Source organism: Anolis sagrei, chromosome 2 (assembly GCF_037176765.1).
Source record: "Anolis sagrei isolate rAnoSag1 chromosome 2, rAnoSag1.mat, whole genome shotgun sequence".
Taxonomy (NCBI): domain Eukaryota; kingdom Metazoa; phylum Chordata; class Lepidosauria; order Squamata; family Dactyloidae; genus Anolis; species Anolis sagrei.
Window position 1 is genome coordinate 40,286,174 of NC_090022.1, and position 144,179 is coordinate 40,430,352.

The 144,179-nt window shown below is 40.7% G+C and overlaps 1 protein-coding gene across 2 annotated transcripts; it reads right to left on the reverse strand.

The window, feature by feature from the left end:
• Positions 1-38,369: 38,369 nt before the first annotated feature.
• On the reverse strand, positions 38,370-103,934 carry RYBP (RING1 and YY1 binding protein). 2 transcript variants are annotated; one of them, XM_060766348.2, is made up of 5 exons: positions 103,726-103,934; positions 102,021-102,146; positions 50,654-50,830; positions 49,989-50,087; positions 38,370-42,543 (listed from the first exon to the last, which is right to left on the reverse strand). In XM_060766348.2, exons 1-5 carry the CDS (start codon positions 103,755-103,757, stop codon positions 42,291-42,293), a joined length of 687 nt encoding a protein of 228 aa, XP_060622331.2. In that variant the 5' UTR covers positions 103,758-103,934; the 3' UTR covers positions 38,370-42,290. The 2 variants fall into 2 exon arrangements, with proteins under 2 accessions (XP_060622331.2, XP_067319571.1); XM_067463470.1 differs by lacking the exon at positions 103,726-103,934 and adding an exon at positions 103,364-103,515.
• Positions 103,935-144,179: the final 40,245 nt, after the last annotated feature.

The following is a 144,179-nucleotide window of genomic DNA, read 5'->3' on the forward strand; positions in this document are numbered from 1 at the left end:
TGCAGCTCATATGCTTATCATTGAGATTCTGTTCCTGCAGTCTGGGCAGATTTTTGGAAGCTAGAGATGAAGCCCATTAGCCATTTCCCCATTTGGCTGGTTTAGATTCTCTTTCTAGATCATGTGTGTGTGTGTGTATGTGTGTGTGTGCGCGCGCGCATGTATGTTCCGTGCATGTATATGTGCCTTTAAGTCATCTATCTATAGCAACCCCATTAATTTCATACGGTTTTCTTTGAGAAGTAATACCCAGAGGTGATTTTCTCTGAAATACAGCCTCACAGCATCTGACATTTGTTGATTAGCACTGAATGCCCTTACAGCTTCAAAGCCTGGTTGCTTCCTGCCTGGGGGAATCCTTTTTTGGGATGTGTTAGCTGTCCCCGATTGTTTCCTGTCTGGAATGTCCCTGATTTTTGAGTGTTGCTCTTTATTTATTGTCCTAAAAAGCTATAAAATCAGGACAGTAAATAAAGAGCAACACTCAAAAACAGGGGCATTCCAGACAGGATACAATCAGGGCCAGTTAACACCTCCCAACAAGGGATTCTCCCAGGCAGAAAACTGTTATGCTTTGCAGCTGCAAGGCCATTCAATGCTAACTAAGGTGGCCAATTGCAACATTCACACTTGCCTCAAACAAACAAGAGTTCGTTCTCCCACTCTGGACATTCCACAGATATATAAACATCCCTTGTCCTAGTTTCCAACAGACCTCACAACCTCTGAGGATGCCTACCATAGATGTGGATGAAACATCAGGAGAGAATGCTTCTGGAACATGGCCATACAGCCTGGAAAACTCACACCAACCAAAAGTGTTGCAGTTTCCTTTGGAAACAAAATGTAGGTACTGTTTTAAAGTACAATCATGAACTTGTATTCCTCCCAGGAGCATGAATATTTTCTTCAAGGTCTGTATGCCTCACACTTTTGGATTGTTCAGAAGCTAGAGACAAGAGTTCATCGCTTCCATCTTCCACACCCTCGAAGGGAATTTCTGCAACAGAGGCCAGTGTAGGTGCAGAGCCCTTGGGAACACGTACCTTAAATGTGTCCATGCAAATACTCCCTGGATTTGGGGAGTTGCACTGTACTATTTCTTCCATTTCATGATCATTCTATAGCTGTCTGTAGCATTGCAAATATATGCTGCCCTTTGACAATGTTGACTAATAGTAAGGCTCTTGTAGAAATCTCTAAGGACAAAAAGCTTCTCAGATTTTTCTTTCGGCAGGCTGCTATGAATGATGTAGAAGCAAGCAGTACAAATGCTTGAAAAGAAGCATTTGCAGTGACATGTCAGAAGTCAAATCTGGTTTGACTTCTGCACATGATAAGGCGCGTACAAAATCCCCCATTCTTAGTTTGACATGGTTTGTAATTCAGTGGAGATTGCTGTGGTTCCAGAACTGTCACTGACTGAATCTATTGCATGAGGGATTCCTAAGATGGTTTATTGCCAAGTAGTCAATGGTTCTCTCGAGACATATTTCTTTGGACTCTACAGGAGAGCCTGGGAAAATTATCAGTCTTTCTGTGCCTGCCAGCTAGTTGTGTCATATTGCAAAGTTGAGTAATAGCAGTTGTTCAAGATTTGATCTGAAGTGTTTACATCTAATTTCCAGAATGTCAAAGATGTGAATTCATACAGCTTCTCCATGAATGTAAATTTCTGCCACCACAGGTGATAGGTCTAAAAGCTGTTCATATCAGCAAATCAAGCCTGAGCTCTCTCTAGATGCCAAAATGGCTAAAGTAAGGCTGTTCTCCTTTGGCCATATCATGGGGAGATATGACTCACTAAAAGACAATAATCATAAAATCCTTGAGTTCAAAGAGAGCTTGTGGGCCATCCAAGAAGCAGGAAAATCATATTCAAAGCCCCTGACAGATGGCCATCCAGTCTCTGCTTAAAAAAGAAGGCTTTGAAGACTGTTCGGAAACTCCAACTAGTCCAACGGGTGGCAGCTAGACTCCTCACTGGAGCTTCATACAGGGAGCATACCACCCCCCTGTTATGCCAGCTCCACTGGCTGCCGAACACAATTCAAAGTGCTGGTCTTGACCTCTAAAACCCTATATGGTTTTGGCCCTGTGTACCTGTCTGAATATATCTCCTTCTACATTCCACCTCAAAGTTTAAGATCTTCTGGGGAGGCCCTGCTCATGGCCCCACCTCTGTCACAAACACGCTTGGCTGGGACGAGGGACAGGTTCTTCTTAGTGGTGGCCCCCTGCCTGTGGAATTCGCTCCCTGGGGAAATTAAGTCATCTTCATTCCTCCTCTCTTTCAGAAAGAAGTTGAAAACGTGGATGTGGGACTAGGCCTTTGGGTAACTATGTTGACAAGGACAATGATGACAATTGCTATGGTAATGGACTATGGATAAGCTTGATGGAGTCTCCGATCACAGAACTCAGCTAGATAAGGCCATAAGGCTGTTATATTTAAGCATGTTTATAATTGAATTGATTTAATGTTTTTAATTGTATGCAATTATTGGTTTTATTGCGTATTTTATTATGTACACATGGAGGCATCAAATCGTGCTGGCTGGAAGCCGCTCTGAGTCCCACCCCCAGGGGTTGAGAAGGGAGGGGTACAAATATTTGAAATAAATAAGGCGCCTACACCATACTCCAAGGCAAAGAGTTCCACTGCTGAACAGCTCTCACAGTCAGGAAGTTCTTCCTAATGTTCAGATGGAATCTCCTTTCCTGTAGTTTGAAGCCATTGTGTCGCGTCCTAGTCTCCAGGGAAGCGGAAAACAAGCTTGCTCCCTCCTCCCTATGATTTTCCCTCACATATTTATACATGGCCATCATGCCTCCTTTCAGCCTTCTCTTCTGCAAATGCTTCTTTTCATGCCCAGTTCTTTAACCCGTTCCTCATAGGGCTTGTTCACCAGACCCTTGATCATTTTAGTTGCCCTCCTCTGGACACTTTTCAGCTTTCACATATATTGCTGTTGAGCCAGGCATATCCCATTTAATGACAGCAAGATAGCAAGGAAATAAGACGACCACATTCCAGATGGATAGACTCAATGATGGAAGCCATGTCTATGAGTCCTCAAGACCTAAGAAGGGATGATGAGAACTCATTCATAGGATCACCAAAAGTAAAAGTATATTCTCCATTTCTGGTTAGAGTTTAAAATGGTTACTTCTTTTACACTACAACTCCCAGACCCCACAGCCAGCATGGTCCAAGACTGTAATATTTCCAACCTTTGCTCCATAGTATGATTGTTTGATTGTTATTCAGACATCCCGTCCACCAGTCTATTTTTAAATGCTGCATGTCACCAGGAATACTCAAATTGCTTATTAACATTAAAAAGACAGAGAAGAAAGGCAGGGAAGTGCAGCAGAATGCATAATACCAGCATACTCTTCTGACAAGAGAACTATCAAGTTCAGTGAAGAGGAGCTGGTCCTAACTTTTCCAATGTTTCTATGATCTGAGTAACCATTAAACCAAAAGTTGGATCACACTGGTCTAGGTGCCAACCAGAGAAAGACAGCTGCCTCATATGGCAGATACTCCAAGGAAGTCGCATGAAGAGGCCATAATAGTGTGTATCATGAAGTCTATGCTAAGTCCTAAAACATGCTATTGACCTAATTTGTGATGGGAATTGGTTTTCCATGGTGGACTCAATAGCAATAGCTGTCACACACATTATGAACTACCTTGACAAATAGTAAAGGTAAAGGTTTTCTCCTGACACTAAATCTAGCTGTATCCGACTCTGAGGGTTGGCGCTTCTCTCCATTTCTAAGCCAAAGAGCCAGCATTGTCCATAGACAACTCCAAGGTCATGTGACCAGCATGACTGCATGGAATGCCGTTACCTTCCTGCCAGAGTGGCACCTATTTATCTACTCATATTTGCATGTTTTCGAACAGCTAAGTCAGCAGAAGCTGGGGCTGACAGCAGGAGCTCACTCCACTCCCCGGATTTGAACCACCAACCTTTCGATCAGCAAGTTTAATAACTTAGCAGTTTAACCTGCTGTGTCTCCAGGGCTCCTTGACAAATAATAATAATAATAATAATAATAATAATAATAATAATAATACACTTTATTTATATTCTCCCCTTCTCCCCTAGGGAACTTAGAGCGGATTACAGCATATCCAGTAGACAAAGGCAAATATTCAATGCCTTGATTAAAATCATATACAATGAGACACACAAACAAAGGCAAAGATTTCTCCTTTCATTTCTAGCTTCTGGAGACGGTGCTCATCTCTGGCTCTGGGGAAGGTATTTTTCTCCATTTCCAAGCCAAGGAGCCTGCATGATCACTTCCTGGTCATGTGGCCAACAAGACTACTTGGAGTGTCCTTTTGCCTTTTTCCACTGAAGCAGTACCTATTTATCTACTCACATTTGCATGTCTTCAAACTGCTGAGTGGGCAGGAGCTAGAGCTAACAGCTCACCCCATCCCACAGATTCAAACTACCAACCTTCCGGTCAGCAGTTCAGCAGCACAAGGGTTTAACTCATTGCACCACTGCTTTACTACTAGTAAGAACTGCAAATTAGCTTGGTATTGTCATGCGTACATATCTTGCCTGCCCATTGTTGAGCTGGCATTCACCCAGAACATTTGCTGGGCATCTATCTAGGATGACAGCTGTGAGACTCCTCAAGGGTGAATGCCATTATGTGGTTTTCCTTGGCAGCAGAGCAAGGTCATATGCATCCAGGTGCCTGTACTCCCATAAAGGAGGCCTCCCTTGTCCTTCTGATGGGCATACAAACCTCTGTCTCCTTCCCCCTGGAGTGAGATCCCATGGGAAACTGCTACCCAAATTGTGACAAAGTACAATACAAAACTGAACATTTTATAACTCCAACAATAGTGCAAGAAAGTGGATGGGATGGAGCTTCAAAGAAGACTGAAGCTAGAACCCTGGGAGGCTGCTTTAAATAGACGAACCTCCACCAGATGGACACACTTGGCCTTGCTTCCATTGACTGATTTTGCCCTAAAGGCCACACAAATCACATAAGTCTCTAGGGTAGACAAGTAACTGAGCCATGCAATTAAAATGGCACCCTGTTAGTATGTGCTCCACCATTGTTGAAATATGACTTAACTGCCAGTTCAATTGTCTTTTGCATGTGGAAGGTCTGAGGACACAATATTGTCCTTTGACTCAAGCAGCAAATTGACCTGGAACATTCTTAACTTGGTAACATTCTCCTCCATTCATAAACGTTAATAGGTTTTCAGTCTGGATTTAAATTCATTTCATTCATTTCCGATTTAAATTTTCCCTCTAGCTAGTATTACGGCTGAACCTGGCTTAGAAGGGCTGGAAAAGAGTTGGGTGACAAACCCTCTAAAATCTGTTTGAAAAGGAAACCCATTCCACTGCAAAACTGGTCAATTGGCACTGCAGTCGTCTTTCAGGGCATGTTTAATCATTACAGCCATTCTTTAATGTTGATTTCCTCCCACAGCACTTTGATTCTTTTGGCAACTGGGCGAAGTCTACTTTGGGCTTTTATTCAGTTCTGTATTCAATTTTCAGCCTTTGCTTTCACAGTTGTGCCAAATCCAGCTCATGCCAAATTTTGCAGGCATGCCAAATCCAGCTCGTGTCTCTAAACTCTGAAAAAAACCCCCACAATATTAATCCTTCCAAATATGGAGTACAAATCCTCCCAAATATTGAAGTACAAAAAGCAGGGCACCTGACTCTAACTGTGTGTGTGTTTGCTTTCAGGGAGAAAAGTCAGTGATTACATCTCCCAATTGTCCTTTTCAACATTTCAGTTCTTTGGTGAATTTTCATACAACCAAAGCAGTTTATTGGCTGGCTGCTGCCTTCACTGAGAAACCTCTTTATATATCATTCAGTACAGTTGACTCTTGCAGTTGAACATAATAAAAAAAAAACCCCAAGATTATGGCAACCAGATTGATTGATAATTGGCAAATAGAGGGAGAAAATGTGGAGGCAGTGACAGACTTTGTATTTCTAGGTGCAAAGATTACTGCAGAGGCAGACTGTAGCTAGGAAATCAAAAGATGTTTACTTCTTAGGAGGAGAGCAATGACCAATCTCGATAAAATAAGGAAGAGTAGAGATGTCACACTGGCAATGAAAATCTGCATATTTAAAGCAACCAGAGAAAGACAGCTGCCTCATGTGGCCAATACTCCAGGGAAAGTCCCATAGCAGTGTGTGTCATGAAGTCTATGCTAAGTCCTAGATCACGCTATTGACTTTATTTGTTATGGGAATTGCTTTTCCATGGTGGACTCAATAGCCATAGTTGCTACACATATTAATGAACACACCTTGACAAATAATAATAATAATCATCATCATCATCATAATCACAAGCTGGAAAAAGTTACAAAAATGAACACGTGAAGCTACTCTGGAACTTCTGAATTCAGACAGACAGAGTTTTGGAGCACAATACTCCTGACCTCATGATCGTGTTAAAAAATAAAGTATGGATTGTCGATGTTGCCATCCCAGGTAACAGCAGGATTGAAGAGAAACAACTGGAAAAGCTGACATGATATGAGGATTTAAAGATTGAACTGCAAAGACTCTGGCACAAACCAGTCAAGGTGCTCCCAGTGGTGATTGGCACAGTGGGTGCAGTGCCTAAAGACCGTGGCCTGCACTTAAACACAATTGGCGCTGACAAAATGACCATCTGCCAGCTGCAGAAGGCCACCTTACTGGGGTCTGCAAACATTATTTGGGAAGTGTCCGACGTGTGATCCAATACGATAGCCAGCAGAGTGTCTGCTGTGGAGCCATCTTCTTGTGTTTCAAATAATAATAATAATAATAATAATAATAATAATAATAATATTGCAGCCCAGAAGCAAGCTACAGAACAAATGCAATAGTATTCCCCATAGTAACCTATGAATGTAAGAGCTGGACCATAAAGAAGGCTGAGTGAAGGAAGATAGATGCTTTTGAACTGTGGTGTTGGAGGAAAATTCTGAGAGTGCCTTGGACTGCAAGAAGATCCAATCAGTCCATACTCCAGGAAATAATGCTCATTGGAAGGAAGGATATTAGAAGCAAAGATGAAGTATTTGGCCACATAATGAGAAGACAGGAAAGCTTGGAGAAGACAATGATGCTGGAGAAAACTGAAAGAAAAAGGAAGAGGGGCTGACCAAGGACAAGATGGATGGATGGTATTGTTGAAGTGACTGGCTTGAACTTAAAGGAGCTGGTGGTAGCCATGGCCAACAGGGAGCTCTGGCATGGGCTGGTCCATGAGGGCACGAAGAATCGGAAGTGACTGAATGAATAAACAACAAAAAACAGTTAACTCTATAACATTCGCCCACAGCTATATGCATGCGAACGTATACAAGACAATTATGTATCAAACATTTCTTTGGGAGTGGGAGTAACAGAGAGTCAGTGTGGTGCTGAGGGCAGAAGAGTTCGAATACATTCTCAGCTATGGAAACTCACTGGGTGGCCTTGGGCAAGTCATACTCCTCAAAGGAAAGCAATGGCACCCCTCTTTGAACAAATCATGATTTAAAAACATAATAGATTCATCTTAAGGTTGTTGAAAACTGGAGATGACTTGAAGGCACAACAACAATCACAGCCTACAGCAATTCTGACTTGAGCAGAGGCACGAGACTGAGAAAAGACGCCTTTAATTTTGCCTTGCACCGTGGGACTTCCTTGATCTACATCACCTCTCTCAAGAATGAAATGTAAGTGCTATTATTATGTCTGTATTCTCCTCTGTGCCTGCTCCAGTTAATGCTAATTGCAGCTTCTTGATTTTAGTTCAACAAAGTGGTGTAAAAAGAAATAATTCAAAACTCCGTGCTGGGTCTGGGGAATCTGTGGATTTCCAGATGTGGTTGATAACAGTTGCCATCAGCCTTGGGTAGCCTGGCTAATAATAGGGGATGGCCAAAGTAGTCATTGATTGAGATCTGGAGGGCTGTATGTACCCCACTTGCCCTATACTCAGCATCACAAAGTAGATGTTGTGCATGCAGAGGGAGAACATATTTCTTTAAAGGGGTCCTACAATATGCCTTGATTGCTCTCAGACGTGCAAACAAAAGGATAAGAAAGCTTCAGATCTTGGAAGCAGGGCAGATTGGAATCCAGCTCTTCTGTAGATGTCTGTGTGATTACTATTATTGAAGGTACATCCACACTGTAGGATAAATGCGGATTGACACTACTTCCAGATGTCATGGTTCAATGGTATGGACTCATGGGGTTGTAGTTTTAGAAGGTCTTTAGCTTTCTGGGTTGTTGTAGGTTTTTTCGGGCTATATGGCCATGTTCTAGAGGCATTCTCTCCTGACGTTTCGCCTGCATCTATGGCAAGCATCCTCAGAGGTAGTGAGGTCTGTTGGAACTAGGAAAATGGGTTTATATATCTGTGGAAAGACCAGGGTGGGGCAAAGAACTCTTGTCTGCTGGAGCTAGGTGTGAATGTTTTAACTGACCACCTTGATTAGCATTACCTGGAGCAATCTTTTGTTGAGAGGTGATTAGATGTCCCTGATTGTTTTCCCTCTGTTTTTTTTTTGCTGTTGTAATTTTAGAATTTTTTAATACTGGTAGCCAGATTTTGTTCATTTTCATGATTTCTTCCTTTCTGTTGAAGTTGTCCACATGCTTGTGGACAATTTCAACTTGCCAAATAGCATTGGTGCCTCACAAAAATACAAGTGCTAGGATTCCATAGCTTTGATACATGGAAGTTAAGTTGATGTCAAACTGCATGAATCTTACATGAGTTGATGTCTAATACGCTTGCTGAACCTTAACTGTCCGTCTCTGATTTCTTGTTGAAGGCTTTCATAGCCTGAATTACTGGGTTGCTGTGAGTTTTCTGGACTGTATGGCCATGTTCCAGAAGCATTCTCTCCTGACATTTCACCCACTACTATGGCAGGCATCCTCAGAGGTTGTGAGGGCAGTTGGAAACTAGGCAAGTGAGGTTTATCTATCTCTAGGATATCCAGGGTGGGAGAAAGTACTCTTGTCTGCTTGAGGCAAATGTGAACATTGCAAATGGCCACCTTGATTAGCACTTAATGGCCGTAAAGCTTCAAAGCCTGGCTGGTTGCTTCGTGGGGAAATTCTTTGTTGGGAAGTTTTAGCTGGCCCTTATTGATTTTGTCTGGAATTCCCCTGATTTTTTTGTGTTGCTCTATATTTACTGTCCTGATTTTAGAGGTTTTTTAAATACTGGTAGCCAGATTTTGTTCATTTTCATGGTTTCTTCCTTTTTGTTGAGATTGTCCCCATGGTTATGGATTTCAATGGCTTCTCTGTAGTCTGACATGGTGGTTGTTAGCATGGTCCAGCATTTCTATGTTCTCAGATAATATGCTGTGTCTAGGTTGATTCATGAGGTGCTCTGCTATGGCTGACTTCTCTGGTTGAATTAGTCTGAAGTGCCTTTCATTTTCCTTGGTTTGTGTTTGGGCACTGCATTTGGTGGTCCCTATGTAGACTTGTCCACAGCTGCATGGTAAATGGTAGACTTCTGCAGAGGTGAGAGGATCCCACTCTAACAACTACCATGTCAGACTACACAGAGAAGCCATTGAAATGCACAAGCATGCATACAATTTCAACAGAAAAGAGAAAACAATGAAAATGAACAAAATCTGACTACCAATATTTAAAAACTCTACAAGCTGGACAGTAAATAAAGAGCAACACTCAAAAAGCAGGGGAATTCCAGACAAGAATCAATCAGGGCCAGCTACCTCCCAACAAAGGTTTCCCTTAGGCAGCCAGGCTTTGAAGCTGCAGGGCCATTAAATACTAATCAATGTGGCCATTTGCAACATTCACACTTGCCTTATACAGCCAAGAGTTCTTTCTCCCACCTTGAACATCCCACAGATATATAAACCTCACTTGCCTAATTTCCAACAGAGCCCTCAACCTCTGAGGATGCCTGCCATAGATGTGGGTGAAACGTCAGGAGAGAATGCTTCTGGAACATGGCCATACAGCCAGGAAAACTCAAAGCAACCCCATCTCTGATTATTATTTTTTTACTCTCCTGATTCCCATATATTGGGACCACTTTGTTGTCTTGGTTTCATTATTGGCCTAGGACTCCGGGAGACCAGGGTTTGAATCCACACTCAGCAATCAAAACATGCTATATGACATTGAAAGGGAGACAGTGGCAAGCCTCCTTTGGGCAGATCTTGTTGAGAAGATTCTAAGACAAGTGTGGCAATATATTGGAGCTGGTGTGAAGACACATAGCAACAAAATCCCCATATAAAATAATGTAAATGTTTCTTTCTTGATTCTTATATTTTCACAGATATGTGTTAGACTGAAAACATTCCATCAGAATCTCTCAAAGAAGCTTATCTTACTACAAAGATGCAGAAGATATTGTGCAAGAAATCTACTGCAGAGGGAATAATATTAATATTGGGTAGAGCAAGCAAGCCATATCTTTTGAAACATGCTCTTTGGCTCTACCATTTCCATTATTCCATTTTGAGCCATTTACATTTTTTGTTGCTGGAATAGCAGTTCTCTTCAGATTATCCCTTCCAGCCATGTTCAATCCAGCATCGGCTTTGGGTAGACCTCAGGGAATAAAGTCAATAATATCCTGTCAAAGTAAATAACAGATTCTGTGAAAAGTTGCTCACTCTAACACCATCAGCCCCGTGTGGCCTAACAAGAAGTGTGTGAGGGGATACATACCCAAAATCACACAGGATCTGGCAGAGAAATAAAGCAGGTTTAGTACAGAGAACAAAAGATTTGAGTAAATTTTGAGGAACTGAAGCAGAGCCAGCCTGGTGAAGAGGAGAGTGGACAAGACTGCATTCTTTATATTCCTCAAGGCCTACCACAGAGGGGAAAGTGTGTGTTCATTTGCTTTTCCTCCAGGTTACAGGAGAGTAGGTTTCAATTGAACATTAGAAGGAACATTTTGGCACTAACAGTCATTTGACAATAGAACCAACTGCCCAGAAAGGTGATCAGGTCTCCTCTGGATGTCTTCCAAAAGAAGCTGGACAGCATCTGCTGCAAATGGTCTAGTTGGGTTACTTGCATTGCGGAGGGAGGAGGGGCACTCTAAAGCCCTTTGAATTCTATATTCTTTAATTATGTTTACTTACAAATTTAAGATGATAGGTTTGCCTTTTGGCTACTAATCATCAGAAAACAACAGCATGCTTTTAAACATTTATTTATTTATTTATTTATTTATTTATTTACTGCGCTTATATACCGCAATTCTCAGCCCAGGGGCGACTCATTGCAATGCATTTCATAGTTCTAATGCAAATCTTCCAACATTTTCACAGATGTGAGAGGTCAAGCTACATCAACGTGTGGTCAAAATGGTGAAAGGTATGAGTGAAAAAGAGCACTAAAGTTAGGAGTGTCTGTAGCAGTTTGCTTTTACCTGAGCCTACAGGAAAGATTGTTCCCCTTCAAAGATTTACCTCTTCCCCCTGCTAAGTTGTGTTGGGGAGTCTGAGCTGTTAGGCTAAAAAATAACCCTCGGTTGGGGTGATTCCACCATAAATATAGTTGAGTACTAGAAGTAAACTTCATAACCAGCAGAAATGTGTGTGTAGTGAGCCAGGAAAAGCTTTATTCAATAGGATGGCACAGGATTGTAGCAACAGAACTTAAGGTTCAAAAACATTTATTCAAGAAAAAGAAATACATTCTAGATCAGTGGTTCTCAACCTATGGGTCCCCTGATGTTCTGGCCTTCAACTCCCAGAAACCCTAACAGCTGGTAAACTGGCTGGGATTTCTGGGAGTTGTAGGTCAAAACACCTGGGGACCCACAGGTTAAGAACCACTGTTCTAGATACAAAAGGTCTTGCAGCTAACTAACTCACAAACTAACCGCAGCTAACTAACTCAATTCTAAGAAAGATAAAAGGATTAAAAAGTCAAAAAAATTCCATGCAACTACAATTTACCTCAAGAAAGGCAAAATGCGTCTTCACTGGAAGGAAGTAAAAGGTGGAAAAAACAATAATGGAGGCTGACCGTATGGCCAAGCTCAGGGCAATCAAAATACCATTAAAAAGGAAGTGACCTCACAGAGATTACATTGTTACATCTTCAAGGGGGAGGAAATAGTGGCTAGGAGGAAGAGTAAAAACAAAGCCCCTTCTGGGATAAGCAGGCATAGGAATGCGGAGGGATGAGTCCCTTACTCTAATCCTATCTCTAGCTACTCATTGAGAACTGGAGCCTTGATGACACAAGAGACTTGCACAGTCCAAAGATGAAACACCCAACAAGTTGTTTGACTGCAAACTACTTTTGCACTTCGAAATCAGCTTGCTGCAGCTGAAATGAGCTTGAGGACAAAGGGGGAAAGTCAGGAGAGAGAAACTGAAACTTTTAAAAGCAGGCGAGAAAGTGGGTCAACAAAGGATTAATTGGGACCATCCTTGTCAAGTAGGAGGACTGAAGTAGCAAAAATGTCATTCAGCTAACAGATCTGAAGAGATGACTCTATAGCCAGCACATCTGGTGCTATTCTCTCCAAGGGCTTTTTAAAAATGAAGTCAGACAAAGCCTTGAGTGGGGGCGCCTTGGTTTGTCTCAACCACTTCTCACTATATAAAGGGAAGCCGCAGCTCAGTAATAGATGGAATTAAGTGCCAGCAGAAGAATGCAAAGGGACCCAAGAAGCCTCTAATTAGTGACGGTGGTGGGTCGCTCTGTGTCTATCTTTTCTTAACCCTAATTATTTCTGCAATTTTCTTCAAAGGCATTCTGCAAGGCCTCAGGTGCTGCGTAATGCAGAAGGTTATTACTGCCATTACAATCTCTAGCAGAGCAGTAACTCTTTCTGTCTCTGGTGCTGTGAGTGTGTCACAATTAGCCTTAACAACTGGGAACGTGAAGGCAATCTACAGTGAAGAAATGTTGCCTTGCAAACAGCTGGACCGGGAAGCAGCCCCTTCCTTCTCTTCTTGCCTACACAAGAAGAGAGAGATTGTTTCAGGAGGCTCAGCCTCCCTTCTTCCCTGTAATTAGAGAGTCCCCCGCTGTTTGCTTCCATGCTTGTTGGCTTAAGGCAGACTATTAATGCTCCTTAATCACAGCATTATTTGTGGTGGCATTTAAAGCAAGGGCAATTGTTTAACCAAAAGAAAAAAGGCCAAAAGAATTAGGTAAACTATTCTGCACTGAATGAAGAAAGATAGGAGGTAAGAAAAAAAGGGATCAATTAATTATTTGTTGGAAATATTTATACCTCAGTGCCACATTCTGCAAAATCAACTTGATCAACATAAAAACTATGTGAAAAGAATTATTTTTCAAAGTATTTATTTGACAAGTTAAAACAAATTATTAGCATGTACAATAGTTTTACATGTTATAAAACCATGCTCATGGGCACATTTGTGTAAGACCAACTAAGCCTCTAACTAAAGTCTTTGTAGATGGCCATACTTTTCATTAGTGCTAGGAGGGCAGCAACACTGGTACCAATTGGGCCTCCAAGAGAAGAGAAGGACACTCTATAATTGGGATGCTAGAGTACAGAAGGCCTTTTCCCATATTGAAAACAGTATGTGTGAAAAGGGCATATTTCAGCAGCATATACTGGCGCCATCCTACTTCACCCACGGAGCCCACTGGCTCCCATCACATGACACGGGTGGACCTCCATGGTGATATAGGGTGGAGTCAGCACATTACGTTACTGCAGCAACATGGGAGGTATCCTGTGTTGCCATATGAATCCATGGGGGAAGGCCGCATAATCAACGTTTATGGGATGAGCTGGAACAGGAGCCAGGCAATGTGGGACATCAGGTTCCCCATGCCCCCTTGATGACGTGGGGTGATTCTGATGGCTATGTGACAAGGTCATTAGAAGTCTTTGTAGACCACAAGCCAAACATTAGTCAACAGTGTGATACAGCAGCTAAAAGAGCTAACATGATTCTAGGCTGCATCAATAGAAGTATGGTGTCAGGATTGAGGGAAGTTGTAGTCCCACACTATTCTGCTTTGGTTAGATTTCATCTGGAATACCATGTCCAATTCTGGGCACCACAATCCAAGAGAGATAGTGACAAGCTGGAGCGTGTTCAGAGAAGGGTGGCCAAAATTATTAAAGGTTTGGAAACCATGTTCTCTGAGGAATGGCTGAGGGAGCTGGATAGGTTTAGCTTAAAAAAAAAAGAAGGCTGAAAGGGAACATTATTGCTATTATTAAATATTTGAAGGGATGTCATATTGAGGAGGGAGGCAAGCTTGTTTTCTTCTGCTCTGAGACAGGGATACGGAGCAATGGATTCAAACTACAGGAAAAAGATTCCACCTAAGGCTTAGGAAGAACTTTCTGATGTTAAAAACTGTTTGACAATGAAATTTTCTGGCTTGGAGTGTGGTGGAATCTTCTTCTCTGGAGGTTTTGAAACGGATACTGGATGGCCAACTGTTGGGGGTGCTTTGATTGTTTGTTGCTGCATAGCAGGGGGTTGGACTGGTTGGTTCTCATGGTCTCTTCCGATTCTAAAATTCTGTATCCTCCCACAGTATATTGCCTGATGAATGAGATACAGAGAAAAGCCTTTCCAGCAGACCTCAAAGATTGGGGAGGTGAAATCTAAAAACAGCATTTATGAATACTTCGTATCTTTGGATCCCTTCTCTCAATTTCTTGCTTTCTCTATTTGTGTGTGTGTGTGTGTGTATAACTGACCATGTAGGTTTCCAAGTCAGTGGAGGAACTAATAATCACTGCTTAAGATCTTCAGACCAAGTGTGTTCAGAATTAGACTGTGTGTTTGAAGGTAAGTTTTGATTATTTGGACTTTAAAGGAAAGCTATGAAGAATGGGACAAGATTTTGAGGTGTAAAGTTGGGATTCTCAATTTCATCGTATTTTCAGTTTCTATATATGGTTGTAAAATGTGCCCCATTCAAGTGTTTCCTCTCTCATGCATGCAGAGCAAGACTGCATTATCAGTGCCTTTGATCGCACACAGAAGTGCTGTTGGCTCCTGACAATGTACTACCCCACTTACTGTTACAATTTTCTCCAACAGGTCCTATGACTTCTGTCATGTCATAATGCAGCTGAACTAGAGCTCTTGGCATTTTCATGAGAAGATCCAAATGCTGTTAAGTGACAGGCAGAATGCTACAGAAAAGAACACTTTGGAAAATGAATGAATAAGTGCATGAAGAATTTAAAATTGATTCCTCCATCTAAGGAATGCAACAATTTAAATATATTGCTTGTGTGGGCTGTTGGGAGGAGAGGGCAGGGAGCTCACAAACTTTTCGGGTTTTTTGGTTGCAGTTCCTAGTATTTTTTCTAAGACCACAGAAAGTGGTCTAGTGCAAGTGTCCTACTGGTCCTGCCGATGGGGACAAGAGAGAGGGCCTTCTCGGTAGTGACTCCTCGGCTCTGGAATTCCCTACCTAAAAAAATTAGACTTGCCCCCACCCTTCAAGCCTTTTTGATGAGTTTAAAAATATAGCTCTTCCGACAGGCCTTTGAGCCAGCCCAATTACCCGATTGTGCCATTCCACGCTTTATTGCTGATAGTTTGCTTATTTGCAGGTTTTTACTGCATTTTAGGAAATGTTATAGTTCTTATATTTTAATGGGATTTTATGTACATTGTTGTTTTATAGGTATGTTATATATTTTATATTTGTGTACTTTTATACAGCATATTGTGGCTCAGTTGTGTCACTGTAGTACTTCTATCAGCCGCCCCAAGTCCCCCTGGGGAGATGATGGTGGGGTATGAATAAAGATTATTAATAATAATAATAATAATAATAATAATAATAATATGAAAGTTATTTGATGGGTTAGGCCAGTGTTTCTCAACCTAGGGGTTGAGATCCCGGGGTGGGGGGGTGGGGGGGGGTTACGCGGTGGATGTCAGACAGGTTGCCAAAGAACACCAGAAAACACAGCACTTTCTGTTGCTCAAGGGGATTCTGTGTGGCAAGTTTGGCCCAATTCTATCTTTGGTGGGATTCAGAATGCTCTCTGATTGTAGGTGAACTATAAATCCCAGCAACTACAACTCACAAATGAAAAAGATCTATTTTCCCCAAACTCCACCGGTGTTCACATGTGGGTATTCTGAGTATTTGTGCCAAGTTTGGTCCAGATCTTTCATTGTCCGAGTTCACAGTGCTCTCTGGATGTAGGTGAACAACAACTCCAAAACTCAAGGTCAATGCCCATCAAACACTTCCAGTATTTTCTGTTGGTCATGGGAGTTCTGTGTGCCAAGTTTGGTTCAATTCTATCGTTGGTGGAGTTCAGAGTGCTCTTTGATTGTAGATGAACTATAAATCCCAGCAGCTACAAACCCCAAATAACAAAATCAACACCCCACTCCACCCACCCCAACACCACTAGTATTCAAATTTGGGCACATGGGGTATTTGTGCCAAATTTTGTCCAGTGAATGAAATACATCCTGCATATCAGATATTTACATTACAATTCATAGCAGTAGCAAAATTACAGTTATGAAGTAGCAACAAAAATAATTTTATGATTGGGGGTCACCACAACCTGAGGAACTGTATTAAGAGGTCACGGCATTAGGAAGGTTGAGAATCACTGAGTTAGGCAGTGCATCAAATGTTAGCACTGCCAAACCTGCAAAAAAGGAAAAAAGAACAAGAAATTCTGTGGTTTTTCTTTTTAAGAACTAAATTTTTGGATTGTGTTAGAAACTATTTGGGTAGTACTTTCAAAATCACAGTTTTTCTTCTTCTAAGTAACTGTACTTCTACTTGCGTATGAACTCTTCTCAGACAATTCTGTCAGAGTAGCAGAAGCAATGTACACTTGCCCACCTCCAGTGATGGTAAAGCAAATGCCAATAGATGTTATAGAAACTAGATGAAAGGAGCCATGATGTGGCATACTAGCCAGCTATTGTCATCTCACCCTATGCAGCCTTGCCTGCTTTTCTTTCCCTTTCTCCAAATGTCACAATTTCAGGATCATTTGATCTCATAAATGTTTCACATCAGTAATTCCCTACCCTCCTCGCTATTATACTCTGGTGTCTGCAAATTACATTATTGTCAAAGCATGTGTGTCATTCACCCATCACACTTGACACCTCTGCTACTATGAACCTCCCGCCCGTTCTTCAATTGGCAAGTGAAGCACAGCAGCTCTTTCTAAATCTCAATCTTATTTCACACAGAGAATAACCCATGCCTCCTACTGGCAAATCCATTCCAACATATGGTCTTCCCATGGACTGAATGGAAAGCCACAACAAAACACATGTTTGGTTGGCAACACAAAAGACATAAGCAAACCTGACTTTCTACAGGAAGCTCCATAAATATCAATGCTATAGAGTGCTGGGAGTAGGAATTTGGTGAGGAACCAGCACTCTTCCACAGAGAAGGCTAAAGAATAGGCCTGGGTAACAACGGAAAAATTTGTTTCTAAAATCGATTCGTTTTTTGGGGTTTTTTGCGTTTCGATATTTAAAAGAATTCCGATTTTTTTAAAAAAAAAGTTCGATATTTACGAAATTTCGTAAATGGTAAAAAAATTACAAAACAATAACGAAACAATAACGAATCGATTCGTTAATGGCAGACGCGACCGCGCAATACGCTAAAAAACCTCCAAATGGGACAGGGGGAACTTCTGAAGCTTCCCTCTCCCTCTGTTGTTGACTGTTGGTGTGATATTATAATTTTTTTCACTAATTAAACAAAAAACAACTATAAAACTTGCCCCAGACATGCGGAAATAATAACGAAACGACCTCAAACCAATAACGAAATGAATACATAACAAAATACGAAGCATTTACGAAACGAATTGAAAAATTCGTTTCGTTTTTAAGCTGCTCCAGAATGGTTCGTTATCGCTTCGTTAACAAAAAAAATAACGAATTTTTAACGAATTACGAATTAACGAAATGAAACCGCCCAGCCCTACTAAAGAATGTAAAAAATGAACACCTATGATTCTATTTTATTGAACCATGGCAGTGTAAATACACCCTAGGAATTTCTAGGTTCTCCAACCCAACATTACGGTCAACTTCCAGTCATTCTGCCTAGAGAAATTTTCACTCTAGGAATCTCTAGACCAGTGGTTCTCAACTTTCCTTGTCGGGACTCCTTAATACAATTCCTCATGGTGACCACTAACCATAACATGATTTTTATTGCTACTTCATAACTGTAATTTTGCTACTGTTATGAATCATAATGTAAATATGTGATATGAAGGAAGTATTATCATTCATTGGACCAAGTTTGGCACAAATACCCAATACGTTGTAAGCTGCCCTGAGTCCCCCCTCCCCTTGGGGGTGAGAAGGACAGGATACAAATATGCAAAATAAATAAATACACCCAAATTTGAATATTAGTGGAGTTGGGGGAAGGGTTGATTTTGTCATTTGGGAGTTGTAGTTGCAGGGATTTATAGCCTACCTATAATCAAAGAGCATTCTGAACTCCACCAGTGATGGAATTGATGCAAACTTGGCACACAGAACTCCGATGACCAACAGACAATACTGGAAGGGGTTGGTGGTCATTGACCTTGAGTTTTGGAATTGTAGTTCACCTACATCCAGATAGCACTGTGGACTCAAACAATGACGGATCTGGACCAAACTTGGCACGAATACTCAATATGCCCAATATGAACACTAGTGGAGTTTGGGGAAAATAGACCTTTTTTCATTTGGGAGTTGTAGTTGCTGGGATTTATAGTTCACCTACAATCAAAGAGCATTCTGAACTCCACCAATGATATAATTCGGCCAGACTTCCCACACAGAACTCCCATGAGCAACAGAAAATGCTGTGTTTTCAGGTGGTCTTTGGTGACCTTTCTGACACCCCCTTTTGCCCCCCCCCCAGGGGTCCGAACCCTCAGGTTAAGAAACACTGCTCTAGACCTGCTCCAATGCAATTCTAACCATATAGTTGCACTGAGTGACTTTGAGACTTCTAGAGAAAACATATTAATCAAATCCGCAAAATATCAAACCCATAAAAGTGAAATCCATAAATGCGGATGGGGGGATGGGACTGTAGTCAAAATAGAAGCAAAGCTGGGACCAACAGTGAGGAGAATTTTGGAAATAAAAGCCCATGTTAAGCCATATTTAGAAGGAGGAGATGGTTATATTGTCAATAGCCTATTTTTTTTTGTACAGTAAGCTTACAATCAACTTACTGTACAACAGAATCCTCTTAACAATCCAGGCACAGAAAGAGGGAGAAAGAACGAAACTGGTCCCAGATCCCCCCATCAATTTCATGGCTCAGTAAGCAATTGAACATGTATCTCAAAATTCCAGCCCAGCACGCTAAGCGCTGCACCATACTTGCTCAATATGAATCACAAGGAATGAGTAGCAAAGACAGGAAGAGTATAAGAATTAATTGGAACTGAAGCAGCTTTGCAGTTCTACTACAAATTAAAATCTGACCTTAAACTGAAACAAGGAAGGACACTATAGCCTCGTATCTTCAGAATTCATTACCTGGTAACAGTATGAGCTAAACTCAGTGATATGATCAGCTCTACCCCACCTTAAGTAAAATTAAGAAGCAGATCTCCAAATGAATGCATGCTTGGCCTAAATGTTGATCCCGCTTTAGAAGAGGCTGCAGATTACTGACCTTCGACTTTGTGGGTCTTGATCCTTTAGTCTTCTTCTCTTGTGCAAAACAAGAGGTATTAGATGCACAATTAAGTGCTTTATTCAGAGCCATATGTGTGATCTTTTATTCCATAATGCAGATTTAACATCCTGCAGAAAAAAAGAGAGCACCCCACCCCCACATATGTAAGGAATTGAATGTCAATTAATAGCAGAAAACCACCAGTGGTAAATAAGTACCATTGGAAATACAGGCAGTCCCAGGGTTAGGGACAAGATAGGTTCTGTAGGTTTGTTCTTAAGTTGAATTTGAATGTGAGTTGGAACAGTTACATTTATTATTTATTATTCATTATTTGTTTGTTTTTTGTTTACCTTATTTATTTTCCACCTTTCTCATCCTAGAAGGGGACTCAAGACGGCTTACATATCTCACCTGCGCAGTGCCTTAAAACATACAATGTTGTTGTTGTTCATTCGTTCAGTCGTCTCCGACTCTTCGTGACCTCATGGACCAGCCCACGCCAGAGCTCCCTGTCGGCCGTTACCACCCCCAGCTCCTTCAAGGTCAGTCCAGTCACTTCAAGGATGCCATCCATCCATCTTGCCCTTGGTCGGCCCCTCTTCCTTTTGCCTTCCACTTTCCCCAGCATAATTAAACATACAATGTTAACTTAAAATAACCAGAAAAAAGCTTAAGGTGTATGTTATAATACAAAGCCCAGAAAAATACTTTTGGACTACATACCCTTGAATTCACCAGCTAGACTGGCCATAGAACATGGTAACTTGGCTATTCCAGGATTTGCAGTCCAAGAAGCAATTTTCCCAGGGAAGTCATGCTACCCCTCTATTCTTCACTTCACTTCACTTTATTTCTTAATTAGTCGCTCTCCACCAAGGTGCTCTGAGTGACTTACAGTCTAAAATAGCATTTACACAATATAAAAACATTCAGCATTCTGCCTTGGTTAGACCACACCTGGAATATTGTGTCCAATTCTGGGCAACACAATTGAAGAGAGATATTGACAAGCTGGAATGTGTCCAGAGGAGGGAGACTAAAATGATCAAGGGTCTGGAGAACAAGCCCTATGAGGAGCGGCTTAAAGAGCTGGGCATGTTTAGCCTGAAGAAGAGAAAGCTGAGAGGAAACATGATAGCCATGTATAAATATGTGAGAGGAAGTCATAGGGAGGAGGGAGCAAGCTTGTTTTCTGCTGCCCTAAAGACTAAGACGCAGAACAATTGCTTCAGACTACAAGAAAGAAGATTCCATGTGAACATTAGGAAGAACTTCCTTACTGTGAGAGCCGTTCAGCAGTGGAACTCTCTGCCCTGGAGTGTGGTAGAGGCTCCTTCTTTGGAAGCTTTTAAACAGAGGCTGGATGGCCATCTTTTGAGGGTGTTTTGAATGTGATTTTCCTGCTTCTTGGCAGGGGGTTGGACTGGATGGCCCATGAGGTCTCTTCCAACTCTATGATTCTATGAGATAGATTGCATTTGCACTGTAGAATTAATGCAATTTGACACAATTTTAAACTGCCATAGGTCAATACTATGGAATAATGGGACATGTAGTTTTATAAGGTCTTAATCCATCTCTGCCAATGATTGGCGCATAACCAAACTACAGAATAGAATAGAATAGTTTTATTGTCATTGTACAATGTATAACAAAATTAAATACCTTCCCCAGAGCACAAAACAAAAACAACACACCCATCCCTCCACACTCCATCCACCACCACACAGCCCCCAATGCCACATCAATGTGAAACCATGGAGCTCAATACATTTACAGCTCTAGGATAAAAGCTATCTCTCAGTCTATTTGTCCTTGTCTTTGTCACCCTATACAATCTGCCAGATGGAAATAATTTTTTTTTAAAGAATATGTTGTGTGCGATGGATCCTTAAGAATGTTCTGAGCTTTCTTAAGGTTGCAGTGGTAGAAAGTCACCAGCAGTTTTTCATTCAGTCATTGGTTCCTTAGAAGTCTCAGGTACTACAATTTCTTCTGGGCTTCCATAGATTCATAGTATTGAGCCAGGGCAGTGAAAGTGGAGTCAAATTGCACTAAATTTACAATGTTGATGTACCAATAGTGACACAGAGACTGACAATTGCTATTCTATGGAGGAGTCCTTTGAAATGTATTGTGTTAGTATGTCAACATGCTTCTCGTGCTCCTCCTCCCAACAGAGATCAGGAACAAGATGTTCAGTAAACCTCCATAGGATGTGGCCTTTTAAAATTGTTGTTTCACCAGTGCTTCAGTATGGCAACACCCCATGCTGGGGCATGACTGATTCACCTGAGTTGGGTTTGATTAAATAAATATTTCAACAAGGATTTGGTATGTACACAGCTCCAGGCTTTCTTAATGCTGTGGTTATTATCTGCAGATCTACTCCCACACAGGATTGTGACATATGCAACAACTGCCAATGTTTGATTAATAGGCCGTATCACCGGCAGCCTTCACCAAACTCTTCAACAGAACAGCCAGTTTAGGTTTTTTAATATTTTTATTGAGATTAAAAGGGTCTCCAACTAGAGTGGAGCAAAGAAAATGATAAAATGCTTTACAATTAGAGAACAATTAAATGGTAGGAAAGTAGTAAAAGAAAAGAAAAGAAAAGAAAAGAAAGAAAACTCGTTGCTTAAAACTTCCAGGTTCCTCTGGGTTGTTTAACCCATTGGTTGTATAATCCTCTTGCCGTTGGAATTCATTAGTCTACTTGGGCCTTTGAGATTCTTTTAAATGTCTTGGATATAAATTTCTGTCATGTCCTTTTTTATGACTTCAATAAATTTCTCTCAGTTTGTTCTTTGCCTATGAGCGTTATTATATGTTAGCCTTTGAGTAAGTAGGTCCATATTCATTATGTCCCAGTTTTCCATTGTTGGTATTTCACTCGATTTCCATAGATATGCCTCACTGCTTTTATTAAATAGAAGAAAATCCTATTAGTATTTTTTTCTATTACAAAGTCTGTGAAAAAATACTCCGATTTGAATTTAAAACTTATCTGTAAGATTGATTCTGTCTTTTTATGAATCTGGTGCCAGAAGTGCTTAACTTTCTTACACTTCCACCACATGTGTATGAAAGTTCCCATGTTTTCCAAGGATTGTCTTCCATGTGTTTTTTGCATTTCCAATACTTGTCATTAATTCCCCCTTTGTTGATTTTTGACAACTTTTCTGGTGTTAGGTACCACCTATAAACATCTTATACCAGTTTTCTTTAAGCGTAGTTGAATATGTCTCTCTTAATTTTTTGACCAAATTTCTTCCCATTCTGACATGTTTATTGAGGGGCCTAGATCCCTGGCCCATTTTATCATAACCTCTTTTACTTGCGCTTCTTCTATCTCTCATAATTGTTGTTGTATCTTTTTTGTTAAATGAAACACCACTCTTAAACAGCACCACAAATCCATGCAAACCTGCTACATATCCTTCAGAGATCTGAATCTATAGCTCATCATTCCAGTATAGACAATACTGAACTAAATGGACCAATGGTCTGGCTGATTGGATGTAAATCATCTCCCAGTGTTCCTGGGATGATAATGATGAATAAGCAAATAAAATAAACAAATAATACCACAATTGGATGATCAGATTCAGATTTAGGGCGTGTCTGCACTATATAAATAATGAAGTTTTACAACACTTAAGTGCCAAGGCTCTAATATGGAATAATGGGAGTTGTAGTTTCAAAAGATTTTTAACCTTCTCTGCCAAAGAGTGATGGTGCCTCACCAAACTACAAATCCTCGGATGCCACAGCATTGAGCCATGGAAGTTAAAGTGGTGTAAAACTGTAGATACACCATTTATTGCACAAACCTGAATTATGAGGGGAAAAGGAACTCTGAAGTAAAAGTAAATTGATATGTCAACTGAAACTCAGGGCTCTTCCACACAGCCCTATATCCCAGAATATCAAGGCAGAAAATCCCACATTAGCTGAGTGTGGACTCAGATAACCCAGTTCAAAGCAGATATTCTGCAATATAGGACTGTGTGGAAGGGCTCTATATCCCAGGGTCTAATCCCAGGTTTTATGTATATCCCAGATTATCTGGCAGTGGGGACTCATATAATCCAGTCAACAACAGAAAACCTGGGATCAGATCCTGGGATATAGGGTCTGTAAGGACCCTTGTTTGCTCTTGAATATTTGGAAAATCATGGAGGATTTTGCATCATCATTTTGATATTGCAACCTCTTCCAACTTTTGGAAGGCTGGTGATCACTTCTTAGGTTACAAAATGTATTACAGCATATGACAGCATAGTCCCAAGGGGCTTACTTTTTTGCAAGCACCACTGAAAGAAAGATTTTGCTTGCTCTCAGTTTTCACAAACCTGCAGTTGCCTGTGCTTTTCTAGCTTCAGAACATCAGCCTCACGAAAGCAGATGTGAGGGTATAAAGCTGTTTGCTTTTGGAAGTGACGTGATGGCTGAAGGAGCACACTGCTTTGCAAGAAACAATGCCAGCTGAAAACGAAAGATGTACAGAAAGGCTGTATTGCACCATTCATCTTAAATTATTCAGTCCGCCTATAGAACCAACGAGAGGAAAATGATAAATGGAGCAGGTAAGTAGAAATGAAGTTTTAGTTTGTACTGGAGGACTTGAAAGAGCTAAACGGGAAACTAGCTTTTGGTTCAAATGGTGCAATACACACAACGGGCACACACAAATCTAACTATGTCTTGCTTTCCGTAACCTACAATCATGTTAATATCCCTTGGTTATGGAAACTCTTGATTACATAAAATGTTTTAACTCGTTAAAGTATTTTAACTCTTTATTATATGATGTTGTTAGATTGTACTATTAGCATTGAATCCTTGCTGTAAGCCGGTCTGAGTCCCTCTACAGAGGTTGTTGAAAAGATCGGGATATAAAAGTTTTAAATAAATAAATAAATTTGCTGCCTTACACCTTCCCCCTTTAGACTCCAGGCAGGGCCGGTTTTTCCATTACGCGAAGTAAGCGACCGCGGAACACTTTGTTTTTCCCAGGGGCGCTCATGCACCTCCTTAAATGCTCCTCCAATTGGGCCTCGTCCCACATGCGGTGGCGGGGACAACGGCAGGAGGAGGCAGAAAAGCTGCGCATGGAGCAAGAGGGAAGGGAAAGGCGCGCGCCTCTGCTCTTCCCCTCTCGCCCCGCATGTGCCTTTCCTGGCGGCAGAGGCAGGAAAGGCGTGCGAGGGAGAAGAGAAAGGTGCATACCTTTCCCTCCCCTCATGCCCCGTGCATCTTGTAGAGCGGCGAGAGGAGTGTGGGGCAGCAGCGAGGCTTGGCCATCTCCTTCTCCTCTGGGCGCTTCTTCCTTCTCCTCTCCGTTTAGACACCTCCAAATGGAGAGGAGGAGGAGGAAGACCCTGGAGGAGAAGGGCGGAAGACCTCGCTGCTGCTGCTGCTGCTCTGTGCCATCCTCCTCTTCTCACCTCCTTGGAGGTGAGGCATCGAAGGGGGCGAGAAGAGGGGGGTGGCACAGAGCAGCAGCAGCAGCAGCGAGGTCTTCCCCCCTTCTCCTTCTCCTCTGGGCTCTTCCTCCTCCTCCTCTCGGTTTAAGCACCTCCAAATGGAGAGGAGGAGGAAGAAAACCCTGGAGGAGAAGGGGGGAAGACCTCGATGCTGCTGCTGCTGCTCTGTGCCACTCTCTTCTCGCCCCTCTTCTCGCGAGAAGAGGAGCGTCGGGCAGCAGCAGCAGCAGCAGCGAGGCTTGGCCATCTCCTTCTCCTCTGGGCTCTTCTTCCTCCTTTCCATTTGGGGATCTCCAAACGGAGAGGAGGAAGACCCTGGAGGAGAAGAGGGGAAGACCTGCTGCTGTTGCCCCACTCCATGCTCTTCTCTCTGCCCTTTGAAGCCTCTGCTTCGCCTGGAAGGCTCAAAATGTTCCAGCAGCATTCTCTCCTGACGTTTCACCCACATCAGTGGCTAGCATCCTCAGAGATTGGGAGGTCTGTTGGAAACTGACTTGCCCCCATTTCCTTCTCAGCTTTGGAATTATTACTATTATTATTATATTTTATTATATTTATTATTCTATTTACAATTATTATTTATTATGTTATTATTTTTAACATGAATTATTTATATTTATTAGATTGTTATGTGTTATAAATGGCAGGCATCTTCAGAGGTTGGGAACTCTGTTGGAAACTAGGCAAGTGGGGTTTATATATATCCCTGTGGAATGATGTCCAGAGTGGGAAGAAGGACTCTTGCCTGCTTGAGGCTTTGTGTTTTCTATATACATTACAAATTTACCCTTGGTTTGCTTCTGATGCAGCAAATAACCTTGCAGCTTCAAAGCCTGGCTGCTTCCTGCCCGGGGGAATCCATTGTTAAGACATATTAGCTGGCCTTGATTGACTCTTGTCTGCAAGGCCATTGAATGCTAATCAAGCTGATGGGATTTGGAGTACCTTCAACTGATTCAGCTCAGATTTCCACAGACCATTAAAACTCCCATTAATGACAGATCTGAACCAAACTTGGCACACAGAACCTCCATGACCAGCAGAAAACTCTAGAGGGGTTTGGGAGAAATTCACAGTAATAGGATCCTAGTGTTGCAAGAGACCTCCAAGGGCCATCCAATCCAACCTCCTTCTGCCATAAGGGAAAAACACAATCCAAGCACTCCTAACAGATGGCCATAGAGACTCTGCTTAATAATAATACTATTATTAATAATAGTAATAGAATCATAAAGTAGGGAGACCTCCAAGGTCCATCCAATCCAACTTCCTTCAGGCATAAGCGAAAAGCACAATTGAAACACTCCTGCTAGATGGCCATTTAGACTCATAATAATAATAATAATAATAATAATAATAATAATAATAGCACCCTGTGGTAGTGTGGTGGTATGCAAAATAAAGTAATGAGAAGCAGCCAGATATTTTTTTTTGTTTGACAGACATAGATTGGATTAGTATGTGTTTTGCTGCCAAATTTGGTGCCAATTCGTCCAGCGGGTTTTGAGTTATGTTAATCCCACAAACGAAAATTATATATTTATTTATATAGATAAGGTTATTCTATCTTTAGTCGTCTCAGTGGACTTACTTGTTGTGGTCCAAAATATTTTATTTTCTTTGGAATTGCCATGCATTCTAGAAGAAGTCCTTGCAGAAAGGAAGCCGTTCGTTCCGTAAACACAGAATATTTATTTAAGTGTGTGTGTGATGGAATGCATTGCAATTTGCAATTCCAAATAAAATAATATATATGTGTGTGTGTGTGTGTGTGTGTGTGTGTGTTCATGTATGTATGTATGTGTATGTATATGTATGCATGTATTAAGGGCTGTTCTGTCTTCAATTGTCTCAGCGGAATTGTCATAATGCAAAGATCTTGTATTTTCTGTGAAACCTTTGTGTCATACTTGTAGATCAAAAATAACAACAAAAACTTAAAATTCTTGCCAAGTTTAATAAAATATTTGCATTTAAAAAACATTAATTTGTGTTAATTCTATGTAATGTAACTATATGAACATAATGTAAGTAACCTTCTGTTTTTAAGGTAACTCTTTATTCACCTCTACCTTTTATTTTTCAGTGATTGGTTTTTGTGGGGGGTTTTTTTTTTTGGGGGGGGGGGCAAAATAATGTTTGCTTACCATTGAAAATTACCTAGGGCCGGCCCTGACTCCAGGCTTCTAATATTCTCTTTCACTGCTAGTTCCTTTATCATCTTTTATAGGTCTTCGGCCCAGTCCTACCTACTCTCTCTTTTCTTCATGACTTCATAACCCTTTGTTTCTGCAGTGCCTTGTTTTGTTTTACTTAGCCAGCTTTCTTATTGTTCTTATCCCTGGGGATATTTCACTCCAGTCAACACGTGGAGATTAGACAGCAAGCACACCTTGTCTGAATCGCTGGAATATTTGGAATCACTCTTTGTTGTCACCTTAGTCAGAGGGGAACTGGTTCTACAATGTGTAATATAAGATAGATGCTCAATCCCCTCAGTATCATATAGTCACAAAATAAAAAGAAGAGAATTAGCCATATTCAGAAAATGACTCTAGCTGCACCAATCTACTGTATACGCTCATGTATTAATCTAGAACAGTGGTTCTTAACCTGTGGGTCCCTGGATGTTTTGGCCTTCAACTTCCAGAAATCCTAACCTCTGGTAAATTGTCTGGGATTTCTGGGAGTTGTAGGCCAAAACACCTGGGGACTCACAGGTTGAGAACCACTGGTCTAGAAATTTCAGTCAAAAATTGACTTTAAAAACTGAGTTGACTTATCTATGGGTCAGTGTAAATACTGTACCTTAACTCTTATTTTGAAAGGAATAGAGTGGCATAAGGCAAGGGTATAGTCTGTCCCAGGATAACCTAAAATCCCTGCTTCTTGGCAGGGGGTTGGACTGGATGGCCCGTGAGGTCTCTTCCAACTCTATGATGCTAAGCAGCAAGTCCTCTCTCAACACAGTGCTGCTTCTGGTCTTTTTGAATCCTCGTGCAGAAAAATGTTGATGGTAGCAACCAGGAAGGGCTGGCTCTTCAAAGTGGCACTGGTGCTTCCCCCTCACCTTTAACTAATCCAAAAGTCATATTAAAATTAATAATTCTTGCTCCAAAATCCTGCTCTTGACTTACTCACGAGGTTGACCTGTAACTATGCTCTCTGGAGTGGACTGTATTTGTATTCCAAACCATTTAAATGGACATTAGGTTGCCTATACCTGAAGATAGCAGTATTAACAATGGGCAAGAGCAAAACATTGTGATGGAAACAGGAATTTGGTTTCATTAAACCCACTTTTAAATAAGAATACAACCCATTACAAGTCAGAAGAATGAGCATTTCCTGGGATGTGCTATGCTGTCCCCTTTAATGCAAATATTTGCTCCCCCTCCCCAAGCTTTCTCTAGACCTGGCTCCCTCCAGGTAGCTTTCTGGCCTTTATGTTCTAACCAGCTTGGATAGCTGTGGCCAATTAATATTTCCTATGAGCTACCAACTGTGCAAGACGTTAATGTGTATTGCACAAGGAATTTCATAGTCGTTAAGTGAAATCTGTCAGCATTACATGCTTCAGACATTCCTGACTCACCTGCCTGCTGGAGGAAATGAAGGCCAACAAGCGTAGAGTATGCAGAACGAGCCAAATTTTCCATTCCATGGGCAACATTGACCCAATCATTTTGTTAAACATTTTTCTGCATCGTTTCCTGTACTCAATAGGAAGGAGAGCAACCTTCTGGCTACACTAACATCTAAGAAGTGCTCTGATTGTGCTCTGCATGGGAGGGGGATTAGACTGGATGGCCCCTGTGGTCTCTTCCAACTCTGGTTCTATGATTTTTCAAAATAAAGTACAACTGCATTTGAAATCCTTCAAAAAGATGGACAACAGCTTCAAGTGGCTGAACAGGAAATCTCACCTAATGCAGCTGGATCCATTAAATGTAGGTTCTGAAAATGTGGAAAGTGGATGTAGGCTATAGTCACAGAACTCGGTAGACCAGGAGTCCTCAAACTTTTTAAACAGAGGGCCAGGTCACAGTCCCTCAAACTGTTGGAGGGCCCGATTATAATTTGGAAAAAAATGAATGAATTCCTATGCTCACTGCACATATCTTATTTGTAGTGCAAAAAACCCCACACAATTTAAAACAATACAATAACTAAAATGAAGAACAATTGTAACAAATATGAACTTAGTATTTCAATGGAATGTGTGGGCCTGCTTTTGGCTGATGAGATAGGATTGTGGCTGTTGTGGTGTGCTTTCAAGTCATTCCAGATTTAGGTTGACCCTGAGCAAGGGCCGGGTAAATGATCTTGGAGGGCCGTAGCCGGCCTTCGGGCCTTAGTTTGAGGACCCCTGCTGTAGACCACATTCCCCTAATTTTCAAAGCTTACATATGCTTGAACCTCTTTAAATACTTACATTTTTTTGTTTTTGTTCTCCAAATGGAATTAAAATCAAGCAAAGTTAAAGTGAACAGGTGGATTAATTCCCTGTAAATGTGTTTCTTGAAATAGTCATCTATGAACTCAAACTGAGCAGCTTTTTGATGGCTCCGCTGTTCCTTCTCTTCTTTGTTCAGACACTTTTAAATTCCACATCATAAGGGAGTCCCCGGTGGCGCTGTGGGCTAAACTGCTGAGCTGCTAAACATATTGACCGAAAGGTCACAGGTTCGAATACAGGGAATGGTGTGAGCTTCCGCTGTCAGCCTCAGCTTCTGCCAACCTAGCAGTTCGAAATCATGCAAATATGAGTAGATCAATAGGTACTGCTCCGGCAGGAAGGTAACGGTGCTCCATGCAGTCATGCTGGCCACATGACCTTGGAGGTGTCTACAGACAACGTGGCTCTTCGGCTTAGAAATGGAGATGAGCACCAACCCCCAGAGTTGGACATGACTGGACATAATGTCAGGGGAAAACCTTTACCTTTACCTAAGGGATGTTGGCAAATTGTAAAGAAAGAAGGATGTGTTGTGTAAGTTCAAAGATGACTACTCAACAGAATCATAGAATCAAAGAGTTGGAAGAGACCTCATGGGCCATCCAGTCCAACCCCCTGCCAAGAAGCAGGGATTTTAGGTTATCCTGGGACAGACTATACCCTTGCCTTATGCCACTCTATTCCTTTCAAAATAAGAGTTAAGGTACAGGTTACAGGTAAGTGACATGTACTTTCTCTTCATATTCTCTGTAATTCACACTAATGGGAAATTGATGAACTCACTTACTAGATATGGGGGAAAAAACATCATTCTGGAAGAGAGAAAAAGTATTTCTCTCCTACCCATTCTATCTCTTTTGGCCATAGCGTCCATACTATAATAATTTAAAAAGATGGATAGCTGGGATCCTGTTACCATCTAGCTCACAGAGGTCAGGCAAGGACATACCACTCAAGATGAGCTAACCAAGTAACAATTGCTCTCATGGAGTGTGCCTGTAGATATCTTTGTAAAAACAGTTTTGATACTTTGTAAGTCAGAGAAATAGCTTCAACCAACTAGGGAGGCCCTTGTTTGAGCCTCCATAACGGACAAAAAGGTTTCCAAATTTTGAAAGAGAGATGTCTCCTCAACAAAGTACATTGGCATTCATATAACACCCAGCTGGTGATAAGAAGTCTTTAAAAGGAGTATGTGGAATATTTTCATATAACATGGAATCCAGTTTATTTGGAATGAAGGAGATATCCAAATCTAGCAATACCTTATATTGTAATCTACTTTGGGGCTCCACATTTGAGGTAAGATGGTCTATTAAATAATGTGTGTATGTTTTTGAGGGGAGGGGGGAACCCGACAAGTGAGGATATAGCACATAGAGCACCACTGAGAATGGCCAAGGTGGCATTAATGCAAGGGTAGGAATATATGCTCACTAGACTTTTCTCTCTCTCTCTCTCTCTCTCTCTCTCTCTCTCTCTCTCTATATATATATATATATATATATATATATAAATGCTCTGTTCTTTTTGAATGACATCATAACTCAAAATCCGCTGGACGAATTGCCACCAAATTTGGCCACAAGATACCTACTAACTCAAAGAGTGACGATCACTTTGAAAAAATTATTTTGTCATTTGAGAGTTGTAGTTGCTGGGATTTATAGTTCACCAACAATCAAAGAGCATTCTGAACTCCACCAACGATGGAATTGAACCAAACTTGGCACACAGGATTCCCATGACCAGCAGAAAATACTAGAAGGGTTTGGTGGGCATTGACCTTGAATTCTTGAGTTGTAGTTCACCTACATCCAGAGAGCACTGTGGGCTCAAACAATGGTGGATCCGGACCAAACTTGGCACGAATACTCCATATGCCCAAATATAAACACAGATTAAGTTTGATGGAAATAGACCTTTTTCTTTTGGGAGTTGTAGTTGCCAGGATTTATAGTTCACTTACAATCAAAGAGCATTCTGAACCCCACTGATGATAGAATTGGACCAAGCTTCCCACACAGAACCCCCACTGTGTTTTCTAATGGCCTTTGGCGACTCTTCTGACACCCCCTCGCAACCCCCCAGGGGTCCAGATCCAGATCCCCAGGTGGAGAAATGCTGCCAGTCCAACTCCCTTCACCAGGGCAAAAAAACAAAAAACAATCTATGTCCTCCTTAGGCCCGTCGCAAACTAGGTTTCTGCTGGAGAAAACCTTGCTAGCAAGTCCCTGACGTCATGAGCCTGCGCCTCTCTCCCCGCCCCTTTCTCCGCCCCTTTCTCTTTGCGAGCGTGGTTTTTCCTTTGCTAGGGCAGCATTGCCCGCATTTTCTCTCAGTTGAATTCAGCCAACTGAGAGAAAATGCGGGCAATGCTGCCCTAGCAAAGGAAAAACCACGCTCGCATGGAGAAAGGGGCAGAGAAAGGGGCGGGGCGAGAGGCGGAGTCTCGTGACGTCAGGGACATGCTAGCAAGGTTTTCTCTCGCAGGAACAGAGTTTGCGACGGCTCTTACAAAGAGCCATCCAGCCATAGATATAGACAGATATATATGATTCACATATACACACATATATGTATGTGGCAGATTTAGTATCATAGATTTGAAAGGGACCCCTACAGAAGGACAATTATATGTTGCATGTTCCAGAGTACGCAAACCAGACTACTTCTACATCAACACTGACAAAGAAACAACAAGAAATACTGTTTACCCACAAGCATAAAGAAATTACATATATTAGAAACCAACACTTTGTCATTACTTTATTTTCCAGATCACCAGACTGGGCCAAAGCAATGTGTGACAGGAGACATCTAGTCAAATTTATAAAGAGAATATTCTGAGTTTTCAAATTAAAACTTAATATTAGAAATAAAATTCAAAATATAAATTCCTGAGGTATACTAATCATCCAATATAATGCTGAAGTCATTGACTGTTTTGGAAAATGTAAATCTCCAGAACCTTTTGGAGATTTTATGATCTTTGGAAAGGGATGACCATGTTAGAAGTCACAACCTTTTGAAAAATTGTGCTACAGCCTCTTGGTAAAAGCATGACCTGTTAAGAGTCATAACCTTTAGAAAACTGGCATTCACCAGGATTTATATTACACACACAGTAGAGTTTCAGAAGTGTTCTTTTTGGTTACCTCAAAACATCTACTCTCCCTTAAAACCTATTTGCCTTTAAATCATGCTCTCAAGACAAAAAATAAGTAGACTTCTTTAAAAGTAATATAGTTGGTTTAATCACAAACTTCATGTATTCAGCATACAGGTACTTTACTTATCAATCCAGTTAGAGATAGGATTTGAAGTAGTTTCTTTGTGTAGATAACACAGGGCATATTTCTTAGAATCAATAGTCCATAGTTCGAAGCATCTCTCTGTTCTGAGTCCACTAGAGTCTCTGTTTAGTCTGAAAGTCCAATAGAGTCTAATGGCTTCTGTACAGCATTCTTTTTCTACGGAAGTTTCTAAAGCATACTTATCTACTGAAATCTGAACTGTTCCTCCAGTCTTTCTAAAGGTACACTAGTTCTAAAATTTGAGTCTGAGCCCCGAACAAGCCCAGACTTGATCACATGGCCTATAGCCCTCCCACAACAAAGAAGTTAAAGAAAACTGCAAACCAATACACACCTATACAATGCTGTTGTTTATTTGTTCAGTCGCTTCTGACTCTTTGTGACCAACTGGACCAGCCCACGCCAGAGCTCCTTGTCAGCCGTTGCCATTCTAGCTCCTCCAAGGTCAAGCCAGTCACTTCAAGGATAACATTCATCCATCTTGCCCTTGGTCGGCCCCTCTTTCCTTTTTCCTTCCATTTTCACCAACATCATTATCTTATATACATAACAAAAAACTAGTGGAGGCTTGAGAAGGTTGCTATTTTCAACAATTTGGACTCAAGCCGAGATAGATGCACTAAAAGGAAAAAAATCAGGAAACAACCTTACATCCTTCAAGTGATATTGATCAGAAGTATTGACCATGTAATATTGATAGTTGAGAATTATTGCAGGTGAAACAAACTGCTAAAGAGAAAATATTGAGTAAATGCATAAAAAAGAAAATAAAGAATGCCAATACATAGATGATATGTAGGTGGGTAGGTAAGTAGATAATTCATTGAGCATAACAAAACAAGAGAACACAATTTAAAGAAAATTATGAAAAATTATTTTCGAGTCAAGCCAACCACATGGTTAGTATATTAAGAACCTCCAAAGAAAATCCGAGGAGTGGAACATCTAGCAATGTTTATAGAACAGAATCCCAAAAAAACCAACCCTGAAGAACTTGTACTGTACAACAGGTGCTTCAGACAAATAACATCAAAGCAAACATCAAGGGAAATCTAAGTAAGGATATGCAATGCTGTTGAAGCAAAGAGATAAATTAAGCTATTGATCATCTGATTATCATCATGGAGCAAGACCCATGAATAAAAGAAATGGCACATTAAAGTGGCTGCAAAGGTACACTGGAATCTCTGAAAACGTTGTCCAAATTAGTGACATAAAATGACATGGGAATTTGATTCAACCTGACAAATAATTAGAACATAGTATGCCACAAACAAATGTGGCTGAGAAAAGATACTTTGGGTTATAGATGTGGCATACCCTGGGAATAGCAGATTTGGAGATAAAGATGGAATAGATTCTGAAATAATGAGACTTACAAACACATTTCACACCTCTGAGAAATTGTCTTGATAGGCACTCTTGATGTTATTCCAGACTGACAAACATCTAAATGAGAGCTTCAAATAGGAACACAATAGCATAACCTTAGAATATGCCACCTTATCTGACAGTACTGCATTTATTTTAAAATCTTTAGGAAGAATCTGAAGTATTGAAGGACCAAAATTTCAGTTTTTAATATCTGACTGCGAATTGAAGTTTGTGAAACTATGAATAACATTATTCAAGTATAAACGTTTCTTTGTGGGCAAATAATAATAATAATAATAATAATAATAATAATAATAATAATAATAATCTTTATTTATAACCCACCATTATCTCCCCGAAGGGGACTCAGGGTGGCTAACATGAGGCCAAGCCCAAAATAATACAACCTAGTAAACACACAATAACAAAATACATCATAAGAAAATATGCAATAACAAATAAATTCAACAATATAAAACAGCATAATAAAATCCGACACAGAGGGCGGGCCAAATGTATGAGGTAAAATGTTAAAAAGTTAAAACCCTGGGTGAGATAGGAATGAAAATGCATTTGTAAGAGAAGAGCCCAACAGGGAGGAGCAGTGGAATTGAGCCATTTAGGGGGGCAGGGAAGCTGCTTTATTCTGAGGGCATCTATAGGCTAAAACAACTGGATGGGTTGAGTGGTCATTCTCTGAAGGCGCATCGGAAAAGCCAGGTTTTTAGATCTTTCTTAAAAGAAGCTAGGGTGGGGTCTTGCCTGATCTCCCTAGGCAGCGAGTTCCAGAAGAAGGAGGCCACAGCAGAAAAGGCCCTCTCCCTCATGCCCATAAGACGGGTCTGTGATAGAGGAAGGGGCAAGAGAAGGGCTTCTTCAGAGGATCGAAGAGATCGTGCAGGTTTGTGGTAGGATGCACCTTGAATAGGGACTGGAAGATAAACGGCAGCCAATGGAGCTCCTTAAACAGGAAGGTTGACTGCTCTCTGTAATTCACCCCGGCGAGAAGTCTGGTTTCTGAGCATTGGATCACTTGAAGTTTCCAGGCCATCTTCAAGGGAAGCCCCACATAGAGTGCATTGCAATAGTCCAATCTAGAGGTAACTAAGGCGTGGACCACTGTGGTCAAGTCAGACTTCACGAGGTATGGTCGCAGCTGGCGCACAAGTTTTAATTGTGCAAAGGCCCTCCCGGCCATTGCCGAGACCTGCACACCAAGCGTCAACACTGAGTCCAGGAGGACCCCCAAGCTGCGGACCTGCGCCATCAGGGGAAGTGCAACCCCGTCCAGCACAGGTTACCACCCAAATATTTATTTGGGATGTATCTGTGGTTTCCACTCTGGAAATGAACACCTGCTTCCTTCTTGTTGGGATGCACATATTTTCACAAGCTTCTAGATTATATGTTAAATTCTTGTGCTGTTCTTCAAGAATTTACTTCTGTTGCATTTTTAAAGCCAGTTTGTCCATATTCCAGTTCTAGGCCCAAGCAAAATATTTATGTTTCGTGTCAGGAGTGACTTGAGAAACTGCAAGTCACTTCTGGTGTGAGAGAATTGGCTGGCTGCAAGGGTGTTGCCCAAGGACACCTGGATGTTTTACCATCCTTGTGAGAGGTCTCTCTCATGTCCCTGCATGGGAGCTGGAGCTGACAGAGGGAGATCATGTGTGTTTTCCACGGATTTGAACCTCCGACCTGTCGATCTTCAGTTCTGCTGGCACAAGGGTTTAACCCATTGTGCCACCGGGGATGTTTGTGAAAGGTATTGAACTTAAATTTATACTGTTTCCCCCTCTAAATCAGGCCTGCACTACCTGCGGCCCTCCAAGTGTTTTAAATTCAGCTCCCAGAATTCCTGGTTAGGGCTTCTGGGAGTCTGAGTCCCATACACCTGGAGGGCCACAGGTTGTGCAAGGCCTGCTCATACCAGAGTATACAGGGATGCTTTTTTTTTTCAAAGAACTAATTGCCAGCCAGGTCTGGTGGATATTTTTTAAAAAGAAAGCCTGTCCATAAAAACACCATCAACTCAGCAGTGAAATAACATTTCCATTCAAAGGCTATTTAAACAGAGTACAAGCAGTCATTCTGTGTGACCCACCGCATTAAAAAGGCAAGCTCAGGTTAGATTGACACAGCTATTTACCAAGTGGCCTGGCATTATATGACTTTCCAGAATAGTAAGATAGATAGCACTAGAAGACCCACAGTGAACTCATCACAAGAGGGACCTGGTTCTCTGAAATCACAAATAACTCCAGACCTGATGCCTCTCATAGTGGGTTCAGATCTCTTCACACTAAACTGAAATGGCTAAAGCTCAATGCCTGGAAATTGAAACATGTTAAAAAAGCCATATTGTACCCTGCCAACCTAGCAGTTCGAAAACATGCAAATGTGAGTAGATCAATAGGTACCGCTCCGGCGGGAAGGTAACGGTGCTCCATGCAGTCATGCCAGCCACATGACCTTGGAGGCGTCTACGGACAACGCTGGCTCTTCGGCTTAGAAATGGAGATGAGCACCACACCCCAGAGTCAGACATGACTGGACTTAATGTCAGGGGACTACCTTTTACCCTGACAAATATGATCCTGGCTTCCAGGTATGCCTTGAACACTAGGATCTAGGAGTATACCTTCAGTTTTTCACAGGTGTTGCAAATGTAAACATCCCCCTTCCTCAAGATCTTCCCTGCTGCCATTTCTTCGGGAAGACATTGACCAAAGTTTAGAGCCAGCATGGTTAAAGGCGAAGTGCAACTATCATTATAAGGAAGTCATCTTCACTTCGGCCAAGGGCTCCTTTGACTGGAATAGTGGGGCAGCAGACATTGGGGAGATACCAGCATCACCTGCTCTTGCCTGGGGAGCCGATATTTTCTCACTCTCTCTTTATTGCTAATTAATAACATTAATTTTTACGTGTGTTATGCTCATTTCCAGCAGCAAAGGGATGAACATCCTACTCATCTAGGAATATGCTAGTTTGGGGATACCACCTACATGTGAACAGCACTGGGGATTTAAACCCCTCTTACCTATGCTTACCAGCAATTCAAAAAAGAGGAAGAGTATTTCATCTCAGAGCATTCATTACCTTAATATTGATTGCCCTTTCTGGGGTTTACTCCCCTAGGAACACTCACAAAAGGCCTACCTTAGTCCTGCCTATCAGGGTATGTGAGAGGAGCAGCTCATCCAAAGGGTTAGTTTATTCACCGCAGGAAATATAACATGTAAGAAACAACTGTTAACATAGAAATGGCAGGACAGATTTCAGAGAACCAAAGTGGTCCTTTATCATACTGCTCCCTTAAGTTTCAAATGATCATTATTTAACTGAGCAAAGTATTTCCGATTTGGATAGTACTTCATAAATCAAAATACAAATTAGATAATGCAGACTATATGAATTTGTCCTGTCTCTCTGTGTCTTAATTCTCTTGCACTGTAAATAAAACATCAGAATTTCCTACTCCATATCCATTTTTGTTCCCATCTTTTATAGCAAAAAGTTATATACAGATTTTCAAGCAAAAATATGGTAAGTAATTTTCCCCATAGGAATATTGTAGCTCAAGACAACATTCCTAAAGTATTTATTTTGTTTTCTGCTGCTCTAGAGGATACATACAGCCAGTGGTTCAATTGATTCAAATTACAAGAAAGGAGATTCTAAGTAAATATTTAAAAGCCCTTCTGAGCACTGAAACCTGTTCAGTATTTTGGAATTGCGAGGTACTTTTTTCCTGGGAGATTTTTAAATGGAGGTTGGATGGACATCTGTCAGGAATATATTTAGCTGTAGTTTCCAGGTATGGGATTGAATTAAGCGTCTCTTGACAACCCTTAATTTTTAAAAAGAAATGTGTATATAAGTGCAAGAAATATAGCTGGCTTCCTCATCTTCCCTACCTGGGATATCTATAAGCACATATATTTTCAAGCACACAAATGCGTAAAATCAAGCATGACCTATACAAATTCTGACTTGTGCTTTCCTCAACACCAAGAAATAGAAAATCAGGTTTAATTAAATGTTACTATTTTATTTGTGAAAAAAACTACAAGCAGAATTCATAAATAGACATTTCTATTTAAAGCAGGGAAATGATAAAGTGGCTTCTAATAACAGTCGTGCACATGCCGGTAACAGGAATATATTAACATCTTTTATTTGCTAGACAAAGAGCAGTGTCCAATATAAATTTCCCGAAAACATTTAAAACCTGTGAATTTTTCTGACCAGTTCACAAAACCACCATTGACACTTTTAGCATGAAGATTAAAAACAAACCTAACAGGACTGTCAGCTCTAAAGACTTTACAGAGCAGAAAACTTCCAAAAGCGTTATACAAGCTGTCTTTCTGGGCAAATGAAAAATATAGCTCGTATAATACATTAACATAAAAATCCACAAGATAAAATTATGTCTTGACATACTTAAACAAGCATTCTCTATTTGTCTCCAAACAAACAAAGCTAAAGAAATAATGTAACCATCTTTACACAGTAAATTAAGGTTACAAGTCATACACAAGAACAGAACTGCTTGCGCATTAAAAACTGTTCAGCTCCATTGTCATATCCTAAATGTTGGCTCTCAAACCATTTTTCAGTTACATACAAGCAAAGGTTATTATAGTCAGCAAGTAATAATTTTCAATAATTTACGTTAACGGCTGTTAAAAAAAGTAGACTGAAAATGGGAATAAGGCAGATGGAAGTGTCTCTCACTGAATAAAGATACTGCCTGCTTTTAAAATAGAAAACTGACTTTTAACAAGCAAAATAATTTCAATTAAAACTGCCCATCTTAAACATATTATAACTTTTAAATTGTTCCCTTTGCATGACTCTTTCGAAATGAACAAGTCAAGAAAGCTGCTGTGTGTATGGGTGTGCACACGGATGTGTCTGTGCATGTGTGAAGTGTAAAAATTGAAACTTGCAAATGTAACACTGTGCTTTTTCCTTACCTGCTTTCTGTGCCACTGGCTACCAAGTATTTTTTGGCCCTTCCTCTACACAATTTAAAAACATGCTCTCTGACTACATTATGGCTAACTGAAATGCAGAAAAGTGAGGGGACTTCCATTAAGGGTGTTGTCTGGTCACAATGCAACAAGCTAAAAATGCGGCCCAAGAAAGTTTGAATGCTTAGCTGACAATTTCAGCCAAATGCAGTTTCATTCACTCCACTTGTGCCAAAGATAGATTTGCATACTTTATTCTTACGAGCTAATATGTCACAGAGGCACACTTTACAAAGAAAAGAAAGAAAAGGAAAAGAAAACCCAAAGAGGATTTCACTGAATTGGTAAGCCAATGAGCCGCTCATTACCGTTAAAGCTTTTATCGTCTAACCTAAGGGGCATATTTCACCAGGAACAACCCGCCAACTATCTGCCGCTGCACACCATTTGAATGGCGGCCCACAAAAAGCCATACGGAAATGCATGAAGCAGCAGTGCTTGGTGGGTAGTGATCATTATATTAAGTAATTTTCTCAACACTCACACTGCTTTTTCCCTTTACCAAGACTTTATCCTAGTAAGCCACTGAAGGAAATACACCCCTTGTATACACAGGTGCACTCCCTCGACACATGCCCAGAGCTAAGGTCTTTTACTGGGCATGGGCCAAATGGATATAGGCCTAATTCATTCTGGTTCATTCATTTTAAAAAAGGCTGTGCAAATTACACATATCTGGGATTCAAAACATCTCTTTAAAAATTATTTTTTTCCTCCAAAAATAAATTATGGCTGACCAATTTACCCTCCCTGAGATCCTTTAAAGCAACAGTAAAACTTGGAAAAGGAATGTCTTTACAATACCATACCAATGTTAAAAATGTAGATTGATGCTGACTATTAAAAACTACAGATAATGTATTTCAGAGCTTACGAGAATCATCTGGTTTTCCTTTGGTTCTTTTTTTTCTTTTTTTAATAAATACTTTAAGAATAAGATTTCAAGAAAGAATAATTAGATATAAGAACAATTTAATAAGGAGCCCACCATGTTCAGAATTGAACTGCAGCTGCAAAGGCACTGCTCTGCTACTCCACATCTTTGAGCAGAGTTGCTTTATTCAGTTAAGCATAGGTTAAATTTTAAAACTGATACGAAAGGAGCTTGTGTTGCTACTTTAAACTGATAAAATGCATCAATTTCATTGCCTCCATACAATAGAAATAATAATTTTTTCAAACAAGTAATGATTACAGTTATAATCTAGCACCAAGTTCTGGCAAGTGGCCCTCTAAGAACAAACAACCACATGGTATCCATTTTAAGATCATAAAAAAGTCACTGAAATTACAGCGAAGCACTCTGGGTCGCCTAAAAAAGCACACATATTGAGTTTAAAGGGTTGCTGCTGCTGTTGTTAAAACAATGTCCCATATCTCCATTCTAGTGTTCTAAGCAGGGTAACACACAAGTTAGGTAAAACTGTAACACAACTTAAAAGTGGGAGGGAGCTTTTCTAAAAATCAAGGATAACAATTATTGGCCCTTCATAATTGCTCCCTTGCCATTATGAAACCTCATTCACAACCTTAGCTCCCACAGAATATTATTTTCTATAGAAATGTCCCAAACTGACAATCTCGAACACATCATCATGGATGACAGGCTCATTTCAGAAAGGATCACCCTCAGGATGCACAATGAATTTAGTTAAAAAAGAAAACAAAACAGCAGTCAGTCATGGAAAATTTTGAAATGAGAACAAGCCATGAGACATCAGATCACATAGTAGCCTGATTAGAATATGGGGAGTTGGGGAGAAATCCTCGGTATTAAGGCTTTGGGCTACCTTTAATCATACAAGATGACAAACCCTTTCCCCACAGATGTTACTCCCTCCAAAACAATACAAATATGGACATTGGCTAGAATAAAAACTGTGAGATACAAGTTAGGATTTTTAATAGCAAAAACAGGAAATGTTAATGTGCAGCCATCATGTCTATGACTATTAAGAATTTTGAAACCAGTGTAACTGTTTTTTTAAAAAATTGGAACACTGCTGTTTGAAAGGGCTGGGGACTTTATTGTTTTCAGATACTCTACTGGGAATGCAAGTGACCTGGAGCACCTTTTCAATTTCAAAAAAAGAACAAAAAGTAAGAAAATAGACATCTATCTTTGTCCAGTACTCTTCAGCCAAAGCATAATAAGAAAGCAAGGTCCTGTTTTCAGTCTGAACTTCCAGGAATACTCTGTTCATCTAAGACCAGTTCCGGTTCATTTTCCAAACGGCACTCACTGTCCCAGATCTTAAAATTGTTTAGCTTCACAGTGTTTCAAGCACCAGCGTTTCCATGTATTGGTTTCAAATAACCCTATATATAATTTTATTTATATATATATATTTATATATTTATATATAATTTATATCAAAACTGATAGTACACAGTATAACTGGAAGAATAGGGAAAACTGAATTTAAAACAATATACTGGAAAAAACAAAAATGAGAGGATGAAGTTTGTGAATATAATAAATAAAAACCTATCTATAGCCCCCCCTCCCACCTGCATCATATTTCCTCACCAGAAATGAAACAAAAACTGTTTTAATGTTCATGGAAAAAAATTGTGCACAGCAGATTTATAAAAAAGTAGAGTCAGGAGCACATCCCATTATAAATGATTGTTAGGTAAAATCATATAAACAATGGAATACATAAGTGTCAAAAAGTAATAGTCAGGGTGTGAAATTCCTTGGTGGCCTGATGTCCACGGCCAGCCTGTATAGTCCTGGTGTCATTGGTTAGGGAGTCGAGGCCCAAAAAGCAGGTTGAAACACAGGAGGAGGAAGAGAAGGAGGAAGTGGCACCAGTAGCTTTCCCAGGACTTCAGCCCTCGTGGACAGCTGGAATAGTTGGATTTCATACCCTGATTTCATAAGTTTCCTATAATTCCATGTGCAATTCTCAGAAAGATTCATCGTTGACTGCAGACATGTCGCCCTTTGGCGTTGATGATCGGGATGAGCCCTTGTCTGTGCTCTCAGAACCCGAGCTGCTCTGATTCTGCTGTTCTGATCCTGCACTGGAGGTCACTGTGGATGAAGATGTAGAGGAAGAGCGAGTCTTTTCTTTAAAGTCTGTGATAATTACTGTGACATTCCCCACTGTGACTGCCAGCTGCTGGGCGGTACTTCTGTCCACATTTTTCAGTCTGGGCCTTAAAATAATAAAGAAATAATTTATGAAGAACACTGATTACATATAACAGATTAGCCTTCTATTCAGGTTCATTTTAGTCAGCTTACTTTGAAGTAGAAGGTACAAAGAGAGAAGAGGTGCCAGCCCACTAATTAATGTCTATGTATTAAACAAAATTGCACCCAACTCTCACTCCGGCAGCATTTGACCTTTTGTTCTCCTAAAATGCTTAGTCTAGAAAGGCAGCCTGCACATTCATTCCCCAGCGAGCATGTGCGGCTGGGGAATCAATTTTTGGAACTCAGGAGAGATGGGGAGTTATTCTCTATTCCACTCAGTCAGGAAAAAAAACAGTAACATGACAGAATTACACAGGTATCAAGAAAGCCTCAGGGTCCCTCCCGGAATACAAGGATTTCATGCTTGGAATTCTTTATCTTGTCAAGTGCCCCAAAGCTGTGACTTGTGCAATACAAAACCACAAGAAAGCATCTGCAAGGTGTGCTGTCTTTTAAAAAAAGAAATCTCTGTTGCTGAAAACACTACAGGCAGCAGCACAAGTCAGCATCCCCTTCCAACTGCAGGGATTTATACAGAGATGCAACCTAAACTACACATGTAGAAAATTGTTCAAACAACCTCTTCTGTGTATGGCCACTGAAGACAATCAATGAAATAAGCACCATCAGTAAACAGTTTATTTCTATGGACTCTTCAGAGAAACAGACCAATAAAGAACCACAGATTCTGCTAGTGATTTGTTCCACCTTAACACGTGAGCAATAAAGCAACTAATAAAATGCTGGGTTATGTTCACATGTGAATGCAAAACCTTCATGCAAATGCAAAGTAAAGAAATAATTTCAAGATAGGGCTGTGTGGTAACTGTTGAAAAGTGTTTAACTAGAGCACTATGGCAAATGGTGGATGCAAATCATTTTGATTTATTCACTATCTAGGAAATCCAGCCAGCTGCTTTCCATCATGCTCAAGAATTGGGCATAAAATAGAATGAATTTAACCAAATGTAAGTGGCTGCTTTTAGTAATTAAACTATTCATTCTGTGGAGAAATGTAGAAACGGTACGTCAAGATCAAACCTTATACAGCGAGTTGGTTCAAGACAAAAAGTGTTGCAGACTCTTGTCCCACTTTGGCAGTTCTGGGGCCTCCGAAACTGATTATTTTAGCTAATAATTTACTTATGTCAGTCATTTGTGGTGAAGTATGGATTATAATCCCCAATATTCCTTTAAATAGCCCAAAATTATTTAATCAATGTGGAGTCTGAAGACACCTAACTCTACTAGTGATAAGCATTTTTATTCTTCACTTCCTTCATCCCACATCAAATATTTTATTGCTATATGTATATATTATGCTTTGCTTGCAAGACGTTCAAGCTTCTCTGGCTCATTTCTGTCCTCAAAACAACACTGTGAGTGATGTTACTTACAAGATAACTCTATCACCCTGCCAGTTAAATTGTAATTTCAACCTGGGTCTTCTAAATTCTAGTCCAAACCTGTAATCATTATAGCACATTGGCTTTCTTTGTAAAAGAAGAAGTGATACAACAGAGAGGGATCAGAATAAGTGTGTGTGTGTGTGTATGTATATGTATATGTATGTGTGTGTGTGTGTATGTATATGTGTATATATATATATATATACACACACACACACACACATATATATATGAAACACATATTTCAATTTCACTCAGATCAGAATCTGGGTCAGTAAACATTTTAAGCCTAATAGAATATAGCAACATTCTAACATCAAAAAAGAATAAAAAATGATTGCAAATATAGTCAGATTGAGGGAATGCATATGTTCACCAAGGCGATCTGGGCTTCTAATGGCAAGCTAGACATTTAAGGAAAAGGCTGTTACCCTCTGGACCTATCCAAATCAATTCCCCTCACTAGATGTAAGTAGCCAAAATGGTTGAAGGAACAAGAACAGAGGTAATCACTCAAAACAAAAACATTGATAGAATTAGACAGCCAGGTTTGTTGGAACCAGTATTGCAAGCGGATTATTGTAGCACCAACAAAACTAGCCAAGAGGAAGAAGTTGGTAGTGTAAGGATTTGTAGACTGAGGCTGCATCTATATTTCCGGTACTTTAACTGCCACATCTCAATACTACAGAATCATGCAAGTTGTAGTTTGGTGAAGTATTAGTATTCCTTGGCAGAGAAGGTTAAAGATCTTGTAAAACATGGCAGTCGAAATGAAGTCCAACTGCATTAATGCCCAAGAAGAATCATATCATTGAAACCATTGCCACAAAGCTGCCCTGATTGACCACACACACTTCTCTTGAGTCATAGAAACTGAAAGAGCCCTTTGTATTCTACAAGTCACTGGGTCTATTTCTCTTCAACGTGCTGCTAAATCAGCAAAGGAGATGATACCTGGAAATATATGCATCAGTAGTTCATTTCAAATCATTATTTTGAAGGTAGAATAGTGCTTAGACAGGAGAGCTGGTCAAGGTCAAGTAGAAACCTTCCAACGGCATCAATGACAGGAGAAGTTAAGAAGTTAATGCTAATGAGAAGTTAAGAACTCTAAGTCTGAGGGAAAAATCAATTTAACAGGTCTAGAACACTGGCTAGGAGGAAAGTCAAATACCATGACAAAATGTTCAAAAGCTCATTCCGGTCCTTCTCCCTGATCCAAGAATATCAGATCTTGGGTGTATTCTACAAGACATGAATGGCATGCAATATATTAACAGCCCCATAATTGTCTTGAAAGGCATGCAATTCTAAGACAAGCTTAGCAATATGCTAAAGACAACCTCAGCAGTGTGTTACAAGTCCTCCAAGACAATTATCTCAGGTGAATTCAATGTCACAGCTGAAATCACATCCACCCAACAGAGGCAGAGTAACCTTATGGGCAATGAGAGTGAATGGTACATGAGCAAAATTCCAAATCCATTTCTCCATCCAAATTCGAGGTTCAAACACGCAAATCTTTAACTTCACTGAACATATCTCTTGGTGAAGAACAGAGAATTCTTCTGAAGCCAAAACACTCCATCCACCCTGATATCCAGCCTACAGACAGGAAATGCGTGTCCAAGATGGCACCTTGGAAAGGAGTCCTCCCAGACCCTTTAGTCAGGTGGCAGTAATATCAATAAATAAATAAAAAATCAGCACCTTCATGCATGACCAAAACCTTGTAATCATGTTTGAATTGCAGATCCCATAATCCCCCAGGCAGTTTGGCTGGAGTTCTCAATTATTTTTACTGTCTTTACTTTTTACTTTAATGCTTCCTCTAGCCAACAAAGCTTGCAGGATCCAGACTTATTGTTTGCTGTTTGACAACATCTGGATAGCAATGTGATTCCCACTCCTCTTTTACATCATTCAAAAGGATCGATCATAAAGAAATAAATTCCACATCCCAACACAAGAAAGGAAACTAAATGTGAGAAAGAATGCAGAACACAACTCCACCCTATGAAGCCAAACAAAGAACTAAAGAGCTTGTTAAATTACTCTCATTCAAAAAGATTATAAACAGAACATCCAGTCCTGTACAGCACTAAACTTTTTTCATCCTATGACTGCATAATTGTCAGAACAGTAGCTTTTCATTAAAGTCAAACCCTTACAAAAACCTATTCCCCATACAAAAACATTAAGAGAGTGAACAACTCAATTAACAAGTGAAAGAAAGCTTTGAATTGTTCAAAAAAGATTGGCTATGTACTACAATCCTCTAGAGAACATTTTGTCTGCATGTTTCATAAGGACAGCAATAGTGTTTTTATTGCATGAATGGCCTTTTCACATGTTAGCCTTTTGAAACAAGAGCTCACAAGTGCTACCAGAAAAACAAAAACAAGGAAGTTGCCATACAAACTGGTTTTATTTCCTTGGCCTTTGGCCGTGGCTGTTTTTCTCTGAGCTTTTCAATCTAAATTAAATGTAAGGAAAAATAGCTGTCATGACTTTTTCTTAAAGACAAACTGCATATTATAGTCATGAATGCATAGTGGATGTTTTCCTTGCCATGGTTATAGGATGAGGTAAAGAATAAAGAGCACTCTAGCAACATTTGCTTGTGGACTTCAAATTTGATGTACCACAGATGTATTTTGTACCCTAGTATTCAAGATCGAGCAAAGGATCGCCGCCTTGTCGTGGCACTGGAGCTTGAGCACCTCAATGATGTCATGAGCAAAAACGTGAAGGGCCACCCAAGACGGGACGGTCGTGGCAGAGAGTCAGACCAGGCGCGATCCCTGGGGAAGGCAATGGCAAACCACCCCAGTATTCTTGCTAAGAAAACTAAATGGACCAGTACAACCAGAGGTATGTCGGTATGTCATTGGAAGATGGGACTCCCAGGTCGGAAGATGGCCAAAATGCTACTGGGGAGGAGCAGAGGTAAGTTCAACTAGCCCCGGATTTGATGATGCAGCTAACTCAAAGCCGAAAGGAAGGCTAGCGGTCAATGGTGCTGGAGGTGAACGACGAATCCGATGCTCTAAAGATCAACACACCATAGGAACCTGGAAGGTAAAATCTATGAGCCAGGGCAAACTGAATGTTGTTACTGGTGAGATGTCAAGACTAACGATAGACATTCTGAGGGTCAGGGAACTGAAATGGACTGCAATGGGCCACTTCACGTCAGATGATCACCAGATCTACTACTGCGGACAAGAGGAACACCAAAGAAATGGAGTAGCCTTCATAATTAATAAGAAAGTTGCTAAAGCAGTGCTTGGATACAACCCAAAAAATGACAAAATGATCTCAATTGGAGTGCAAGGAAACCCTTTCAACATTATAGTGATCCAAATATACACCCCAAACCACAGCTACTGAAGAAGCAGAAGTAGATCAGTTCTATGAGGATCTGCAGCATCTACTGGATAATACACCAAAAAGGGACATTATTTTCATTACAGGAGACTGGAATGCCAAGGTGGGAAGTCAAATGACAACTGGGATCACAGGCAAGCATGGTCTGGGACAACAAAATGAAGTGGGACGCAGGCTGATAGAATTTTGCCAGGAAAACTCACTGTGTATAACGAACACTCTCTTCCAACAACCTAAAAGACGGCTCTATACATGGACTTCACCAGATGGTCAACACCGAAATCAGACTGACTACATCCTTTGCAGTCAAAGGTGGCAGACATCCATCCAGTCGGTGAAAACAAGACCTGGGGCTGAATGTAGTTCAGATCACAACCTTCTCACTGCTTAATTTAGAATAAAACTAAAGCGATCAGGGAAAATACACAGACCAGTTAGATATGATCTCACTAACATTCCTAGCGAATATACAGTGGAAGTGAAGAACAGATTTAAAGGACTAGATTTAGTAAATAGAGTCCTAGAAGAACTATGGACAGAAGTCTGCGATATTGTTTAGGAGGCGGCAACAAAGTACGTCCCAAAGAAAAAGAAAACCAAGAAGGCAAAATGTTTGTCTGCTGAGACACTGGAAGTAGCCCAAGAAAGGAGGAAAGCAAAAGGAAACAGTGATAGGGGGAGATATGCCCAATTAAATGCCTGAAGAGACAAGAAACTATTTTTAAACAAGCAATGCATGGAAGTGGAAGAAAACAACAGAACAGGAAGGACAAGAGACCACTTCCAGAAAATTAGAAACATTGGAGAAAATTTTCAGGCAAAAATTGGCATGATAAGAAACAAAGATGGCAGAGACCTAACAGAAGCTGAAAAGATCAAGTGAAGGTGGCGAGACTATACAGAAGATCTGTATAGGAAGGATAATAATATCGAGGATAGTTTTGACGGTGTGGTGAAGGAAGTAGAACCATACATCCTGAGATTGAATGGGCCTTAAGAAGCATTGCTAACAACAAGGCAGCAGGAGACGACGGGATCCCAGCTGAACTGTTTTCAATCTTGAAAGATGATGCTGTCAAGGCGATGCATGCCATAAACCAGCAAATATGGAAAACACAAGAATGGCCATCAGAATGGAAAAAATCAATTTATATCCCCATACCAAAAAAGGGGAATGCCAAAGACTGCTCAACTTGTATGCAGAAAACATCATGTGATGTGCGGGGCTTGACAAATGCAAGGCTGGGGTAAAAATTGCTGCAAGAAACATTATATATGCAGATGATACCACTTTAGATATGCAAATGATACCACTTCGATGGCCGAAAGCGAGGAGGAGCTGAGGTGAAAGAAGAAAGTGCAAAAGCTGGGTTGCAGGTAAACATTTAAAAAGAACACCAAGATTATGGCAACAAGAATGATTGACAAATGGAAAATAGAGGGAGAAAACGTGGAGGCAGTGACAGACTTTGAATTTCTAAGTGCAAAGATTACTGCAGACACAGACTGCCGCCAGGAAATCAAGAGATGCTTACTTCTTGGGAGGAGAGCAATGTCCAATCTCGATAAAATAGCGAAGAGTAGAGACATCACACTGGCAACGAAGATCCGCATAGTTAAAGAAATGGTATTGTCCATAGTCACCTACGAATGTGAGAGCTGGACCTTTGGGAAGGCTGAGCGAAGGAAGATAGATGCTTTTGAACTGAGGTGTAGGAGGAAAGTTCTGAGACTGACTTGGACCGCTAGAAGATCCAACCAGTCCATACTTCAGGAAATAAAGCCCCACTGCTCATTGGAGGGAAGGATAGTAGAGGCAAAGATGAAGTACTTTGGCCACATAATGAGAAGACAGGAAAGCTTGGAGAAGGCAGCGATGCTGGGGAAAATGAAAGGAAAAAGGAAGAGGGGCTGACCAAGGACAAGATGGATGGACGGTATCCTTGAAGTGACTGGATTGACCTTGAAGGAGCTGTGGGTGGTGACGGCCGACAGGGAGCTCTGGCGTGGGCTGGTCCATGAGGTCACTAAGAGTCGGAAACAACTGAACGAATGAACAACAACAATTCAAGACCAAGTACAAATATCTACTAAGAACTATCTTCTTGTTCCTACTTTTGCGAGAAGGGATGATAGCATGCAGAGCCTCATAAGGAGCCTGCTTCTTCTATGGAAGGGAAGAGGAACCTATACACTTGCCCAACAGGAATTCTGGTGCACTCAGATAACGGAGACTGAGGTGAGCAATTTTGGTGTGTACTTGGCCAATTCTCCATCCTCTTGGCTGAAAATTCATCCATTCAGTAGGAACCAGAAACACTTCCCCCAAGTTCAGGTTGTAAGGGAATGAGGTAAAAAAGGCATGTTTTTTCCCCAATAATCTTGTTTTAAATTTAAAATGCCATCTCTGAACTGCAGCACCAGCAAATACAGAAAAACTGTTAGACACAAGAGGTCGATATGTGTGTAATTGGGATAGGTATGGTTAATGTAAATAAGATACATTATATTGAGAGAAAATGTAAGCAGAATTTTATTATCAAGATTAGTATTACCCTACTTATGTTCACAATTAATAAAAATACGTTTTTTTCATAAGTTACCTTGAAGTGTGATTTGAGTCACTGGTCTTTGTTGTCGTATTCCCAGACTGTATGCTGTTTGCTTCACTTGGAGGATCTTTCACAATATCTGACTTTGGTCTGAAAGAAAGAGAGGCACAAAAAAAACTTAATGCTAAAGAGCATTTTTCCTGGAAAAATATAAATACTAAAGCACGTTACGTTAACACCCAAGAGGCTTTATTCACTTATACACACACACACACACACACAACACAACCCAACACAACACAAACACACCACAAAAGCAGCTGTCACACTCATCAATAAAATCATAAATTGGAAGAAGGAAAAATCATCCTAACAGTTATATAAAGCATAAACGTGCATCACTCCACTCCTCTCCCCACTCAGAAAGGATACAAATATAAAGTTGGGGTAGCAGAATGGAAGAAATCTTGTCATGAATTAAGAGATGGAGGTGGCACTGAGTGTGGGGAGAGAGAATGACTGAGCAATCACAGAGTTTAGGGATCACTACAAATAATGCATTGGGAAATCTTGAGATCTTCTGGGATTAACTGAAAACAAGGGAGGACAAGGTTGTACATGACTAAGGGTTACGGATACATTAGATCATTTGCATATTGATATAGAATCTAAAAGTTTGGAAATGACTGCTTTCAATGGGTGGTTCAGAAACATACTTAGTCTTCTTGGTGGTACTCTTCTTTATAACACTTTGACTAATTTCTTTTTCTTTGTCTGGTTTTTTCTCTTCCTGCTTTTCCACCTTTTCTTTCTTCTCCTTTTTAGGAGGTGGTGGGGTAGCATATTGCTGAGCAACTTGTTGTGCAACAAGCTGAGAATTTATCCTAGGTTTCCTATGAAGTGAGAAGAAATAAAAAAGGGATACTTATTGTCAGTGACTATATTCAAACAAATGGGTGGCTGGAACCAAGCATCAATAAAATAAACATTTCATCAAAAAAGGGAAAGTTTTGTCTCAACTAGCAAGTGTGTCATGTCCAAAAATTTAAAGTGGTACATTCACACAAATGTTAGCATTACACTTCAAAGCATTTGAACACCTTCAGAATATTACTTTTATATGAATTGGGGGTTCTAACCATTACTTATTTTAGAGAAGTTTCCTCTTTTCACAACTGACCTTCAAAAAAACAAAACCTTACACATTAATATATTGTGTCCATCCAAAAACAGCCTGAAAATTTTGACCTAGCACACTGTATTACCTCTTAAGAAACCTAGTGCTCGTGTTTTCTAAAAACAACTCACTCAAGTCCATCCTGATTACTGAAAGAGTGCCATTCTGAAGTCTAGATATAAAGATGAGCTATATAGGCCACTGAAAGCCAACAAATCACTCTTGTGTCTACAGTTTGAAGTGTTATGCCAACTGATTGCTTTCAGGCTATTTTTTGTATTTCATTAAATGGACAGTACTAAACTGTTAAATGCAGAAAACACAAGTTAGTAACATCTCATTCAACTGAAATTACTCAGAATAAATCCTTCTTTCTTGAATCTATACGTCTGACAATCACAACAGAGAGACTGTCAATCAGAGAAAAGCTAAAACAAATGGTACATTCACTGTGTCATCATTAGCAGTCACGTCTCTGCCAGCCTCCAACTGGCACTGTTTCTCAATACTTTCTCCTACAAGCTTCTACAATCATGACAACACATTAACACATAAACTTAAAAGGGCAACAGGGAAGCAATAAAACTGACAGGTAGTTATAATAAATTCTGAAATTAAAAGATGTATTTTACAGCTGACATTAGCCTGTCATTTGTATAGAGTAGTTTCTGTTGCTCAGGTGCTAGCAAAGTTTGTAGCCTGGAGAGCCTTTGGAAATGTCCCAAGACCTGGGGGGAGCATTTGCACTGACGATTGGGAGTTTGGTCCATGGATTCAATTTAGTCCCCCGTCCCCCCACTTAGAGGGGAGGGAATTCTATTATCACCTACAAACATCTGTAAGCAGGTGGTGGAGTGGGGATTAGGATTGTGGCAAAGAATAATGACAAAAATAAAACTGATCTAGTGAAAAGGTAAAATCCTTTTTTAAAAAAACAGAGCAAAATATGGGCCATAGTCGCCAGAAACACCTCAGCTGTACACCTGATCTAATGTATTGAATTTAATGCATATAATTGAAAAAATACATAAAAACCTCAACAAGCCCTTTTGAAAACTACTTAAGACATGAGTGTGAAGAAAACTGTTCTATTTTCTTTCAACACTAAGTCACTGGGAGAGTGAAAGGGAGCCTTGTTTTCACTTTCCACTAAAAACGTATCAGCACCTGATAATCATGAATTCATTCCAAATAAATCTTTATCTCTGTCATTATTCTTCATAATTCCTGTGAACACAGCATGTTACCTAGCACTTTCTGCACTTCCACACACTTCTGTCAAATGCAAGTCTAATGTATTTCCATCTTAGGCTGATGGCTACTAACTCCGAGAGCTAAATCTAAACATATTGCTTTGTCATAGGAATATTTTGTTGATATATAAGCTAGTTATACTAATTCAAAGAACAGCAAAGAATGCAGAAAACCCATGTTTTCTGCATTCCAAAGCAAATCCAAAGAACAACAACCTTTATAAGAGGGGATATGGCAACAGATCCAAAGAAACCGGCAGACTTTCATTGCTCTTCTGAAGATTGGGGTGATCCCTTAGGAGAAACCCTCTCTGCTCCCCGAAAATGCATTCCAATGAGAGTAAATATGCCTATTGGCTACAGAATGCTGATTGCTTAGTAGGTGGGAGAAGGGGACACAAGAATAATGAGAAATGGAATGTAGAATGGAGAAACTGGAAAAGGAAAAAAGAAGAAATGGAGAAAGAATCATCTTGTAGTCTAAATATCTGTATGTCCCAATGACAAAAGTGAGAGCTGCCCAATAGAACAATGGAGAAATGAAAACTTCTAATGTAGCTGTGCTTCCATCCACATACTTTTCCAAATTCCCAGAGAGGTAGCATGAAGGAGAACAATTCTCTTTCTACCCCAATACTTATTTACAGTGAACATTTTAAAGATAAATTATTCTCCCATATTGCAAAGAACAGTAGCAGTCATGTAAGGTAGTTCACACTACAGGTTAAGTTCTGAGTGTTTTACACAAATCCTGCAATGTTATGCAGAAGTGTTACTCTTACTCAGTCGGTCTGGAGCTGATAGATAATCCAGCAATGCTATCTATTAGGATCATTTCAGCACTGCAGACTGGGTAAGAGAGAGTGGCAAACAACAATACTGCGACGTATTTTCTTATCACAACACTATAGCAGGTTAGAAGGCTGTGCAGGAAGAGAATAGTTTATTGTAGCACTGTAAGAAACAGCATCTAGTCCACAGTTAACACGGACGTATAGGCAGGAGGTGAAAGAAAAGTTGGCCTCATTTTTTTGACACTGAAGCAAAAGTCAGCCTTCTAAGATTCAGGATAATTTCTGAGGTCAACTGAAGCTAAATCCTCATCCTCTACTAATTTAGAGGAAGACTATTGCTTCTACTGCCATTGTTCACATTCTGGATACATTGATTTTGTAGCCAAAGTAATACCACACATGCTGAAGTGAAAAGATGTAAGTAGAATTGGTAGAAAGCGAGTATTTACAGAATTACAAAATTCTTTAAGAGGGAAAAAAACTGTAAATCTACACTATAAAGTTCAAGTATAGCATGTGACCATGAGATTCAAAATAACTAAGACCCGTCGCAAACTAGGCTCCTGCGGGAGCAAACCTTGCCAGCACGTCCCTGACGTCATGAGACTCCGCCTCACACCCCGCCCTTTTCTCCGCCTCTTTCTCCGTGCCAGAGTGGTTTTTCCTTTGCTAGGGCAGCATTGCCAGCATACTCTCTCAGTTGGCAGAATTCAACTGAGAGAATACGCTGGCAATGCTGCCCTAGCAAAGAAAAACCATTCTGGCACGGAGAAAGGGGCGGGGAGAGAGGCGCAGTCTCATGACGTCAGGGACGTGCTGGCAAGGTTTGCTCCTGCAGGAGCCTAGTTTGCGGCGCCTCTAAGGATGGAGTATATAGGGTCCATGCTGCAACATTCCGCTGCAGTTAAGCCTCACTTAATCAAGATGGCATATGTATGAATAATCAAAGCTAAGAGTTGGACTTTATGCTAAGACCTATGTATTTTACCATCTACATCCTAGAGAATGACAGAACCCAGCACAATTAATAGAAGAATGCTGCCTCTGATTTTATCAGGCTTGAATACCATTAAAATTTCTATTTTATTAGCAATCTTAGTAACAATTAATAGTGTGCTGCCTTGGTTATTTGAGCACCAAGGTAGCACACTATTCCTCATCTTTACAAAATAGACTGATTAGACATTACAGCTTAATCTATTAAAATCTAGTATAGTAAATGAGACGTTTTGGATAAAAACAGCACTACCTCCTCCACACAAAACTGGCAACTTATTTTGCAGATTTTCCTACCTAATCATGTAGAGCATTGAATATTTTTAGTACTTATTCTGATTTGAGATTTCAGCATAAAATGGAGATTAAAATGGTGGGAACTAAGGAAGGCAGGCTTTAGTAACACATCTCACCTACTAACAGCTATCCAAAACATTCCCTCCCATCCACCCATTTCATGTGACCATTATTGGTTTGTTTTTTTATATTACCTACCTACACTGGAATATTTCCATGACATTTTTGAATCCCTTTATCCCTTCAGGACAACTATTGAGTCCTGGACAATCTGTCTGGCCTGCTTAGGGCTACATGATGCCTCATGACGCCTAGCACAATATGTTGGATCTTTCTTGTGGATTTAAAGACTCCCGTCAATTGAATGCTTTTGATCCTATAGGGGATTCTGATGGCGTGAAGGAACAACGTTCATAAATTTTCTTTCCTCCAGAAGATGCACATTGCTACAATAGGAAGGTACGATCCACAATGTCACCTTTAAACGCCTGCACTGAACTCTGAGCAAAAGACAACCCAAATGAAAGGTCTAAATTCCTATTTAGTATATTTCAGAATTAAAATACAACCAAAACTAATTTAAAGCATAGGATATAAAAATTTTAAATACTGAGAACAGGTACTTCCTTCAAGGACAGATATCAACTTATCTGATAAGGAAACCAGGCTACGGGGTTTTAGAAATGTGGTACTCCTAATGCTTGCCAAGCTACAGTTACTAACCAAAGTGGCCAGAGAACCTTGAAAAAAGTTACAAGGTTGCACCATCACCTGGCATATTTGCAAGTCTAACCTATAGAGTAGGCATGAGCGATTCCCCCCCCCCCCCAAAAAAGGTCCTAACTGTGTTCAAAAGTAAGGGGCGCTGGTGATTTGATTCTAAAGTCATTTCTGATTTTTTCCGGAAAAAAATTGAAACTTTCCGAAACTTCTGAATCTTCTTGTTAATGGCTTATGCATATGTGCAATAGGGGAAAACAGTACTGACACTGGGGAAACTTCTGAGGCTTTTCTCTCCCTTCGAACAGAAGGGAGGCAGTTGCCCCCCCCCCCCAAATAACTTTGGTGCCTTTCCCCTGACTTAGAGAAAGCACCTTAGGGTTGAGGTTTAGGCCAGGAGTTTTTGGAGAGAATAGATAAAAGTAACCCAAAAAAAAACTTGCACTGAAAGGCTTTCTCTCAGTTTCACACACTTTATTAATTTCTCTCCCTCCCAAACTTTTCCTTCTTTCTTCTCTCTCTCTTTCTCTTCTCTCTCCCTCCCTCCCTCTCCAAAATCTTTTCTTCCTTCTCCAAACCTCCTTTGGCTCCAATGCATTTGCCTGCCTACCCAGCAGCAGCAAAAAAGATCCCAACCACCCTCGTGCTTCCCTGGCTGGAATGAGCCTTCCAGTCATGTGCTTGGGTTTATAAGCAGCAAAGGCTGCTGGACGCTGGATAACCCCTCCCTTTTACAAAACGTAAGCCCTGATTGAATGGGAGACAAGTACTTTAGGCTGAACCCCCCCCCCCCAAAAGCAGGCTTACTGTAATCAAAAAGGTTTTCTCATACTTCTAAATCGATTTAAGAGCCACTGAAATCAATGGCCCAGGTCGCTTTGAAACTACAGGGAACTTCCAACTCGCAAGTACGCTTTGGAACTTCTGACTTTAGTTCCGACATTTGTAACTTCCAGATGAACTTGCTCGTGCCTACTATATAGAAGAGGAGACTATACAAAATACCACTTGGAAACTTCTTTGACATACAATCAGGACACTTTCTCATCCACCTCTTTGTCCATCTGATATCACTGAGTATTTAGTCTTAACAGAACACTTAAAATACAGTAAATTTTGCTGTTAACACAGAACTGAAAAAACCAAGTAGACTAAATACCCTAAAGGCATCCCATCCCATCTGATCTTGGAAGTTAAGCAGGGTTAGCCATAGTTAGCATTTGAATGGGAGATCACCAACAAATATCAGGAGCTGTAGGGTGTACCTATCTCAGTGAGGAAATGAGAAAACCCCTCTGAGTATTCTTTGATGAAATTGCTATAAATTGACAAGCAAATTGAAGGCATATGAAACAAAAAGCCATTTAAAAGAAAATGGTAAGTAAACTGAATAGCTCTGAGCATGTGTCTCTAAGGGAAGAGCACTGCACATTTTCAATAGAGCATATATGGGAAATGAATTTTAAAATGAAATGACATGGCAATAGAATTCCCCCTTCTTAGAAAGCTAAGCATAGATCTCTTAAAAGGTCTATACTTTGTCAAGTGAATAAACCAAAAGTCCTTCTAAATACAAATTTCACTCACAAATGCCAAAACTATATATCTAAAATTGCTTTGTAAATGGCTATTTTTGAAGGACAGAGAATAAAAATAATAAAATGGATGTCAATAACTTCAAACAATAGATTTTCAAAACATTTAAGCTGTATTTCCACTGCTAAGTTTTAAGCCCGAACTAGATGACTTCCCTAGGACAGTGAGAAATCATTGCTGTACTTCTTGACATCCAACACTGTAATTATTCTACAATGTAAACAATGAAAATCCCAAGCCCTCAATATATCCAATCCGTTAATTATGTACTCCTACTTATCACTGTGTTGTAACGAGTTTCCAATCAAACACTTTGCTTTCTTCAATAGTAAGTAAAGTAATATATTACAGGGTAATTGTTCATTCATTTTTCAGGGCCAAAGTATACACTGCTCAGTAATTGTTGAGATGGCATGGTTTAGTGATTTGAGCATTGGACTATGACTCTGAAGACCAGAGTTCAAATCCCTGCTCAGGAATTGAAAGTGACTATGGGCAAGTTACATATGTCTTAAGACAAAGACAAAACCACTCTGAACAAATCTTACCGAAAACTTCCATGATAGGTTTGCTTTAGTCAGAAATTACTTGAAGGCACATAACAGCAACAACAAAATGTAGTACATATCTTGATCCAATTTACTGAGAACCAAATGAGGGTAGTGAAAGAATGGGTGAATTCTCATTGCATGCTGTGGGCCAGACCCCATCCTAACCTAAGTGATATAGCAGAGAAACTTTCACTGGCATTAGACAAAACCTTCTTGGATTACTCTCTTTCACCGCACCTAACAAATTTCCTCTACTCCACAAAAAGCTGTAATAAGTTTGCTGATGTAAGCTGCCCATGTAACCAGTATAGGTTGCTTGCTGTGCGCAGAGAGAGGCTAAGATCATGTTGATGCACTATGTTGGTATACTACTTTTTGAAGGGGTGTGTAGTGACAGCAGAGCAAAAGCAGAAAAAGTCATCACTGTCAAGAAAGAAAACTGCTCTGCTAGTTTTCTAGCAGAGGAAGCCAGTTCTCCACAAAGGTCAACATTGACATGGAAATACAACACTGCCTGAGCTCTGCAAGTGCAGCATGTTTTCTGAATGAAGCAGAGAGGAGACCAAAATGCTTGTTTATAATATAGCTATTGTCCTCCCAACCCTGCTATACACCTGCGAAAAGCGGACTGTCTACAGACATCACACTCAACTCCTGGAACGATTCCATCAACATTGCCTCTGAAAAATCCTGCAAATCTCTTGGGAAGACAGGCGGACAAATGTCAGCATACTGGAAGAAGCAAAGACCACCAGCGTTAAAGCGAAGCTCCTTTGCCATCAACTCTGCTGGACCGGCCACATTGTCCGAATGCCTGATCACAGTTTCCCAAAGCAGTTACTATACTCCCAACTCAAGAATGAGAAACGTAATGTTGGTGGACAGGAAAAGAAATCTAAAGATGGGCTCAAAGCCAACCTTAAAAACTGTGGCATGGACATTGAGAAGTGGCCTTTGAACACTCTAACTGGAGGTCAGCTGTGACCAGCACTGCTGTGGAATTTGAAGAGGAACGAATGGGAGACAAAAGGGAGAAATGTGCAAAAGGAAGGCGCATAAAGTCAACCCTGACCAAGACAGCCTTCCACCTGGAAATCGATGTCTTCACTGTAGTCACCTACAGACCGGACCCACCATCAAGACACTACGCTTAGAGGACCATCATCCTCGGGCTATGAGGGATCGCTTAAATGAAAAAAATTGTGATTTACTCCTACGCCTGCCACCTATTAAGTTCTTAGCAATCTAATAGGTTCTTACCCACTGTTAAAGATCTTTGTCTGCATCACTTTTACAATTATCAAGCTGCAATACTCTGAAATTAAATAACATTTTATACTGTAGATATGAAGGTGGGTGAGAATGTGTCTAAAGCCTTAATCCAAGTGCTGCTCTGAACTAGAGCTTGCCCAATGAATTAATTAGCAAATCCTAAATCAGCACTTTTGTAAATACTATTGTTTCAATTAACCTACTTTTTATGAGACTATGGCCGCATCTACACGGACACTTTATTCCAGGGTTAATTCAGAGTGCAGAACTCCAGATCAGCCCCAACAAAGCCCATATGGTCAAAACTCAGACCACTGCAGCACTGGGAAGGAGTCTGAATCATCCAACAGTGCCAAAACTACAATGCTCTTGACAACAAGATTCAAAAATTAAGGAACTCCCCAAATATCCCACATCATAATATGCAATCAGAGAAAAGTGGCAAACAAATGGAACACTAGGTTGGAGAGACGTGAGGCTTCTGAACTGGTGGATGTGAATTTGCTCCAAGCACCATTTCCAGTTTCACATCGCATTTGTTCACCACTTATTTTGTGTATGAGATGCATGTTGCTACTAAGAGGTTGCAATGTACTTTATCTAAGTTGTTGTAAGGATCAATGTTGTTTGTGCCGTTATGCTTTGTGTAAGCCGGGGACTATGCTGCAGATGTCCTGCGAAGACACAGCCATGAGAAGAGGACAAGGTTTCCTGCTTATCTCAGCTGAGTAGTGATATCTCTCAGAAGATATTGTTTCATGTTACTTTTGTGGAAACAGTAATCCTGCTACTTTGTTTTTGTATGCTGCCAATACTACAATATTTTCTTTTCTACTTTAAGCCGAAGTCTCGTGTGTTTTTCTTTTATGAGTAATTTCATCACACACACAGTTAACTGGGCTAGAGTCAATCTGCATGCTACTCATGCTAACGCATGACAATGCAAAGCTGGAGGCTGAGGATTTGTGAAATAGTGGTAATCCAAGTACATTGCTTGATCTGAATTCATACCTCTCCAGATTATCTCTCTCCAGCCCTGCAAAAAGAATACATACTATTCTACTTGCATTACAAAAACCAAAAAATGAAAATGGGAACAGGTAATACAAACTAAGTTACTACCAGAGGCGGCTCAACCCATTAGGCAAAGTAAGCATTTGAAGTATAGTTGATTTTGCCCAGGGGCGCTCTTGAGGGAAAATAGACCTTGACATATACGAGTTGTAGTAACTGGGATGTATAGTTCACCTACAATCAAAGAGCATTCTGAACTCCACTAATGATGGAATTGAACCAAATATGGCACACAGAACTCCCACGACGAACAGAAAATATATATCAGTGATTGGTTGGGGGGAGGGGGGGGAAATACTGTTTGCTTACCGTTGAAAATTACCTAGGGCCGCCTCTGGTTATTACATTTCCTCACAAATTTCACTAGCATTAGCTATACTTATTCAGACTTGGAGTATCAGGACCATACATATCTATTGGGAGTGCTTTGACTGTGTATTTCTGTATCACAGGAGGTTGGGCTAGATGGTCTCTTTCAACCATGATTCTATATAAGTTTCTTAAGAACAGAAACTTGGTGACTCAATCCAGAACACTGAATAGCTAGTAAGGGTACAGATTCTTATTTTCATGCATGTGTTCATCCATGCCACAGTATCATTCTGTGTTACAACAAACCATTGAATCTTGTCTTTTGATATGTGTGGTACCATCCAATCTCATTAGAGCCATCTGCTCTTACAAAGGACTAGCCTTCTATGTCTGCAGCTGTACTGAGTGCATTAGTACATTGCAAGCTTAATAACCAGACAATACTGGATGTTAATGCCTCTATTCGTAAACAAACAATTGTACAATGAAGAAACACAAAACACCTTTTTATTGGCTAAATTCTGGATTATATAATATGAACTCCAAACTTCTTTCAGGTGCATCGTTATGTGTTGTAACCGTAAAAAAAAATCTGTTTATACACTGATGATCTGGCATACCTACATCAGCAAATACAAATCAGGAACCTTATGTGATCGTTTGCCCACTGCTGAAAGTAAGAAGAAATTTAAAAGGGAGGTGGAGGCAATATATTCCAATCAAAGAGCTAGGCTGAAAATGAATGGACAACTATCAAATAATATTGAGTTTCAAAATGGGACCAGACAGAGATGCCCCTTGTCACCTCTATTTATTATAGGACTAGAGATATTAAATATTAGAATAAGAGAGGAGAAGAGGAGAAGAGTATTAAAGGCTTTGAATTAAAAAGACTAACCCCTTACATAGTGTGAAAAAATAGTGATGGAAACTTATCAGGATTTAAATCAAAAAGGACAAATCTAAGATTTTAATTTTAAAAAGTAGTAGTATGAAATTGGAAGGAATTTGAGAATGTAAAGTAGTCATGAGGGTAAAATATTTATGTCTATGCTTCATGAACAAAAACAGTTTTTTTTTATTTCAGGATAATTACGAGAATGTGGTCAGAGATTAAAAAAGACGTGACTAGATGGCAAAGGTTGCCCAATAGCTTGGTGATAAAAATAATGGTACTGCCCAAAATGCTGTTCATATTCCACCCACCCACCCACACCCCCCCACAACTCTCTCTCTCTCTCTCTCTCTCTCTCTCTCTATATATATATATATATATATATAAAAGAGGCGTCATTGCTGTAAAGATGCCACACAACGAAACCAAAGAACGTTGCGTATACCACACGTTAGTTCCATGCCAACTGTTGCTATTTGTGTTTATATTTGTATTATATTGAGGTCTCGAATTGTAGCCGGTTTGTAAGCTGCCCTGAGTCACCCCTCGGGGGTTGAGAACGGCAGAATGGAAATGTTGGAAATAAATAAACCTTACCTCTGAGCAAAAAGACTTGCCCTTCCACGTATGCGGAGGGATGCGAAGAACTGAGCCTCATATTACCTTGCGGTCTAAAGTAAGTGTTTTTGCGATGTTTGCGAAACAAGAACAATGGAGGTGGATGAAGACTGAATGTGCCAAAGGTCATACAGCACAACAGTGTCATCAAGGTCTTCAAGAGGCTTGTGAGGAATCTGCATTGCATTACAAAACAGTAGCAAGGTGGGTAAAAGCCTTCAACGAAGGACGCAAAAATGTGGCAAACATACATTGGCCAGGCTGCCCTAGTGTAAGCAAAGTGGAAGTGAATGCTGTTGACGCACTCGTAGACAGTGATCGATGCCATAAGATTCATAAGCTGGCCCAAAACACAGGATTTGCACAAACAACTGTGCTCCACATTCTGAAGGAACACCTGGGTATGAGAAAAATTGCCTCACGATGGGTTCCACATCATTTGATGGAAATACAGAAATTGCTACAATACAATGCTGCTCGTACCTACTTGGAGCGCTATGAGCGTGAAGGAGAAGCTTTCTTACGCCGTAACATTATGCTGGATAAGACTTGGGCCAGATCGTACCAGCCAGTATTGAAACGCCAATCGAACAAATGGTGTCATTACGGCTCATCACAAAGATTGAAATTTTGTCAGAACCCCAGCAACGTGAAAGTTATGGTGATTCTCGTGCATGACTATGCTGGTGTCATCCTAGTGCATACCGTTCCCCCACATCAGGCCATCAATGCGCAGTATTACTACTTATTTTTGGAACACCATGTCAGACCAGCTTTGAGAAAAAAATGGCGACACTTTTTGCAGAACGCCCCTATCATTTTGCTAAGCCACATGCAGCACAAGCTGTGGCTGATTTGCTCTATCGATGGGGCTGGGAAGTGTTGTACCATCCACCATACTCCCTAGACTTAAGCCCTTGTGACTTTGACTTAATTCCTAAAATGAAGGAACCACTTCGTGTCATTCGCTTCAGAACTGTTCCAGAGATTTTTGTGGCCGTAGACTGCTCCATTCGAACTATCAATAGAACAAGTGCTACAACAGGTATCCTACGACTTCCACATCATTGGAAACAGGTTGTACACAATGCTGTTGAATATATTGAAGGATTGTAAAACTTGGTGGCATGTATCTCTTTTGTATTATATGTAAATAAATAGTTGCCACTCTTAAAGTTCTGACCCTTGTACTTATATATACATACTACATTTATAACCCATCCTTCTCACCCTGAAAGAGACTCAAGGCGGCTCACAGCAGAGGAACAATTTGATGCCTTGAATACATATAAAAATAAAAAAAAACATAAACTTTAAAATCACATAACTAAAACTTATCAATTTTAAGGAGGGAGGGAGCCGATCTAATTTCCCTGGGGAGGGTGTTTCAAAGCCGAGGTACCACCACTGAGAAGGCCCTGTCTCTCATCCCCAACAGTCATGCAAAGCGATGTTGAACACAGCGCCTCAATGGCGCCGACCTAATGGACATAGCTCCACCCTGCGAGACCTAGCAGACTGTGCAAACACTTCGGCTCCTTCCCCCTCCCTTGGTAGCCATTCTGGTGGTAAAAGTGGCCAGCAAAGGCACCTGGGGTCTGCGTGTCTCTCCATGCCCTGATGAAAAGGAGGAACTTGAGCTTGGTGTGGTGACGGCACACAGTCTGAGTATTTGGCAAGAGAGAAGCATTTAGATTAGAGGGATGTTGGAAGGGGGGGGGGGTATTAGGCATGATTCTAATGTGGCATTGAATGTAATGCGCATCCCAATTTTGACTAAGCGATTTATCCCAAAAAGGTGTGCAGAACAACCCTAAACATTCAAATCAAGGCCCACTTCCATTAAAACAAACAGAAAATCTATTGGCTTAACAGATATGGACAGCTTTTCTTAAATGTTATACTCTGTATGAAAGCATTTATTACAAGACAACTGCATAACACATAATGGGAAAATCTTCACTATCTATTTGAAACAAATAATTCTACCTTCATTATGAGATACCAATATTCTACTATTTTATGCTGGATGAACTGTGAACTGTAAATCCCATGCAGCCCATATAGTTTGTGAGGTTTTAGAACTCAGAAGACAATTTTTCACATTTTAATAATAATTGCTTCCATTATTTAACTGCTATATGTTATCAATCATTATTAATCTCAAAATATTCACTAACTATACAATCTTAAACAGCAAAAACAGGCAATATGTGGGCTATGGCATGAGGCTGTCCTCTTGAAAACATCCATCTACATGACATCCCATGGGAAGCCCTGATAAGGATGGCCCCTGGACTTGTCAAGGGTGCCCATTCTTGCGATTGACAGTCATACTTTAGCTTCTTTCAGAGCTATATTGGATGAAGGCAAAAAAAATGAACTCTTAATAGATTCCACTTCACTATTTTTCTCATTAGTCATGCAATGCGGACATTTACAAAAAAAAACCCCAAACAAACATGATTTACTAATATTAGCACATATCTGACCACAAAGTGCAATGGGTAACATCAACAATTCAGTATTGTTCCAATAGTCAGAACATTTGTGGAATATTAAATAAGCTTGTACTTTCAGATTAATAAAAAGGAAAACCTTCAGGATCCCTTCAGTTAAATGTCTACTAGCTTACAGCTTTCGACTTCCTCCTCCTGTCAATGGAAATCTGGCAAAATTACAAGTTGCAGTAAACACTAAGAATATAATTAACTTCAGGCAGGTAATTTAGAGGCCAATTAGTCATACCAGCAACTTTAAAACACTAAGGGAGAAGAACTTACAGAGTTTAAACTGTGAACAGATTTCAACACAGAATAAGTTACTCCATTGAAAACATTTCATTTTATCTAGGCTGAAGTATATGCCGAGCAATTTCTGCAGTGCCTCCTCTATCTAGAACATCAGTTGGGGGGGGGGGGGGAGAGTATTTAGTCACATACCAACTGTACAAGTTCTCCCACTTAAAAAGATGAGAGAGGCCTGTAATTGACATCATAGGTAGACCTTAACTATGAGAGACAAAATGAGAAAACCCATCCAGTTTTTTATCGAATTTATTTGCAAATTATGGTGGAAAAAAAGTTTTTGCTCACTTGCAAACAAGCAAGATTTCTGGGTCTCACAGACAGGCTCCTCTGTCCTCCACTCAATGCCTGTAGTAATGGCACCTATTTTCCCCCTCGATAGACTGTCACCTTGTCGTGATGAGGGGGCTTGCGTGTTCCAATGAAACTGCGGGCACAATGACTGGAGTTGTGCACTCCCAGGAGTGGCCGCGGGGGAGGTTCCAGACCAAGCACAGTCCGAAGACCCAAAGACCTCAATGGCGGAGCAGGCAGAGGATAACATGGTACATGTTACAATGGCTGTGAAGGGGGAAGAAGGCTGCTACAGATTGAGAAGCCACGGTCATTGTGTTAAACTACACCACCAGTGGAATCTCACTCTGTAAAGACTGTGCACTGACCTCCACACATTAAAAAAACTCACGCACAGGCGTCTTCCAAAGAAAATAAAAACACACCAACCAAAGTCCCATGGCGATCAGCAAGTGGTGACGGGGGCAGGACTGTGAAATCTGGAAGCTCCTAGTCACAGACTGGCACATGGGCGGTTGATACTGACTCATTCTACCTCAAAGTCCGAGGCAGTTGAGTAGTTCGGCAGCTGTATCCATGACTGAGCAGCCCTTTTTAGGACCCACTCTGCTCACCCCACACAGGGAAGGGGCTAGAAAAGATGCCCTAAACATAGTCTGCTTCTCTTGTCCCTGACTGGACTGCCGCAACCAGTGGGGTCACCACACTGGGGCCAAAAAAGAAAAATGAACTTTGGTACATGGAACGTACGGATACTGATAGACAACACTGACAGTGAACGCACCGAACGCAGAACTGCCATCATTGCAAGAGAGCTGGAACGCTTTAACATCGACATAGCAGCCCTTCAGGAGACCCGGAGAGAAGGAGAGGGACAGCTGAAGGAAGAAAAAGGAGGCTACACCTTTTTCTAGAAGAGACTGCCTGAAGAAGACCAAAGAATGCATGGAGTTGGCTTTGCTATCAGAAATAATCTGGTGAAACATCTGACCAAAGCACCCACTGGAATCAACGAACGACTCTCAACGCTCCGAATTGATTTTGCCAAAACCCAACAGGCAACCATCATAAGTGCCTATGCACCAACACTAGATGCTGATGAAGACATCAAGGAAAACCTTTATTGTCAGCTGGACACCGTCCTATCGGGGATACCCAAAGAAGACAAAATCATCCTCCTGGGGGACTTTAATGCAACAGTTGGGCGAGACTTCGACCTGTGGCCAGGGACCATAGGAAAAGACAGGGTTGGAAACAGCAACTCGAATGGCATCCTGCTTCTCACCAAATGTGCGGAACACAACCTTGTCATCACCAACACACTCTTCAGCCAGAAAAACAAGCTCAAGACATCATGGAAGCACCCCCGGTCAAAGCATTGGCACCTCTTAGACTACGCAATCACACATGCCAGAGACCGCCGTGACGTGCTCCTCACAAGAGCCATGACAGGTGCTGACAACTGCTGGACAGGCCACAGGCTAATTCGATCCACAATGGCTATCAAGATTGTCCCCAAGCGCAGGCTCCAAGGAAGAAAGACAAGGCGAAAAATGAACATCCAAGCCCTTCAGGAGCCCTCCAGACGAGCCCTTCTCCAAACAGCACTCAAGGACCATCTACACACAGAACACCCCGAAAATGTTGAGGAACATTGGAACAAACTGAAGACCTCCATCATCACAGCCTGCGAAGAAACTATTGGATATCAAACCAAGAAACATCAAAATTGGTTTGACGAAAATGACAACGAGGTCCAACAGCTAATTGACAAGAAAAGGAAAGCCTTCCAAGCATGGCAGAGACATCAACTGTGCTGCTAAGAAAAAGATCTATGCCAGTGCAAAAGCTGAGGTCCAAATAACGACAAGAGAACTCAAGAACAACTGGTGGACAATGAAGCCTGAAGAAATCCAACACCTGGCAGATACCCATGATGCTCAGGGATTTTTCAAAGCCACAAAGGTCATCTATGGACCAAAAAACCATGGCATACAGCCTCTACGCACATCAGATGGAACCAAACTCCTGAAGGACCAAAACTCAACTGCACTACGTTGGAAAGAACACTACCAAAGCCTCCTGAACTGCAGCTCCAATGTGGACAAAGAGGTTCTCTCACAAATCCCGCAACAACAAACCAGGGATGAGCTTGCAGCACTGCCTAGTTTGGAAGAAGCCAGTAATGCCATCAGCCAACAAAAAAATAACAAAGCCAGCGGACCTGATGGGATCCCTGCTGAAATCTTTAAAGAGGGAGGACCTGAGCTAACATAACAACTTCACCAGCTCATAGAAAAAGTGTGGGTGACTGAGAAAATCCCAGAAGATTTCAAGGATGCCACCATCATCACCCTCTTCCAAAAAAAGAGGAAAGAACACACTGCAGAAACTATCGAGGTATCTCCTTTCTAACCTCAATTGGGAAAATCCTCGCAAGAATCCTTGCAAACCGCCTTCTGCCCCTCTCAGAAGACACCCTCCCAGAATCCCAGAACGGCTACCGCCCCTCCAGAGGAACCGTAGACATGATCTTCACTGCACGACAGCTCCAAGAAAAATGCAGGGAACAAAATCAACTTCTGTACATGGCATTCATCGACCTTGCAAAGGCATTTGACACAGTGAATCGCAGCACTCTCTGGACCATCCTCCAAAAAATCGGGTACCCTAACAAATTTGTGAACCTCCTGCGGCTCCTCCACAATGATATGATGGCAACAGTCTCGGACAGCAATGGCTCCCAAAGTGACCCATTTAAGGTGGAATCAGGCGTCAAACAGGGATGTGTTATTGCCCCAACTTTATTCTCCAATTTCATTGCTATGATACTTCACCTTGTTGATAGGAAGCTTCCCCCCGGAGTGGAAATCATGTATTGGACAGATGGCATGCTGTTTAACCTCAGCGGACTGAAAGCCAAAACCAAGGTAACAACAACATCTGTTATAGAACTCCAGTATGCCGATGACAATGTCATCTGTGCGCATACAGAAGACCTACAAGCCACTCTAAACACCTTCGCAGAAGCATACAAGAAGCTCGGCCTGTCATTGAACATCGAGAAAACCAAAATGCTGTTCCAGCAGTCACCAGCCAACCCCTCTCCAATGCCAGAGATACAGCTTAATGGTGTAACATTAGAAAATGTTGACAATTTCCGCTACCTTGGCAGCCACCTCTCCACCAAAGTCAACATCGACACCGAAATACAACATCGCCAGAGCTCTGCGAGTGCAGCATTTTCCCGAATGAAGCAGAGAGTGTTTGAGGACTGGGACATCCATAGGGAGACCAAGGTGCTTGTCTATAAAGCTATTGTCCTCCCAACGCTGCTATATGCCTGTGAGACGTGGACTGTCTACAGACTCCACATGCAACTCCTGGAACGATTCTATCAGTGCTGCCTCCAGAAAATCCTGCAAATCTCTTGGGAAGACAAGTGAACAAACGTCAGCGTGCTGGAAGAAGCAAAGACCACCAGCACTGAAGCAATGGTCCTCCTCTATCAACTCCGCTGGACCGGCCACGTTGTCCAGATGCCCGACCACTGTCTCCCAAAGCAGTTGAACTCAAGAACGGAAAATGGAATGTTGGTGGACAGGAAGAGATTTAAAGATGGGTTCAAAGCCAACCTTAAAATCTCTGGCATAGACACTGAGGACTGGGAAGCCCTGGCCCTTGAGCGTTCCCAGCTGGAGGTCAGCTGTGACCAGCTGCAGAATTTGAAAAGGCACGAATGGAGGATGAAAGAGAGAAACGTGGCAAGCCAACCCCGACCGAGACCGCCTTCCACCTAGAAGCCAATGCCCTCACTGTGGGAGAAGATGCAGATCAAGAATAGGGCTCCACAACCACCTACAGATCCACAAGAATACTGATCATGGAATACTATCCTTCTTGTCCAAAGAGGGATCGCCTAAGTAAGTAAGTAAGTAAGGCACCTATTTGAACTTGTTATCAGTATAAAAGACACCTGTCCACAACCTCAAGTAGTCACACTCCAAACTCCACTATGGTGATGGCCAAAGAGCTGTGAAAAGACACCAGAAACAAAATTGTCACCCTGCACCAGACTGGGAAGACTGAATCTGCAATAGGCAAGCAGCTTGGTGTGAAGCAATCAACTGTGGGAGCATTAATTAGAAAATGGAAAAGATACAAGACCACTGATAATCTCCCTTGTTCTGGGGCTTCATGAAAGATCTCACCCCGTGGGGTCAAAATGACAAGAACAGTGAGCAAAAATCCCAGAACACCACGCGGGAACCTAGTGAATGACCTGCAGAGAGCTGGGACCAACGTAACAAAGGCTACCATCAGTAACTGGTGGCACAGTGGGTTAAACCCCCGTGCCGGCAGGACTGAAGACCGACAGGTTTTCAGTCCAGGGAGAGCATGGATGAACTCCCTCTATCAGCCCGAGCTCCTCATGCAGGGACATGAGAGAAGCCTGTACAAATAAAATGTCTGCAAACATATATGAAGGTTATAGGAGCTTGTTTTCTTCTAAATAAACTCAGAATATTTCCTTCATGAGATGACCTCTTTAAGTTCTCTGGCTTCAGACATGAGGTGGATTGTAACGTGAGAAACTGACTTTGCATTTTGAGTCTGTACATATATAATTCATTCCCCAGAAGATCTTGTGTTCATGTAGGCTTGTGTGAGACTAAACTATTTTTCTGAAGGAAGATTATACAATAAACAGTCTTCATTAAAAGTAGACCTGTGTAAAACATATTCACAATGCCTTCTACTCTTTATATTGCACTTTATCTCTGTCTTTTTCTTGCTGTGCATACTTCACTTCAATGTGAGTTTTGGGTGAGTTGCAGTGCATGGGATAAGTTTTTATACGACTTCCAATAATGCCACTGAAAAAGGGGGGAGCTTTCTGACCTTTCTCTTGTGTATGTATTCTACAAGAGAAGCACAAAGACTTCTCTCCAGAAGACACTGTTTCAATTAACAGATGCACTCATGGCGCCACTTATTACAAAAAAATTGTCTCCAACCATGGATTCTGGACAACTGAGACGATAAGGCTGCCTATATTGTGCATCACATTAGCACTCCAATATACTGTTTTTCTATAAACTTGGTTGGTGGAATGATTACCCATCACTACTCTACTGGCCTTGGACTGTGTAGCACAGGAGCAAAATACCTGCTGATAACCAATATTCAGTAAAAATCTATCTGTAGTAGAAATTCCCAATATAAAATAAAATTTTCAAAGCAATAATTCCGAAATGTTATGTGTGTGTGTGTGTGTGTACACCTTCAAGTGATCTGCTGACATGCGGTAACTGCATAGATTTCACATGGTTTTCTTAGACAAGGAATACTCAATGGTGGTTTGCGAAATCCTCTGAAATCTACAGCAAGGGTCATGTCTGAAGGACTGGCATTAATGCATATGTAATGGAATTAATGTTAATATTCGTACCCTCCACACTTCTTTCATTCATATACCACTTGTGCATCCTGCCAGCACACACACAAATGCACTCTCAGATACTCTCAAAATGCAACTCTTCTCTACCAGTTCCTAATGCCTCTACGAGCATTTACCAGCCTAACACCTCAGCTGTGGAAATTAACAAATATCTTGATGTTCACACAGCTTGCAGCACTGGCTATTTTCCTTTGGCATCGTGTATGGAAACAAATGTCTTTCATGACTGGCATCTTAGGCATCTTTTTCCTGCTACACTTAGCCATTCTGGCTTAATTCAAAGTCAGACATATTGGTGAATTTATTGTAGAGTATCCTAATAAGTCTAATTTATAATAAAGTAACATCCTAAATATTTTCCCAATGTTATAATAAGTGAAGCTACCATATATATATATATATATATATATATATATATATATATATATATATACACACACACATACATACACACACACACACACACACACACACACACACACACACATATACACACACACATGTATAAGTCAGCTTCACTTATAAATCAGTGACTGCTTTTGGGACCAAAATTATGGATTTTGACATGACTCGTCGATAAGTTGAGGGTCATTCCACATAAAGATTCTCCCAAGACTGACTAAGCTCATGCCTTATGCCACCCTATTCAGAGAAAGGGATGGTTTCTCTTTTGATAACACCTAAGTTACAATACTCACATTCATAAGTTGACCCAGTCAATGTTTGACTAAAATTTCTAGACTTATACATGAGTATATATCAGGCATAAGGAAACTTCGGCCCTTAAGGTGTTTTGGACTTCAGCTCCCAGAAACCCCAGCCAACTTACTGGCTTTTAAGAATTGTGGGAGTTGGGAGTCCAAAACACCTGGGAGGCCGAAGTTTGCCCATGCCTGGTATATATGGTATTTTGTTTTCCAATTCAAACTGTTACGAAACTTATTTGTTTAAAATAAATAGTAAAGTATTTACACAATTCTAATGCACATCCTTTTTTTGGCTAAATTGTTTAGCCAAAATTGGGGTGTGCATTATATTCAATGGCGCATTAGAATCACGCTTAAATTCCCCCCTCCTCCTCTTAGCACCAAGGTCAAGCTCCTCATAGTCAGCAGTGCTATGCAGTGCCTGAATGCTGTCGCCATCCCAGATGTGGCTTTGCCCTGCAGCTGCACAAGACCCAGTTCCTTCCACCTCCCTTTCTGGAGCCAGAGTGTATGCTCAGTCTGCTGGGTCTGGAGCAGCCTGTTGCGTGAGACTCAGAAGGCCTTGTGAGACCTAGTACACTGGCCAAGAGACGAGCCACTAGTGGTTCTCAAGCCTCCCACATGGGATTTCAACCTGGTGTTGAAAACTTGAACCGCTGAAAAGAGCTTCATTGTGATTTCTGTCCTTCATAGTGGTATTTTAGGCAGCAGTAACACTGGTTAAAAGGGCTTCTTTCCACTGCTCTTTACATTTGGTAGCAAATCCTTTTCTTTTCTTTTCTTTTTTGGTTTCAGGGTCTTGAAAATTGAGGTGCACATTAGATTCAATGGCACACTAGATTCAAGTAAAACATAAAGCTAAAGCGATTCCTAAACTGAGTTGTGGGAATGGCAGTCATTTTCCAAAGCTGTACACACACGTCCAGCCAGTTGATATAAAGAAAGTTAAAATACTTTACCTTAGGTTGCTCCTGCATGGTGGTAAGAGGAATAAAATAATCTTTAAAAGACTGAAGTGAAGCCAGACTGATTAGGAATGCGTTTCTTAAAGCAGAAGGTGGTAGTGAGGAGAAGAAGGATTGTGTGGCCTTAGTTATCCTCACTGTAAATGGGCTCGCACAGTTGAGGGTTAAGTGGTAAATGGTGTTTCCAAGTTGTCTGGCTTCTCTCCATGAATTCACAGCTGCTCAAATATAATCAGCTGCTGAAGGATTTCACATGTGTGCCACAGGTTCTGACAGCAGCTTTCTAGGCTTCTTTTATTTTGCTCCTTCAGCATTCACCAAAGGTATTACAATCCATGCAACTCTGCCCAAACAGTCACAAATAATCATTGCCAGTTCCACAACTGAGCAGTGTCTAAATACTGGTAGCAGCAGCAAAGGTGATAAGATAGTGAAGGAGAGAAAAGAGGGAAGCAGGCTCATGTCAACTGAAGCAGGACATGTGTACAGTGTGTGTGTGATTCTTTTTACCCCACACCTTGTCATCTAATACTTTTGTTTTTGGAAAATACCTACAACTTCCCTGCTTTAGGTTTCAGAGACAATATTGTGAAATGTCATTCTGATGCAAGTAAATCAACAAAATCCTACACATCCTGGTCAGAAACCATGTTTTTAAGGGCTTCACAATAATGATGGCATCTCCATCATCTATTCCAAAACAGAACAGCACAATGCATGTTGAAAGGGAACAGACTCTAGTAGATTATATGATCAACAAAATACTGAAACAATCAATCAAAAGGAAAACTGTCTCTTTTCTTTCACTATCTCTTAGTAACTAAAACTTATTAGAACTAAACATTGAAAAAGTCTGTCTAATCAGCATAATATTGCCATTTGAATATTTGACTACAACTCTGGTGAACAGGTTTCAAATCCCTGATAGGCCATGGGAACTCACTAGATGAATTTGGGCAAATCACATTCTCCCAGCCTCAGAAGGCAAAAGCAACCCTCAGAACAAATCTTGCCAAGAAAATCTGTGACAGGTTAAGATTAGGGTTGCCATAAACCAGATACAAATGATGATGACCAACAACCACCTTTTCTGAAAATGTGTTAAATAACATTTTAAAGCAAATATCATAATCTTGGTATGCTTAACTTGTAAATGTTCTTATTTTCCCAGCAATTCAGGTAATACATAGGATCAGTACTATGAATCTTAAAAATCTTAAAAATAAAAGCAAATTGTCAACAATCATACAACTAAAAATAAAGAAAATGTATAAAGGTAAACCTCAGATGTACAGTACAGCTCCCATATTTACATGATATGTTTCAAATACATACACAGTAAAAACCTGCATGTAGCATAAATGTAATATCGTAATGGAATATTGTGTTGGAAAAATGAATGCAAAACTTCCAACAGCAGGATTGTTTCTAACAGCCATTTCATAAACTGATGTACTACTTAACAAGATTTTCAAAGCAATTTACTACTATTCACATAATGCTCAGTATGTAACTTCTCAGAGGTTATTCCAATTCCCACCCATATATGGATTCTCTGTGGAGAAAGCTGAAAGTAGACTCCAGGTTCATGCTTCATGGAGAGGATAGAGAGGAGCCATTCTGTCTCTTTCCTTAGGGACCATCTCAGCCCAAAGCAATAGTAAAGAAAGGATATTAAAATGTTCACAGAGGATACAAGGCAAGATAAACTTAATAAAATCTGGAGCACTTTTTTTTTTTACTTGAGGTGACCTTTTCAAAAACATGCATGACCAGAAGACTTTTCTGACTCAAACTGAAATTTGGCAGTTTAAATCTTGCAATTGTTAAATACATTTAACACCATTTTCATTTCACTATAGTATGCAACCAGAAACTTCTCCCTTTCTCTTTCTGTCCTATAATCAGAAAGTCACTGTAGTGATTTATGCATTTGCTTATTGATGTTATTTAACAATCACTACATTTTAACTACATAAAAAGTAACTAAATCAATGGCAAGCCAATTCTAACAATAATTTGGATGCCAAAAATCAGTTGAGATGTTCTCGTTAGAATTCATAGTTCTACTGTGGAACCATGCCAATTGTAAATCATCTCAACTATTTTGGTACCATAAGTAATAGTCATTTTCCATTTAAAGTCTCTTACATCAATGCCAGTATAACCTTTCATTATCCATCCCATTTAATACCCACAATCCATCCACAGCTCAATTATCCTGCATTTCCACCAACCAAGGAATGTAACAGAGTCCAAAGTATGGATTATTCGGATATCTAGTTTTTTCCCCTCTTGTTGGCAAAAACGCTAAGCACTTGGCAGTGTTCCTAACCCACAACATGTGAGGAATTGTCAGTCTGATACAATATGTAGTCAGGAGAACAAATTGTCACTTGTGTTTTATGTGACAATTACTAGATTAAACAAAGAATGAGGCTTTTTTGGTACACTTGCAGGAGTCTGGCCTGCAGTTTTCAGTAACTGTCAGGCTGGTTTTTTTTTTGTTTTTGTTTTTGGGGTGAAAATACATTTTTGAAATTAAGTCATTTCCTAATACATCCTCTAATGGACTGAGCATTCAGGATGTTTTTAGCACTACCTTTTGAAATACTCAACCAACAATTACTCTTAGCTCATTATTCACATAGGCTATTGTAAAATAATAGATCAGATATTATCTAATAAATAAAATTTGTTCACATAGCATTTTTTTATTACGTCAATGGTTCATATTAAGCAGAGATCCAGTACACAATAATTTTCTATATTTACTGTTAGATAACTATTGATTTTTCTAAATTTGTAAAATATTTTGAAGTCTTCAATGATAATGCCTGATATCAATTCTGGAATTTTCTACAGGTAATATATATGCTAATGAACTATCTCCCATCTCGAACTATAATAATAATAATAGTAACAACAACAACAACAACAACTCAAAGCAGAGCACAGCATAGGTAAAATACATCTCAATACCAAAACATCTCATGCAAAGCATGTCAAAAAACATATTTCTATAAAATACACACACTAAAATACATGAAACAAAACCTAAAACACAATGAACAAATTATGTCCTCCTATGAGGTTGAGAGAGCGAGACTGCCCAAGGTCACTCAGTGAGCTTCCATGGCTGAACCGGGATTCAAACTCAAGAAGATTCTTCTTGAATCTTGAAGAAAATCTGCATTAAAGCAGCTGCATTCTCATGCCCTGTTTCCTGTATTGTTTACATAACTTCAGTAGTTAACTAATAAACTGCAATTTAGTGGTTATAATTTCTCACTAAAACTCTGTTTTTGGGAAAGGTTTGACATCACTAGTGTTGTTTCCGATCTTAAATAGCCATCCTAAATTACACCTCTTACACAAGTTTTACTTCCTTGTATTTTTATCAAAATGCTAATTTTCAGTCAGTTCTACCAGTAAGACCATAAGTAGAAGAGAACCACAACCACAGCCAGGCTGGGAATTAAGATGATTCAAGGAAATAACCCATTCAAACCACAGCTAAGATTCAAAGATATACAGATGGATTCAGTTTCAACACATGTATGTAAGTTCCGCTAAAATCAGGAGGACTTACATCTGAGTAATAATGCTTTATTTATATCCCTCCCTCTTTTCCCAAGGGGACTTGGGATGGCTTACAGCACAAGAAGACAATATACATATCAATTAGACTTACAATCAAAAAATTAAATCAAATAAAAAAATCAAAGACAGATCACAATGAATAAAAAAAAATACAATAAACATAATTACTTACAACTTATAGATATCAGTCATATAAATATAATACTTTAAAAAATTAAGACATATAGTGTCATTAAGAACATCACAAGTCCTACCCTTGATGGTAGAAACAATAAAACCCAATATAGAATTAGTCCTCTTAAAATCTCAATCTCTTAGTTTACATTTAGCCATTTTCAAATGCTTGTAAAACTACTAAGATTAACCAATGTTCAGGCTGAAACTGTACAGAAACCTAAAAACTATACATCAGAAGGAGTGATGTGTTTAGGACAAATGAGGCCCTGTACTAGTTAAGTTGTGAGGCCCTTTATTTGGTTCCTGAAGGATGTAAATCCAGTAGTGTGCTTTGAGGCACACATCTAGAGACTATAATTTAGTATGTGATTTATTAATGTCTCAAATTACTCCTATTTAGAATTATACCACATAAGCAAAATCCATTGTAAATTTGGAGGGGGGGGGGGAGAGAGAGCAGAAAGATGGGCCCTCCTGGACAATGGAGCCCTGTGCTTAAGCACACCTAAACACAATGATAAATCCAGCAATGATTATGATTCAGAAGTAGTTGAAGTATGCAATCAATGCAAGTGATTGAAACTTTGGTTTTTACAATTCTAATTTCTAATAGAATTGGTTTAAATAAAATTGCAAGACCACTAATTCTGACTTTTAAGAACAGTAACTTTGTTAGATGCCATGTATAAAGCCTCAGATTTTTAAAACTATTGCAAGATAGAAAAAAATAATTCCATCACATAAATTACCATCAAATTTCATTGATTAATGGGGATGTTAAAATACTGTCAAGCAAATGAAGACATTTATTGTATATAATGCTAGTTATTTCATTTTGGTCTCACTAAGCATGATGCCACTGCATCTCTGGAATATAAATTCCAGTTTCAATAATATACTCTTACAACCACAGAATCATAGAGCTTGAAGAGACCACCAGGGCCATCCAGTCCAACCACCTACCATGCACGAAAATACAATCAAAGCAGATGGCTATCTAGCCTCTGCTTAAAAGCCTTCAGAGAAGGTGACCACATCACACTCTGAGGCAGCACATTCCACTGCCAAACAGCTTTTACCATTAGGAAGTTCTTAGGTGGATTCTCTTTTCCTGCAGTTTGAATCCACTGCTTCATGTCGTAGTCTATAGAGCAGCAGAAAACAGGCTTGGCTCATCTTCAAGATGAAATTCTTTCAAATATTTAAACATGGCCAACATGTCACTTATTCTCTCCTCCAGGTTAAACCTACTCAGTACCCTAAGCCATTCCTCATAGGGCTTGGCTTCCAGACTTTTGATCACTTTGGTCGCCCTCCTCTGCACACTCTCCATCTTGGTTTAGTAATTAGTAGTAATTTGTTGTCAGTTATTTTTTTCCTTCCTCAGGCCCTTTGGCTTCACCACAAAATTTAGAGGAGGAAGTCTGTTAGAAGTGCAACAAATGCCTTTCTATATGAAAGCTGAGGTTAATATGAAATGCCTTTCCATCTCTTTTCAAACACAGGATACAGAAGAGGACTCACAAACTACTTCAAGGAGGAGCAAACAAAATTAGAATGAACTTCCACTTCACACAGAGAAATCCAGCATGACAGAAAAAAAATATCCAACTCATCAAAGCAGAAAGAGAAAGCTTCATGCTATCAAAAAGTCCATTTAAAAAATCAAACCAATTACAACAAGAGGAAATACAATTCAAATGATTTTAATACAGACAATTAAAAGAAAGATATTGAATGGATAAGATAGGCTTTGATTGGAAAAGTAACAAAATGGCCAAAGAATGCTGTTGCCTTGAACAAACTGCAAATCTAGCGTTGCACAGCATTGAGCCAGGGCAATTAAAAATTAGTTTCAGACATGAAGGAAACGAGAGGAGAGGTGGAGAAATACAGGGAGGATGAAGAAGATATTGGATACACCTCATCACACTAATATCTATCCACTTTAAATCCAGTTGCTCCCTCCTGTAGAATTTTGGGGTTTGTAGTTTAGGTAGAGGTCTGTAAACTGTTCAGCCAGAGATGTCCTGGGCCTCACTAAACTACAAACCCCAGAATTCTGCAGAAGGCAGCAACCAAATTTAAAATGGAAGAAAAAGAAAAGGGGTGGAAAGATCAATAGGAAGAAAAGGGTGTTGGACAAATATGGATAGGAAGAAAAGGGAAGAAAAGGGGAAAAGAGTTTAGATATATCAATAGGAAGAAAAGGGGGAAAGTTTTGGGGAAACTGATAGAAAGAAAAGGGGTTTCGAGAGATCAATAGGAAGAAAATGGAAAAGGGGTCTGGAGGGATATCGATAGGAAGAAAGTGAGGGTGGAGAGATACAGACACATTTTGGCTCTGTGCTAAGATTTCATGGCAGGGAGGAGGGGAGACACCCGTTTGAAACGAATGTCTGTAACTCAGGGAATGCCTGTACTTGCTGTTCTATTATTTTGTTTTAGTCTAGATAAGAAACCCTTTTTGTATTAGATGATGGAAGAAACTGAGAATATAAGATATATTTTTAAAGCCCCAACTATTCTATTCTTGAATTCCCTCCCTGTTTCTTACATTTTAACAAAAATAAATTTTAAAAAGGAAAAGAGGCTTGCTTCTGGTGATTAACAAAAATAACATTATTTTGAATATCACAGGAAGACTGCTATAGGATGCAGACTGCTGTAAGCTGTTCCTGAGAATATGCCACAATAGTGTAGCTGAGGAGTTCTGTAACAAAAAAGGATTACAAAAATGGACACTTTCAAGTAAGAACAAGCAAAGCTACATTTCAACCAATCTGACCATGGGAGAGCCCCAAAATTATAATTATAACAGCAACATAGACAAATATAAAATATCTGGTATGTTAACTCTCCGTGGTCTTTCTAAGTGCAAGCACAAGAAAAAGAGTGAGAACTAGTTATAACTTCTTGCACTCAAAATGTGAGCTAGCTATGCTATGGCTGAGGTCCTACACAATTTAGTTTTCTTTTTTGAACAAACGGGCTATCCCCAAATCCTTTGAGCACCACTCAACTAATTTCTTCTGCACTTGTCAAGTCCTATAAGGAGTTACATCTGCTGCTTATCACTGATGGGGAGAGGAAAGAGCTTTCCCCCATGGTTACACATTCAGGAGTGAATTCCCCTTCCTAGTGATAGATTACTGTCACTTCCTGTTGTCCCATTCCCATTTGTAAGTCGAATGCCTGTAACTCAGGGACTGCCTGTACACATGGTTCATGTCACTCACAGGATTATGTTCTATCAAGAATCTTTCTTAAACTACCCACAATTATCTCTTATGGCTATGTATGTATGGATTTGTTTTTTAACAGAATCATTAATTTTCGTGTTTCCATGCACAATGAATCTTGTAGCATCCTCTCTTATTACAAGCTGGCAGGCTTTCCTAACTGGAACATAGGCTTGCAGACAATGTAGTTTGAAAATGGGTGTGGGGATATAGACACTGTTATGGGGTCTGCTCCCTTTCCAATTATGTGGGGCAACTCCTCTACTATTTTGGAATGTGCAAACTACTACCTCAAGTATATGGCAGCAGATATACCTAGGGGTTCAACTGGCCATGGTATCACTCAGATACATCTGACAGAAAGTGATGAGCCTTTCCACTTAAGCACCTTTGCTTAAAGCTTTCTGTGTAGAGGATTTCCAACCCAAGCAAAGCTGTCTAATTTTACAATTTTAAAGTAAAATACTAGATTACTTGTTTATAATAAAATCTACATGACATGACACTATGGCTCAACATTTTAAAATTCAAAGACAAAAACTTTTTAAAATTAAAAAACAACTCACGCCAGCAACTAAATACATAAACTCAAAGGACAGCCATGCTCACGATTTAAGAAGGCAACATAGGCCTGATGAGGCAATAAATTCAACAACAAAACAAACAAACCAAACTACTGTTTCTTACTGTGTTAAATATTTACTGAAACTGTTGTTTTAGAAATGAAGAATACATTATGTACAATCCAGCTTGGCATAAATGTTCATGTTTTACATATTAAAATACTATTCAGAAAACAATTAAAATTAATACTTTTTAAACTTTCTGTTAAAATAAAGTTTCAAGGCCTTTAACTGCAAGGAAGATCTGAACTACTATTTTTCTTCGATTCTTGGACACACTTTTTCCTCATATAAACATCTCTAAAAAGGTAGTGTGTATATCAATTAATCAATCAATCTTTATTACAATCCAAAGACCCAATTTGCTCAGCAGGGGAAGTGCACGGCAGATTCATAAACAGGTAAGATCACTTAAAAACAGGATGAATGCAATGCTAAATGCATATGAACAAGGGTAGTAACACTGCAAAAATATACAAGGCAAGTTTCAACCTGGGTCTAATACAGGAAGTAGTCTTATCCTGGCTACCTCTAAGAGAAACTTGGCCACAGCCAAGGTCACATGGGGGAAATTGTCACCTAGTAAAAACTTGGGCTGATCTACCAGGTAAGTTGCTCAGTAGTGGGTTAATAACATGTAGCCAAACATGTCTGTAAAAACTTCAGGACAATTAAGATGTGGTACATACATTCAACATCCTGGTTATTACATGGGTAAAGTCTTGAATTGTATGAGACTCAACACACAGCACCTTGCATTGGAGAACAGGCAGTGACATTTGGCCAGAGTCAAGTTCTCAAGTGAATTTGTTTCACTAAGAGGCCCAGAATAGTGTATACTCAGGGTGCTTGGGGAACAAGAAACATATGGGAGAGAATGCAGCTCACAGAAGGCCATGTCCCACAGTCTTTGTTTCATAGAATCAGAGTTGGAAGAGACTTCATTGACCATCCAGTCCAAACCCTGCCAAGAAGCAGAAATATTGCATTTAAATCACCCCTGACAGATGGTCATCCAGCCTCTGTTTAAAAGCTTCCAAATAAGGAGCCTCTACCACACTCTGGGGCAGAGAATTCCACTGCTAAACAGCCCTCACAGTCAGGAAGTTCTTCCTAATGCCAGAAGATGAATTCCCAGGACTGGGACAAAATAGACAACCTCACTTACAGGAAAATGGAGAAAAACATGGCTGTCCACACCAACAGACAAAAACAAAAATTCCACAAACGCCAAAAGCAACAGCCGAAACCAGAACTGGATACATCACGGACCATTATCAACCTGACAGACAGACAACTCTCTGAAGACCAAGTATCCATACTAGCGAAAGGAGGAAACTTTGCTGTAACTGCCACCAGGATCCCAGTAGAAAACATCATTGCTAATGTTGAATCAGCAATTTATCGCCTCCCGAGGAAGAAGCAGAAGAAGTAAGAGCGGAAACAGCAAGGATCCTGAAAAAGGCAAAACTCCCCTCCAGTAATATTACAAGGAAGGAAAGACAAGCCATCAGAGACCTCAATTCAGATCCTGATATCCTCATTATGCCAGCAGACAAGAGGAATGCCACAGTAATCATGCATACAGAACAATACAAGGAGAAGATCAGAAAACTCCTGGACCCTACTATATACAAAAAACTCAAGCAAGACCCAACTTCCAAAATAACCAGGAAAACCAACACTCTGCTTAAGAACTCCTCAATCAACTTTGACAGCTATGTAAATCGGAAGCCCTTCTACCCAGGCTTTATGGACTCCCAAAAATCCATGAGGACTCCACCCCACTCAGACCCATCGTGAGTGCCATTGGATCCCCCACATACGACCTAGCAAAATTTCTTACTGCACAGTTCCAAACCATATTGGGCTCACTACACACTACATCAAGGACTCAGCCCACTTCATAGAAAAAAATCAGCAATCTCAAGTTAAATACCAACGACAAACTGATCAGCTTCGATGTGGTATCTCTATTTACCATGGTCCCGGTAGCAGACACCATGGCACTCATCAACCAGAAGTTCCCAGAAGACATCACGGCTCTGTTTCACCATTGCCTCACCACCAGTTACTTTCAGTGGGACAATAAATTCTATGAACAGAAAGATGGAGTAGCTATGGGGAGCCCTCTCAGCCCGGTCATAGCTAACTTCTACATGGAACACTTTGAAAATCAAGCCCTGGAGACAGCAACCAAAAAGCCCACTATATGGTTCAGATATGTGGATGACACCTTCACCATTTGGAGCCATGGAGAAGAAGAACTCAACAGGTTCCTGGACCATCTTAACAGCATCCACCCAAAAATCCAATTCACAATGGAAAAGGAAAATGAAGGAAGACTGCCTTTTCTAGATGTCCTAGTTATCCGCAAACCAGATCAACAATTGGGTCACACCGTCTACAGAAAACCCCCACACACAGATAGATAACTACATAAAAACTCCAACCATCACCCAAGTCAAAAAAGTACCATTAAAGCCTTGGCAGACCATGCAAAAAGAATCTGCGAACCCCACCTCCTCCAAGATGAACTGAACCACCTCAACTGGGCTCTCCAGGCCAATGGATACTCCACCTCAGACATCAGAAGAGCTGCAAGACCAAGAACAAGCCACGAGAGTAAAGATGAAGATCCACCCAGAGGAAAAGTGTTCCTGCCACACATCAAGGGAACCACTGACCGCATAGGGAAGCTGATGAGGAAACACAACATACAAACAATCTACAAACCCACCAAGAAAATCCAACAAATGCTACGTTCAGCAAAGGACAAAAGGGATCCTCTCACCTCTGCAGGAGTCTACCGTATACCATGCAGCTGTGGACAAGTCTACATAGGGACCACCAAACGCAGCGCCCAAACACGAATCAAGGAACATGAAAGGCACTGCAGACTACTTCAACCAGAGAAGTCAGCCATAGCAGAGCACCTGATGAACCAGCCTGGACACAGCATATTATTTGAGAACACAGAAATGCTGGACCACACCAACAACCACCATGTCAGACTACACAGAGAAGCCATTGAAATCCACAAGCATGTGGACAATTTCAACAGAAAGGAAGAGACCATGAAAATGAACAAAATCTGGCTACCAGTATTTAAAAACTCTAAAATTACAACAGCAAAACAACAGAGAGGAAACAACCAGGCACATCTTAACACCTCTCAGCAAGAGATTTTCCCAGGCTCAGCCAGGCCTTCAAATGCTAATGAAGGAGATCAGTTGAAACATTCACACATAGCTCCAGCAGAGAAAAGCTCTTTGCCCCACCCCAGCCATTACACAGATATATAACCCATTGTCCTAATTCAAACAGACCTCACTACCTCTGAGGATGCTTGCCATAGATGCAGGCGAAACGTCAGGAGAAATGCCTCTAGAACATGGCTCTATAGCCCGAAAAAACCCACAAGAATCTAGTTCTTCCTAATGTTCAGGTGGAACCTCCTTTCTTGTAGTTTGAAGCCATTGTTCCGCATTCTAGTCTCCAGAGAAGCAGAAAACAAGCTTGCTCCCTCTGCCCTATGACTTCCTCTCACATACTTATACATAGCTAACATGTATCCTCTCAGCCTTTTCTTCTGAAGGCTAAACATGCCCAGCTCTTTAAGCCGCTCCTCATAGGGCTTGTTCTCCAGACCCTTGGATCATTTTAGTTGCCCTCCTCTGGACACATTCCAGCTTGTCAACACACATCCCTTCAATTGTGGTGCCCAGAATTGGACATAGCATTCCAGATGTGGTCTAACCAAGGCAGAACAGAGGAGTAGTATAACTTCCCTGGATCTAGACACTGTACTCCTATTTATGCAGGCCAAAATCCCATTGGCTTTTTTTTTTTTTTTTTTGCTGCTGCTGCAGCACCACATTGCTGGCTCATGTTTAACTTGTTGTCCATGAGGGCTCCAAGATTTTTTCACATGTACTGCTCTCGAGCCATGCGTCCCCCATTCTGTATCTTTGCATTTCATTTTTTTCTACCTAAGTGGAGCATCTTGCATTTATCACTATTGAACTTCATTTTGTTAATTTTGGCCCATCTCTCTAATCTGTTGAAATCATTTTAAATTCTGCTCCTATCTTCTGGAGTATTAACTATCCCTCCCAATTTGGTGTCGTCTGCAAACTGCATGATAATGCCTTCTAACTCTTCATCTAAGTCATTAATAAAGAGGTTGAACAGGATTGGGCCCAGGACGGAACCCTACGGCACTCCGCTCATCACTTCTTTCCAGGATGAAAAGGAAGCATTGGTGAGCACCCTCTGGGTTTGTTGACTTAACCAATTACAGATCCACCTAACCCACATTTGACTAGTTTGTTTGCCAGGTCATCGGCGACCTTGTCGAAAGCCTTACTGAAGTCCAGATACACTACATCCACGGCATGCCCCGCATCTACCCAGCTTGTAACTCTTTCGAAAAAAGAAATCAAATTAGCCTGGCATGACTTGGTTTTTGATAAATCCGTGTTGACAATTAGTGATGACTGAATTTGTTTCTAAGTGTTTATAGACTGCTTCCTTGATTATCTTTTCCAGAATCTTGCCTGGTATCGACATGAGGTAGACTGGATGGGTCGTCCTTTTTTCCCTTCTTGAAGATTGGGACCACATTTGCCCTCCTCCAATCTGCTGGGACTTCTCCCATTCCCTTTTTGTTTTTAATGTCCCTGGCAAGCCTGAGCTCATTTTGTGCTTTAGCCTTGCGAACCTTTTCCCTACAGGAGTTGGCTATTTGTTTGAATACAGGTGATTTCTCCCCTTTTCCACTTCTTCTGCATGTCTCTTTTGAGTGTTAGCACAATTAGAAGTTCTTTGGACATCCATTCTGTCTTCTTTATACTTGTCCTATTTTTTCTCTTTGTTGGCACTGTTTGCAATTGCACATTGAGTATTTCACTCTTGAAAAACTCCCATCCATCTGTAACTCCCTTGTCTTTTAGTATCTGTGTCCATGGAATGCTGCCCAGCACTGCCTTCGTTTTTCAGAAGTCAGCTCTCCTAAAGTCCAAAATACAGGTTTGACTTGTCTTAGTTTCGACCTTCCTTTGTACTTCAAACTGCAGGAGCACATGGTTACTTGCCCTTAAGGATCCGACCACTTCAACCACATCGATCCTCTTGTTGCCTCTTCTACCTTCTGGACCATGAAATGTCTGCAAGGCAAGCGAGGAATTTGCTGGACTTTGAACCCTTGGCCCAGTTTGTTTTCCAGAAATGAACTGGGCCAAGACTACTAGTTTTAATAGATTTCAGAGCCATGTCATAACCCAGATGTGATAAGAGGGATGAAGAATTGCCAGTAGAAGAGGCTTTTTAGAGTTAAGCTTGAACCAGTTGCTACCATAATCATCCAGGGCTAGATGGTGAATAAGGCCTGAGCCCAGTCTGAAAACACTGACTGTGAACCAATATTTAAGGGCCCACTACCAAGTTCTTGTTGACAGGGAGATTTCCCCAGATTCTAACAGCAAGACTGAATGGCACACATCTGGGGAAATGGAAGAGGTCCCTCAAGAACTGTGTTTGGTGCTGGTCTATCTCAGGTGTTAAGCCACCAATCCATCTGCTGGATGCATACAGCAACTGAATAGCTGTCTTGGCGTTAAGATATACCAACCTCCTTTGATAATGCTAAAATGTAAAATGGCTGATCTGCTTACTCAGGCTTTCAGAGAAATAGGATATGTAAGTGGACCAGGACAGAGTGTGGTGGAAAAGCAGCCCGCTATTGAAAGTTTCTAACCTTTTCAAAAATATGCCCATTGAGGGAACACCGGCGTGGGACAATTTTTTTCTCAAATACCATAATTTTAGACTTCCCGTGTTTGATTTTAGGTCATTTTGTGAGCAATAATTTAGGAATTTCCTTAATAGGTAATTTAGTCCTGCCCTGGAGCATGAGATGATAGCTGCATCATCAGCATAAAGCAATAAAAGAATTCTCCTTGTTGCAAACTTGGACAAATGTCCATTGAGGTCGGATAAGGTTTTTTCCAGATAACTGATTAATATGTAGGGTGCAGCCTTGTCTGACTCCTTGGGATATAGATATTTCTCCAGAAAGTTGTCCTAGATTGCCACATCTCATCTGTAGCTTACTGTCACTATACTTTAGATTTAAGTGGTGGGATATAGGCAGTCAATGATTAAAAGGTTATGAGTATCCAAACTTAAGATGAATTTCAAAGGCCAGGTGTTCACACTTGTCTAAAGTATTTACCTTGGCCATCAGTGATGTTGACACCATGACTGCAAGGCCTCTCTTAGCACACCCATGTGCGCTTACCCTGGTAGCATTTAAGGAATAGGTGACAAAATCGTTTAAAACAGCAGAAACCATTGCCCATGTTCCCTGCAGCAAGATCACATCAAAAGCAGAAATATATTTACTAAAGTAATTATCCCCACACTTATCTGCCCAACCAGCAATGTTTCAGGAGATAATCCTTAAAAGAGGATCCTCCTGGGGTCACGCACATCAATCAGAAAGGCTAATCAGGTTTAAATGATCCTCATGATCCCCCCTGATGCACATTAGTTGTCTGAAGCACAGGGTCTGGAAAGACCCCATAAGTTCCCCCCTATGGTAGCCCATGCAACACAAGAAGTATTCAGTGTTGCTGCGGCGGCAGCTTACAACACTCCCTCTTCACTTGTGCTATGGAGCCCGCTGGAAGTAGATCTATGAGGTTTGAATTTATTTATTTATTTCAAGGTTTTATATACCGACCCTCTCACCTTCAAAGAGGGATTGAATGAAAAGTAATGCCTCCACTTTCGGAACTCCTCAACAGCTGGCAGTACTGGTATGTGACAATTACTGGCTTGTTCAGTACTCTCCTCTATGGTTCCATTTTGGCAGGAAGCCTTAGCATTCAACGGTTGTATTGTTAAAGTGTGAAGTATGGAACCCTGCGTAGATGGTCAGTCAATGCGACTTAAGCAACGTGACAGCAGATGGTGTCACCCCAAAGGAGATTCATCAGAGAATGCAAGCTGTTTATGGTGATTGTGTTGATGTGAGTACTGTGTGTCGTTGGGCAAGTAAGTTTAAAGATGTTGAGGTGGGAACACCTGACTTGCGTGACAAACAAAGAGTTGGACGTCCTGTGACCACCGAGTTTTACAAGCAAAAGATTGATAGATTGATTCAGGATTATCGTTGCATCACTCAAGAGAGAAATTTCAAGCTTAATCGGCATTTCACAAGAACGTGTGGGTCACATTATTGCTTTGCTTGACTATCGGAAGACCTGTGCATGATGGATACCCAGGATACTGACGCATGAAATGAAAGCGCACAGACTTGAAATTTGCCAGGAACTCCTCTCGAGTTACAAGAATGAAGGTGACGCCTTCATTCAATTGTGACAGGAGATGAAACATGGGTACACCATTACGACCCGGAGACTAAGCTTCAGTCTATGGAATATCGACACAAAGACTCGCCCCAGAAAAAAGAAATTCAAGACACAGCCCGCAGCTGGAAAAATCATGGCAACAGTGTTCTGGGATGCAGATAGTGTTATCCATGTTGATTTCCTTGAACGTGGAACAACAATAAATTCAGAGCGTTACATCACAATGCTGCGAACTTTGAAACGATGACTAACAAGGGTCCGAAAGGAAAAGGGAAATGTTTTCCTGCAGCATGACATTGCCAGACCACACACTTCACATGCCACCACAATAGAACTTCAGAGACTGGATCTCACTACTGTACGGCATCCTCCATACAGTCCAGATTTACCACCATCTGACTTCCATCTGTTCCCGGTAATAAAAGAAGATCTGCAGGGACATCATTATGCTTCTGATGAAGATGTTGAGAGAACTGTGAGACGCTGGTTGCGGAAACAGAGTGTCGACTTCTTTCGTGACGGCTTCAGAAAACCTGTTCATCGTTGTCAGAAATGTATCCAATTGTCTGGTGATTATGTGGAAAAGTGAATAGTGGTAGTTAAAGAGCCATTCTAAGGATTATTTCTGCATTTGATTTATTAAAATATTCTCATCCAAATCCAAGTAATGAAGGTGGAGGTATTACTTTTCATTCAACCCTCGTACATTGTTGGATGGGAGCCGTCGAGCTCCGTGAAGCAAGTGAAAGGGAGGGTCCTACAACAGGCAATTTTACCCATCTGATGAGGTAGTTAAATATGTTATCATCATTGTACCATTACCAAAAAAAGTTCCCTACTGATAATTTTCAAGATTACAGACCAGGGGCCCTCACTTCCATGATCATGAAGTGCCTTGAAAAACAGGACTGCAGACATATCATGTCTTTTTTTTTTTTTTTTTTGGTCGTGTCAGGAGCAACTTGAGAAACAGCAAGTCGCTTCTGGTGTGATATCATGTCTTGCCTTCCACATACATTGGATAAATATCAGTTTGCATATGGAGCTAAGAGATCAACAGAGGACGTCATAGCCATCACACTGGTCTGACCCACTTGGAACAACGGGAGAACTATGTGAGAGTGCTTTTTGCAGACTTTAGTGCAGCATTTAACACATTCCTCCCACAAAGACTAGTGTCTAAACTTATGGATCTTGAATTGTCATATTGAATCTGTTTTTAGATTACAGATTCTTGTCTGGATGTTCCCAAAGGGTTAGATTAGGGATGCCGCAGGGCTGTGTGTTGAGCCCTCTGCTTTATACTTTGTACACATATGATCGCACCCCCGTTCATGATAGCAGTATTATCAAATTTGCAGATGATACAATAGCAATGGGGCTTGTCTTTGAAGCAGGTGAGTCTGCCTATCAGGATGAGGTGGATCGGCTGCTCTTGTGGTGCAGGGACAACAATCTGGTTCTTAACATAAATAAGACCAAGATGCTTAAAGTGGACTAGAGAAAAAATAGACCAGAAATTCAGCCCTTGGTCATAAATGGAAACTAAGTAGAGTAGGTGGCCAGTTTTAAGTTCCTGGGTATCACTGTTAAGGAGGATCTGACCTGGGGTACTCATACGGCCGCGTTGGTTTATTTATTTATTTTTTATCTATCTATCTTACTTATATACCGCTGTTCTCAGCCCGAAGGCGACTGGGTTAAGAGGGCCCAGCAGAAATTGTACAATCTGAGAGGTCTAAGGAACCAAACACTGAATGAAAACACTGATGACTTTCTACCGCTGTGCTATAGAGAAGTGTCCTAACCTACTGCATCTGTGCATGGTTTGGTAACTACACAGTGGCAGATAGGAAGGCGCTCCAAAGAGTAACCACTACTGCACAGAGAATCATTGGTTGCCTTCTCCCCTGATTGGAAGAACTTTACAAGTTCTGAAGCCTGAAAAATGCTCAGACCATTCTTAAGTATCCATCTAGGATATTCATTTTTTGAATTATTACCATCTGGCAGATGGTACAGGGTGACAAAGAGAAGGACAAACAGACTGAGAGATAGTGTTTATCCTAGGGCTCTTAACTATATTGAACTCCATAGTTTCGTGTTAATGTAGCATTGGGGGCTATGGATTGGTGGTTGGAGTGTGGAGGGATGGGTGTGTTGTTTTGTAATGCGTGCTGAGGAAAGCATTTAATTTTGTTGTACAGAGTACAATGATAATAATGTTATTATAGTCTATTATAAAGTATCTTATAATCTATTCCCCAGTTTTTCAAAGGAGAAAATACTCTAGGGAAAGTGAAGTATTTTTTCCCCAAAGGTTTTCATTTTTTCTCAGGTCTTCACATCTCTGCTAGATATCAAATACAAGTGTACTACAATGAAAAATAAAAGACTAGATAGTAGGCTTGTGCACAGATTCGGTTTGGTCGGTTCCCTTCGACCAACCAGGCTTGTTCAGCTGGCCGTAATGGTAAGGATTCAGCCACCCTTTTTTCTGAAACGGGCCACATCATAGCCAGTCACAACTCCCCCTCCCCTATTCAGCACCACACGGCACGCTGAGAGGCTGCCGCGTGCTGCTCGCATGGGATTTCCCTGCGAGCCCTGCCTGTTGGGCCAATCAGAATGTAAGAACCCTGTGATATGTCTTATGTGGTTGCGTCTATTTAATGGGGCAAGTGTGTCCTGGATCTAGAGGGGTGCTTCATTCCAATTGGTTTGCTGCTCGCTCTCAGCTTTATTTTTTGGCTTGGCCTCTCTCTAGCATTGAATCTTTTTGGTTTTCCTTTATTTCCTTGATTCTCTTTATTTAATGGGACTAGGAGTTGGGAAAGTGCAGGGTGGGTGGGTGGGGTGCATGCACACTTTTGTGGACTTGGGAGAAAGAGAGCATATCTTTGCTCTTGGTGTGCTTTTCTTTAAAAAAATATTTCGGTGACTCTGAGAGCCTTGAGTTACACTTTAGCTTTTTTTTTCTCCTCCACTTCTCTCATTCAGAAAATACTTTTAAAAGATTAACCATTATTATTATTATTAATAGTCCCAGCAAACAAACAGAAAAGCCTCATTCTCATAAAACTACTACCTACCTGAATTTTGGGTTCATACGTCAAATCATAAGTATGAATTTAGCTAAAACTATTATGGCTTTCGAATAGCATCTGAAATTCCAGATACTTTTAGTAGAAATGTTTCCAGGTTTCAACCTATAAATATACTAGGAAGGGATATATAACTGAAAGCACAGATTACACAGACTTGTAGAAGCTAGTTTCCCCTTTCACTGGGGCAGTGCCGTTTTTCCTTGTTGCATAGTTTCTATGAAGGAAAGAAGATTCCCTGTGATGCTTGTTGGAACAACTGTACTAATTTCAAGCTCTTTCCCCAATACCTAGCCTTCCAGGGGATTGAGAATGAAATGCATTCTGGAAAAGCTGGACAATATGTCTTCCCAGAATGCCGTTAACTCAAAGGTCCTCCCGCTTAGCCTTGAAAAGCCAACCTTGGAGAAGTAAACTGCCTAGAGCCAGCAGCCTTCCTGCTCCAGTGATGACCTTATCTTTCTTAATTCCTTCAATTGCAGCTACTAACTTGTAGCTGTACTACTTCCGATATACTGGGGCTTTGAATAACCAACATGATCTTTACCTAATAATACACTTCTATGTTTAGAATGTGAGTTAAAACAAGGGACTACATTTTCATTTTTCAGAAGTGAATAACTATTTGTTCAATAGAGGGGGAAAAGATGTGGTAGACCGTGCTATTGGCTCCAAGGAGAGATCAGCTATCTTTGGGTTCTTTTTTCCGTATTTATTTATTTATTTATTTATTTGCTTCGTTTATACCCAGTCTTTCTCACCCTGTAGGGGACTCAAGGCGGCTTACAACTCCGGCATGATTCAAATTGCCACTTAAACACATAACAATAAAGCATATTCTATCAGCTAAAAACAATTAAAATAATAGAACAAAAATATAGAATAATAAACAGATTAAAAACATAACAGTGCACGATTCCTTTCATCCATCATCCTTGCTCATAATCCTTATTCAGACTGTGTCGAAATCCGTGATAACTTATTCTCCAAATGCTTGCATACAGAGCCAGGTGTTTTAACTTTTTTCTGAAAACCAGAAGAGATGAGGCATGCCTGATGTTGCTGGGGAGGGAGTTCCAAAGCAAGGGGGGAGACACTGAGAAGGCCCTGTCTCGTCCCCAACAATCGTACTTGCGAAGGGGGTGGAACCAAGAGCAGGGCCTCCCCAGCCTGTCTTAAAGGTCTTGTTGACTCATAGGAGGAGATGTGTTCAGACAGGTAAGTTGGACCAGAACCGTTTAGCGCTTTATAGACCAAGACCAGCACTTTGAATTGGGCTTGGTAGCAAACCAGCAGCCAGTGGTGCTGATGTAACAGAGGAGTAGTATATTCCCTGTACACCACTCCAGTTAGGAATCTGGCTGCCAGCTTTTGGACTAATTGAAGTTTCCAGGCCGTCTTCAAAAGCTAGCCCATATAGAACACATTTCAGTAGTCTATACAGATGTAACGAGAGTATGGACCACCACAGCCTCAATCTATACTCATTTCAGCAGGTCATCTATGGAAATAACATCTACAGCTTATGCAACCAAGACATTATATAAGCTTCTAGACTATTTACTTCTACACCTGATTGTTAATTCTAGGTAATTGGGGCATGATCTTCCTTATTATTTCATTAGACAAGGGTTTAAAAAAATACCAATAGCATTGCATAGATATTTTGATTATAAAAATCAAGAAGGGAGGCTATTCCTGAAACACAATCAAGCTTAGTCTTGCAGCAAGTAGCTTGCCAACTCAGGAGTGTATAACAAGTCCTTCCAAGCAAATATCTTGCCAATTTAATTTCTCAGAACAACCTCTGTGCATACAGGTGTGGCTGGTAACATTTTTATTGGTATACATTTTAATAATCTCCACAATTTCAACAACATTTGGGCTACAGTAACACTACATGAACTAAGAGACACAATAAGGTTTTCAACATAAAACAACTTACTCAATTAATACATTGAGCTTTCATTTGCCATTATCTTTCTCCCCTTCTTTTCATTCTCTACACAAATATGGGATAAAATAGCAATTTGCATTAGGTTAGTTAATGTACGGTTGAGCGATGCATCCAAAACAGCAAGGTACATTCTTCAATGTCTTATTTACTTGTTTTCCGTTTTCACCTAAAATTGAGCTACAATGACTCAGTAATAAGTGGACAAGAGTAAAGAGGTAGTACAGTATATTAACATTACAGCAGAAAGCCTCCCCATCTTCTGCTAATGATGTACTCTGAGTATCCCCAGGAGACAAATGGCTATGTAGGTTGATTGGTCCTGTGCTGAAGCCATTGCCAGAGAGAAAAAAGTGCTCAGCACACCAAGCACTTTCAGAATTAAGAATTCTACTATACAACTGGCTCAAATAACATAACCAAGCAAAGCAAGTATAAACAGAAAACACACCTTCAATAATCATGTGCACAAGTCACACAGGTTTTGACTAGGAACAAGACGCTCTTTGAAGCTTGCATTTTACTGAAGTGCTAGCAGATTCTGCAGGATGAAAATAAACCACTCGGTTTATGACACCTTATATTCATCTGGGGCAATATAGCTTAACTAATCTGCTACCAACACTTGCAGTTCTGGAATAGATGAGAAAGTTGAATAACTGTTCCCTGGACCTTCCATAAAGCAGCACTTCATTTTACATGGAACAATTCTGACTTGTATGCAAAACCAACTCACACTTACCATCAGATAAACTGCAACAAACTCATAAAGATTTATTTCAAGGCAGCAATACACATAGTATTCTAGATATATTTTATTTTTCTTGTGGCAGCAGAAGTGGGAATAGTTTCTGCTTCTGCTGGCATGGTGTCTTGAGATGATTTTAAACAGCTGATTTTAAAGTAGATATAAATGATTTTAATTTGTGTATATTAATAGTTTTATGTCCCAGCACTGAGTGCTGCACTATATATGTTGTGCTCCACCCAGAGTCCCCTGTGGGGTAAGAAGGACAGAATATAAATGTTTGAAATAAATAAATCAGAGATTCATACTGCACTCCAAAACTGGTGGGAATTTTCTTTCAGATGTTGGGAGGTACAGATTTAAATCACTTGTACATACAAGAGTATTATACAACGAGCCTGTGAAAAACACTAACGGTGTATCATAACTAAGAAGGATCTTCTAAGGCACTATCACCTTTTTTATTCTATCCAAAACAGAGAAATATAATAGTAGCAGTTAAATAACTAATTGTGTGTGTTTTTGCAGGAAAGGCTAAGAAACTCAAGTCTCAGGAAGATGCAGAAAAAGATGCATTTTAGCCTAATTTTATACTTGTAAAAATTGATAGAATTGTTTTCATCACAGATTAAGCTAATTCATGCCAACCAGAAATTCTGCTGCCTACAAACAACTGCTCACCAAATGTTAAACGTACTGGGGGGAGGGGAGATATTCTTGCAAAATGCACAGGGCAATGCAAAAAACATTGTTCTGTGTTTGGAAAAACCTGAACCACTTGATAGGGTTATTAGACATAGAACTATCTGGAGGCAGTAATTTCTGAATGCCCAGGTTTTGAGGTGGCGACAAAAAGACATAGTATGGGCTGATAAGACCTGCCAGGTACCAATTGCTTTTTGTTAAAGCGCAACAAATGGGTGTGTGCAGGTATCAAAAGATAGCTTTTTAACAAACAGAGAGATATAAATCTGAGGTTAAGAACAAGATGGGATATGGGTAACTGATAGCAGCAAGGAAGACAGTTCTGATGGAATGCAGTAAGACAAAATGACTGGAATTTCAGATTCTCATCATCAAGAAAAACAGATCTCTAATCAAAAAGGCGGGGGGGGGGGGGAGAGACCTAGAAGACAGCACAGATATAATCAGGAAATTAAAAGAATGCCATGAGAAGACAGTCTGCACGTGATGAGGAATGGAAGCCGTAAATAGTATCAGGTGATTCCAATCCACATCAAAATTCCCAGCATACACAACACAGGGGAAGAATTTTTAACATAATTCCTGTTGGGTTCAATTTTTTTTATCTGTTTTAGACTTAAATAGGCATGATGATTTCAAAACTGCAGTTCTGAAAGAAAATTTACATATACATATCTTTTCAAATATTGAGGAACTTTCAAAAGAAATACTTATCCCAAGAAGTCAGTACACAGGTATCACTGAAAACAAGCATGGCTAGCAACTTCCCACGAACACATGCAGCTTCCCCTGACACATTTTGATTCAGAAATTCTCAGAAATATGGCTCTACTTGTAAACAATTGGTCAAGGAGCATGCAACAGCAATGACAATACTTTTAAGCTTTACTTCTCACTCCACCACTAACAAACTTCACCAGATAAATCACAGAGGAACCTGGAAGCTTGGGGGGGGGGGGGGTTGAGGGCTTCATGTGGACTGAAGATCCCACGTTGCTCACTCCTTCACTGGAGAAATGTCCATTTCTACAAAGAAACTACTGTACAGCTCACCAAGTGATTCTCCACGACAATGATTGGCTAATCTTGTGCTAGTATGAATGAAAGAGGTATCCAACATAACACCATGAACTGGGAATAAAAATTATTATTCTGTCTATTTATTTGATTTTATCTAACGTTTTCCCAGACCTGGGACTCTAGACAGCTTATAAAAATTAAATCACACACAATGGAAAGACTTGTAAAAACATACAAAATTTAAAGTATATAATTAAGTTATAAAAAGAATGGATAATCCATAGCTATAGTTGAGGAAACTAAATAAAAGGACAGGATATGGTTAAAAATATTGAGACCTTCCATAAAAACAGAAATCTGCAATTCTAAGAACAATCTCCACTGAATATATAGGGAATTACTTTTGATTAGGTGTGTATGCAGTTGAATTATGAAACACACATGAGCTGTGTGTCAACATAATTTACTTTCAAGGAATTGAGCAGGGTGGATATTAAAAAGAGGGCGCTTTTGGTCATTGCATCCTACATTGAGAAGGTCCTTCCCAGTGAAGCTAATTTTCATGCTGGGTTGCTGTGTGTTTTCTGGGCTATTCTAGCCTGGAAAACTCACATCAAGACAGTGATTTCGGCCATGAAAGCCTTCAACAACACAATTCTTGTGTTCTTTTTGCACCAAGCAAAATAATTTTGGCCTAAATGCCCTAAAGGCACCAGATCTTGTTTGATCCAAGAAGTTAAGCAGAGTCAGTCAGGGTGAGTACTTGTGATAGGATACAGGCAAGGAATGCTGTGTACGATATTTCAGAGAAAGGAACTGGAAAAAGTGGAGTATTTTGTGCCTTAAAAAATCTATTAAATGTATGAAGTCATGAGAAGTCAACAGGTGACTTGAAGGAACATACACACTATCTTTTTACTTTTTCTGGACTTTAGGCATCTTATTGAAACTAGTTGTATCTGCCACTGTGATTACTTTACTGGTTCATTGCTGTATTGTTGTTTTGTTTGTAAAATATAACTGTATTTATATTTTACATTTTCTTGTAAATTGCTTTAAGGATTGACAAAACTATATGTCCATCCATTCACATTAGAGTAAGACAAATGTAGCAAGTACAAAATGAGAGCAAATGTGTCTTCAAAAACCAGTCTGACTTTTCTCTCTGTAATACATTACATGAGACACTCGCTTAGCACACTGTATAACAAACACTAAGTTTCTTGTTATCATGCATTTTTGTAGAAACACAAACAGATTTTTATTATTTTGAAAATGTTTCTTTTAAAAAAAACTAATTAGGTGAATCCAAATCAGTTACTGTACATCAGAATGGAACATCAAAATCAGACATTTAGAACTATACGAGATCCATCAAAGGGGGGAGGCTGAAGTGGCATAGGTAACCTGTATAAATTCCACTGTATGTCAAAAGCTACTTGTTATGGAAGAAACGTACACCTTTCTAAGTGACCTACATTCTGCAAGGGAGACCCACTGACCTACAGAACCATTTCAAAGCTCAAAAGTAGGTCACTGGGTTTCACTATTTTTAAGCTTTACACTCTGGAAAAGACACACATTGACTATGTCTAAAGACAAATGCATATAACAGAGGAACTCCACATGCTCTCTTTGAAACACTGTACAGCACACAACTCTTATCTTTCAAGCCATGTGACTGACTTCTATTTCTGTTAAAGGAACAAAGTAAATAGTGGAATTGGTTCACAACAGGTGACTAATACAGTTTTATTGCTAATGTAGAAACCAACGGTCAGTGAAAGATACACATATAGAAGTAATGCTCTGACTTTCTGTCTATAAACTTGATAAATCTGCCTGACATAGCAACCCAGGGACCCATGGGAACCTTGGCTTCCTGTGCACAGTTTGACTGTTCTTGCTGTTAAGAAACAATGGAAGTGTCTAAGCTTTGCTTATTCTGCCATGTAAACCCAGGCTATGTCATATGAGCCCATTCTATGTAACATCTCTTTGCAGTTTTCTCTCCTGACAATCATAGGTACCATATGAGAAAAGGCCCGTTTACTTTAGGAAAAACATGAGCGACTGGATTCATGACAGATATATAGAAAAATATAGTTGGAGAAAGAAAGGAAGAAACTAAGTGACAGAACTAAAGTGTCTAAGAGTCCAGATTCAGAACAGATAAAAAGATGCATCTACAGGGGACCCTCTGCAGTTACAAACAAAACACTGACAATCATGCCCCATATTATTAATACACATGCTTCAGTATGTTTACTATTCATACTGCTACCATTTACTAATATGGGACATGTCGATCTGTGGTCACTGAAAATTGTGGATCTGAATGCTGCAGATCCTGAGGTATACTACTCAAGCTCTTATGCCGTAGTTCTCATCAGTAATCTTCTGTACAAATTTTGAGTTGCAAGGGACTGTGACTATTCGAAGCATACTGAAACTCGAGAGAATACTGTAAAATGGAAGATGTAGATGCCACTCGTGAATTTTGTACTTTCAAAAGTGAAAATAAACTGTGCCAGCAGCCATACTACATTCATTCTAGAGAATTCAACTTTCCTTCTTGCCACTAGTCCTTCCCAACTACTAGATTTTAAGCTACAAGCTCTTTGGAGAAGACATCACTTTTAAAAATATTATTCTACAACATGTTGTGTACCCTGAGACTCTACAGTATATACATAGAAGAAACATTATCCGACTACCACCATCTCTTATTCTAAAAGTGATGTATGGAGAATTCATAAAAGAAGAGGACAATAAACATTTTAAAAATCTGTTTATACACTCAATTCTTACCAGTTTGCATCAATGAGAAGTACCATTTTAATTCATTCCATATACACTCTTGTCTTATCCCAGTCCAACTAAATGAGGAATAACTAATAGGAATGAAGGACAATATGGGGGGAAATCCCATTTCTTCTGGTCATACTGTTCTATCATACAAGAGCAAACGTACTATATACACTCCAATGAAACCATACTGCAATCCCACATGTTAATACTGGACAATTAAGAACTGCTATGCATAGCATCAAAATGTATAAGATACATTAAACCAATTCAGCCAAAAAAGACCAAACTTCTACTAAGTGGTCACTATTCATTTTTATACCAATAAACACCTATATGCCAACTTGAAGGAAATACCAGGAAAAAGATTATCTCAGCATTTTCTTTCATGACAGAAGAGTCCTTTAGTAAAACAAAGAATGTGAGATGAACACCAAGAAAGCTCTTTGAGTATTTCTCCAACCCTCCCACCTTTTCCTAATGAGAAGAAAATTAGACAAGGGGAGATATAACTTATTTTTAGAGCAAAATGGGGGGAGTGAACCAAACTCTTCTTGTGTAAACAGTTCCCTTCTCTATATTTTCCCCTCCCCATTTTATCCAGCTTCACTCTTAGCACCAGATGAAATAAGTCATGGGGGAGCACAATGTCCCAGGGTAAAGAGTAATTACACTAGCAGACTACTACATAAGCTGCAGACATGAGAATGTATCACCTTGGTGCTGTACGCTGGATTTCATAAGATAGAACTGTCAAAACTAAATCTGAGGACTCTTTGCTTAAGAAAACCCTAAGAAAAATTCATGGGGTTGCCTTAAGTCAACAGGTAGCATAGCATATAAAACACACATACACATGCACAACTCATGCATCCTTTGTTTTTGTTCTGAAAACTGGGCTCTCGCCTTTTGTTTTTGTCTGACTAGGGTTAACTTAGTGGGCCTAAATATCTTAAAGGCAACAAATCCAGTCTGATCTTGTAAACTAAACAGGGTCAGTTCTGGTTAGTACTTCAGTAAGAGACTGCCAATGTTGTAGGCTATTTTTTAGAGGAAGAAATTGGCAATTGCAATTCTCAGTATTCCTTGCCTAAGAAAACCTTATGAAATTCATGGCTTTATTATAAGTCAACAGGTACTTGAAGCACACATATACACACGTGGCCATAACAGAAAATATGGCAAATCAAAAATCAGAAAGTTGTATCTAGGGCAAACTGTTATGTTGAAAATTTCCAAAACATTTGATTTACTATTCACATGCAGCAGAATTGTATATACTGTTCCATAACCTTCATGTGCAGCAGAAGCAACACAGCCAAGAAAAGAAATACTTCCTTGTTATGGCTAATCCTGGAGGGGAATAGTCAAATTGGGGGAATTGAAGAAGATGCAGATTTCTCGTTTTGTACTTGGATTATTGTTAGGCCCAAAGATGGTGCATTACATGAAACAAGCAAGCACTTTTAAAACTAGTAAGATGAAAAAAATTCTAGCTCTAACATTAAAAATGCAGTCAAAATCAATGTCAAAGTTGTTGAATGTGGACAGATAACAGAAAATGTATTAAACCAAGAACCTATTCAATCCCATCACAAAACAACTTGCATTGCTGAGTTGTAGTACTGTGTGTGTGAAGGAAACAATACAATAAAGTCTGATCTGGAAAAGAAAGGAATGCTGTTTTGGTCTCTGGTACCAAATTTTCTGGGGCAACATTAACTAAAGTATACCTGTATATTGAAATGAACTCCAGTAAACTTATCACAGGTACATAACTTTTCCAAACTGTATGGCAATTCACTAAATTAAAAACAAAAATAAAACCTTGGGGAAAACTTAACTTCTCTTTCAACTATACAAATTATTATTAAAGGTGAATGGGTATGAATGAAGTTAAGAACCAGCATGGTGTTGCAGTTGAGTATTGAGACTACCACTATGAAAACCAGGATATAAATCCCCGCTGGGCCATGGGAAGCTACTGGGTGGCCTTGGGCAAGTTACACTCTCTCCGCATTAGAAAAAGACAAAAACAATCCCCCATGAACAAATTCTGCCAAGAAAACACCACGACAGATTGACTTTAGGGTAGCCTAAAGTCAGAAATTACCTGAAGGCACACAACAAAATGTGTAAAATTAGTATTTTATTGTCATTTTATCCCTAACCTATTTAGTTTTAAATAAAAACCTGGAAATATCCAATGAGCCCTAAAACCCAGTGCTAGAAGATTAAGAATCCAGAATATTTTCAGTCTTCTGCAGGATTAGCTCTTTAAATATTTATATATCTCTTAGAAATTTCAAGTATTTTTACAGCCCTCACAAGCTTGATCCTCCAGAAAACAAGATGAAAGTCTAGAATGTTAAGCTACACAATGTCTCCTGAGCCATTTCATTCTCTGTTTTATTATAATCGCCTTATATCTATCAACTATGCCCCTCTCTCCTTTTCTCATGAGTGAAGCCAAAAACATTGTAATGCAAGGGTGTGGTGGACAGCTACAATCTCTGTGGTACAGGTTAGGAAAGAGTTTGGTAGGTATGTCAATTCAGTAAGTCGCTACTGTTGTATGTTCTAAAAATACAATTTAAGTCATCTAAAAATGAAAAAGGATTAAATGATTAGGTGTCTCCAATATTACATTACTACAATACTTAAGAACTTGAACACAGATAAATTGCAAAGTATGCTTTTGAGATTCAAAGAACATTCGATACTAGTACTAACTTACATCCAAGAGCAATTTCATATGAGTTATACTCTTTTGCTACATCATAATTATAAATAACCATTGTATATTAAAACTCATTTGGAAACTCCAGAATATTTTTTCAATGAGAAACCATGAGACACTTTCATGATCAGTCATAAACCACCCCTTCTTCCCCTAAACACACTGAATCTTCAAATATTTATTGGTTCATGATCCACAAGAGCCCTCAAAACACAACCCAAAGCCACCTAGCAAGTATATGAAGCCACATTACGAGCCCTATTTGAAACTAACTAATCCGTATAAGCTGACCTGCTGGGAACACAGGTACTATTCCTGTTTTCCCACAAGCAATTTCTCTTGATTTGTACAGCTTAAACAAGAACATGACAGACCAAAAGGAAGTAATGTGTTTATCCCAAATAATTTATCTTTAGACTATTTCTTGCATTTTTTGATATTTTACATATACAAACTCACCTTGCCTTTGCTGATCAAGGATACATAACTGGGCTTGAACAAGCAATTTACCTCTTTCTGCTCAAAATTCCAGGGATCCTTCCTTCATCCCATATCAACTTAACAGATCCCTTCTGTGTAGTACTGGGGACTGCTATAGAAGCTCAGGAGAAGAGGGAGTCTGCTAGCTTGCTCATACTTAAACCAACTATCTCTAATCTAAAAACCAACACTCAAAACTGCTAGCTTGCCACAGAAGAACTGAGTTATCTAGTTATCTCATACTATTTGTATAACAGAACATGCAACAGATTTCATGACAGATTGTGTCATCAGATGCAAACATACTATACGCAATCATTTTCAGACTCACAAAATGCATTATTCAAACTTGAAATCAACTTTTTAAAACCAAAAACACCAAATCACTCCCTTATGACTGAAACTAGGGTCATTTAAAATTAGTCACTAAGATAAATGGTGAAGTTACATAGAGTTACCCCAGGATATAAATCAAATCCACAAGCTTCCAGCTGCCCACTCTTGTTAAGCAACATGTACAAATGCTGATTGTGCAGGTGTAGCTCTAACAAGAGAGTATCCCTAAAGAAAGTGACTGTATTCATATGCTAAACCCACGACTGTTATATACATTGGGCCTTACAGTTAAACCGTCAACCAAAATAGCATGGATGTGTAGACTAGCCATCTTAAGTTCCACTGGGGAAAGGGAGATGAATAAAAGAGCAGGCATAAGAGTACCAAGTGTTATCCTATGACATCAAAAGAATGTGTTCTTGTCACACAAACTTTTGAGCAAGATTTATTTTTCTGATTAAAACTCTCAACTTTGCACAAAACTTTGAAGTAATACACTCTACTACCCCAAATCACTTAACACATAATGCTGACCTATGTCTGCTCTGCAAGTCACAGAAGTGAATCTTTCCACAGAAAAGACAGTATTTTATCAGCATAGAAAACATGCTATCATCTTATAAAATGCTTATTACATTAGAACTTGTAGAAAAATAAAAATAGACATACTTAATTCAGACCACTGCCAATTATACTATTCTGAAAGAAACACTAAGCCAGGCATGGGCAAACTTGGGCCCTCCATGTGTTTTGGACTTCAACTCCCACAATTCCAATTTTGCACAAATCGATTAGAAAGGGGAAGACATCTCACATTCTAAGAAATCTACAGCATTCCTACACCTTTGCGGCACACATGCATCTGTGAAGTGTGGTATGCACACAACTTTATATTTTTGCAAGTCTATCTACCCTTCATGTTGTTCTAGAGGACACAGATATATACAAAGCTCCTTCATTAACCAAAACTAACATTCCAGAACATAATGAAAATAATATCTTGAAGCCATTTTTGTACAATGCTCATATATATTTTATCAGCCATGAGAAAAGGGGTGGGAAATACTCAAGTGTTTTTTTAAAAACCCTAAACCGAAATGAAACAGAAAAATGAGCTTCCAATATCTCGATGATATGAGAGATCCAGCAATCTCTATTTACTTACAAAATATGACATACTGCAAACAGAATCAGCTTTTATTTGTCTGCAAAACATTGCTTTTAAATGTGTACTTGAAAGGTCACAGAACAAAACATGGATTTAAACATTATTCCAAAAGGAATTATTTCTTGCTCCTGCCATAACAGTAAATCAACAAATCTGCACAATTGCAAATAAACGAGAAAAAAACATTTGTATTTTAATGTGATAATGTACCTTGTAGAGGTGCCTTTCCTGACATCGCATATGCTGCATTTAAAGGCTTCAGCACTATTCCTAAAGGTGCAGACACTACAATCCCAAAACCCTTCATCGGCTGCAGGTTTTGCTTGCCTTTTTGGCCTTGAGAAGTGCATATAGGAAAGGGGGGGGGGGGAGAGAGAGAGGAGGAGGTAAGAAGAGAAGAAATAAAATATGCATTAGAAACGAGATCATAAAACTAGGTTGCTTCATGCTATACTCTACTTTACTTCGCCTGCCTCTTTCCTGAAAAGTAACATTTCTGAATGGAGGGGGTGTCACCTAAAAGCTAATATACCACTTTGTTTTCTCCCCTCATGGCACGCATATCCTGCCTGATACCCAACCTTGCTCATCACCACATCCATTCCTAAAAGAAAAAGGGGGACGTTCACCCTCAGTCTTCCATCTCAAGACAGTCAATTTCCAGGCTACCCACTAAATCTGGAAGGAAGGATGCAGGAAGGTATCTTCAGGGCGCTTGTTGCCCTCCCTCCCTCTCTCTTGCTTTTTGTGTGTGTAGCAGGGAGAAGAAGCAAGGAGGACGGGTGTTTGTACTTTAAAGGATTGTAGGCGTGTCCCTCCATGCGCCCCCTCCGTCCGCCTGTCTGTCTGTCTGCCTTCTTTACCTTGTTAAATCTCCCTTTGTCTGGAAGAAGTCAGTGTGAGGGGATGTGGAGTGTGCACATAAATGCGACAGAGAAGAGTGAGGAGCCGCCATAGCTGCTCCAACACCAGATTAGCCCTGGCACCAACACATACACACACAAGGAGGACACACAAACACTTCTCCTCCTCCTCCTCGCTTTTACACACTCCATCTTAAGAGCCACCCTGGGCACCAAACACAAGCCTTCCCCCTTTCAATACAACCCCACCAAAGGCTCCAACACAATTGAAAACAAGGACTTTTCTGTCCCTGCTTCAAACCAGCTCTCCTCTCACTTCCTCCATCTTAAAAGCCCCCACTGAACCCCTTTCCAGTCTTCCTGACCAATTCCCAACACAATTTGAAAGCAAGGGAGTTTTCTATACCTGTTCCACGGGCAGGAAAACAACCTCTCCTCACTTCCTCCATCTTAAAAAACCCCTTTCAGTACATCCCTACCAAAGGCTCCGGCTTCTCCTGCCCATTTTCCCCAACACAATTGAAAAACAAGGGAGTTTTCTCTACCTGCTCCAGAAGCAGCTCTCCTCCTCACTTCCTCCATCTTAAGAGCAGCTCCCCCCCCCCCCCACACACACACACACAAAACCCCTACCACACAAGGAGCCAATTTTGCGACACAATTGAAAAGCAAGACTTTTTTTTCCTCTACCTGCCTCGGGGGCAAGGAAAGGCAAGCACTTCCTCCATCTTAAGAGCCCCCTTCTCCTCCTCCCACGACGACAACCACCTCGGGGCCTTGTCCCTCGGCGAGGCGCCTCCTCCCCAGAGCACACAACCGCCACATTGTCGCGTGTGAGTGTGAGTGTGTGTTGCGTGCGTGTGGCTGCTCGGCCTCCTCTCCCTCCCTCCCTGCCCCCTCCCTTCTCCTCACACAGCGCACCAACCCTCCTCCATCTTAGGAAGAGAGAGAGAGAGCCCTTTCTCTCTCTCCGCTCTCCCCTCCTCCCTCTTCTTCGCCTTTAGTCAGCCAGCCCTCTTCTCTTCGAGTCTTCTTCTTCCTCTCTTCCTTACCTGGTCGGGCTCTTCTTGTCGCCCATGGTCATGGATCGGTCGAGGCGGAGGGGAAGGAGAATTCCGCCACCGCCGCCTCCTCCTCCTCCTCCGAAAGGCAGGCTCCGGTTGCCTGCTTTCCAGCCGCTGCCAGGCTAGGGAGCGCAGCAGCCGCGGGAGCAGCAGCAGCAGCAGCCCCGCTCCCTCGCCTTGGCTCCCCCTCCCCCCTCGCTCTCTCTCTCGCTCCAAAGTGGGCGGAGCTCGAATCCAGCCTGGGCCAATCAGAACCGCCGTGCAGCAGTGGGCGGGGCTAATCCTGCCAATCAGCCCCTCCCCTCCCCTGGCCTTTGGGGCTCCGTGGGGGCCAAGGGAAGGGGGACGTGCACCCCCACACAGCCTCACTACCAGGAGGAGGAGGAGGAGTGGTTGTTTCTTCTTCGTCTCCTCGACGACGCAGCTTCTCCTCCTCCTCCTCCTCGCTGTCGTTGGCCACCCACAAGGCCAGCGTGTTGACCCCGCCTCTCCTTCCAAGTCCTGCGAGGAGCGACACGGGGAATGGGAAACAAGAGGAAGAGGCAGGAGCAAGGAGCGCCTCCTTTGGCCCTTCTTCTCCTTTCCCTTTCCCCTCACGCTCCTAGGAATGCGCACGCGTGTCTATAATATATATATATGTAGACACACACACAAAGCGGGCAGAAGTGTGTTCGTCACGCAGAAGAGGAGGAGGAGAGGAACATGACGTGTTGCCGCCGCCGCCGCCTCGAGTTGGGCGGCCACCCACCCGCGCACTCGCTCTCCTCTCTCTCTCGCTCGCTCCGTTGCGAACTCGGCTCCCAGCCGGCGCGCGCACCCAACTGTCGCCCTGGCTCGCGCCTTCCTCGCGCAGAACGTGCGCCCAACCGTCACCTGCTTGCGTTCTTTTTCTCTCTCTTTTTTCTCTCCAATGTCTTTACTTCCAAGGCTGAAGGATAGGGATCAGGCCCAAGCGGGGGAGTGACGTCATGGGACAACGGCCCCGCCCCTCGCTCGAAAAAATGGGTCGCCTGCCTCAACTCAAGGACCTTCCACACAGCCATACAACCCAGAATAACAAGGCAGAAAATTCCCAATTTGTCTGCTATGAGCTGGGATATATGGCAATGTGGACTCAGGGCCTTTCCACACAGCCATACAACCCAGAATGTCAAGGTGGAAAATCCCCCATTTATCTGCTTTGAACTGGCATATATGGCAATGTGGACTCAGACCCCTTCCACACAGCCATACAACACAGAATGTCAAGGTGGAAAATTCCCCATTTATCTGCTTTGAACTGGCATATATGGCAGTGTGGACCCAGGGCCCTTCCACACAGCCATACAAACCAGAACGTCAAAGCGGAAAATCCCCCCCATGTATCTGCTTTGAACTGGGATATATGGCAGTGTGGACTCAGGGTCCTTCCACACACCCATACAACCCAGAATGTCAAGGTGGAAAATCCCCCATTTATCTGCTTTGAACTGGGATATATGGCAATGTGGACTCAGGGCCCTTCCACACAGCCATACAACCCAGAATGTCAAGGTGGAAAATCCAACATTTATCTGCTTTGAACTGGGATATATGGCAGTGTCGACTCAGGGCCCTTCCACACAGCCATACAACCCAGAATGTCAAGGTGGAAAATCCCCCATTTATCTGCTTTGAACTGGCATATATGGCAGTATGGACTCAGGGCCCTTCCACACAGCCATACAAGCCAGAATGTCAAGGTGGAAAATCCCCCATTTATCTGCTTTGAACTGGCATATATGGCAGTATGGACTCAGGGCCCTTCCACACAGCCATACAAACCAGAATGTGAAGGTGGAAAATCCCCCATTTATCCACTTCGAACTGGGATATATGGCAATGTGGACACAGGGCCCTTCCACACAGCCATACAACCCAGAATGTCAAGGTGGAAAATCCCCCATTTATCTGCGTTGAACTGGCATATATGGCAGTATGGACTCAGGGTCCTTCCACACAGCCATACAACTCAGAATAACAAGGCAGAAAATCCCCCATTTATCTGCGTTGAACTGGGATATAGAGCAGTATGGACTCAGGGCCCTTCCACACAGCCATATAACCCAGAATGTCAAGGTGGAAAATCCCCCATTTATCTGCTTTGAGCTGGGATATATGGCAGTGTGGACTCAGGGCCCTTCCACACACCCATACAATGTCAACGCAGAAAATCCTCTGATATCTGCTTTGAACGGGGTTATCTAAATCCACACTGTCATATATTCCAATTCAAAGCAGAAAATGGGATTTTATTCAGCTGTGTGGAAAGGACCTCAGTGTGCCTGTCCCCCACAAAGTGTGTAAGCAAATGCCACAAGGGACGGCACCTCGTCTCCTTAAACCATTGGTTTCCAACCTTTTTTTGACCAGGGACCACTTGACCAGATACCAGTTTGTACCAACATTAGTATCAAAAGGGTTGTGGAGCCCGCCGTGGTGCAATGAGTTAAACCCTTGCGCCAGCAGGACTGAAGACTGACAGGTCGCAGGTTCTAATCCAGGGAGAGCGCAGATGAGCTCCCTCTATCAGCTTCAGCTCCCCATTGAAGGGACATGAGAGAAGTCTCCCACAAGGATGATAGAACATCCTAGCGTCCCCTGGGCAACGTCCTTGCAAACGGCCAATTCTCTCACGCCAGAAGCAACTTGCAGTTTCTCAAGTCGCTCCTGACACACACAGAAAAAACCCAAAAGGATTACGAATCAGTTTTTGGTCTTTAGATTTGTTTTGGCTATCTGGGGTGCTGATTCAGAAAATTGCATTGGATAGACCACATCAGCTCTAGTTTCTGATACAGAGCATATGCCAATATATGGCAGTGTGGACTCAGATAACCCGGTTCAAAGCAGATATTGTGGGATTTTCTGCTTTGGTATTCTGGGTTACATGGCTGTGTGGAAGAGCCCTGAGATGAGAGAGTCAAGATTATATGAGTCACAGCCTTCAAACACCTTCTGGATACAACTGATCTTATGATTTGGAGCATCAGGGGAGTAAGCCCCACTGGATACAATTAGGCTCATTTGGGGCACACTTTTAAGGGCCTTCCACACAGCCATATAACCCAGAATATCAAGACAGAAAATCCCACAATATCTGCTTTGAACTGGGTTATCTGAATTCACACTGCAATATATTCCAGTCAAAGCAGATAATGTGGGGTTGTATTCAGCTGTGTGGAAGGGGCCATAAGCACACTCAGGAAGATGCCTCACCTTATATGACTGGATCTACACTTCCATATAATGCAGCTTGAAACTTAATTACATGGTCAGCATAGGCCCATGTAATGCTGTTTAACTGCACTAAACTGCATTGTTCTATATTGACCGTGTAATGTAGTTCCAAGCTGCATGGCAGTCTATATTCAGGGCCCTTCCATACAGCCATATAACCCAGAATATCAAGGCAGGTAATTCACAGTATCTGCTTTAAACTGAGTTATCTGAGTCCACACTGCCATATAATCCAGTTCAATGTGAATTTTATGCAGCTGTGTGGAAGGAGGCCTTAGCCTCCGTTGCTGAATAGGGCCTCTATGACTGCCTCAAGGAAGGGGATCCAATGTGGACAATGATTCCACTCCCATTGATGCAAAGTAATTCCAATTATTTGATTGCTGGAATTACTTTGGTTGGAAAAAGCCACAAGAGCCATCCAGCCCAAACGCTGCCATGCTGGATCACACAATATGGTGCTATTTAAAATTATGAAGATGGTGTCTCCAGCTCAAGAAGGATATTGACAAGCTGGAACATGTCCTGAGTAGGGGGACCAAAATGAACAAAGGTCTCAAAGCCAAGCCCTATGAGGGAGCTGGGTTCTGTTCAGCTTGGAGAAACAAAGGCTGAGAGGACACAATCACCATGTTTAAATATTTCAAAGGATGCTACACTGAGGAAAGTACAAGCTTGTTTTCTGCTGCTCTGGAGACTAGGACATGAAGCAATGGATACACATTGCAGGGTGTGGAAACATGAAGACAAGCTTCCTGATGGTAAGCACTGCCTCACAATCTTACCTATCTGAGATAAGACTTTCATATTAAATTTTCCAAATAGTGATATGAACACTATTTAGTGGAAGTTAAAGTAAAAAAAAATAATACGTACATTCATGGTTATCTACCTCACTTTCATAAAACCACACAGAAGAAAAGGTTATGCCTGCACCTTATATCTAGTGTCCTCAGTGAAAAAGGATTTGTCTTCTCAGTTTGGCCCAGCACATGGGCCATTGTGCTGACTTATATCTTTATTAAATTCATATACTACATTTCTTCCTGCAAATAATATACTTTCTGTTTTACCCTATAGCCAGTCCCAATCCCCAGCAATGTCCTGTGCTTTTAAGAGAGTGCACTTCTCTAGAAATAATTTCACAGACATTTACACACCAAAATGGAAGGTTGTGCATACAGAATCACCACTGCTTTATATCATTAAGGGGGGGGGGGGGGAATCAGCCAAATAGTTTTGTTTTTCTCTTTAACAAATGACACTAATCCTTTAAGCAAATGAGCAGTATTTCTACTTGTCCATCACAGATATGAGACAGATTCAATCACCACTCTCAAAAGCCACAGAAATATACTTCATTGTTCACCCAGAGAAGTCACTTGCAGCATGAAAACTGAGTTATGAGCAAAGAGAGACACTTGCTACCAAAAGCAGACATTTATGAGCACTGGGCCCATAGGCTCCATGGTGACTAAGGAATATGCTTCCCTCTCTCAAATGTCAAGATGAGTCTTATTCATTGCCTGCAGAAGATGAGAAACATCAGTCTTTTCAGAAAATATGAAACACTCTTGAGGACTCATGAGCAATTCTCTTTCTGTGAATAAGTGAATGCTTCTCACCATGTGTATTGGGGACACTCAGTGAGAACATATATGTGTCTTGAAGTTGCCTGTCACTCCATGAATTTCATAGGGTTTTCTTAAGCAAGGAAGAATCAGAGGTGGCTTTATCAGTTCCTTCCTCTGAAATAGAGCTTACAGCATGTGGGATTTGTTGGTGGTCTCCCCCCAAGTACTAAGCAGAGCTAACCCTGCTTAGTACATGGATGGCATGATTTTAATATTGAATGGAATGTTTTAAATGCTTAATATGTATTAATTGTAATTTAATTTAAATCTGAATGCTATTGGAATTGTATGTGTTTTAAGGCATTGGATAATAATTGCCTATATGTAAACCACCTTGAACCCTCTTCAGGATACAGAAAGGCAGGGTATAAATAAAGTAAGTAAGTAAATAAATAAATAAATAAATAACCCTGATTAGCTTCCTAGATCAGATAAGACCCAGTAGGCAGCAGTTTACAGTCTGCCCAAGACTAGCTTATCAAAACATGCCAACTGGACACCCAACAAACTCCTAGCTAAACCAACAAACTGATCAGAAATTGGCAAATAAGAGCATGTTTCCAGCAGTTTTGGACACTTCCCAATACTGTAACCAATGCTTACTCTGGCTCCTTGTGCCAGTGTCAGCGTGACACAATTCTGCTATTGCAACATGCCAATAGAAAGCTCTTCTGGGCATACTGATTGTGGCTTACCTCATGGAAGCTTTTGGGCATGCAGAAGAATTGTCTGCTTTCATCAGTTAATCTAGTTTTCAGCTTCGTTCTGCTGCAGCTTACCCTACCAGATTTAAGTGGTATTTATTATCAGATATATGCAAACATATGCATCACCATCCTCATATTTCTGTATGAAAAACCAAGAAGAGATAACCTTTCAGTTGATTTTAAAAATTTCTAGCTTGGTGCCCGGGTAATTTGAGAAAGGCATTGTGTGCCAAGGTTGGTCTTTATCAGTTGTCTATGTGGCTTGCAGTGGTCTTGGGGAGTCCATGGTTCAGCCTCCTCCAAACAGTACCAGGATATAGAGTGGCTCATGGGGTCTCTATTTGCCAATTTTCGTCTTGATCAGTCATTGGATGTGGTTCGCAGCGGTCTTGGGAAGTGAGTAAAGGTACTTCAAGTCCCATCATCCATGGTCCATCCTCTTCCAAACTGCACAAGGAAGTAGAGTGGGTCATGCGGGCTCTGTGTGTCAAGTTTGGTCTTGATCAGTCATTGGATGAGGGTCGCAGTGGTCTCGGGAAGTGAGTGGAGGTACTTCAATTCCCATGATCCATGGTCCACCCTCCTCCAAACTACAGTAGGATGTAGAGTGGGACATGGGGGCTCTGTGTGCCAAGTTTGGTCTTTATCGGTCTTTGTTGGGGGCCACAGTGGTCTGTGGGAACACAAGGGTTTGAAAGTACTACAAATCCCATAATCTGTGGTCCACCTCCCTCAAACTGCACCAGGACGTAAAGTGGGTCATGGAGGTTATGTGTGCCAAGTTTGGTCCACATTCATCATTTGTGGGGGTTACAGTGGCCTGTGAAAATGGCAGCCAATCAGAAAGCTGCCACATTCATACATTGCCACAAACATACAAACATTTTCTTTTATGATATATAGATAGATAGGTAGATAGATAGATAGATAGATAGATAGATAGATAGATAGATAGATTATCTTCATATCATGCAATTGGTCCCTTTAGATGGAACAACTGTGCTTAATCAACTTTCTTCATGCTTTCTCAATAGGGTTTAAAATGCCCTGGCAGTTTCTCCCCATTGTAAGGTCCATCTCACACTAGGAACGCAGAGGAGACTTATTTGCATCAGAAGAGCGCCAACACCTTCGTCTTACAGACCCTTCTCAATATTGAGCTAGGAAAGGAATATCTCATGGCTGCCACAATTACCAGCTCTCAGAAAGATCTCCCTGGTGAGGTATTGTACCAAAATTTGCACTGGCATGGAATCTCGCAAAAAATAAATAAATCACCAAGACTCCAGTCCGTAGGCTTTCTGATTGGCTGCTACAGCTAGAAATCACTTTGAACAGGTTGTACTACCTACTCCATAGAACCACCGGGCTTGGCTTGTCAAAATGGCCAGCCCCAGTGCATTTCTGATGGTAAATATGGCACTCTTTTCTTTCCTGTGATTTCTTCTTTATGCCATCTATATTGTAGAATTAATTTGGTTTAACAATTCTTTAACTGCCATGACTCAATGCTATGGAATCCTGGGAGCTGTAGTTTGGTGAGGCATCAGCACTCTGTGGCAGAGAAGGATGAAGACCTCAAACTGCAAACTGCAGTGCAGATGCACCCTGGATTTTCACCACACTTCTTTTCTCTCCACACCCCACCCCCTCCTTTGCTCTTTTGTTTTCCTTCACATTTTATTCTCCTTCTCTCTTTTATTCGTCCCTTTAATAAATCTCTTCTTTGATTGTTAATATTTTTTTTGGACACAATAAAAGTGCACACAAAAGTAACAAATAAAAAGAAAGAAAAAAGTAAAAAAAAGAAAGAAAAAGAGTTAATAGAAAAAAGATAAGGAAAAATATAGTGACATCCAACTTTCTTTTCAGCAGCCATTATCACATAATGTAATCCTGCCCACTCTTTATAAACTATGCTGTATCATTTTTCTGATAGGTACCCTATATAATTTTCATAACCAACAATTATAAAATCAGTTTCTGTGTCTTCAAATAGTCTCCAAATCATTTTCAAACCTTTTTTAAAAACTCTACTAATTTTTCTCTTACTTTGTTGCCAGCATTCTTGCTTCTTCTTTTTGTTTTAATCCCTCCTATTATTTTTATTATTCCCATTGCTACTCTCCACTATCCATTTTAATCTTTTTTTCCTCCTTCTTGTCTTTTCTATTTTTGCTGTTTTTCCTCCAAGTCTACAGTCTTATTCAACCTGAAGTTTGTTTTTTCCCCCCTCTGTCATCCACTTCCTATTTCCCACCCTGGTTTCCCCTCTCCCCTCCACATTTCTTATTCCTGCCACATTCCTCAAATCCTAAAGCAGCCATACATGCCCCATTGTGAACTGTTGGAGTGCATGTCTCTTCCACCCATCTTCAAACAAAACAAAACCGAAAGCATAAGACAGTGAAAGAATATGCATTTTGTTTATGTATTGTACTTACTGGTAGATGTAAGCTTCTGAGTTCACGGAACAGACTTCATAAAAAGCACACAAGCAGCTGCAACCTAAGAATCTTGTGAACAAAAGCTAAGAGGCTCTTACCAGGACAAAATAAGGGAAGTGGTGTTTCAAGGACTTCTTTGATGAGAAGAAGCTTGAATCCTTTCCTCTCCACCTAAGCTCCTTAATGCAACCACCTAAGAAAAAAGAAAACCACAAAAATCAGATTTCACAATTTTATTGTTCTGCTCTTCCTGATTATTGTAAGTAGAAAATAGAAGAACGTTCGCTTCCATATCTACAGATTCTGCATCCACACGTTCCAACATCCACAGCTTGAAAATATTTTTTAAAATATTCCCAAAAAAGCAAATCATAATTTTGGTTTTTTAATATAACAAACACCATTTTACTATTGTTTATAATGGGCCTCGCACATTTACAGATTTTCGTATCAACCAGAGGTCCTGGAACCACACCCAGAAGAAAACATGGGCCTACTGTAGTTAAGGTAATAAACTAAGAGAAGAAAACACCACAAAATTAATTTTTTCAATTCTACTATTTTGTTCTTCTTATTACAAGAAAAACACAAAAGTACTACCCCAATGTTTCAATCCTACAATGCCTAAGATATTTGTAAATTGCTTTGAGCAAAATCAAGCATTGTAATGGACAAACAACCATCTTATCCTTACAGCTGTCTGAGGCAAACTAAGAATGGGTAACTTGGAAGTCTCTGAACAGACTCAGAAATGTGGCGAGCAGATCAAAAGACAACCTGGCAAAATGGCACTACCTAAAAGAATTCTCCATCTTGTGTGACTGTGGAGCAGAACAGACCACTCCACATCTGTATGCTTGTCTACAATGTCCTGCCTCATGTACAGAGGAAGAATTGTTGGAAGCTACAGAGGAAGAATTGTTGGAAGAATTGTTGGAATGCGGTTACTGTTACCCATTTTTGGTCAGAAGATATTTAGCCTCTTGTGCTCCTTCTATTTTTACTGGTTTGTACTAATTTATTCAATGTTTTTGATATGAAATAAAATAAAGCTGTCTGGATTTCCCTAAAGTTTTTGGGATGTGCACAGAAAACTGCAGTATTGAGAAATATCTTCCCTTCCAGTTCTGCTAGCATCCTCTGCCTCCATCCTTTGAAGTCCAATGTTTGATAGTGCCCTTGGAAAATACAATTCAGAACTGTGTGCAACAGTAGCTGGCTGAAATATGTTATATTCTGAAGTTCTATAGTTGTCTCAAAAGGTGCTTGTAGGTTTACATTTAACTCAGAAATGACTCAAACCACACACAAAAAAGATTAAACTATGGTGCTGTATGACCGAAGTGCCTTCTTGACTCAGGTTGAGTAAGACTGTAGTACAGATTATTCCAATGAGTGAGTAAAACCACAACTATCAGTAAGATATTGAGTATAAAGCAAAATCCACCTTCTAAGCTTCTCAGAACAACACACAGTGATTTTCTAGCAAAGTGCAGGAAACTGCTCAACCTGTTACAGCCTTTGCATGCCATGCTGTAACTATCTTCTCCATAGTGGAAAGGAGAAAGGAGGGGAGCCATGAAAAAAGAGTAAGAAGAAAATTAGGATATGGAGCAGTATTACTTCGATGCATTTGGACAGGAGAATACTCTAGCCTGTCTTCAGGCCAGTCACTTATGTGCACTGGATGTGTGAGCAAGCAAGCTAAACTCTTGGAGACTATTGGCTCGCCAAAAACGAAAACAGATTACAGCCGTACAATTAAAACAATACAGCATCTGTTAAAACCTTTTATTTAAAAGCATTTAGTTCTAAAAACCTGTTGGAATATGCAAAAAATACGTTCTGCCAATGAAAGATCAGCAAGGAGGGAACCATGTGGTTGATGGGGCTATCAAAAAGGTCTTTCCAAGGGCTGAACAAATTCATATAGGAAGACGCATTCTGTCAGATGGATCCAAGCCATGATGGTAGTGAGCAAGGCATAAAGGATATATTAAGAAGAGGATGCAGAGAAGGAAAAGAAGTTGTGAGAGCTAGAAAGGATTGAGTAGAGAGGACACACAAAGACACAAGACCATGCAAGAAGTGGAAGCAAAGAGGGTGGGCATCAAACTGTGGAGGTGAACAATAATATCCAGAGAAAGTAAGTGCATTGTTTGCCCTGAAAAAGCAAGCAGAATGTTTCAGCAATATCAGAATGAGTTGATGAGCATCAATGGGATTTCAAACTCTTTGCAAGGAAGCCCCTCAGCACAGATAGTAAAAAAAATAAAGTATTAGGATCAGTTCTTGTATGGGCTCAGTAGCTGACTAAAAGACAGGAAAAAGAGAATTAGGAATTAAAAAACTATTTTGATGGTTGGAGAAGTAAATGACAAAGTCCTTCAGAGTCTGCCTGGAGACTAATGCTCCGAAATTTAATTATACAAATTGTGGAGTCAGGATGAACAGTGAGTTAACCAAAGAAGCCAAATGTGTACTAAGCTATTCAGGCCACATTCGGAAGTAGGGTCATTTTTTGTCTACCAGATGCATGTGGCTACCAAGGGTATGATTGATTTTTATCCTCATGCTTGTGAGATTTTACCGAAGCATCTGTGTGACCACGCAGAAACTCTGGGCTAAATCAAAAGGAGGCAGTTCCTATGATTTTATCTCTCCTTGTCATGACACCCCTGTTCTAGGGATGAAATGATTCTGCTTTGCAGGGATCTCTGCTTCAAGTGCTTCCCTAATCATTATTCTCAGCATTCAAAGACATAGCTCAGTCTGGATCAGTATGAAAAGGCTTCTTGTAGTATCATTGAGACTAATTGAGAGAAAGACATGTACAGCACATGCTTTTTCAGACAAGGTTGCATCTGATGAAATAAACTGAGACCGTACTTGATCAGATGCAGCCCAGTCTACAAAAGCTTATGCTACAAACCTCTTTCTTTCAGTTAGCCTCAAAGGTGTCACAAGGTCCCTTTGCATTCTCAGCAGCCTACAAAAGTCTTTACAAAAAGTACTACAGCTATGTCCTTTGGGAAAAAACCTGACCCTGTTAAGGTCTCATGACTTTCTCACCATACAGCCAAGAGAAACCCAACCTATAGAGGAAACGCTGGTGAGAACTTGCATCCTGTAATTGATTTAGCCAGAATCAGTCTTACAATAAAAATGACAGGTTGTTTGTTCATTCGATGGCAGGGGAAGTTAGCTAAAAATGTAATCCACCGTCGTCTTTGTATTAAATGTCAGTCTGTACAAATAACTCTGAGAAAGATTTGGGTGGCTAGGCAGACTGTGAGAAGAACAATTTATTCCCATACAATCTTGTTGTTTGCTTGTCTTAAAATCACAGCTTTCTGTTTCATCCCTCAAATCAGAAAGATGAGTTATCACATTTCCCTGGATTTATTTCTTAGCAAATACTGTGATGTAAACCACTAAAAGTGTGAGCAACCTATCCCACCACAGTTTGATTTCATGTCACAGAAGATAATTATTCTGTTTTTAAATACAGTTTAAAATATATTCATAATTCTTTCTATTTCATCAACTATTTTGAGTTTTACTTATGAATAATGCAGGGTATCAGTATAGAGATGGATGGACAAATACAATTGAATTAGGTGTTAATCTTGCACTTGATATCCACCAACAGTGTTTGACTTTTGCCTTTAGACAAAACCACTTAGACTGGTGTGAGGTGGGAATGGCTGCATGATCTCATGTGGTTACTATTAAAGGTCACACTTCTGCATCAGTGGTTTTTAGTTATTACTGGATACTATGAAGTGCTCCCATTTCTGTTGATTTATTCTGACCTTTGAAACCCTTTCCCCTATACCCCCCTCCCAAATTTCATACAAGCATTTTCCCCCCTTTACCTGCTACAGCTAATCCTGTTGATTATAAAAAGAAAGGATACTGACAAAGTGTGAAGATATTTACATAGATAAGGACTGGCAAGAACTTAGGTTGGCATCTGAATCTTATTGATATGCAAAACTAGCAAAAAGAATAGCTTGTACTGACATAGTTACTGGTTTCTAGGCTTGGCAGGAGGAACAAAGCCAATATACCACATGGCATAAATTGTAATGAATTGTGGCATTACAAATTCATAGTCATAAGATTTCAGAACATCAGACTAGGCCATCTCAAATCCTGTTCCATCACACATATATTGTATCTGCAATTTTTGCCCAACTCATTAAAATTGCAAGAGTTTTGTGCAATATTACTCCAGGACATAACTTGGAAAAGTTACTGCTGAAGACTGGAACTACCAGCCTCCTCAACCAGAAGTCATGGTGAGTAGAAATATTGGGAATTTCACTATTTCAAAAAAAAGGTAGGTGTCCAAGCTGTGCTTCTCAACATGGTTCCAATGGCATTGACAATTAGTCACTGGATTTGACCTTTTTCAAGAATGCTCCTTATTGAATAAAAGAGCTCCCATCTGGTTTTTGAGGATCCCTTGGTCCTCAACCCATTCAGCAGCCCTACTACAACCACCTTATGTGTAACATTTGCGGGTAGACTGAAAAGCAGTCTGGGAAGCCTATCTCCATTCACCTAAGAACATTCATTTGGATTCTCTCTGGTGTATATGTTTTGATGCAATTGCCTTCCTTGGTTAAACAGTTGTTGATTTTACATCCCATGAATCTGCCCTTTCCCCCCAAAGTCAAGGAGTAATCCACCATTTCAACATATGGTATATCATCACAATTGTTAGTTCAGGGCAGCTATGATAATTTGGAAAGGTCCTTGTGGAATGGTCCAGTATATCTAATATAGTACAATTAATATTATCACTTTAAGATCACAACCTGGAACACAGTCCTTTGTGGACTATTTTGCCCCAATTTAGCGTAACAAAGACACACAGAGTGGCATTCTTAGTGGGTGCCCATCAACCCTTAAGCTGGAAGCTACATAAAATCTTTATTTATTTAAATTGGCTTCTGATGAGCTGGGAAAGGCTGGGATGCAATCAATGTAATTGGAAGTCTTACAATTAACATATTGTTAATTACAACAATTAACCTCTTGGGATGAGTTGGGTTATCAATAACATTAAATAAATGAATCAGCAAATGCAGACACATGTTCGAAGGCTTCTGCCATGCAGAGTACACGGAAAATATAGGAACACTAGCTGCATGCCATAATTGATACATGTCAGTCTGAAATGAGGTTGGCATGTTTTATTGGTGAAACTTCTACTGACAGGAGCATGTTTGCTAGGCTCCTAATCTTCTGGGTTTTAGAGTTTAAGGGGTTGCTATGCATCCAAGTTTTCATTTAACTGTTTACACACCAATGGATATGAATGATTTTTTTAAACTGCTGAATAAAGTGTGTGTGTATGTATGTGTATATACATACATATTATTGCTTCTATTCTAGAAATCTTCCAAACCAACGATGAAAGCAAAACTTGATGCATTTAGTCCATTTACAATACATATGCAGGTAGCAATGTTGCTGTGTGAGCAGCAACATGCTCCATTTGTGCGTGTGTGATTCAGGTATCCCTTACAGCTTTTGGGAATAGGGATCACTAAGCCTTTCCCCAGCAAATTCCATTCATGGACATGGCTTCCATGATCCCTCATCCAGTAAATGCAGTTGCTACGGCTTCTTTGCTCTGACTAAGTAGGTGGGATACAGCCCAAGTCCCAAGTCTGCGGCTTTGGAAAATGTAGCTGGCAGGGGGCTTTTCTTTGCCTTCAAAACAGGCTTTCCTCAAAGCAAACAGCAAGCTAATTGCTTCTGTGTTGTGTCTGGATTCCCCCCAACACTGGGCTGCAGAGATCCCAGGATTATTTACTGGCACCTGGACTGCCTGCATAGACTATTTTAAACTCCTGTGAAATATAAGGAATCAATGCCAGTATTTGTGCACAGAGCTTGATGCCAGCTAAAAACGTTAACCCAAGTCTCTTAACTTCCTTGGCCAATGTGGTTAATGTACACTACTTTCCCCAAAGATTGCATTACTCAGGTTTGCAGTCTTACAAACACCAGCTTTTTAAAAGCTAATGAGGGATTTGGCGGATGAATATTCTTACTCCAGATTTATTTAAATGAAATTTGAGGATATATCCGGGAATTGGGTTTTTCTTATTAGTGGACAACCCATGTGATATCATGTTTAATGGGCTACTTTGATTCCAGTTCCCATTCGACTATTGACCTTGGACAGATCATTATTTCTCAGTGACCTCCTGAGTCTCAGAAAAAGTCTGACTCAGCCAAATTCTGATATATTGTCAAAGGCTTTCACGACTGGAATCATTGGGGTGTTCTGGGGTTTGCGAGCTGTATGGTCATGTTCTGGCAACATTTCCTCTTGATGTTTCACCTGCATCTGTGACTGGCATCTTCAGAGGATCTGATGGTAGTAAAGCCATACTCCACTTGCTCTACAACTATTAGATTTTCGTAAGATTCCAGCCACAGATGCAGGTGAAACATCAGGAGAAAATGCTGCTAGAACACGGCCATACAGTCCGGAAACCACATGGCACCCCATTGATTCTGGCCTGAAGGTATTTGACAACACAATTAATTCAGCGTCATCCCACTTTTCCAGCTGTTTTTAAAATGTCACAGTTTCTCCTTTCTCCTATCACTTTCCCCCTTTGTACTTGGCTTACTTTAATTGTTACAAACTGAGATCAAAGTGAAATAATACTTTGCAATTATTTAGCTCAGCAATAGGAAGAGGAGGAGGAGGCAGAAAGGAGAGAGATCCCTCCCTGCTTGGTAGACTCAAGAGTCTGATGAGACTCTGTGGCAATGATAATAAGGATGATGAGGTGAAAGTCCACTGGGGCTGATACAGTCTCAGCCAGGCTAAATCCCAATGCAGGACCAACGCGGGTTCAGCTGGATGCATCTGGATACCCCCCACCCCACCCGAGGCCGGTCCAGAATATTTATGCTCCAAATTAGTTATGGATTTAGTGGCCAATGTAGACTTGCATCCAGTTTCTCTCTTTTTCTTCCACGTTCCCCAAAATGAATTCAAAATGAAAAGTCATTTGCACCAAATTCAGAAAAAGGAGGGGAAAGACATGGAATTTTGTCCTTCCCAGAAAGTTCAAGCAAAATAAACTGTTGCAGCCTCTCCTAACTTGTGTGTTTTTCCTCTAAATTTAGCCATTTTGACTTCATGTTAAAGTTGTTGACCCCATTTGTCCCAGTTTTCTTTTATGAAATGTTGGAAGGTATACACTGCAGACAAGACAAGAGACATAATCCTCCATAAATACTGGTTTAAAAACTAGAGTTTTCAGAGCAGCAGCAGCACTGCACTCCCTTTACATTTCATGTCCAAAACCTAACATGAGTACTCAAAATACCATGTGTGGTCTCCAAATGGTACCACAGAGAACGCCTGATTCTCAACTAACTGCAATTGCCTGCTTCTGCCCTAAAGAGCATGACAGATCAGTTTGTGGACCTTACAGGGAAAAATCAACAAAATCCCATCAACAAAATCCATCAGCTTCAACCAGTATGGGCAATGGGTGGTGATGATGGGAGTTACAGTTCAAAACATCTGGAGGGTTCCAGGTTGTTCTCTCCAGCTCTGTGCCTGACATTCTCCACATCCCAGCTGGAGGACAGCTAAAGCTGGATCCCAGTTGGATTGTGGCGTCATGGACCTTTTGTTATGCTATTGAGGTAATTTGGTTTTTCATGTATTGAATAATGGAGGCATTCATGTAAGGAACTGGTGGAAAGGAATGAGTAAATGGAACATTGAGAGTGAGTGGTGATTGGAGGAATGGCTGAAGGGATTTGAATATGGCTAATGAATGACAGTCGGTGGGCAGCTGATATAGTTGAATTGGGAGTTCAGAGAAGTGTGTAGTGTGTGGAGCGAATGAGTGAGGATTAAAGTTAAGTCAGGCAGGTTTAAGAATTAATCAGTGGGGCTTAAGGGTCCAAGTTAGTAGTCTTAAGAGTGTGAGTGAGAGTGAAATGCTTGTATAAAATGTATTAAATTATTAACCTGTTAATATAATACAGTGGGCTTTTAGGATCTGCTGGGGTTTGGTTCCAGGACTCCCACTGATATCGACATCTGTGGATGCTTAAGTCTCATTATATACTACAGCACAGTAAAATGGTGCCCCTTATATAAAATGACAAAATCAAAGTTTTTTGTGGATTTTTAAAGAAATATTTTCAAGCCACGGTTGGTTGAATTTGTGGATATGGAGGTCCAGCTCTATTGTTTTCATGACTCATATGCTTTTGGACTTTGAGAATGCATTATAGATTGGGTTCAAACACAATATATGTGGTGTAAGAAGAGAACAGTCAGAGTTGGTGTCCAAAAGAGATAAACATGGCATAATATCCTGCACAAGAAGCTTGAGGACATCTAATAGGTCCCTACAGTTGGCATCCACAATTGTGGAATGAGAGGTCCTTAAATTGGTTCTAGAAGTGAGGAAAAGGGACTCTTGATGGTAGCAATGAGACTGTGGTGATTTTGATGAGATTTAGGCAGAACATTACATGTGATGACAGAAGTCAGGAAATCAAGTGAAATTCCCGCAGACAATCTTGTTCTCACAGATGTAGTGGACTATAACCCTCATCTTCTCTGAGCATAGAAAATAAGAACTGCAGTCCAATACATCTGGAGGGAATTAAGCTAGGGAAGGCTGTGTAGGAAAGTACAGCCTTCCCAGTCAACTTGTTCCTAGCAACAAAAACACAATATATATCAGATAATCAGATCCTTTACTGAACAGCATTTGGAGTGGGGATATTATGAGAGGGAAATACAAGTATGCCTGGGGTTGCCAACAATGTCATCTTCTTGTGCCTTGGAGAGCGTCCCAAAAGACTTCAAGAAAGCAAGTGCAGTGTCACAATTGTCACCATACAACTTTTTATCATGGTGCTTGCAAAAGTACAAGAATCTTCTTGGAGCAAGAAGGAACATCTGGAAAAACTTGATCAACAGGTAGCAGAGGCAATTGATACTCAAACAAGAGCTTACCAGTAAGTGTGAATAAATGCTTCCTTCTTCTGTAGATAGAAGGACACTGTTTCTCCCTTTTGCAGAAAAAGAACATTAAAGCGCTACAGTTCAGAGAAGACATTATATTTGCATATGGCAACGGTACTAGAGAAAACCATATTCTGTGCTGTTTTGGCAGCATCAAGGTGTAGTTGTTCATGTGGGAGAGACTACTACTACTACTACTACTACTACTACTACACATACACACACTCTCTCTCTCTCTTGTTAGCTAGCATGGTGTATAGAACCTCAAGTGTTGGACTAGAAATCCAGAATTCAAATTACTATTTTGCCATGGGAATCCACTGGGTGACTTTGGACAAAACATGATCTATCAGCTTCAGCAGAATGCACATTTTCTCAAGAAACCCTTGTGATAGCTCCACCTTATCATAGTTGGAAGAGGCCAACAGGATCATCCAATCCAATGCCATGCAAGAATACAAACTCATTCTCCTGACTACTGACCAACCAGCCTCTGCTTTAAAACCTCCAAAGAAGGAGATTCCACCACATTCCTAAGCAACATAGGGCAGAAATGACTTGAAGGTTCCCAACAATAACAACAGCAATATATATACTCCTATAAAGATGAACGGGGCATACTGTTCTTGCACTAGATCAAGACTGCTGTAAAATTATCCTAATAATTGACAAAAGATATGGTAATGGTTTGGAAGAGATGGAAGACAAAGTACATGTGTTCCTTCTCTGCAACCATTTTAGCCATTCTGTCAGCGTAATACGGAGCGAAGTGCCAGTTTATATTTTGTGTTGGTTGTGCATCTTGTGTACAGGCATCATATCACAGCTTCCACCCAATTCTATTGTCCCTCAGGCTATGTGATTCAAATATAGGACTGCTAGGCAAGCTATTCTCATTTTTGGGAAACAAATCCAGACAGAACCTTTCTTAATACAAATCACTGTCACAATTGCAAGAGTTGTATATGCTGAAAGTTTCCCAAGAGCTATAGCAGACCTGTCTGAGGGAAAGCAAATTGTGCATAATAAGCTTCTTGATAACAAGGAAAAGACCATGATCAATTTCACCACAATTTAAAAAAATCAGCCCATAGTAGTGAGAAAGGCAAAATTCGGTATGATTACAGAATACCAGAATAGCCCATCACTTCAGCTTCTTCAGTGCAGTTCGGCAGCTGGGTAGAGACCACAGTGTCATGTATGCAAGCCTCCTTCTAGCTTAATCATACAGCTGAAAGAGTGGAGTTTATTTTGTGGTCTTTCTTTTAATGACTGGAAATAGTTTTTGAGGTATCAAAGATGAATTTTTGCTGAAGGCCTTTTCCCTCACAGTGGTTCTCAACCTTCCTAATGCCGCAACCCCTTAATACAGTTTCTTCTGTTGTGGTGACCCCCAACCATAACATTATTTTCGTTGCTACTTCATAACTGTAATTTTGCTACTGCTATGAGTTGTAAATATCTGATATGCAGGATGTATTTTCATTCACTGGACCAAATTTGGCACAAATACCTGATATGCCCAAATTTGAATACTGGTGGGGTTGGGGGGTGGACTATAATGATTTTGTCATTTGGGAGTTGTAGTTGCTGAGATTTATAATTCACCTACAATTGAAAGAGCATTCTGAAGTCCACCAACAATGGAATTGAACCAAACTTGGCACACAGAACTCCCATGACCAACAGAAAATACTGGAAAGGTTTGGTGGGCATTGGCCTTGGGCTTTGGAGTTGTAGTTCAGCTACATCCAGAGAGCACTTTGAACTCAAACAATGATAAATCTGGACCAAACTTGGCATGAATACTCAATATGCCCAAATGTGAACACTGGTGGAGCTTGGGTAAAATAGACCTTGACCCCAAACACGCCTGGTTAAGTGATGAAGCTCCCCGAGCCGCCAAAAAATTAAAAAGTTCCATGTTATTAGCATTAATTTAACACAATTAGAACTTCCATAGCCATTTTGTCATTGACAATGATTGTTTTAGTAATTGTTGGGATTTATAGTTCACCTACAATCAAAGAGCATTCTGAACCCCACCAATGATAGAATTGGGCCAAACCTCCCACACAGATACCCCCATGACCAACAGAAAATACTGGAGGGATTTGGGATGAATTGACAGTGATTTAGGCGAGATATAGTTCACCCACATCTGCAGAGCACTGTGAACCCAAATGACTATGCCAAAGGGATTCCTAAGGCCATCAGAAATGTGTTTTCTGATGGTCTTTGGTGACCCCTCTGAAACCCTCTCACGACCCCCCAGGGGTCCCGACCCCCAGGTTGAGAAACACAGCTCTAAGAATAAGGGTGAAGTTTCTAAATCTGCCAAAGAGTACCTCACCAAACTACAACTCCCAGGATTCCGTAGCATTGAGCCATGGCAGTTAAAGTGGTGTCAAACTGTATTAATTCTACATTGTAGGTGCACCAAAAATAAGAATTGCTTTGCTTGATTCAACCACACCAACCCAAATACGATATTCCTTTTCTTTATGCTCTTCACAGATGTGTCTCTATGTGTTTCTGTATAGCAACAATGACAACAAAATATCTGTGGATCTAATCTCAATAGGTTTTACCACTGACACCCTGCAAGGCAGACCACTGAATTACTTTGCCCACATAAATCAGGCAAAAGGGAAATTTACACTCGGACTGAGCAGCTGCCCTAAGGCCACCAAATGACAAATAGTTCAAAAGAGCAGCAAAATCTCTGTAGATCCTACTCTAAATAAAAGTTAACAGGCCTTTCATCTGATCCCAGTAGAACTCTTGTTAGGTTTGTAATCATCCTCTTAATCTGTGTGTTTGTTTTGCTCTGTTAGAATTGTAATACAATGGTTGCTGATGACACGATAAATAAAAATAAAAATATCCTCTTAAGTCAGCTGCCCAAACAGGCCTGTCATGATAGCTTTTGTTGAGATTATGCAAAGCTCTTGCTTTCAGATGAGTATTGATGATGCCTGAAGGGTAGTCCTGCAGGTGCACATAGGTACATTTAGGAGTGTAGGCTGCAATGGAACATAATGCTTCATAAACATATGCATATCACCCAACATTTGTCAATTAGAGAGGTTCTACACAACTTGGCTAGATAAAATAGCTATGCCATCATCCACTAAGACCTCCAGTCATTTTCAGCAGAATATATGTATCCTCAAGTCTATATTTGACTTTGGGAGACAGAACCAGGTGCTTCTCCAAAGCACACATACACCCACTCTCCACTTGTGTCCTACAGTTCAAAACTGTGAGATTGTCTGTGCCTACTGGGAAGGACAACACACTGCACCCTGCTCTCTCCCTCCTAATAAGGCCCCTTCTACACTTCCATATAAAATCCAGATTATCTGATTAAAACTGGATTATATGGCAGTATTGACTCATATATTCCAGTTCAAAGCAGATAATTTGCTTTGATAATCTGGATGATTTGGCATTGTAGAAGGGGCCACAATTAATTGAGTGCTAACTGCTTTGGCACTTTGAGCTCAGTTTTACCTGAAATAAGATGAGGACGAAGTGGGAAGGAGTGAGGAGGACAGAGGAACTGGAATGATAGAGAATTAATCGGAAGTAAAGGTAAAGGTTTCTACTGACATTAAATCTAGTCAAGTCTGATCAGAACTGCCCCCTCCCTCATGACGTTCAGGAAACTAACAAAGACCTGGTTGTGGAACGCGGCATTTGACAACTGATTTAATTCTTTGCCCACATGAAAGGAGGAGGATGAATGGGATTGTGATGGTGTCGGACAATTTGGCTCTTTTAACTGGGATGATAATGTTTTAATGTGTATGGTGCTGATATTTTAATCGTGTAATGAAGTGGCATTGTGTTGTTATTGTATATTTTTTGTATGTTAACACATGTTGTGAACCGGTCCGAATCCCTCTTTGAAGGTGAGAGGGTCGGTATATAAAACCTCGAAATAAAATAAATAAATAAATTTCTAGGCCAAAGAGCTGGTGTTGTCCATAGACACCTCCTAGGTCATGTGGCCAGCATGACTGCATGGAGTGTTGTTACCTTCCCACAGAAGTGGTACCTATTGGTCTACTCACATTTGCCTGTTTTTGAACTGATAGGTTCGCAGAAACTGGGGCTAACAGTGGGAGCTCCCCCCACTCCCCGAATTTGAACCACCAACCTTTTGATCAGTATCCCTCCTAAAACCAGATTATTGAAGAGTATGGACATATAGACTTGTACTTGAGGAAAGGTTTTGAAGCAGCACACTGCTTCAAAACATATACCCAGAGCCAGGCATGTAGCCGGGGGGGGGGGGGGGGGCTTGAAGGGCTTCAGCCCCCCCCCCCCCCCGAAATTCTCATGGTGGTTCGTGAAAAGGCCTTACTGGTGCATAATTTAAACTGTTATGTTTATTCATATCATGATCTGATCACCATACTCAATATATCCCATATGCATGGGGGTATTGGGGTAATGATACAAAAGGTTTGCTAGGCTAGACCCACTTTCACTCAAACTCAGCCCCCCCCCCCCCGAAACTCATCCCCCCGAAACCCCCCCTGAAAAAAATTCACCCCCCCCCCCCCGAAACGAAATCCTGGCTACGGGCCTGCCCAGAGCATAAAGCTTTAGTGGGGATTTGTCTTTACTAAGCATAGTGTCTCTCTCTCCTTTTCTGCCTCTTTTTTTCCCTATTCCAATTTTTAGTTTTGCATATAAGCCATCCCTTGAGAGATACTCCAATTCTCATCCCCTCCAGCCTCTACAACCCCATGGTGTTTTTTCTTTGTGGCGAAGGCACCATCTGATGCTAGAAGTTAAGCATCACTGGTTAGTACGTGAATGGAAGACCACCAAATAATACCAGGTGCTGTAGTCTATACAGCATGATTTTCTGGTCCATGGATGCATGCTCCAAAAATACATGCTCCAAAATACATGCTCCAAAATACATGCTCCAAAAATATTCCTCCCCCCCCTCCCCGCAGTGTTTGTTGACCTAACTAGGTGCTCCAGTGTGAGTCTATGATATGCTTCCATCTCAAGTACAGGTAGTCTTTGAGTTATAAACATCCAACTTACAAATGACTCATAGTCAAGAACAGGGGTGAGACAACAGGAAGTGAGAGAAATCTAACCCTCAGAAGAGAAATTCGCTCCTGAAAGAGTTTAGCACCAATCCTTGTTTCCACAACAAGCTTTTTTTTTTTCAAAATCCAATTATCACAGGGATAGAAAGTGAGGTGAAATCTTCTGAACAGGGGCACAGACAGTGAAACAGAGGTGTTAACCCTTCTCTATGCTCTCCAAAGCTTGTGTGTGTGTGTGCACTTAAAAACTATACCTTTTCTGACTTACATATTCAATTTAAGAACAAATCTACAGAATCTATCTTGTTTGTAATTTTGGGACTGCCTTAATATGGCTCAATATTATCCAGTTTCAGCTAACTACAAAGGTCTTACAGTGCATCTAAAACCCCTTCCACATAGATGTATAAAATCCACATTGAACTGGATTATATGGCAGTGTGGGCTCAGATAATCCAGTTCAAAGCAGATACTGTGATTATCTGCCTTGATATTCCGGGTTATATGGCTGTGTGGAAGGGCCCTAAGAATGCCTTGCCTAAGAAAAAGAAGTGAAGTTTATGGGGTTACCATAACTTGAGGCAACTTGAGGACAGATACAGATACTCCCCCCGCCCCGCCCTTCCCCTGCTTCCCAGTCCTTTTTCTATGCAGCTTCTCTGATCATTCAGCTTTCGGAGAGGCTTTGAGGTATTGAGGGATGGTGAAATGCCAGCAACATCCATACTATTCATTCTAAGCATGCAGGCCGCTTCTGCATGCTCAGCAGTTGTTGCGGGTGGGAGGGAAGGTGAAACAGCAGCAGGCAACTGCTTATGCTTGGCACATGGGCTGGTATGGAGGAGATTGTATAAAAGGGTATTTACTAAAAGATGGGGCAGGGACTGGGGTGGACCAGGCAGCCTACCTTGTTCAGCATGTAGTTTTCCTGCCAGTCCAATGGAAGTTATATTACTAACTAGTATTTGTAGTTCTTGATATGACAACTCAAAAAGAGATTGGAAATTCTATATCCTTCAGACTGTGTCTGCACAAAAAGACACATATTCACATGTGTCTGCAGTCATGGTCAATCTGGAAGAACTCCAAAGCATTATCAAGGGCCAAGTGTAGACAAAGCCCAAGTTCTCAAAGAAAGAAGCACATCTTCCTATCTACAATTGCCCAAGAACTATGGTCTGCCAGTAGTTCTGTGTTCCAGTAGCAGGGGTGAAGTATTGGGACATGGGAGAGGACAATTTCTCTGCTGTGGCATCCCCTTTATGGAATACCTTCTGCGTAGAAGCTTAATTGGGGCCAATGAGCAGTTGTCAAAACAAAGATGTTGCCCCCAATATAAAAAAATTGCCAAAAATGTAATTTGCCTTCATTCCTCAAATTTCTATCATTGCAGTAATTTAAAATGTTCATTGAGCATTTATAAATACAGGGTTGCTGTCAGTTTTCCGGGCTGTATCGCTATGTTCCAGAAGCATTCTCTCCTGACATTTCACGCACATCTATGGCAGGCATCCTCAGAGGTTGTGAGGTTTGTTGGAGACTATGCAAGTGGGGTTTATATATCTGTGGTATGTCCAGGGTGGGAGAAAGAAATCTTGTCTCTTTAAGATAGGTGTGAATGTTGCAATTGATCACATTGATTAGCATTGAATAGTCTTGCTGTTCCTTCTCCCACCCTGGACATTCCTCAATGGTGCCAACACTGGTTTCTTTTAAGTAGCAAGTTAAAACTTGCTTTTTGTTGCATTTATTCTATTTAGATTATTTTATTGTTGCTACATGAAATTGTTTCTTTTGGGTTTTTTCTCAAAATGTTTCCATTTCATGCCACTCTGAAATGGCAGCATGATAGATGACAGCTCAACTGAGGCCTGGCCAGCCAGCAGTTCAGTATACTGCTTGAGATTGCCCTAACACTTTGTCCGATTGGCTTCTCCAAATCTCATGATATCTAGAAAATAAGTAAAGGGAAATGAGTTTCTGTAAATACTCTCAGGAACAATCGACAATTTATCCTCATCTTTTTCCCCCCAAGCTATCTGGAGCAGGCATTTCTAGATTCTGGGTCCAAGTAACATTTACTCTCCTCATAGTGATGGGGCTGTAATACAAGCAAATTCTTGGCATGCTGCAGGCTATTTGGGCTGTGAATGTCTGCAGATACTGGAAGCACTATAACACAATTTGTGATCTTTTTCCTATTGGATTTGTAATACTGCAGGCTGGATGTCGCCAGCATATGAATAGGCATCTTGGGACTGCTCTAGGGATCAGAGGTCAGAGTTTAGTGATGTATGTAGTTGTCTCACTAATGGGTCTTATTGATTATTATCCATAGAAACAACAAAGAGCTCTGACTCCTCCCTTTGCCACCAGATGGTAGTAACCAAGAAAAACTACCTTGGCCTTTGAGCCCTGGACAATCTATAGGATAGGCAGGCTTTCAGGGCGGGTTGACATCAAGACAGCCTATAGATTGCTGCAACAGGGTAAGTGGAAAATAGTAAATGGGTCAGAGAAACATCTCCATAGCAATTATACCCAGGAGCAATATGTATGTATGTAAGTAAGTATGCATGCTAAAACAGAATAAACAAACAGCATATAAAATGCTGTAATGCACAGAAACAAAGTAGTCTTGTGGTACTTCAACAGCTGAGCAAAAGTTGACACAAAAGAAACTAACCAGCAGGGTCTGTATTGATAAGGTGAGACACACAGAAACTCTTCTCTCTGTGTTGAATAAAAGCTTGGTCTTGTTGAAAGTATACAATATTCCTCCCCAAACAATCAAATATAAGAAAGTGGGGAGGTTGGAAGATGTCAAAATAAACATGCAGGTTAAAATCTCAGTGAGAACATTTACATCAACTCACACCACTGAATAAAATACCACATTATCTGCTTTGAACTGGGATATATGACAGTGTGTTGGAGCATGCAAGGAATTAGTGGGTGTGTGTGTGTCAACTGTAAAATAAGATGCATAAAGATGCTTGGTTGAGCATTGACCAGTGAGATGGCTGAGCCTGGTTACTGTTACTGTTACATTTTTGCTCAGGCTTGAGCTGTGCAAGTGCAGAGAAAGAAGAAAAGAGAAGCAGAGAGGGGAATTTTGGAGTGTACTCTCTTTCCTCATGAACTGTTAGAAGGAGTTTTATCCACATGGACAAAGAAAGACCATTTTAGATGGTGCAACTGATTACCCTGTACACATGTTGTTCTGAACTGTGAAGAATAAACTACTTGTTCTTTAGTGTTCACCGGCGTGGCATATTTTCTTTCTCTGGCAAGGCAGTTTGTGGGCTGATCAAATATGAACTACACATGGTGTATTTTACATTACGCCACAGTGTGGACTCAGATAACCCAGTTCAAAGCAGATATTGTGGGTTATTTTGCCTTGATATTCTGGGTTATATGGCAGTATTGAAGGGTCCTCTTTGTATTCCAAACACTGGAGGTGGACAATGTGTTGATGTGGTTGGACTGCAGCTCTCATGAGCCCTAACCAGAACATTCACTGGTCATAGCTATTGGGAGCTCTAGTCCAAGAGCTTCTGGAGAGATTCAAGACATTCAGGATTTTCAGGGGTACTTTATTTGTGAATTCCTGCATGGCAGTGGGTTGCATCCCTCCTAACTTGAAAATTCTGTGATTGGCATTTTCTGAAGTTGTCCACACCCCTGTTGTGCCATTTTCTAGCAGAACTGACAAAGGTGACGCAGGAGATGGAGAGACAATTTTTTTCTCTCTGAGTCTTTTAAATACTAGCCCAAACATCCTAGGTGGTGTTCACAATGCAGCCTGCTTGTGCTGGGTATGTCTACCCTTTTCACATTTGAAGCAAATTGTAGAACTGCCTGATTTAAACATCCAAAAATGTTCATGGTGAAGAGAGCCAATCCTTCCACTTTCCTACAGTAATTCTGTGAACCTTTCTTCTTCTATGCCAGCTGGCTTCCAGAAGCAGGCACAGTGAACAATTGCAGAAATTGTGTTGTATGGAAGAGATAGAAAATGGCTCGACCTCCAGCTGTTGGGCTGCATCACTCCACATTCTTTCTCCCAATGGCTATGTTGGTGAGGACTGTGGGGTGCTGCACTCTAACAATATCAGGGAGACCACATATTTCCTGTAGTTGTCTTCACTAAACCCACCTTTCAGTGTTTTAAAAATGCTTTCATAAATGGACAGCCTGGCCGATAATTGAATAATCTAACATAGCTGTCACTATATGCCTGGCTTGGTAGCAGTACGTGCGAAAAAGATCTTTGAATCCTCGTGGACAAGTTAAACATGATCCAACAATGTCATGCGGCAGCTAAACAAACCAATGGGATTTTGACCTGCATCAATATAAGTATAGATCCAGGGAAGTCATGCTACCCTTCTATTCTGCCTTGGTCAGATCACACCTGGAATACTGTGTCCAATTCTGGGCCCTGCAATTGAAGGGAGATGTTGACAAACTGGAATGTGTCCAGAGGAGGGCAACTAAAATGATCAAGGGCCTGGACAAAAAGTCCTATGAGAAGTGGCTTAAAGAGCTGGACATGTTTAGCCTGCAGAAAAGAAGGCTGGGAGGAGACACGATGGCCATGTATAAATATGTGAGGGGAAGTCATAGAGAGAAGGGAGCAGGCTTGTTTTCTTCTGCCCTGGAGACTAGGACACGGCTTCAAACTACAGGAAAAGAGATTCCACCTGAACATTAGGAAGAACTTCCTGACTATGAGAGGTGTTCAGTAGTGGAATTCTCTGCCCCAGAGTGTGGTGGACACTCCTTCTTTGGAGGTTTTAAACAGAGGCTAGATGGCCATCTGTCGGGGATACTTTGAATGTAATTTTCCTGCTTCTTGGCAGGGGGTTGGACTGGATGGCCCACAAGGTCTCTTCCAACTCTATGATTCTATATATTTTGGAGGTTGTTGGAAAGGAAAGCTTGTCTGGTTTGAAGACTATAGTCTCCTAAAAGGCACCATTGCATTTTATCCTTTCATAATATTTACTAGATATACTGTATGAAGCTCACATCCTCTCTCCACATAATAACAGAAATGGGTTTGCAGCCTAAAGTTTCTCCTTCAAAAGCAGATAACAAACTAGATCCATGGAAATTTAGCATAGACTAGAAATAAGTCTCACCTAGAATCATAGAATCATATTGGAAGAGACTTCATGGGCCATCTAGTTGAGCCCCCTGCCAAGAAGCAGGAATATTGCATTCAAAGCACTCCTGACAGATGGCCTTCCAGCCTCTGTTCAAAAGCTTCCAAAGAAGGATCCTCCACCACACTCCAGGGCAGGGAGTTCCACTGCTGAACGGCTCTCACAGTCAGGAAGTTCTTCCTTTCTTGTAGTTGGAAGCCATTGTTCTGTGTCCTAGTCTTCGGGGCAGCAGAAAACAAGCTTATTCCCTCCTCCCTATGACTTCCTCTCACATATTTATACATGGCTATCATATCTCCTCTCAGCCTTCTCTTCTTCAGGCTAAACATGCCCAGCTCATAGGGCTTGCTCTCCAGACCCTTGATCATTTTAGTCGCTTTCCTCTAAAAGGGCTATCTGTTACTTGTGAGTAAAACAGAAATCATGGTTGATTCCACATCGAATTAGTTAAGTATATCAAAACTACTCCCTTCATCTCCCACTTCAACCTGCCTTTACATAAAGATAGCCTTTGGAGATTCAACATAATTCATGTTCTGTACCATCAAGTGGAAACCAACTATGGAGATCCTATCATAGGGTTTTCTTGTTCAAAGGAAGCTTGACACTATCTTCCTCTGAGATTAAGAGACAATGATTTGCCCAAGATCACTGAGTGGGTTTCTGTGGCTAAGTAGGGATTTGAACTGTGGTCTCCCAGAGCCCTAGTCAAACCCTAAAACCATTATGCCACGACAGCTCCTGTATCTTGCCACAAAAAGATACTTGGAAATATGAAACACATCTTTTTCAGTGGCATCACAGAGTCACAGAATTATAGACTTGTGCTATTCCAGTTACGAATTTCCCTTTCAAGTCAGGTGAAACCCCAATAGCATTTAGGTTAGAGATAGTTTTATTCTGTGTTTTCAGTGGTCTTTAATGTATCAGAGTGCCTTTGATTTTAGCTTTTTGCCACAAAAAGATGATTTTTTAAAAAGAACTTATGAGAATCTTTATGAGGTTGAAAAGTAATGTAAAATATAGATAGAAGGAAGAAAAATTATTTGGTCATAATATTCTTGATCAAAATGTTCCTTCCCCTCTTTCAGCTAAAACAACTTTGAATTTCCTTAATCCCTGATTGTCATTTTCCATGCTTAACACCACACAAGGAAATTTCCAAAGCTTCCTATTTTCTATAGTTGCCAGAGGAAGTTGCAGAAGCTGGCGCACTGTTGAGGAGCTGGCGTATGGTTTCTAGATCCTTGTCCAACTTTTCTAACTCAATTTTAGTATTAACAAGTGCAATGCCAAGCCCCGGAGCTACTTGCCAGCTTCCATCCAGATAAAAATACTCACAACAGAGTAATAAACACCTTAATACGAGCTTGAAGATGAAAAAGCAGACAAAGCCCAAATGTAATAGAGCAAAAATATTTCTTTTACAAGGGGAAGTGTCACAGTGGAAGCCAGGAGAGAGAGAAAGGAAACACAAGAGTTTTATATTGCCCATGAGTACTTTGTTTTCATTGAGCCTCTGTGCCATTTAAGGCCCATTCCTTCAAGCTTCTGGCCAAGAAGCCAACTGCTCCAGGATCCCTTATTTTGAAAGCCTGGTGATATATTGCCATGTTTAAAGTTTACTTTATTTTCTTCTAAGTTAGTAGGTAGTATTAATGAAGCTCTAAACTACGGAAGGTGGATAAACCAGTTACTTTCACTTCTGTTCTCAAATTGAGTCTGCTTCTATCCCACCACCCTGAGTTATTTAAGTGCCAAATGCTGGCACATGCTATTGCTATAGTGTAATCTTTTTTGGAAAGTACCATTCCAGGCCTTTTGCCGAAAAAGTCCACTATCCTCTTACAGCCAATTCTACCCAGGCTATCCCTTGGCCACCAATCAAACTCCCCATTACTGCACATATGGGGAGCCTGGCTTGGGATGTGCTCTTCTCAGCCAAGGTTGAAACAAGATCGATTCCTAAAGGGTCATATGGTACAGAAACAAACCAAATCAAACTGGACTCATCTCCACCCATATAGCTATGAGAACACTACAAGCAGGTTAGCAACAGAGAAACGTTTACTCTCCTAGCGCATACCCTGTCTTCCTATGTTTTCCCAGCCTCAAACTGAAAAGTAAATGGCACTAATACAAACAGACTCATTCTCTACACTGGACAGCTGTTAATGTTTGGCCATGATGCCATCAAGGATTCAAGACCCATCTGCCGATTTCACTACAACTTCTGGAAGAATGGTATAGCAATCAAAACAGAAGGAAGGTATGTAATATAAGCAAAGATATAAAAAATTTAAACTCAAAAAGCATGTTGTGTGGCTGTGTAGTATATAAGTAATACATTTTGGCATAATTATAGCCCAAAGGAAAAACATGTGCTACATAGAACTGATGCACTGTAGCACAGAAATACAGTGGTATATATCGAATCCCAGCTAAGCCTCTCCCCTTCTCCATTGCTTTTTTAAATAAATATTTTGATTGAAAAGAAAACATAGTAAAAGAGCAATAATAATATAAAAAGCAAACATTTTATAATATATAATGCTAAAACTATGCAGCTGTATTCTAGCTACTACAACAAACTACAAAATAATATGAATACACAAATTCACAAACTAAACATACACTTACATAGACATATGCACAACGAGTGAACAACAGGTAGTTAAAGAAGAAAAAGACAAAACTCCACAAAAAGAAAGAGTGCAGACACCAATATTATGTATTATGGGTTTCATAGTAGATTTCCAAAAATTTGATTTGATGCTGCAAGCTTGTGTTAGAAATAATGTTCAGCAGGCATAGTGTTAAGTGTATAAGTTTCTGTTTCGTGTGTATGACGTATAATAAAATGTGCAGAAGGCATGTTCTACTGAGCAAGAAGAAGGAAGCCTGACGCCATTACTGATGTTACTGAAGTTGCAGTGAGCAATTTGGAATGCAACTCTGCTATTTATATATACTATGTAAATAAAGCTAATGGATTTATAGTTTTACAACTGTGCCGGAGCAGTTCTTATCGTCTCGCAACCATAAATCTGACACAAACTATACTAACAAGCAAACAAACAAACAGGTAGACAATTCTATGAACCTCACACTCACTATCTGATCATTTGTATCCTTTATAATTCTATTCCATTTAGACAATAATATATAGCCACACTTCTACTTTAGGTAACATTCTTCTAATTCATAAATCCTACAGTTGGCGTTTGCCTCCATGGTTGTTATGAAAAGGTAATAGACGAGTCCCAATCTTTCTTGAAATTGATCTAAGATTTCTCCTTAATCAGCATAGTCAGTTTATCCATCTTGGTTAATCTTCTTGTTGTTTTAGGATAACAGGTTCCTTCCATCTCTTCAAAGTGGGAGGTGCCCAGTGATTCCTGATGCTTTTTATCATATACTGTAATAATTTTCCAGATTTTCTGTTTAAGTGGACAGCATCCCCAACAGTTAAAACTCTGGCAATCATGAATTTAATTGTAGCAGTGTCTTTCAGCATCGTATGTATTTGACTCCAGTATTTCTGGGCCTTTCTGCAAGGCCACCACATGTGGTAAAATCCCATCTCCATTTACTAGGCAGCAACCACTACAATCTACAGGGATCCATTTGCTTGTTGTTCACGAAGTGAAAAGCTGATGTTCCCATCCCTTCCTGTGAATAATCTCCATATAACAGGGACAAACTTGTTGCAAATCCCCCTCACACCAGAGATCTCTTGGGGAACCAGGAGTGGGGACCCTAAATGAGGGGCCACATAGGGATTATGAATAAGTAACAGTCATGAGTGCAAAACTCCAGGTTAGGCATTTGTAACTGTGATGCAGAATTCCAGGCATGGCTTCTTAATAAAACTAAACACAAAGGGGATCCTTGTTCCTCTGTGGTATATATCTTTCCCTCATTCTTAACAGACATATCTCTGGTTGTACTGATCCATTTAGTTTTGTTTTAGTTTGTCCATTAAGTTTTGGCCACACCATGAGAAGACAGGAAAGCTTAGGGAAGACAATGATGCTTGGGAAAATTGAGGGGAAAAAAAGGAAGTGGGGCAGACCAAGGGCAAGATGGATGGATGGTATCCTTGAAGTGACTGACTTGACACTGAAGGAGCTGGGGGTGGTGACGGCCGACAGGGAGCTCTGGCGTGGGCTGGTCCATGAGGTCACAAAGAGTCAGAAGCGACTGAATGAATAAACAACAAACACTCTTAACAGACGAATCCTTTAAAAATTGAATGTTTTGTTTCTAACGGAGAACAGTACATACTAAAAAAGACCCATAACATTGGAGCCATTGTGGCATAGAAATTAAGAGAAAGAATGGTGAGCTGGAAAGTCCCTTTAGCTTTAAATCTTGTCTCGACTATTATATATGTGGTTTCAATCACAACATGGGGACTGTTTTACTTCAGAGGGCTGTTGTAACGATATATGATATTTCATGTTCTAAATACACTATATAGTCAGAATTCAGTGGTAACTTTTGAAGTGCACTGTCATCGAGTCAGTCCCGTAGCCATATACTGAAAAGCGAAGCAGGTTGTGTTAATCCATTTTGACAAACCAGGTCTAATAATTGTTCTCTTTACCAGTAGCTGATTTTTTGCGAAGTGATTTTTTTCTCTCTATTGAATTCTTGCCATTCAAGATCAAGCCATCCCACTCCTCAATAATTAGCTTTACAGGGGATTTCTTATTGTTGCTGTTATTTGACATCACATCAACTTATTTATTTATTATTATTTATTTCATTTATATACTGCTTTTCTCAGCCCTCAGGCGACTCAAAGTGGGTCACTGAACTTCAACGTTCAGTGACCCTAGTGAATAAGAGAACTCCAAGAGTTCTGGTGATAATCAGTGTAGACTCAAGCCCGTGTCTTCTTTGATTGAGGCCCCAACTATACTGTCATATAATACAGTTTGAAACTTCATTATATAGTCAGAGTAGACTAATATAATGCAGTTTAACCGCACTGAATTATAGATTCATATAATGCAATTTAGGGCTCTTCCAGTCAGGCCCAAAATGCAGGACCTGTCTGCCTTTTATCAGAGGTGTTTAAACAACACCTTAGATAAAAGTGAATTAATGTGAAGAAAACTGGGTTTTCCAAGTTTATTGTGCATCATCATCATCATCATCATCATCATCATCATATAAAACTTTTTTCTATACTGCCCTACCTCCCAAAAGGGACTCGGGGCAGAGGCCTAAAGGAACTCAGGGTGGTGTAATTAAATACCTGGAACGATCTGGACCTTGAGCTAAGATCCAGATCTTTCCAGGTGCTGGGCTTGGAGCCTGAAGGAGCAGGAGGGCACCTCTGCACAGCCCTCCTGATGCGAGAAAATAGCGCATCAGGGGTGGGGGTGAGAGGAGGGATTTATTCCCTCCCCTCTCACCTCCTGACATCATTTCCACACATAAGGAGTACAGTGCAGAGGAACCTGCACTGTCAGCAGGTTCCTCTGGTAAGTTTTGTGAGAAAATGGTGAACTGGATGCCACTCCGGGTCAAACTGGTTGACACTGGATGGTATCTAGCAACCCCTCAAGGGAAAGGCTTCCTCCCAGGTTTTAGGTAACAACAACAACAACAACAACAACAACATTTTTTTCTATCCCATCCCATCTCCCCGAAAGGACTTGGGGTGACTCACAACATGAGTAAAACACAATAAAAATATATACAAAGTAAATGACAATTAATAAGGAAAACAAATAAAACAAAATAACAATTTAACAATAGAAAGTAAAAACATTAATTAAACACATTTAAAATATAATGGCTCCAATAGATTAAATAGTTTAGTAAAAGCCAATGTGCCTGAATGTATTCATAAAAACAAAGGTAAGTGTAGAAGGGCCCTTAAATGCACTGAACAGCAATACATGAGTCTACAACTGACCATCTAATGCAGTTTCCTATTGTTTTCCTTTTGCGTATCAATTTACCCACTGCCCTTCAGTTTACCAAGCTTTATTATTTTTCTATTGAATCATATTATCTCATGATATGTCCCAAAGTTCAACAGCCTCCATTGAGTCATCTTGGTCTCTAGGGAGAATTCAGGTCTGGTTTGTGCCAGGATCCATGTGTTTGCCTTTTTAGCAATTCATGGCACTTTTGCTGTGGTGGGTCCTGTGAGGCTATGTTGATAAAAGCCCTGCTGCCAGGAGACTGTCTCCCACATCAGGCAGGCTTTTGCTGAGAAGCAAACAATTATTTGTTGATCACTGCTTTGAATCACCTTAGGGATGAGAATAGTGGTATATAAATGCAGTTAATAAATAAATTGGCCAAAACAACAACTGAGCAGCAGCAATAGCAGTGGGTGGATGGGATGGAGACATAGACAGCAACAATGGTGTGTTAGCTAGCTCTAAAGGAGCTAGTATGCCTAAGCACCCTGAAGGTACCAGATCCTATCAGATCTTGGAGGTTAAGCAGGGTCAAGCCTTGTAGGTTAGTTCATGGGTGGGATACCACTTGGGAATACAGAATGCTTTAGGCTAGAGCCTAGATTCAGAGTAAAGCATGGGAAAACTACCTCTGAATACTCCTTGCTTAAGGAAACCCTTCTTTTTCTTTCCAGCTCCTCTAACCACCTTCATCAGAGGCAGTCACAGCCACATTGTCAATGTTTATGCCGCATACAAACATACATACAGGAGCTAAAACTGTGCAAAGACACCGATAAACCACTTCTGAATGTCTCTTACCTTGATAAGACAATCCAAACAAACAACAGAAATTACTTAGGTTGCTGTGAGTTTTTCGGACTGTTGACCGAAGAATTGTTGACCTATGAACAAATAGCTCTGAACCGATAGCTTCTAATGAAAATGTCTGAGTATTTCAATCCTATAGGTGCAGTGGGTTAAACCCTGTGCCGGCAGGACTGAAGATCGAAAAGTTGCAGGTTCGAATCTGGAGAGAGTGTGGATGAGCTCCCTCTATCAGCTCTAGCTCCTCATGCAGGGACATGAGAGAAGCCTCCCACAAGGATGGTAACACATCAAAAACATCCGGGTGTCCCTTGGGCAACATCCTTGCAGACGGTCAATTCTCTTACACCAGAAGCAACTTTCAGTTTCTTAAGTCACTCTTGACATGACAAAAAAAATCCTGTAGGCCTCCAATTCAATAACTAAACTTGTAACAAAGTGTTGCAGTATGGAAAGGACCCGTTCAGTGTTCCACTCAATCAGCCAGTCATGCCTTCCTCCACAATATTTCTATGCATCCTCCCATTCATTTTCTAGTGTTCTTCTTCAATGCCCCTTAGTGCTTTGTGGCCCCTAAACACAAGTGAGCCTCAGTGCTCCTTTTCACTTAGTTTTGTCCAAAAGTGTTGAGACTAGGGTGCTTTGTCATACACAAGAAACTAATAGTCCTATCACTGGTCTCTACAAATATTCAATTAAGAAAAAAAAAATCTTCCAAGTTATCATGTTGAGCTACAGCCTTTCCATGTTCATTCAAGCTCAGAAAGGGAAGAAATTGTAAATGCTAATGCTCTTGTCTTTCAATTGCGAAATACATCATCAGGATCTGACAGACTTGCTGAAGTGATAGCAGCAGCTTTAAAGACACAGATTTGGTTAAAGTTTAGTTAGCTCTTAGGTAATGTTTGAATCCTATGCAGAACTGACCATATATTGTGTAGACTGCTTGCAGCCGGTTTGAGTTGAGTACGTTTTATTTATCTGTGTAGATATGGGCAAGGTAACCACCATCAGTAAAACATGGCTATTGTTTTCAAGATAGAGATTCAGCAGAGGGAAAGAGGGATTACTCTATTAAAACAAACTGATTTTAGTGCTTAACTTGTTTAATATTGCTAAAATACTTCATCATTTAGGCTATAACTCCTGAATAATAATGATAAAGAAGCCTTTGTGAAAATGGATGAAAATCCATTTCTGAAAAATAGCATGCATCTAGATGTGACACCTGGTCAGTGGGAAAGGCAAGAGAAATAGCACAGGGGAGGGACATCTGTGATATTTCAAGAAGGAGTTTGGATGCAAATTAGGGAAGGTATGCAAGTTATGTTTTAAAAATTAAAAGCTTCAGTCTTTTCAAAAATTCTTTCTGAATAATTCCAGTATTACAGAGATGCAAAAACAGTTGTCCATCTCTGGGGAAGAAAGGTGACAATAGTATTGGAATTTTTTCCCAAGTACTTCTATACATGGAAGCCCCTACAGTAATAGCAGTAGTGGACAAAGCAGAAGGTCTGGAGGCAGGGGCAAGGAGCAAAGAGAAAGAGAATATGAGTGAGTTTTAATGGGTGTAAGCCATCACATGCTGGGGAAGGTGGAAGGTAAAAGGCATAGGGGCCGACCAAGGGCAAGATGGATGGATGGCATCCTTGAAGTGACTGGACTGACCTTGAAGGAGCTGGGGGTGGTGACGGCCGACAGGGAGCTCTGGCATGGGCTGGTCCATGAGGTCACGAAGAGTTGGAGACAACTGAACGAATGAACAACAACAACAAGCCATCACATTGTTTGATGCAAGCGTTATGTATGAGATGAGGGTGAACAAATTGAAGTTTAATCTAGACAAGACAGAGGTGCTTGTGGTTAATCATAAGACAGATCTGGGAATAGGGAGTCAACCCATGTTAAATGAGATTACACTCCCTCTGAAAACACAGGTTCACAGTTTGGGAGTACTCCTAGATTCAGCTCTGAACCTGGAGGCCCAGGTATCAGCAGTGACCAGGAGTGCTTTTGTACAGTTAAAGCGAGTGTGCCAACTGCACCCATTCCTGGAGAGGTCCAATCTGGCCACGATGGTACATACCTTGGTTAATGCGCTCTACATGGGGCTATGCAGAAACTTCCGTTGGGCCAAAGAGCAGCAGCCAGACTGTTAACTGGGACTGGCAACAGGGAGCATATAATTCCTCTGTTGCAGCAACTCAACTGGCTGCCAACACGTTTCTGGGCACAATTCAAAGTGCTGGTTTTGACCTCCAAAGTCCTATACGGCTCTGGTCCAGTGGAACTCTCTGCCCCAGATTGTGGTGGAGTCTCCTTCTTTGGAGGTTTTAAAACAGAGTCTGGATGGCCATCTGTTGGGGGTGCTTTGAGTGTGGTTTTCCTGCTTCTTGGTTAGATTGGATGGTCCACGAGGTTTTTTCCAACTCAATGATTCTATGATCTGAAGGACCGCATCTCTTTCCGTGAACCTGGTAGACATCTACAATCAACTGGACAGGGCCTTCTCTCTGTCCCACTACCTCCTCAAGTGCATTTGGAGGGAACACGGGAGAGGGCCTTTTTGGTCTGCTCCCAGACTGTGGAACTCCCTCCCAAGGGGGACCAGGAGGGCCCCACCCCTGCTGGCCTTACACAGGCAAGTCAAGACCTTTTCTTGCCAGCAAGTATTTGGGGAAGAATAAGCAGCAGACTCTGGGGAAGTGTGGGTGGGATTTGGGGGGGGGGGTGGTTAAAGGCTTTTTTAAGTGTCATTATTATATTTTAATCTGTTTTTACCTTAATCCACACTGCACCATGTAATTGTTTTTTTAACTTATGTATTGTACTTTTTAAACTGTGGAATTATCAGCCGCCTTGATCCACCACAGGGAGAAAGGTGGGGCATAAATAAAGTTAATAATAATATTCATCATCATCATCACTGAAAATGTCTGTTTCTGAGCCATAAAGTACAAATGTCAGTAACATTATCGACTGAGCTGCCACACTGCTGTGAGTATTTTGCAAAGACTTCCAGGCATTATGGTCACAGGGTTGTTGTAGGTTTTTCCGGTCTATATGGCCATGTTCTGGAGGCAATTTTTCTCCTGACGTTTCGCCTGCATCTATGGCAAGCATCCTCAGAGGTAGTGAGGTCTGTTGGAAGTAGGAAAAATGGGTTTATATATCTGTGGAATGACCAGGGTAATACCCATTATAAACCCATTTTTCCTACTTCCAACAGACCTCACTGCCTCTGAGGATGCTTGCCATAGATGCAGGCGAAACGTCAGGAGAAAAATTGCCTCCAGAACATGGCCATATAGCCCGGAAAAACCTACAACAACCCAGTGATCGCGGCTATGAAAGCCTTCGACAATACATTATGGGCACACTTTGTTTGATTGCACTGGGAAGCCCTTAGAATGAATTGCCTGCATAACAGAATATGCTAACAATCCCATAGGTATCCAGCTAATTGTTTTAATGGAAGTTCTTTCTTCCTTTCTGTTGGCCACTTGCTTGTTAGTCAAACACTCTTGGGTGGGTCGGCATATCCAGGTGTTTTCACTTACAGATCCAAACAATAATGAAGAGGAATGGGGCTATATTGGTGTCTTGTTTCTCTTTGGAAGGCCCAAAAGAGAAGGAGCCATATATGCTCTGATGTAGTGCTGAGCCTAATTGCTAATAGCATTTCTGCCTAATTAGATAATTAGACTAACTACCCAATTAACAGTGATTGTTAGATAAGGGCAGGTGGAAGGATGAAGGCAGTGGGAAAGAGATCTTGTTACTCTTTTGTTCTTTAACATACACACGCACACACCCAGCTATCTCTTTGTTTTTCTCTTTGAGGGTAATTTGATAGAGATGGATAGGTGTGATAATCTTCAAAGTGGGAACTCCCCATAATTTAGTTAAGAGGAGAAAAAGAAGACAGAAATACACACAATTTCCACCTTTTAACCTGGCAGCCAGTTAAAATGTCCCCTTTTCTCTCCTACTGCCATGAGCTTACCATGAGTTCAAGGTGGGTTACAACATATTGTGAGTACCATGAGTAGAACTCAAGAACAGAAATCAAAATGTTTTTTTAAAAAAAAAACATATAGATGAATTTGTGTATAGGATAATACTGCTGTGACAAACAGAAATTCACAAAGAAGTTGGATTTTTTTTGGTATGGAATCCAGCTGTTATATAAACACAAGAGCAGAAACTGTCAAGATTATTTGCACATAACATGAATGGCTGCAGCAATCCTCTCACTTCTCAGTAAGTTAACTACCTGTGAAAGAGGATGAGGCTCTGGTAATTGGCTACAAAACAAAGCATCTCTCAGTCTTCCATGCTTTGGGGAAAGTGTGAGCTTTCTCATGGTGGTGTGGTTGACAAAGTCAGATATTGAGTTGGTACAGGCACAATGTTTCTGCTTACCTGCAGGCCACTAAATGAGTCATAAATCTTGATAAGTCAGCATCCTAACCTGAAAAATGGAAAACAATAAACAGTAGCGAGTGTGTATTAAACACTACTGCTTCTACATCTGGACAGCTCTTGCATCGTTCATGAAACCATAAGGAAATAAATTAGTACAATGCCAAGATTTCTTGGCCGAATGAACTGTGAGCAGTTAGTCATCACTAACTATCATTGACCTCAAAAAGTTGATGGGAAAGTGAAAACTAGAGAGGATTCATGTACTTTTGGTTGGACGAAAATGGGAATTTCAAAAGGCATTACAAATACCCAAGTAACAAACAGCACATGCTGAATTTCCCTCTTCTATACAAGCATTGAAAGTCTTCTCCAGTTTTCACTCTGGGACCCCTAATTGATAAGTATAGTGAATTTGGCCTCTATCCAAGCCGATGAATTTAGGAGACTTTGGGTGCTTCCAGACTTCACTTTAAATGCAGGCTGAAGTGGGTTTAAGAAACCTGCTTAAGCATGTGTTTAAGTCCTCACACCTCCCCCCAAAACCTGCGCTTTCCCAGAGGGGTGTCTACATGCCCTCCTGGTACCTTACATGAGGGCACCCAGATACCCAGAAGTCCCTCAAAAAAAATCCTTAAAAATTAAAACAACTTACCCAACTGCCATTACAGTACTTTTGGGGTCTACTTTGCATGTAGAAATGATGCACAAGGAGACGGGGGGGGGGAGGTAGGAAACTCGGTCGTCCCCCCCCCCCCCAGGATGATTCCAGAAGTACTTTAATAGTGGCCAGGCAAGTTGTTTTCATTTTCTAAGGGCTTCTTTTGGGGTTTTGGGGGAGTGGGTTGGTGCCTGAAAAACCTGAAACGGCTATGTGGATTGGGCCCAGGGATTGTGTGACATGGTCCCTGGGCCCAATCCACACTGGGCCCACACCTGGAAAGACCCATATCTTATCAAAGATCTGAGTCTTACCAGGTATCAAATTAATTCAGGACAGAGCAGGGTTTTCCTGCTTTGTCTCAAATTAATCTTGTTTTACTGGAGACATCATTTGAACACCTCCGGTAAAAGCACACGAGCTTGTGCATTTTGGGCTCTGTCTGGATGGTCTCTTTGTTAACATCATAGCCAAACATTAACTATCCAGTGACACATTAAAGGTTAATTTTGTACCTAGTGACTTTATTAGATATTTTTTTTTATCAGCTTGACAGTTTCAGGCTGGAAAAAAGATATAAAGGCTAAAAAGGGATGGAGGAGCAAATTTTGCTCTGTTACTAACTTTTTAACAGTTTTCATATCTGGGGCAGGGGAAATGAGCCACACTTGTCCACTTTGGTTGTGTTTGCTTCTGAATAACCCCCGAGGATCCATCTATCTTTGGCATCACTGTAGTAGAAGTAGATTCCTAACTAGGAACATTATTGGTAGAATTAGCTGCTGTCAGAAAAGAGATACTAGATTCCATCAGCCAGGCTGGAAGACCTGTTGTATTCTGTGTGCTGCATCATTTACCACAATTGATGTTTATTTTGCAACTGTAGGACGTGTTGCTGTCTGGTACCAAATGAAGCCATGGGGAGTCCTGGAAATCCCAGTCCTGTGTTGCTGCATGTATACAGATAAATGCAGGTAGACATGTACATATATAAGAACAAGTACATCTTATTTATTTATCTGAATTATATCCCACCTTTTTCTGGCACAGGAATCAAGGCAGTCTACATATCTTTAAAATACAATACACTCACTACAAAAAAAACTCACTACAAAAGACAATGAAGCTACATTTTGATTTAAAACACAAATTTAAAAGAAGTTAATGTTGATACACACCCAGAGTATGGACAGGCAAACCAGTATTGCAGCTGCACTGTCATCTTTGCTGGATTTCCTTCTTCCCATGATCATTCCGTCAATAGCTCCCAAT

Coding starts and splice junctions, on each gene's coding strand:
- RYBP (XM_067463470.1), bottom strand. CDS start 103,401: ATGGAGGAAGTGCTTGCCTTTCCTTGCCCCCGAGGCAG. Junction 50,088..50,653: donor AGTACCACCAAGAAGACTAA/GTATGTTTCTGA, acceptor TCTTTCTTTCAG/ACCAAAGTCAGATATTGTGA. Junction 42,544..49,988: donor GACTCAAATCACACTTCAAG/GTAACTTATGAA, acceptor TATTATTTTAAG/GCCCAGACTGAAAAATGTGG.